Raw genomic sequence first — 144,179 nt, forward strand, 5'->3', positions numbered from 1 at the left:
TTTTAGCAGTGGCCTTCCTTCACTGGTGTTGTTCTCCATGCTTCCCTTTCATTTCTGACCAAGCTGTCAGAAACATGGAGGTTTCTTTCATATTTTCCCTTCAAATAAGATTGCTGTTCTCCTACATACTCCTCAAAATAAATTCCCTGAGTAAAAGTAGGAGGTGATTAAGATACTGATGAAAGAATGGCTTCAAAGTATAAATAGAAGCTTTTGTATGTTACTCTGACCAACACACTAGAAACTTCTGGCAATATAAATTTCAATAACATACCATAGCATCTGGTATATTCTATTATATTTAAAAGAGACAGCATTCTCCACACGAAGCAGTCATATGAAGATTTGTTTTAGAAAAGAAATTCAAAGCATTTTTCAATGCTTTTGGGATCTGTTCCAGAGTCCCATTGCAAGAATTATGCTAAATCGGCCCAATAAAACTCTGAGAAAGGGAATCCAAGATTTAGAATAGTGTTGAAACAGAAGGTAATAGCAGCCCTGTATCACTGATTTAAGAAACTATGCATGCAGTTAAAACAAGGCATTCCCTAACGTTATTCTGTTGCTGATGTGTTTTCCACCTTTGCTAGGGCTTGTCCAACTGAAGCTGGTGAATGTTTGCAATATTGCTCTTTTGCTAGCTTCTCCTCTGCTTTCTCTTTTTAACTTAGGCTCCTCTCATACATGGATCCTGTCTTACTAGATACAGCACATGCCTGGAGAGGAAGAGCTGCATAACAACTCTGTCCCAGCACTTTCTAGTGGAGCCAGACTACCAAGTTTACCAACTCCTGGTAGACTTTTTATGGCTGCAAGACAGTGTGTTGCAGTTCTCTATTGCCCCAGGTAGCCAAGCTGCCCTATTGATCTACTGTATTTGCATTATCCACAGTACAGGAAAGATGATGTGACCCTGCAAGTACCAGGATGACTGTGGTCAAGGCCACCAGTATTTTTATCTATCTGCAGCTTTCAAGAAATTGGATTGTATTTGTGTGAGATACAAGGAACTTTGTCAATCAAAAAAGGGAAGGCTCTGAAGGAAGGTCAGAATGTGTGATGGTTCTAGCTTTAGAAGTACAGGACATTGAACTGGAAATACAGAAAATGGAGAAAGAAGACTATACAGAACTATACACTATATTGGAGTACTTGTTTAGAGCAAGGCAAAAGACTGTGGCTGTGGGGTCTGAGAGTAAAGCCTTACTTTGGGAAGATGCTGCATATATAGCTAGGGCTGATAGCTATATGTAGCTAGGCTGCTTTTTTACACAAGTACCTGTGCAAGTTGCATGGCTTGGCATCAAGGTTTGCTTGTCAGCAAAAAGGTAGCTCTTGGAAGGATTTTCCTTCCATGAGGTTTTGTCTAACCTTCTTCCTATTGTTGTAACGCAAATCTGGAGGAGAGATGATGAGCCCTGCTGAATGAAGCCTTGTAAAATCACATCTATTTTATGAGAAAGTTGTTTATGAAATGCAGAAATAGAACAGGGACAGTACAAGCAGAAAGTAATGCTGTATCCTTTAATCTCTATGGATATGGAGCCTTCATGCTCAAGCTGCATTTTCAGCAGAAAGAGCAATTTGTGCCATGCAGAGCAGAAGCCCTTGTAATGAAAGCAAATTATTTGTATGGCTTTCATCTCTCTATAGCATTAGACCTTTCTTGAACTTACATAACCTTAGTCTTCTGAATTGCTTTCTGTCCAGCAGGGTTTTTTCCATAGCAGATCTGCCCTGATAACATTTTTTATTCATATGTACAAAGAATTTAGTTTTTATGATAATATCTCTTGAAGGCAAAGCACACGCAGTGCTGGGGTGTTTTTTTTCCCCATTTGCCTGTGGTTTTTAGCAATTAATAAAAATGCAGGAATATGTATGAGATTGGTAGATCTTTAAGGAAGAGATCACTCACCCCGTGACCATCTTAGTCCATGCATAGGTCTAGTAAATAATGAACTACAATACAAATGGTAGGTTGTGGTTGCAATTATATGTAGAAGAAAATTCCTTGTAGAATATTAAGGAGAAACATCCAGGTAAAAGAGGAACCTGTAACTCCATGAGTAATTTTTTTAAGCAGTCAAGCCAAAATACCTAGCCAAGAGATGAGCAAATGTGTGCCTATGCCAGTTGATCACTCTAGACTTGGAATAGTTAAAACTGGACTGGAATACAAAGTTGAGTGTTGATAAGGCATGGCCAAAGTTACTGCTGCCATGGTTTCTCCTTAAGTCTCATGGCTAAGGTTTACAAGTCATGCTGTGTTAGGATGGTCAGAAAACTGCTACAACTCTTGGGATGGTGCCAACCAGAAGCCTCTTTGGTCTGTATGGTCACTTTGGTCTGTATCATCCATCTTGTGAAATGACACAATTCCATATGGCCTGCTGCTGATGTTGATATCATTAGGGCAAAAATCCTACCGTCCTCAGAAGTTCCTCATGTTGGTTGACAATGTGATTCACCTTCTGTCACTGTTTTTTGTGCATCTTCTGTGCAAAACTAAATGTCCCCAACAGCAGTTTGCTGTTACCCATGCCAGTGTACAACAGTCTCTAAATTAACAACAGGATTAAAAAACAAGAGCAGTCCTCATCTAGTATTCCAGGATGAAAAGACACGGATCAGGCTTTAATTACCAAGGTTAATTTTATTTAAGTTTCTTTACTTAACCCCTGCTTTGTGAGTGTGGGGATGGGGACAGAACCTAGTGTGCTAGCAGTGATCCATGCGAGGGCACCTACCTAGCAAAGAACTTTTAACCAGCTTGAGAAGTATATTGCAAAAGCTGTTTTGTCTGCCATTGTTTCCAGCATGTCTCATTGGAAGATGGACATCCATAAACAGTCTGCTCGGATGTCTGCATTGCCCTTCCCATGGCTTCCCATGGGGAGGTGGAAGCAGGTTGTGGCTTCCCTGATACTCCCCCACTCCCTGATACATGCACTAACTTTTTCTTACTGGGTTGTATTCTAGCCTTGTGTCTTCGTAATTTTGGCTTTCTGGCCTTCAAGAAAAAAAAGCTGGAGGGTCTAAGGTGTTGCAAACTTGTTTAATCCTTTTATGTTTTTAAAAGAGTATTGTTGCCTGCTAGTTATTTTGTTGGGCATTTCTTTCTGGAGTCAACAGTCTCTGTCAATATTAGTAATATACTTCTGCTCCCACGTGTTACCAGGGTCTGACTTCAGAATACAACCTTGCAGATGCAAAGGCACATTAAGCAATCCGGCCAGTCTTTAGAGCCAGTGTCCCAGACTTTGATTCATGTGGGACTGCTTTCTGGCTACTCTGGAGACTGGGCACTACATAACAGAATTAATTTGTAGCACAGCACCTTTTATTTAATGGTATACTTCAATGAAAATATTCGTTAGCAAGCCATAAATAAGTGCTTCTTCGGATGCAAGTGAAAAGCCAAGAATTTTATGAGGAGAATTCAGATGCATAGGATGATGGAATTTTCCTATTTAGATCATGGAATCATAGAATATCAGGTTTGGAGGGGACCTCAAAGTCCAGTTTTTGGCAAATGCACAGTCTAGACAAGATAGCCCCACAACTTGCCCTGGTGAAAACTGTTCCGTGTTGGGATGTCCAGCACTTCCCTGGGGGGATTATGTCACTGGCTGACTGTTCTCATGGTAAAAATTTTTCCAGTTGTGTCATGTGTTAAAACCTCCCCAGGAGTAACTTGTACATATTACACTGTACCTGTTCTGTGTGACTCCTTGTAAAAAGGAAGTCTCCATTTTCTTTGCGGCCAATGCTTGAAATAGTGGAACAGTTCCTAATCCTGATGCATCTCTAGGAATAGATAGAACTTCAGTATCTCTTTCATGACTAATTATAAAGCATGTGAGGAAACAAGGGATGTTCTTCTCTTTTGATATTAGCATGTGAGATTGAGTAGGCATCATTGCAAGGCAACTTTGTTTTTGTAATCACATCACACTTACTTACAATTTTCCAGTGTTTTTTTGTTGGTGGGTTTTTTTTTTTTTCTCACTCAGCATCCTGCATGTAAAATAAAATTTTTCCAGCATCTTACATGACAAAACAGATACTCCATTATAAGATGAGATATGGAAAGGAAGTGTTTCTCTACATTTTTATTGCCACAAACACTTGTTCCCAGTATGGTTGTTACTATGGTCACCATCTTCTCTCTTGAAGGCAAGAAGGGCTAGTAAAAAAATACATTACTCAATATCCTCTGTCTGATAACTGCAGGCTGAAGGATAATGGCTGAGGAAGCAAGACATGGGCCAGTGACAAAGACAGCAAGCATTCTTGGAAGAGAAGGATTGCAAAGGCAGGAGTGCTGGTCCTGTCTTGTGCAATAACATGTTACATTTGATAGCATTCATGCTGAACCAGTGCTGTCTGCATTGCTGCTGACGTACTTCTCACCTTGAGCTTGCATAGAGAGAAAACTTGCCTCTTGAACTATTGTGGGAGTAAGAAAAATGTCTCTATGTGCATTAATTGTGTATCTTTAAAAAAGCTTATCATCCCTTTGATGATGGTACAGGATATTGTTTTCAGGAGGAAGAATATAGTGTCTTGTTTACTTTGAAGCTGAAAATCTGTGATAATAAGGAAATAGAAACAACTCTAAATTAGTCCAAATGTACCATCACTTTACTGAAATAAAAGGTATAGGAAATTCACTATCATTTTAATTGAAGAAGGTAGTTTTTCCTCAAAGCAGCTGCACTATATGGACTTACAGATCCAAAAATACTCATATTTTGCAGTTAAAAATGCTACCAGCTTCACTCTTCATGAAAAGGGAGCTTACCTGAACAGGAAAAAAGTATATTTTCTCTCAAATATTTTACTTTTTGCTATCAAATTATACTGAAAAATCTCAGCAAACAATACTTGAACTTATGTAAAATGCCCCCACTAACAAATTTTTTAAAACTGTAGCTTGTGTTTTTCTGTATTTATGTATTTATGTGCTAGTCATCTTTTCCAAAAAACAGAAATAAATAAGTATGCTAAATACTAGCTCACACACAGTACTATTCTGTTTCATGTGTGACAATTAAAGGGCCAGAATTAAAGCATTTACTTAATTTGATAGGAGTGTTGACTGTCAACATGGAATGCTCAACATAGGAAACAGAAACAGCATTTGTCTCAGTAACTTATTCCTTCTGAAATATTCATATAGAAAAAAGGATTAAACAATAAGTCAGATTATAAAATGTTTAAATATAAATTTACACAGCCTCAGTGTCTTTTAGTTTTAGAAACAAGTTTGACACACTAGGTGAATATTTGTGCTCCAGAGCAAGCACTTTTGAAGAGAGTTGGGGTAATACATGTCAATGAACAATAATAGGATTCAAAGCATTTTCTCTGACCTGAACTGATAATCCTGCTGTCTTTAACAGGACAGAGACAGAGTTGCACAGCTGGGACCTTAGAATTTATCAGATCCAAACTGAATGGTGGAGAGTTGGCTAACTTCCATCTGCAGGAGAGAGGCCTGGAAATGAAGAGTATAAAGCTGCCTGGAATCTTTCTCAAAGAGATGCTTTAAGGCTGATGGTTGCACAGACCTCTTTGGACCCCAAAAGAGAATGAGATGAGGGTCGATGCTTCACATTATTTTCTTTCATTCAACAAACAGACAATGCCAACATGACAAATAGGGATTCCGTTCAAGCAGCAAGAACTGTTTATTGTGAGCAGAGAGAAGGAGGCAGAGTAAGTAGAAAATACAGTAGGTCTGGATAGAAGTAACTCTTCCTGAGTTGATAGAGTACTTTAAAGAATGGGATTAGGAGTATTGCAGACCCCCCAGTTTTTTGAATCCATCTCATTTTTTGATGTGTGCAGGTTTTTATAGTGCACTGTTTTTATAAAAGCAAAACCTCAGTCTCCAGTGAGCTTTGAATCAAATCACAGATTCTTACTAATGAAAGAATTTTCTGAATTTGAAGAATATAAAATAAATCAGCACATATATGAGTCTTCCAATTTTACATTAGACTTATTAATGAAATGCTGTATTTTCCAAATGTAGCAGTTATAAGGCAATAATCCATTACTTAGTAGGGATCAATCTGCCTTTGTCCTTATGTTTCCTTTCTATTTGTTTACTCTGGCTTCCAGTCAGGGAAAAGTGTTAAGACATATTATATACACATTTTCTTCAAATCAAATATTTCTATAATGAAATACATAGAAATACAGTATTTGAAAATTTAGCTACTTGTAAATGACACTGTTGAGGAAGAGTCCAAGTAAGCACATAATAGCAACTGATAATAACTCTCTAAATGATTGTTATTCTACTAGATAATACTTTTATCCTGTCAGTATGCAGAATATTGTATCAATTTATTTTCAGTGTGTAAAAGTATGACTAAAATCACCTGAATCGAATTCTGGTTAATTTTGAACTAATTTTGTCAGTTTTGTAGATCCTTGACTTAGATTTTGGAAATAAATATTTAGAATGAAATTACAGATTAAATAGTCACACAAGAGTTGCCTCCTCATAGTAGTCCAATGACTGTTTTCTGACTTTTGTATCAACAGTACTGTAGGAAGTGTTTCGGACTTACATTCAAGTATTTTTTTTAAGAGCAGCTGAACAGTGTTACCATTATCTTCTCATAATCCTGCACGGCAAGTCAGAGAAGAAAATAATAACTCTGAATCTCCAAGATAAATCCTCACTCAAGAATTCTGGGACTAGTCCTGGACAGTTTGTCTGTGTACTGTGCTATCCAGGTATACTTTGATCGGCATGTTACATCTACTGTGGGATCCATAGCTACCTTGCACAGCAGAGATCACTTGCTGAAATACTGAAGCTTTCTGACACCTGCTCAGATAGCCTGTAAACCACTCTCAGATTTGAACTTATGAAATATTTTCTCCCTTGACATTGGCAGGACCTATGAGGAGGAGGAGCATTAGCTACGCTGCTGTTTAGGCATGTTTGGAATAGCAAATGCCTCCTTACCGCACAGCTGACTGGAGGGCAGGGCAGCAGCCTTGCTGTTTGAGGTAGAAACTCCCATCCCTTCCCTCCTGAGACACTCAAGAGTGCCTTTTTGTGAGGAAACACACAGGCCAGACTTCTCACTGGAGAATTCACTGACCTAGCAGTGCTGTTCTTATGGCCAGCATTAACTATAGATGATCAAATGCATAATAATTTGCAAAATGCAAGTCTTGTTCCACCCTACTTTGTGTCCTGAGCTACTAAACAAGAACTCATGCAGAGTTCTTTTAGAAACAGGGAACACTTTTTCATAAAGGGAATGCCTCAATTTGTCGAAAGATCTTAGAAAACAGTAAGTGAGCAGTGCATTTTGCCTGCCTGCATAAAAGAGCTGCATTTGGCACTATGTTTCATGTTCTTTCAAACCCGTACAAGCCCAGTGGGGTGGGTTTTTTCTTATCAAAAGAAGCACAATTCAACAACAGGCTTTAAGCTATGGGCTTTAAGCCATAACAATTTTTGAAAAATACTGTGAATTGTAAAAGTAAAGAAGATAATGCCTGTTCCCCCTGCAAACCTAAGTTCGAATCTCTCCCTAGGCTACAAGCAAACACAACCATGTGGCTCTGATCCTGTTTTTCCTCTTTTGCATACATCACAGAGCTGTTGCAAACCAGCATGACTTGGAACTTCTATTAAAGACACCAAATGCTAGTTAAGAAGGGCAGTTTGTAAAAGGGCAGGGTGCAGCTGTAGTGAAATGCCCTGGGGATGGGAAATAAGTGGTCAAGAAGTGTGAAGGTACCGAGGGAATAATGTAGAAAGTAAGTGCATATTTTTTGCCCTCCATTGTAAACATTTAGTCATCTTCACCAGTTAATGACCAGTTTCACAGAGCTTGTATTTTCTAATCCTTTAGTTAACTTCCAAAGCTGAATATTCAGTGCTGGTAGCAAATACTGCAAACTGTTTTGAATTACATAAATTATAGAGAATTTCCTTTCAATTTCTGCCTGATAGTATTTAACTCCTGCAGACATGAAGTCATGTGACCTTTCTGCATCTAGATACTAAAACAAACTTGTGAACAATTTGCCTGAGAGCACCAATGTTTTACCTTGATTCCTTGTATTCTGGGCAAACTGCAGAATCAGGACTTGTCCATCCAAAAGCTACATATGTGTGAAAGCACATGTGCACTGCTTCATAAGTGATGGTAGCATACTAAAAAAAAAAAAAAAAAAAAAAGGAAAAAGCTGATAGATTTCACATTGTACAGTTTATCTTTTTGGTTTCATGTTTTGGAAAAATTTAAACTTAGGAATTTACATGTAACTTTGTGGCCCAATACTCAGATATCTTCAGACTCCCATTTCCAACTATTGGAGTTAAGCGCCTGAAATGGAATGGGAATGGGAATTGGAATCTGGAATCCATAAAAGCAGAATAGTTCTAAAGAGAAGTAAATGTTATTTGGTAAAGGGTCGATGATATTTGATGAAAAGTTTAGAGGGAAGTAAGAATAAGCAATTTTTAGACATTTGCCTACCACCAAAACTTTCTCTTTCAGAATCTCACACTTGTCAGGGGAGAACTGGATGAGCCCATTGACATGGCTCCTCTTATTTCTTACCCACTTAGGTGGACTAAAAGGGACCACCTAAAAGTTGTGCGAGAAATGGGTTTCATTTTTTTATAAAATTGTTTCCTTGCACGTAATCTCCACAAGGATAGTATACAGTGATGAAGGAGAGTAAGAGATCCTTAGATTCAGAAAGCAAAATGTCTTAATAAAGCAGCATGAGCAAGTTTCAAAGCCAGGTTGAGCCTTTCCCATTGCTACAATTGTCTCTCTCTTTTTTTTTTTTTTTAATGCAAAGCAACTGCAGGATTCCATCTTGTGTCAAAAGGTAATGGTGAAGACAGAATGTGATAAATTGATAAATATTTTCTTTTACAAGCTGTTGTCCTGGACCATGTAAACAGCTCTGATGCTGTAATGCTAGGACTGCCTCAAAAGCAACAAATGAGAGCAGGATGAGGGTTTCTGGAGAAGCAACCTCTGATATAAAGATATTGGACAGTCTCATCAAGCCATTTCAGGGGTACAGTTTCTTGGAAGTCAAACCAGCTCATGATAGTCCCATGGCAGGATGGGGGTAAAATGCTCCAAGCCAGCACTGACAAACCTTTGTTAGTCTGGATGCCAATTCCATGCACAAATACATTAGTTGCAGATGTCTCCTTTCCCTGCTTTTAGGTCTTCAGATTGCATTCCCCCTTTAGTGCATTTAACCTGGAAAAACATATAAATAACTCATGCTTGAAACACAGCAGCACCTAACAATACTAAAACCCTTGGAAGTGTTGAAGGCCAGGTTGCAAGCTGCTTTGAGCAACTTGGTCTAGTGGGAGGTGTCCCTGCCAATGTCAGGGGTTGAAAATATATAATCTTTAAGGTCCCTTTCAACTGAAACCATTCTTGATTCTACTGTATGGAGAGACATGAAGGTGCTGGCGAGAGTCCTGCGGAAGAACACAAAGATAATTATGGAACTGGAGCATCTCTATTATACAGAAAGGCTGAGGGAGCTGAACCTGTTCCAGCTCAAGAAGAGATGACTGAGAGGTGACCTCATCAGTGTCTATCAGTATCTGAAGCAGGTGGTTCAAGGGCATGGATCCAGGCTCTGCTTAGTGGTACCGAGCAATAGTACAAGAGGCAATGGGCACAAAATGATGCACAGGAAGTTCCAGCTGGACATGAGGAAGAAGTTCTTTACTGTGCAGGTGAACAAGCACTGGAACAGATTGTCCAGCAAGGTTGTGGAATCTACCTCACTGAATATTTTCAAGAACTGGCCAGACACAATCCTGTGCCATGTGCTCTGGAATGAACCTGCTTGAGCAGGAGGTTGGACCAAATGACCCATTGTGGTCCCCCCCAATCTTGCCTATTCTGTGATTCTGGGACATTCAGAGGGTTAACAAACCTCTACATTAAGTTGATAGATCCCACTGTCACTACAGCCTGGACAGCTGATTGTTTTCTGGTTCTCAGTCTTTTCCATTACACATATTTAAATAGATCTTACACTTCCCTGTAACAAGGTGGAGGCACTTCCTGATCACGGATAATTTCCCCAGCAAGAAGCAAAATTTTTTTGGCATACAGAGTTATCTATGTTTACACAGTCATACAACTTAATTGACCATGACAGCATTTCTTTCAAGGCCTTACCTTCTTAGAGGGATTCACCTTCTCCAGCATGATGATGTTTTGCTGTATATTAAGAATCTTTTACTAATCTGGGACATAGGATTTCCTGAGTTGGGATAATGAATGAGGGGCTAATGAATGGCCCATTGTTTTTTATTACTTTTGCTTCTTTCTCACCTCCTCAGAATCAAAATGAATATTTCAAAGCATCTCCATGGATGAGTATTCCATTGCCCTTTACCACTCTTCTGCTTCCTGTATCACACAGTTTTTTCTTGAGCTTTTTTCACTGCAGAAGGGTGTGCCATCCTCTGTGATTCAGTGAAGTTCAGATCTATCACAAGACAGCAGAGTGTAGAAATTTGCTGTAAATAGAAAGACATTGGGTTCACTGCTGGTGAATAACTTTGCAGTTGTAAAGTATTTGTCCCAAAACAACAACTAAGATTAGCTTTCACAGGAGGAAAGAGCAGGGTGACTCACCACTAAAAGGCAAAGGTACTAATCAAAGGCAACTTTAGCAGCTTCCTCAGTGAGCAATATTTTCTCCTGTTGGGAGAGAATTACAGAACCTAACATAACCTACCTCATTTGGAAGTGAACTCCATCTCACAATCTGAACTGCACAGAAAGCAGATGAAAATGCAATGTAGAAATTTTAGTCTAGCTGAAGGGAGAACAAAGCAGACTGAAAGGAGACCAGGTTGTGTGTTGGACTAAAGGATCTAAACTGTATAACTGGGCTACCTGTGGTGGTCTCTCCCTATAACTTCTAAGTACCCAGAATCAAATGATTAAAAGATTCAAGCCTAACTACAAGGACAAATTCTGTCTTCCTAAAGCGCTACTCTTGGAAGGAAAGGGTTAAAAGGGGAACAATGGCAAGGAAGATGGTGGAGTCACTCAAGTGACCTTACAGCTGGGAATGCCAAGGCCTGGAGAATAAACAGTGTGAGAAACCACATGTTAAACCTACTGCTGTTTATCTCTATCTATTGGAGAAGTAGAATTTCTGTGTAGAGATAACATAAGTGTTTACAGAGACTTGTAGGCCCTATCCCAGACATGCTTCAGCTCCCTGTTGGGAGAAAGATCAAAGCAGAGACCATAAAAAGCACAGGGAGATCACAGCACGGTGCTGAACCAGGCGTGCTCAGGCCCTGGATAAATGGGCACAGCAGCAGCCCCGCCGCCCGCTGGGATGGGCCTGAGCCTGATGGTGCCCGTGCCCTCACTCGTGCCTCTGCTGCCCAGCCTTGGTTCAGGATCCTCCCGTTAGCCAGGTCATTGAGGAAATTTGTCCTTTGCATTTCAGCCACGGTTTTTTTGTGGTTGCCCTAAGTCATCTGTGTGATGATTCTGTTGATTCACACGACTGCAGACAGGTGTCAGGGGTCTATTATCGGCAAACTTTCTCTAACAGACAGGCCTCATGAGCTCTCATGATCTGGAAACAGTTAACAAACATAGTCTCATTCAGGATAAGGAAGACCTTTCCAGCTTCATCCTTTCCACTCCTTCTCCCTATATAATGAATGAAAGTAAAACACCTGTTTTGATGAGGCAAAGCTTTCCAGCTCTTTTCATAAGTGTTGAAATAAGAGTATTTCTGGTTTTCCAGGCATTAGCTACTCTATCCAATAGCAGCCACTCACAACAATTGAGAATAGGAAAAAACTGGAAATGGACGTTACTGTCCTCCTGTCCATGAAGAAGGCCCACTGGGGCCTTTTAAGACTAGTATAGGAGCCTTTGCTGGGGATCTCAATGGTTAAAGTAATTGAGATGTAAATCCTGGCAACCATGGGTATGACCTCTGTTATCTTGTTCTTTTATCCAGAAAGTGTGTGGGAATGCCTTCTCTCTCTTATGGTCTTCAAACGGGGAAGATATTGTAGAAACAGCAGAAGTAATCTCTTATGTCAAGATCATGGCGTTAACCATTGATCTCTTCTCTTCTGTTGGAGGTGCCAACTCCATTATTATTTGAACAATTACATGAAAACCCTGATGGCCCAATGTTTTGCCTAATCTGCAAATGATTAACTGAGGTGGCTCTTTGTGTCCTTTACAACTATATCTGAGGCAAGAGATTACCCAGAAGATCTTTTGCTCTCAAAACATATATAACCACTATGGAAATCTGCTTCATTTGATGGATTTGCTTTTGTTACCAACTTCCTGGATACTATCTACTTTATTCAAGAGGCAACACTTTTTTCCATCATTCCATCATCATTACAAGCACCTGTTTGTCTCTTTTCCATTTATCTGTCAGTAGCATTGCTCCTATGTTTCCCTTTAGAGTCATAAAGAGCCAGGTGCTGCAGTGTTTCCTTATTTTGTGATCAAGGACAGCAGCATCATATAAGGCAAATAGGTTTTCATGAGATGTACACAGATTACCACCCCAGTGACTGATAAATGTCAGGAAGAAACAAGGTCTGGTGTCTGGTGCTGCGAAGCACTAGAAGGTCACACTAATGAGCCCTGTTAACAGAGGAAATCAGAGGCCAGGAATTCATTATTGTCTTTGACAAATAATGACTGCAAAGTAGAATTAAAATAGGAAAGGTGTCAGCATCCTTTTTACTAAATTCAGACAGATGCTGACAGTGTTCTTATTTCTAGAATCACTGAAAGGAGGAAGAGGATTGCAGGCCCAGGCTCAAAGTTCCCTGGTTCCAGGTTTGATAGACCAAGGGCAGTTCATAACTGATGGTCTAGGGCTATAGGAAGGAAGAACAGGGCTGTACTAGCGTGCAGCTCTGGCCCTGGTCTGTGGGATCAGGCAGTGCACTGAGTCTCAGCTGCCTGAGACAGAGCCCAGGTGCTGGGAATTGTTCAAGGCAGAAAAGCCTTGCAAAAAGGAAGCAAAAACAGCAACCAAAATACAGGATAGGCAACCAAGCCAGATGAAGAGATACCGGGAGAGTAAACTGGGTGAAATGGATATGAAAACAAACTTACTATAGAAATAAATGAATAAATTTCAAAATAAAGAAGGGTTACACAGTGTTAGGCTCTTCTAGATAGTCCATCAGTAATTCCAGAAAGAAATCCCAGGGGAGTCAGCAAGGGCGCACATTCCTCCCTGGAAGACTTCTATAATCTCTGCCATTTCCTCAGGATGCCCCTACCTTTTTGAGAAACAATATAGATAGTGCAGACTGTAAGGAACTGTGGTTACCTGCCAGAGCTCTCTACAATACTTAATAAACATAACTGATGCAACAGATATAATAGACACCTCCATCTAGATAAATCTTGTGGAAAACAAAAATTGTTTCTTTTACCACTTTCACATTGGGGTAAGGGAGAAAGAACTGCTAAAAATTTAGAGCTTTGACCCGGACTACTCTGCAGTAAAGTATGTTAGTATTTCCCTGCAAGCAAAACACTTGGTTCAGGCACAAGCACAGCATCACTCACATCTTTTACCTCTCTGTTAACAGCACAAATGAAAGTGTGAAGTGTGGATGTGACTTGACCACTGTAGAATGCCAGGACTAATTTTTAGCTACCCGTAGCCCAAACCTCCTGAAATTCTGGAGGTTACTGCATGCACATGTGGAGCCACCACCTATCTCTGCACAAGAGTGCATGGAGATTCTTTCTTGTAGCGTTGACAAGAACTTACATTTCTTTCCAGGTTCTTTAGTTATGATCTGAAATATTTTTTTTTTCATCTAGAATGATGTTATATGCCCCATCTTCATCTTAACTGTTAATTTCTGATCCCTTGTAGTTTAGCTCAACTGTCTGTAGTATCAAAATTAGTTTATTATCAAAGGCCACATTTTGAATTAGGATCAAAACTGTTCATGTTCTCAGCAAAACCAATTTTCATTTGAGGGATGAAGAACCCTGAGGCTTTTTTGTGTCTACATCACTCTTTGTCTGGCAAGGTTGAGATCTTAAGTTAGCACTAGCTTTGTCTTTGCAGTAGTATCTATGTTGCCATATGCCAGAATCAGTAATTTAAATTTATAACGTCTCTTCCATTTTATGAAAATGTATAGTGTATTTAATGTAATATTCCCTCTGTTTTCTTGCACAGAGTCAGTATGTTTTTGTTGCCCTCTACATAGCTTGAAGATTTTAATGTGCATTCTTCCTTTTCAGCCAATACCATCTAAGTGCAGTGGCTTTAAGTGGTGTCCTGGTTCCTGTCCAGATCGGTGACAGCAGGCATGACCAAGATCATGTTATTAAATACCGTCTTACATCATTGCAAGGGCACAGGGAAAGGCACTTTTACTCTTCTGAGAAATGGTGGCCCTTTCAAGTCAGGACAGCAAGCATGATCATGGGCGTGGCAAGGGTCCTCCCACCATTTTTGTCTATGTGCCCGGCTTTGGTGAGCTATTTCCATGTATATCAGCCTCTCTTTGTACACTTTTGTTATTAATATTGTTGCTGTAGCTGTTCATTTTCTTATCTCATTGCTGTTTCCCATAAATTGTTCCTATCTCAGCCTGCAATTTTCATATTTTTGTGCCTCCAATTCTCAACTCCATTCCCCGAGGGAGAAGGGGAAGGGGGAGGAGGGTGAGCAAATAAGTGGTGTCTCATTTGGGAGAGTCTTGGTGGGGGACACTGAATTGAGGAGTGCTATTCCTAAGTCATGACAACTGGTTATTTTGCACTTTGAACAAATGCATGAACTAATAGCAATGACAGCAGACAAAGTGAAATAAATAGGTATTTATGGTTACCCTGTCTTTTCCTGCTTGGTCTCCTCTCTGTGCAATAGTTGACACTGTGGTAGATTATAATTTCATAGAGACATTGTTAATGAAAGCATTTCCTCTTGCGTAGAAGTTTCAGGGCCGAATGGAAACAGTAGCTTGACCAAAAATTGTAAGACCAAGGACTCAGGCTACAGTTATTTTTCTACACAGTCAGCATTGTCTTTCTGTGTTGCTATGTACAAGCAAATTCCAGCACCACCTTTTATGTGTTTACCTGACAAAGCAAAGGATAGCAAAAGCCTCACTACACCAATTTCCTCCCTTTGCTTTCTTGGTAGGCCTGATTAAAAGCAAAGTCTCTGTTCACTAATCCTATTGCATTTGTGAGGGAAGAAGTGAGGAGTGTGTAGACCTGAGGTTCCATCCTCTAACCTCTGAGAAGAGCATAGGCTAAGTGAATTGCTTACTCTCAGCTGCTACAGGAGTAGCACTACTCCTTCTCTGGAGCAATGTGCAGAGCATGACCTGATAAGCACAAAGAAAAAAGCTAGCCATATGGCTTTACATTGTTCAGGTACAATAACTCCCTAAATTCCTTTTTATTCTTAGGAAAGCACATTTGGGAAGTATTGCTACAAGTGTTATTTCTTTATTTTCTATGCCATTGCAAAACCAAGCCTTTTTGTGATTAAAGCTCAGTGTACACTAATGTCTGTACAAGCACCGAGCACAAAGTGGTTCCCACCACAGAAAACTCCCCCGTGACTCACACTGAAGCTGGTAGGACCACTTTGCAGTCCTTCTTTTCTCTGTGGTGAAGAGTAGAAGGGCAGGACTCATACTGACAGTGTTTTTTATATAAACAAATCTCAGAAAAAAAGATCATCATTTATGGATGTTGCTATGATACTAGAATCACATAGGCTCAGTGTCATTCAGGGAAGTGCAATCACTGAATGTACACTAGGGTTTCCTGCAGCCCACAGGCAGACACAATTCCAGCTCTCACACTACAGTATTTATTTGAGCCTATCTATTAACAATATGTTCATTTGCTTAACCCTAAACAAAAATAAATGCTGAAGTAGTGTGGCTGTACAGTATAATGTGGGTTGTATTGTTGTTTTGGAGTTCAAGACAAGAATGAGTATCCTATTTATCTGCTTTCTATCAGGTTAAAGCTGTAATGACATCCCATGCATTCCACCTTTTTTCCCCCTCTAGTGCACCACTATAAAGGAATTTAGATTTCGAATTGTCTTTTGGTCCCAGAGGAATGACACCTATGTAAGGCAGACTAAAAAATAACTTTTAATTGTCCAGTAAAATTATGGTGCTTGCCAGTGCTTAGCATCTACTTCCAGTCCCAATAGCTCAAAAACCAGCATTTAGGGGAAATATCTATGGAGTTTAATAAGGAATCACAAGCTTTCTGTCGAATGGTTAGAACTACCCAGAGAATGCTGTAACAAGGGACATAATTCTCCATTCATAGTTATTAGCTGTAGTAAATTTCTATGGAATCTTACTGATTTCTTTCTTGTTCAATTCAATAAGAATTTTCCATATAAAAAACAGGCACACTTACTGCAGCCTACACAGATACAAGGCAGAATATATCTGTATTGTTTAATAGAAGGTAAAATTGCTACTGTTCTGTTACATACAAGGTGGGAGGTCTCTGCTGCATAAATTCTAAGCATTTGATATTCAACAAAAATCAGTTCATACTAAACATACTTTGTTTCAAAAAAATATTATAACTTAGGCTTAACTAACAGCAACCACAAAGTACTCCACAGTATTCATAGAGGTCTCTTTAATGATTATCAGCCTTAGAAGAAGAAAAAGAGTGGATTTGTGCCTGTCATATATTATTACTAGGGTATAGTAATAGCAGAGGTGAATTTAGGTGCTTGTGGTTAGTGCTTAAAAAAAAAGTCAAGTACAACTCTGATAAAAACAATGTGAAGTTCTGAACAAACACATATGAAAGCCATGCTCATTTAAAGCTCCATTAGCAGCACAAAGGGGTAGAAGAAGCTGATACTCCACTTGACACTAGCAGCAGTGCCAAGGCTCACTCACATCAGAGGGCCTGGGCTTCCTGCCAGAGGGCCTGCCAGCAGGAAAACTGGTACTGATGTTGTGAGAACAAGAGCACATAAACATTAAAAGCAGATACCAGGCCAAAAAGCACATAAGATTGTCCCTGTTCTTTCTGCAGCAAGAACTCTGAGACCAAGTTTTACTTCTTCAGTGTCATGGACATTAATTCAGTGCCTTTCCATCCAATACAAGTATTGCAGTTTCTGTGAGCAGTAATTCTGTGGCAGAATCTTTGTCTGCTGGAGAGAGTCCTTTGATTGAAATTTCATAATTTATAGGCAAGATGCTTGAAGAGAGAGTGAAAATTGATCTCAGAAAATTTCTCAGCAGCACTCATCCTTGCAGATGTTTTTTTCTGGACAAAGGCTGACGTTGCACAATATGCCCTAAGAAGACTTCCCTCTTTGCCAGAGATTTTCATCTCAGGATACCTAACACATGCTAAGGTTTGTTAGCAGCCTTGTTTGCCAACAAAGATGAGGAAGCGTGTGCTGCAGAGCTATATGAGTAAGGTCAATGCCAACCACAGATTCCTATGCTCAACAACCACAGATCCCTGTATGCAACTCAGGTCCCAACAGCTTTCTGAAATGGTCCAAAGGTGAACAATGTCTGCCAATCTAATATGCTATAAATGTATGCTAAATATAGTGAAAATATGGTAAATTAATATTTCTGCACCTTCCAGCTTGGTAGGTACACCTAAACTGAGTTTTAACAGAATAGCATCCTTGTTTCATCGGCATATTGGAGGGAAAAATCCCTTAGGGTCCTATATCAAAGCTAATATACATTAGCTTTGTCTTCTGTCAAATTGAGTCCCTGGTTCTTATTTGTTCTTCTCTGTTCTTGTTTCAGTTTTGGGTCTGGTTTGTTTGTGTTTTGTACAAATTAGTCATACAGAGAAATTGCTCTGTTTGAGTCAATGTCTCTTGCCATAGGTGTGCTACCTTTCTTCACTAAATTTTTATTTTAACTATCAATATGACTGGTGCTCCAAGGGGTTTTTTGTTTATGGAGATTAGGGTATCTCACAGCAGCAGATACCTCTTTTGGAAGATCTGTATCAGAAAAAAGGTGTGAGAAAAAATCATTTTAATATCATACAAAAAGCTTGCAGATATTTCAAAATACACAATCAATAAAGTAAAAAAAGTAGAATTACACCTGGTGCAGAGCTAAAATAGTATAAACATGAATACACAATTGAAATTAACATAATTTCTAAGCAAAGTAGCAAATGTTTTTTCCATAGTGCAGGCATTAGGACAACAGGTTGAGAAGCCTAAAGTCATGGAATGAAAATGCCTCAAAGGGGAAACAGGGGACCAGATCTCCAGTACAGGCTAATCCTTAGCTCATCTAGCTAGTAGATCACAATGCTCATTTTAAACCCTGAAGAGGGAAAGAAACCCAGAACTGGTCACTCTTCCTTGTACCAGCAGCTTGTCTCAATCAGAGAGAATGGTGATCCCAGGGCTTTGGCAGGCATTGCTGGCACAGAGCCATGCAATATTAATCTGGCATTCTGATAAAAAGCTTTAATTCTTCCTGAAGAGGCATGTTTAGAACTGTTCCTTCACTTAATGTTGCTGCAAAGCTTTAACCTTTCTCACAGAGAAAATTGGCTCTCTAAGCACCTATTCACCATCCCAAGCTGCTGCAGTTCCTAAAGAGAAATGTTGCTGCCAGGGTGTCTTGTAACGGCCATCAAAACCTACTTCAGAAGCTTTAACCAGAAGTAATTATTTTCATTAATTTTTTATCTGTATAGAATAGAAAATGGCGCAGGCCAAATTCTGACCTCAGTTATATCTTGTTAAATCTTGAGGAACACTTCAATAGCTGTTAAAGAAATGTAAACTCTATAGCCTGAACATCGAGAACATAAACAAGAAATTTGCTGTCACTTCACACCAAGTCAATAAAGCTAACAAAATTGTACTTTATTTCTTTTAAGAGAAATGTTAGTGGCCACAAACATTTGTTTTTCATATTTACAAATATTTCTGTACAAATGAACAAAATACAAGCAAAGAAGAGAAAGGGTTTGTCAAAAATGTGATTTCTCCTTTTGTGATGCTTTTGTATTGAACCCTCTAAAAAAAAAAAGAAAAAAAAAAGAAAAAAAACCTGTTCTTTGTTGCCATAGCAATAGATTCCCAGGGTGAAATTATATCATACTGCCTTTCTTCTAGGTTTCTGCTATGTGCTATCACCACCCACTCTCCTTCATTAGAGTCAATAATCAGCAAAACCTCCCCACCCCCAGCCTTTATTCATCTGCATCTTTTGGGGCGGAGGATGCAATAGTTGTTGTTTTGACAGGTGTAGAGAAGACAAGTGAATTCTCAGTGTGCTGAGGAAGCACAGGATGTGCTGCCTGAAATGTTTCCAGTCCGGTCCCCTTTGACAACGCCTGTGAGCAGCCGTCCATCCGCAATCTCGTATCTCTTCTGCACATGCACTAACTGCTGGTGTCAGCTCTACAGCACTGCTCTCTGTCTCTTGGGAGAGATGGGAACAAGCACCTGCACTAGCCCCACATTACCAAAACAATATAAAATTTGAAGTACAGCCCTGATTTTCTTAGGTAAAGTGCTGCTGCATTAATCCAGTGTGTCACCTTTCCTTTGCACCACAGCAACTTCAAAATTAACACCTCCACAGCCGACAAACAGGCCAAGAAAAGCTTGCAGAACACACTCCAAAGTCTGAACACTGGAACACAATGTAATCTAATTTTAACAGGCTTGTACCAGGAAAGAAAAATCCTGGCTTCCATGTAATTATTCTGAAACAATGTACCATTTCCACTCTCACGCTCAGCCCAGCATTTGAACTGTATGAATGTTTCTCCAAGGCTGGATTCACACATGCCTTTTCTTTAGCATTAAATCCTCCTAAGTCAAGTGGTTAAGTTAAGCAGTTAATTCCTATTAAATACTGATGTTGTTTAAATTATCCTGATTCTATTACTTTACAGAACCAAACCAGTTTATCATACTGATTAACAGCAGATGAAGAACTAGCCCTAGATAACTTTCTGACATTTAATGTTACAGAATAGTTTTTGCTTCATTTGGAATAGACATTAGGTGTTCTCTGGTGTTTCTTCATGTTCTCACTGCTCGTGAAAGACAATGCAGCTGCAGATTTTCCAAGGCCATGGCATAGACATGAGCTTCCTCATTCCTCTTCCTCTGGTCCCAATCCTATTCCATTACCACTGCTTTTGCTGCAGAGCCAGAGGTCCTGTTTGTGCAGCTGAGTCACCAACCCACCTATCTCCCTCGCTTGTATTCAAGGCAATTTTTCCCCTTGAGCAATATTCACCAGGTTTTAAATAGTAATTTTTAGAATTTAATCTGAATTTAATCATATGTCTTCGTTATTCTTTCATGTATCCTCACTGGATTTTTTTTCTCATTGGCCAGATTGTAAAATATCTTTGATTGTTTAAATACTGGTATGTAATGTTAAAAAAATAAATAAAAAGAGAGAGAGAGAGAGAGAATGGAAAATAAAAAGAAAAAATAAAAAGAAAAAAAGAAAAAGAAAAAGAAAAAGAAAAAGAAAAAGAAAAAGAAAAAGAAAAAGAAAAAGAAAAAGAAAAAGAAAAAGAAAAAGAAAAAGAAAAAGAAAAAGAAAAAGAAAAAGAAAAAGAAAAAGAAAAAGAAAAAGAAAAAGAAAAAGAAAGGAGCTTTGAAAGTGCTTCATATAATATTATGCATTAGGTTTTTGCAACAGCCTGATAGCTGAAGGTCATGTCTGCATGACAGAACTCTTTCTCCTTGCCTGTCAGTTAAATTACTTGCTAAATATGGTTTCAGGTACAAGACCCATCATTGTGAATGCATGTCTTTGTTAACTCAAGAATGAGATGTTCTGAATGCTTACTTCCCATTTAGTGATTCTTTGTGGATACAAGGGTATCTATTTGAGCAATACGCATATAAATAATGTATAATTTTTGTAATGTGAATAGGAATGAATCATAATGCTGCTGTTCTTATGAGAATACTAGAATGACATTCTGTATTTTAATGGTGAACCCATGCTCTCTATGTCTTGAAGTCACGGTGAGATTCTGGACTTGAAAAGCAGTCTCTTTATTTAAGCACATAAGTTTGACTTTCACTCTTCATTCTACAGGATACTGCACACTGAGATGCTCACCCAGCAGAGTGATTACAAACTCTCCAGCCTGTACTTATGTAAGCAGTGGTTTACTCCACAAGATTAGCAGCTGATGTTGTTATGTCTAACATCTAGACTTCCAATCTGCTTTGGTGAATCTCAGCTTCAGATTCCTGCAAGAAGTTTCCATACTAATAGGGAGTGGTGACAATTATTAATGAATAATAAAATATATATTGGTTTTTGCAATACAGCAGTACCTCCACTTTTCACGCCTGTTCTGTTTGTAGCTGAGAAGCCTCTAGGGTTTATGGAGAAAGAAAATCCTTCAGGGACTCAGGATGTGAAATCCTACTGGGACAGTTGAATATGTAAGTATATGTCTGCTGCTTTTCCTTTGGAAGTTGTATAGAAAGAAAACAATCACTAAAGTATACAACAGCAACCCATCAATTGTAGTACTTATTAAATCATTTGTTCAGCTTTATTTGTGATATAATAATAAATCAATTTAAAGGATAAAATACAAAATTATTTGAAGGCATCCTGGAAAGGATTCATTCAGCTGAGAAAAATGGTTTTAACACTCTTTAACACACTCTGAGCTACATGTCATGGGAAGTGCTCAGTACTGGTCCTCAACTTTACACATACACCTTGTGTTAATTTTGAAATTATTATTTTATCCCAGAGTCCTTCCTCCACCATTTTTGCTCCCAGCTACAGCAGCAAAAGGGTGCTATGAGGTAAACTGTCTGATTGTCTGATCCTCATCAGGCTTTTGTAACCATCCACAGCAAGGCTGTGTTGAACTAATAATGCAACTAGGTAAAATAAAGTGGAGGGGGAGGGTCTGGGGAAACAAACTTCAGTAGGCAATGGCTGAGCATCACAACCTGTACCACTTATACCAGGCAAACTTAAATATCAAGCTCTGAAACTGGAATTTCATCAGGACAGACATTTTTCTATACTAGAGGAAACTTACAAGTGACTTGATTAGAGTATTTGAACAATATACAGCATCTCTTAATCAGCTCGCCGAGATTATGTGTCATTTACATAACAGAAGCCTCTTGTGGTTTTTTTTTTCCCCTCTTGCTTGATGAATTGCCAGTTTGCAGAAGTTTAGTTGTGCCTCTGTCTAGCTCTCTGTATGGCATACACACACACACAGATGCACTCAGCACAATCAGAGTGTGTTGTGGGCAATACCTGGGCGAAGGAATCTCACACAAAGGTAACTGAACACAAAATTCCAGTTTCTCTCTTCAGAAATTAAGCACAATTGTTTCATTGTCTGCTGTACATGTAAGCAAGATAGACAGATGGAATGTACGGGCATGAAACATGCCAAAGATGATTACTTTAGCTCCCTAACATCTAGGTGACAATTCTATACAACTTCTTTTTGTTGTAGATTTATGCTTAGGGTTGATTGGTTTTCAGAAATGCCCAAATACACAGAGCAAAGGCTGCAAAGCCATCAAACAGACTGCTTTTTTTTTTTTCATATGCTGATGATTTCACACATAGGCATTTCACAGATAGCTGGAGAGTGCTCTTCCTTTAACACTCCACCTATAGCTTGTCAGGGAGCTGGGCAGCTGATGTGTTCATCCCAGTTCATGATTTTCAAACTGCTGCCCTTGATTCCTCAGTATTTTGGACAACCTGGATCGTATACTAATCCCACAAAAGAAGTCACCCACATTTCTACCTTTAAATATCACCTGCTAAATCTGTTCTGGTTTAGCACTAGTCTTGCATTAGCAGCTTTTCTCCAACAAAAATTGTGACAGGCACATGCAAGCACCAGTGTGAAGACTGAGTTTTTGATGAGTGTACAGATTTGAGATTCCTGTGGTAAATGAGCTTTCAAAACCAAAGAGATAGTAACACTTCCTGTAGTAACAAGGTATTTTTTGTGGACTCTGTAGTAGTATATCTGTCATGCCAGACCTGCTGAGACAGGAAAAATCTGGGGCAGCATTTAAAAGCATTAATGACTTTAAATCCAGATTTTCACAGTGCATCCTTGAAGGGAACACTACTGTGTAGGTGTCTTGTCTCACAGTATCTGACAGAGACAGTCTTAGAGTCTAACTGGAATAAGGAGTTAAGTGTTAGGATAACATCTTCTTTCAATCATCATCACTTATTTCAAGTCTTATACTGTGCACATCATGCAGATCCTACAGACATTCTTCATGTACAGTTTAGTCATGTTTAGCTAAAAAAGAAAAAGTATTTTCAGCAGCTAAATATACATCCATGGTTTGGGGGTTAAACTTTATATCCAGCCTGCATTTCCCATGCCTTATCTGTGAAATGATACATTAAACACTACTCAGCATTTATTTCTAAGGATGAGGTTATGACTGCCACCTTACTGTACCATGCCAAAGGAATTTGAACCCACAGGTGGCTTTGGCAGGCAATGAGCCAAGGCCACGTGTCAGCAAGCACATTTACTTCTAACACCTGACATCAGCAGGAAAGTAGTGTGGGAAGTTTGGTGGCTTAGAGCACCAAAATAAACCACCACCGGCACTATCCAGCTAATCTCTTCTACCCTTCACGTGCCTTTCTCTAAAGCTGGTTCTCGTGTGTGGTGAATGCATGGAGCACCTGTTCAGAATCTACAAGTAAAATTCCTTTACACCTAACTGTTACAGAGGTGTAGGAAAGGATAATTAAAGGAACCAATGTTTGCAAAGTATTTGAGGAGCACTGAATGAAAGTCATTGTATAAATTTAAGTTCCCTTATTAAATGCTTTTTTCTTTTGTACATATGTATACCTTGATTTCTTTGTTTCTATACTGACCGGAACTGTAGAGATTCCCTTAAAAAAGAAAAGAGAATAAATAAACATAAATACAGAACAGGAAATGATACCTCATCCTGTCATCCATTACTTCATGAAACTTACTGATCTGTGCAAATATGTTTTTGTTGTATCATATATTACTGGTAGGTCTGATGAACTTTTATATTTCAAAACTGTATGTCAGGAAATCTAATGCAAATTGCATAAGAGCTAATGCAAAGCTCATGGCTTTATCACAGCAAATGTTATAAAATTTATTATTAAACATGCATATCACAATACTGAGAGGCTAGTCAAGTTCAAGGTTTATAGTACAATATACAGTATAAACAAGTCCCTCATGGTCCCTGTAAATTTCTTGAGGTAGCATGGGAATGACCAAGGATTTCCAGCAAGTGTTTTGTTGACTTCTCCTTTCAAGTGTAGATTTAGAATATCCTTTGGCCTGACTGAAGAAAATTTATGAAAGAAATGTAGTTACATATTTGATTTATTTTGTTTTTGTAGGAAACCAACTGTTTGAGCTCAGAATTAAAAAGTCAAAAAAACAAGTTATTTAGTTGTGCTACTTTAGAACATATATATTTTTGCTCACAGAATATGTTATCCAATATGCAACAAAAAGGTGTACTACTAAAAGTGATATTTTAACTAAACATAAGAAAATACACATCTACCTTACTAAAATTATACATTAACACAGTCTTTGTCAAAATGTTTTGATTTGGAGTAAACATTCTTTTCAGAAAAACACAGTTCTGCCAAAAAGTTAAAATCAAGCATTTGCAGATTATTTTCTATTAAAGATACATACAATAACCCAGAGACCAAATCTGCAAGTGAGAATTATTATAATTCAAAGGAAAGTAATTGCTATTTAGCCCTGATTTTGATTAGTGATTATTCTTGGGTCATTTGTCAAAGGCTTTAATGATCACAGTTCAGCTTCAGGGAAAATGATCCCTCCACCACAGATGTGAGTGTTCCTGTTTTCATCAACAGCTTGCGTTCTTCAGTAGAGAAGAGCATGTGTTGGGGTATGTACATGGCATGGTAACCTGATGAATAATCTCATGAGTTGACAGGTGCTAGGTTAGCTCTAAGTCTCCTGGGAGATGAAAACACCCTTGGTTTTTTTCCCTTTTTCCTTTTTTTATTTTTTCCCCCTGTGGAAATCACATAAATACCTAGAGAATGAAAGAGGCACTAATCATTCTGAGATGCTTCCAGAACAGTGAGGCTGATAATTTTGTCTGAACTTTATTTCTACGTGTCTTCCAAAGTACAGCAATTAAATGAATTTTTGCAATTTTAAACTACATCGTGTTTTGTTTACTGATTGAAAGGCTAAGGAATTATTTTCCCACCTAGAAAAATTTTCTCTCAGTTCAGCGCCACTTAGTTGAATCTAGTTACTCTCCTTAAAGTGCTACCTTGTGAGGCTAGAGGTCCTACCTTGTCAGCAGCTTTAGGCCTTTGTGAATCAGTGTTTTCTGTCTACTTTCTGAGTGATGCAAGACCTAATCACAAAACCCACTGGCACACCTGGGGCAACTTTTCTAGGAGAAGTGCTTTGGGTTTACTTAAACTAAGTGGTTCTGGGACACTGATTGTCACCTTTCAATTGTGCTATCATCGCTGATGTTTATGATGGATAGGGAAGCTCAATTTTTGGGAGCAGTAACTAGACTGCTTTGTGAGAAATTAAAATAGGGATGGAAAACCTATAAATCAGCAGAGGTTATCACACAAAACCCAGGAAATTGCTTCTGTAATCATGCTGAAAACAAATGCTGATCTCAAAAAGAAAACTATACGCAGAAGAAGTAATAGCCAGGCTAAGTAATTTATGTTCTTTGCCATAATTGGGATCTTACATCGTTAGGAGAGACGTGCTACCTGGATGTAAGAGAATAATCTGACAGTGATATTGAAAAGATTTATCCTGAAACAATACACTTAATATGCCTCCTTGTCTGTTAACTTCGTGGAGAAAAGGCTGTGTAGGTTCAGGAGCCAAGTGGCTAAAGAGTGCTGTAAATCACTTGGCTTGCAGAAACAAAGTAGCTTTTTTTTCACTTAACCCTGCTGGGGGATACACATACTTTGCAAATTTGATTCTTTGTAATATTTACTGAGAAACAGAACACTTGCTTTTCAACACAACAAAATGTACTAGACACTTCGCAAAGTAATCTGGCAGGCACAAATCATTCCTTTGAAAACACATTTGTTGTTACAAATCTTGCTCCTGAGCCTCTTTCGAACTGAAATAATCACTATAACTCATGATTTACAATGGTGTTAGTAAGGAGCTAATCTCACTTTAATATTTTTATTATATTACAATAAGTGAAAAAATCACACTGGCTTGAAATCATGGAACTATGAAATCATGGAGATTCTGCCACCAAGTTTATTAGGGCTGGATTTCATCCAATATTCTATTAAACCTGTAAGCATAAACCACAATCACAGTTGCAGAATTATATTTGACAGAAATTTAGAATTATTTATTCCATTTACTACATGTACAGTCCAGTAATTCTCATGAACATTGATGAGCATTTTGAAGGCACAGCAATGGGACTGCATTTTCACCTGGACTAGCAGTTCCCAGACTGCCAGATGAGTTCCACCAGGAACTAGCAAGCCCTTTAAAAATGGACTGCATCAGAAAAAAACAGGCAAGTACTGCTTTCAAGAAACAGGAATGGTGCTTCTGTTGGCAAACCTTTTGTACCTGCGTACACCGTGGCGGGGATATGCCACTGTGGCTGACTTCACTCAAGTGGAGCATGACTCCTCCTCATGCATACAACGCGGTGCTCTGTGCTGTTGCTGCTGCCACAAGAGATTCAAACACAACACTGCGGTCACTTAGGGGCCTGGACAAGAGAATTCAGGCATCCCAGACCTAGACAGACAGGTTGCAGTTGCAAGATTTCCACCTTCTAATAGGGTTATTTAGTGAAAGGGGAAAGAGAAACATTTAAGCAATTAATTTTTCTGTTGTTCCTTTGCATCTTTGTATTTACCTCAGTTATTGTGTATTGATTCCAATGCGCACAGGCTTTACTTAGTCAATAGCAAAATTCCATTTCCTTCAGCTGAAGCAGGGTTGGTACATAAAGAGTAATACTGAATTGCATGTTTGAGCACTGCTTGCAATGCAAAGTACATACAAGGTACAAGAAATGTTGCTCTTGTATGAGCTCAGGGCTCCCATAAAACATACCAAAGTAAATAACTTAAAAACCCCTGAAGAATCAAGCAAGGTTGGAGTGTTGGAAATTCCGTGGATTGGCTGTCCTTCCGTGGACATTGGTTGTCCTTATTTTCAGCAAAGGAACAATTGAAAAAACCAAAATGAACTTTTAAACCTGTACCCCATGTTTGTTAAAAGCCTGGAGCTGTGTTGAAAATCTGACAGCATAAACTGTGCAAATGACAACTTTGAAAACCTGATAAATATGTAGAAGATAGGCTGAAGAAAAGGCAGAGCATCCATACTCCTGCATCTTTGGCTATAAATGAAAGAGGGGTGCATAGTTCTTGATCTAAACTCTTTGCAGGTGGTCTTGTGTAACTTGACATCCAGCAATCCAACCAAATACCCTCCCTTCAATTTACAGATGACTTCAGTGGAGGTGAAAAACATTTCTGACGCTTGCACAAGGTCATGCTGTAACTCACTCAGAAAATATCAGGGATTCTGTACTTGTTGACCTGTATCTGAAGGTTAGGCTCTTTCAAGTGCTAAATCAAGTAGGTGTGAAATCATATGAGTGCATTGAACTTCCTGTTACCTTTGATGAGCAATTCTCTCGCCGAACACCTCCGAAGTTCAGATGGAACTTAAAAGTTGCTCAGTTATGTGACGTCATGTACTTTTCAAAGGCTGAACGAAATGGATGGGAGGAAAATAGAGCTACTAGGAAAAACTTGTCTCCAGAATGTAATCAGTACTCAACTTGGCATGCGACCAATACACTACAGAAAACGTAAAGTGCTGGGAAATCTGAGGCAGAGAAGCAACAGAAGCACATAAGATGACACGAAAACGCCAGATATAAGGTGCAACACCCTGTAGAGGGAGTAGACTGTATCTTGTATTTTGAAAAACGGTGCTTTTTGTGTCCTGGTGAGAGAATACCTGCAAACAGCACGTAAGCATTTGCTTTCTAAGGTGCCAGAGAGCGCTGCCAGTGGCTGAGGCTCCCTTCTCCGTGCGGACCGGGAGCATTCGGTGTGCCCGGGGTGGGCACGTGCGCCGGACAGACTACAGCTACCCTCCTGAGCTCGCCGCTGCCGGCGCGGCCCTGGGGCTCCGGACGGGGCGGGCGCTGGGGTGGGGACGTCTTTTATGGTAGAGCAGGGTGCCAGCAGCGGCTGGGCGGAGGGCAGCAGCCGCCAGTCTCTCGGGGCTCACCCTGCCCGAGGCGCTGGGCGGGGGGCGCGGGCTGCGGGAGGGCGCGGCCGGCGGGCGCGCACACAATGGCCGTGCCGGGAGCCGCCCGCCGAGCCGCGCTGGGCGGGTCCCGCCGCCGCGGGCCCGCCGTGCCGGGCCGTGCCGGGCCGTGCCGCGCCGAGAGGGGCGGGGTGGGGTGGGCGCACCTGGCCGAGGCGACCGGAGGCGGCGGCGGGGCAGGGGCGGGAGGCCGCGGCGAGGGGCGGAGGGCGGTGCGGCGGGCGGGCCGCTCCTCATTGGCCGCGCTACCACTCCGCGAGTGCCTGCGCGCCGGCCGGGAGCGGCCGCGGCGCTGTCGCCGCTTCCCAGGTCGCGGAGCGGCGGGAGGGCGAGCGGGTAAACGGGTGGCGCCGCGGGAGAACCGGTGCCGTTAGCCCCGGCCCGGCGGCGCGGAGGGGGATCCCCCGCCTCGCCCGGGGTCAGGTTGCGGAGATGTCCGGGGGGGCTCCTGCCGCAAGCCCGGCGGCACGTCCCGGTTGACCGGGCAACGGAGCCACTGAGGAATGCGGCGGGAGGGCGGCTGGGCTCCGGTGGCCGCCACGGTAGCTGGGCGGCTGCCGCTGCCGGGGAAGGGGCGGGGGCGCGGGGCGCCGCTTTCTTCTCCCGGCGCTCGGGCAGAGACAGGGGAGGCGCTCTTCGTCCCGCGGGTGCCGCTTCCCTCGAGGGTGAGGAGGACGGGGAGAGCCCCCGGCGCCGGGAGGCACCGCGGGCAGGGGCGTTCACCTCCGCGCTCCTCCGCAGGGCGCGCAGCCGAGCGCGGGGCGGCTCCAGGGCGCTGGTGATGAGGGCGCCGAGCAGGGGCTGAAGCCGGCGGCGGGCGGCGACCATGACGGTGTTCCGGCAGGAGAACCTGGAGGAGCACTACGAGACGGGCGAGGACCTTGGCAGGTGGGTGCGGGTGGATGGAGCCGTGGCCTCCGAGCGCGGCGGGGCAAGGGGCGAGGGCAGGCTCACACCCGCGTTGCCTTTCCACCATGTCTGAGGTGCCCAAAGAAAGAAAAGGGAGTTGGATTTGAAGTTACCGCGCCTTTGCCTTTTTAACACGGGTCTGATGAGATTTTTGGACAGGGACAGTTCCTAAGTGGTACCTGCTCAGCTCGACGCCTTCCCTAGTGCTGTGCGACTGGTAGGGGCGAACCTGCTGTCGGCGGTGCAGCTGTGGCTGTGCGAGGCTGGCTGCCGCTCGCCGGGCGGGGAACTGGAAACGGGCTGGGCTTGAAGGATGGAAGTTTGCATTGTTCATAGTGTGAAGGACTACGTTTGCATTGCGTGTTGGATTTTTCTTTGATAACGCGATTAAAGAAGTGAGAGAAGCTCTATTCCATCTATTTCTGTGGTGAAGATGACTGTCTGGGCATCGCTGCTGGAGCTGGAAGTCAGATTAAGGGATGTGAGCAGAGCACTGCAGATGCAGAGCTGCCTACTTGAACATTGATTCTTGAATGCTGTGTAATTGCGAGCCCCTCCGAGCTCACAATATTAGTCATGTCTTGTTTTTTCAGTGCTTTCCATGTTTTAAGACAGTTAAAACACTGAACTGTGTTACATGAGAGCTTTTTTCATGTTCTTTCCCCCTTCTTTAAGGAGGAATCCAATGGCATTCTGGCAAACCAGTATGGCAGAATCCTTTTCTAGTGTTCATCCTGGTGATTTCAAAGCAGAGGATCAGCGTTCAGCTAGCACAGGGCATTCAGTATACGTGGAGCAGATGCCCCCATGCCTGCCTCTGCATACCTTTCCAGTGAAGCGTCCAGTCATAGCCAATGTTGTGAACAAGTTACTTGAATAGGCAGGAACTTAGAAATATTTCATGTTTTCTTAAAAATAAATAAAAATAAGAATAAGCAAAACAAAAACCTCAAACAATAGCAACAAAAAAGCAGCCAAAGAACCAAAAAACCCCACCAAAACCACACCCAAACAACTCACCAACCAAGAAGCCTCCCAAATTATAAGAAAGTCAATTGAACTGTATTTCTAGTAACCTTCATCCCATTTATATACAAGTTTGTTGATGTGACTTTGACAGTAAATATATACTTTTATTTCCATATAGTGTTCTGGGTTGACATTTTGATACATCTAGAGTAACATTCTAGGACTGTGTTAGACTGTGAAGTGATATTAACTTGCTGGATAACTTGATAGGAAGACATATTTTCATGCTAAAGCATAAGTTTGGATTTTGTCATCTAAACAATTATTTTGGCTCCTAAGATTGCTCTACTTGAATTCCAGTTGTTTTGGCAAGGATACACAGTGTTCTAGAATTCAGGTTTAGGTTTCTGGACTCTTAAAAAAAACCCAATTGTTGTGCTTACAGATACTGATAAATTATTGACTTCATGGAAGCCAGTAAGGACACACATATTGTGGGGTTTTTAAGATTCTTCAGGGAGAAGACAATGTCAATATTCAAATTTAGAAGGTGTTAAGGTTTATGTAATTTCTCCTGTATTTTTTTAAAGAGGAAGTATCAGTGCAGTGTTTGGTCTCTGATACATATTTATGAAACAGAACAATTGCCCTTAGGCCAATTACATAAGAAGTGTTTAAAAACATGTAGGTTTTTTTCAAATAAATGTTTTTTGGAAGTCACAAGTCATGGGCTCCTGAGCACAGCAATGGAGAGCAGGCATTTCGTTTTTACAGTATGGGAAGTGCAAACACTGAAAACGTTAGGTGGTAAAAGAACAGCCAAAAAAACCAGAACAACTGGAGGGTTTCAAACTGGCAGAGTGTTAGGTAATGGCATTCAGTTTTAAAATTGTATATTCATTTTATCATTTACCAACAGGGTATTACAGCACTGGGGGTTTTATCTGTCCTAATACTATAGAAGCTTGGCACGCATTCTAAACCCATAATATTTTATGAATTTTAAAGAATATTAAAATCTACTCTAGTTTTCACTTGAAAAAGAATAAAGAAATCTAAGAACCTCATCAATTTTATCTATATATGTGAGAAAATACCAGTGGATGGTAAAACATTGTGAAATGTTTGGCAGGGTTCTCCTTTAAAAATGGAGTATAGTCATTTAGAAGAGCCAAAGTTTTCACTTCAGTATCATTTTAAGAAATCTGGATTATTCCAGTGTGAAATGTTGTCATAAAACGATGAGAGTAAACAAACCTCAGGATAATTGTTGTATGGTTTATTTCAGTGGTGGTTTTAACTTCTTTTTGACCTTAAATTTCTAGGGTTGCACAAAATACTTTTTTTGTAAATCTGTCACTTTCCGTTCCTCATTTACCCCTTAGCAGGTTTTTGACTGTTAGGTTTGCATATAAATGTAGTTATCCTGAGGCTTAAAACTCAAAAAACAGTGAATATTAAAAACACTTTTGACTTTAAAATTTTGTGTATTCATTTGGGACCCTAAATTGCAAATTAATACTTCAACTAAGCAGTGATGAAAGGTTCCATTTTGCAAAATCAACTGATTTTTTCCCCTTCTCTTGGAAGAATGCTTTTTTTTTCTTCTACTTAGCTGCAAGCACAAAGCAAAAAAAGGTGAATAAATTAACAGGCGAGTTTTTATTGACAGACTTGTGTTTCAGTGAAAACATCCCTAAGTTCTTAGGCCAACCTGCCTTTTCAGATAGCTCAGTGAATTTTAATTTTAATAATCTACACTGTTTTCCCTTGTAAATTATTTAAGTCTTTGTTACATTATCATACTTCTGACAGTAACTAGAATAAAAAAATCATTTAAATAAGAAAAGTGTCTTGAAGAAAGCAAATGGGCTGTGTAAATTAAATTTTTTGATAGAAAGTAATAAAAGAGGTTTAAGTATTGCTTAGCATAAGACCTAGCATTATTAGAAATAAGTAGAAGGGATGATGGTGTGCCTGGGCTAAAAAAAACCCATGTTCTCTAGTTTTCTGGTATTTTACCATGCTTTTGCAGAAAAAGCGATAAACAGTCATAGTCCTGTTACCAAAAAAATTTGAATTTTCTTCTAGTCTCTAGTTTTCTAGTCTTTAGTTTGTTTTCACTTTTGTCTGGGGAGAATAAGAAAAAAAAAATTTGCGATTGTGAATACTGGTAGAATCAACCTTATTTATTTTTCTTGCCCATACATGATTTCTCTTGACAAGTTCGTGGCTGTTAAGGTTGGTTTATCTTAAGCTTTTATACCAATGCAGTCTTGGGAGATTTGTGGATCTAATGCTATTTTCGGAACATATAAGAAGATTGCTCTTTATTAATGTATGGTGTGTTGCATACACTTCTTTTTTGTTGTTCTTTTCCATCTTTCTCTCAAATATGAAATTACACGTGTTACTTGTCCACATGCAGGCTACCTGCAGATGTGTTAAGTAATCATCTGACCATGAAGTTTCAAGGGGTGGTAAACATTATCATGGAAGAGCAACAAATTTGCTAAGAGCAATTTTGTCGTTTTAATTCTGCCTGCAGTTGCAGGTGGTGTGACTGCGCATTTTAAATACCCTGCTGCAGTGCTTTTACTTCAGTCTTCCCAAAAGTCAGGAATTCAAGTTCAGCAGTATTAAAAACCTCACTGTGGTGAGCAAGGAAGTAAAGACCTTCAAAGTACTGACCCTTTCAAGGTATGTTTTTTACCTCCCGTGACTGGCCTTGCTTGGGAATTCATACAGTATTGTGAGAAATGTGGTGTTCTTTAAATAATTTTAGGTAGAGCTATCCGAAGCTGTGTTATAAATACATACTGTGTTTGTCTGTGCGAGTTCCTGATCATATAGACAGCTCCTTCTTCCTTCACCCCCAACACCCACATTTGGTATTTTTGGTTGTTTTATTTTCCTTCAAGCTTTCATGTGCTTTCTAAAAGAGATGCAGAGTGTTAGGGTAAAGTTTTGCAATTGAAGAATGGCATTTGCATTGCACTGTGGTTCACAATTTTTAGATTCTTGTTGATTCAGAAAGCAGGAAGAGGTATCTAACAGTTTTGAATGTCACGCTTGTTTGGACCTGTTGGACTCACTAGGGAAACACTTGTTACTTGTCAGAGGAAAGCTACACTGAATCTTGCCCGTTTTGGAGACTGCTCTGACTCTGCTCGGTAACTCAGTAGTCAGAGATGCTAAGAGTAAAAAGTAGCAACCCAACCCTGCTACCTAACATACCTAATGGCTTTATCAGTCATGAGAGAAAAATGCCTAGGATAACATGCTGAAGATGTTGATAAGAGGGAACAGAGAGCTGTGCAAATATGTATTTACATTCTGTTAGGTGTTCCTCTACCTTTCACAGTTGAGTGAAAAAGGATTTTTTTTTTTAATTTTTCCCTGGAAAATTATTTCCACTGTAAATAGGGAGTATGTAGGCTGAATGTAGAAATATATATGTATACACACATACACACACACACTCTCTCTCTCTCTCTCTCTCTATACACACACACACACACACACACACATATATATATGGGCATGAATGTATGTGCTTTTGATTATTCAGATACTGGATTTTAGTAGCACTGCTTTTTACAGCTGCAGAGGCTGCCTGTCATCTACCCAAACATTGCAACTGCACTGTGCTTCTGTATTGGGAGGAAAGTAAAGCACTGAAAAAAAACCCCAAACCAATGAACCTGAATGGCAACCAGATTTTGATCTTCATGGCAGTTTTCAGGCTTGACAATCTGTATTGCTAACTATCCTATGTACTAAAATTGCCAGGTTCTGTTGTCAGATTTATAGGATGTGAAACACATTGTGAATATCACAAAGGGGATACTTCCTTTCAAAACTGTCACATTTAAAACCCATGACAGCCATCTTTAATAATCTTGTAGTGTAACATTTTTTCCTATGTATCAGAAAATTTACGTGGGGGAGGGGAAGGGGAAATGTAAAAGATAGTTTTGTAAGGCTAAAACTGTTGCATGTGAGCTACAAACTTTTTAACTGTGGTACATTGAAATTTCCAGTTTCTATTTCTTTGTGTTTTGTTCCTATAAGAAAGAAAGTAACATTGCTCCATTATAAGGCATGTGTTAACCTTCCTTTTCATGCAGCAGTAAAATGGTTAAACTGATGAAGCAGAAGGTGCAGATCTCTGCGGTCCCATTTCCTGTTTTTGTACAGGCGTGGTGATAAATACTGCAAGTGTATAATTCACTGGTTTTATAACTACTTTATTCACTTTATTTATTATTTTAGAAGTACATGATAATTAATTAAATTGAGTGGACTATAGGAGTTTTTCAGGGAAAAGGACCTTAGAAGGAACTCAAAATGTTGATGACAAAGTCCCTTTTTTTCCAGAAAACTTGGTTGATTGGTGTCCTTGTGTGCTCTTTTGTTTTTGTTTGAAGTATTGAATGTTGTGTAATTCAAATTACATCAAATAACCCTTTTTGTCCTGTTTGTGAGCCATGTACATGTTTTATCAGTCAGCTCTTGGAGGAAAAGTTGGTTGTTCCTGGCTTTGATGATTGCATGGATACTGAAAAGGAAAGTTTCCTAACTGGAAAGCATAGTTGCAAAAATTATGCATCTCAAGTCACTTTGCCTCCCAGACATGCCTCAAAATGTGTCCTTTTCAGAAATGCACAATAACCTGCAAGCTGCTGATTGCACAGGCTGCAAGAGCTGTCACCATACAATGCCACTGGTGACAATTGCTGCCATATAAAATGTGCTGAGAGGTTTGCTTCATGAAAAGCACAAGAAGTGCTGATGCTTTTTTGGGTATAACTTGGTCCTACTTACTTTATTTCTTTCTCTGAGGAAGAATAATGTCTGCTTTGTACGTCCTTTAAAATACAGTGTAATAAAAACTAGAGCTTGCTGATTATTCTGTGCTTTCAGTTTAAATGCACAAATCTTTGTAAATCTAAACTCATCAGGAAGAAGATAAAAATGCTTGTCTGATTTTTCTTCTAGCCAGGCTCAGTGAGCCATGACCAGTACCAGAGCAGGCGTGTTAGGGGTGTGCTGAAACTCCAATCTATCCTTCCAGCTTTCCAGATTAGTCCTTCTGTGTTGTGGGAATTTTTAGGTGTTTGGTTTTTTTCCTCCCCATTTTCGCTCTTTACAGATGTGGAGTATGTCATTTGCTCTGCTGGAATTATGTGCACTGAACAGAAGTTGGCCCCTGTAGCCTAGGAAGGGGAGGCTGACACCACCATTCCATGAGAGCTTTGTTCAAAGCTCAGGCTGCAGTGTTGGTGGTTGAAAGGATCAGTATCTCTTTCCTCTGCAGTGTTTCTCTGTAGGTTGTTTTGTTTCAGGGTGGTTTGGTGTTTTGGTTTTTTTTTTTTATGTAGTGCTGCTGTCAAAGGGAAAAATACCTACCTTATATCTAATTTATGGCAGGTGTACACTCTCAGATCAGTTGAAAGCACTGTGAAATCTCAGCCTGCATGGAGTTGTGATTGCCTCCATAAATCTACTTCAAGTTAAATATGCAGGAGGGACTGAGATAAAGAGTCACTTTACCACAAAAGACAGAAGAGCATAAACTGACAACAAGGAAGTATAAACTGGAAATTAGGAGAACTATGGGGGGTGCAACAGTAATGGAAGTAATCTTCAGAAATGTTTGTTGCAGTTAGTCAGAGGTATTCAAAGCTCTAGCAGTTTTAGGAGGAGTTTGTGTGTTTCTCGTGAGACCCTGGCCTTATGTCCAGTTGTCTTTCTGTTTTTAACTGGCTTGGTTAGAAAACCTGTGCAACTTGTGGACACAATTTTATACTCCAAAGAAATGATGCCAGTTAAAGCAGTTGCTCTGCAGCTTGTGTCCTGGATGGTAGTGGCTTTGAAGGAGCTCTGTCTCAAATAAAATTGTTTCTCAAACTCTGTTTTGTCCCCCTTGCTCAAAGATAGGTGACACAAAGGAGGATTATCCACTAAACCTGAACAGCATTCATTGACTTGCCATGCAGTATAATAGGTCATAGTTAACTGTGATGAGTAAGTGACTGAGATGGGTGAAGCTGAGAAAAGTGTAGACAAAGCCTAAAGATCTTCAAGCCTTTACTATTTTGTTGCTTGTCTACCTTATTCAGTCAATTTTGGCATAATTTGAAATTTTGCAGAACTGGATACGGAGGCCAGTGCCAGGGAGTCTAATACAGGTGATGTTGCTGAGCTCTGAGATCTTGTCTAGAAGGTGGTAAAGGAAGAGGGGAGCCTGCACATTTTGGTCAGTTGTTGGGTGACATTTCTGTTGGTTTTGGTACAGTTATGGAACAGAGTAATGACAGAGAGGAATTGTAGGGGCAGGAATCTCTCCATATCCTTGTAAGCCTTAGTATGTCCTCCTTCACATGTTACTTGCAGGTGTTGTCTCTCCATTTCAAAGAGATTGCTGCTGTCCTCTTCTAAAGTGAATAAGAGATGCTAAGCTAAGATGGTGAAGCTGTGAGATGAAGATGCTTGAGAAAGAAGATTGACGACCTCAGTACATTTAGCCTTGTACCACTATGCTCGGAGTGGTATGATGTTGTTAATACGCTGCAAAAAATAGAATGGTTGGTGAAACAAACTTTAGAAACTATATTTACATTTGCAATTTTCACAGATGGGTCTGCAGGCTGGAATTGAAAGGCTTCCTGCCTCAAGGAAAATGACCTTATGGGACCTGTTGTGATGAGACCAGTATGAACAGGGCATCTAAATTGTACAAAGATAAAGCTTGTAAAATTTAAAGAAAGAATTGCATGATATTGGAAAAGGAGAGGCTGATAAGGATACAGTCATTGATGATATTCTGGATCAGTTTAAACACTGTCTTTCAAAGTTTCCAGGCATATTATAGTCCTTGAGGATGTTGTCCTGTTCTATTAAAAGTGTGGTGTTGGTGGCATGCTGGGATTTTGTGGGGCTTTTTTGGTTGTGGCACACGTTGATGTTGGAGGGAATATCTTGTAATAGGTATTTTTCACTCAGTCCCAGAACAACTTACATGGTTTACAGCACTGCTGTAAGACACTACCGTGAGTAATACACATGGTGGCCTGCAGCCTTACTCTCTTGAGAAGTGTAATTTCCTTCCCCTTATTCCTTCCTGTTTCTGCAAGCTGATGTGCCAAACCATTTCTGCTTCCAGAGGCAGTGGTGCTGAGGAGGAAGCATTGATTTAACAGAAAGAAAAATACCTTACCGGGTGGTCGTGAGCTTATGGGGATCTGTAAGCCTTATCCAAAGCTGGAGATTTCATTGTGTCAATTATAACTGTTTTTACGTACTGATTGAAATTACAGTTTGAGAGTTTTGTTTTTTTCTGAATTATACAGAGGAGTGAGGTTTTGGAAAGGATAAAACTTACTTGGGGCAATAGCATTAATCTGTGCACTTCTTGCCTAAACAGGAGGCTAAGAGCCTGTAACTGAACCGATGTATTTGAAATACTATATTTCCACTATGTATTTATTCGTGAGCTGTTAATGGTAGGCTTCTAAGTTTTCATTTAGTTACTTGGAATCCTCCTTTCTGCCTGGTGTGTAAATTGGCTTCTGGACTATTGTACATTTCCTCAGTCTTCTCTCAAGTGTCAGTGGTTGTTTTAGTTTTGAGATACTGGCTAGGTGTGCCTGTAGAGGTATGCGCTTAGAGTAGCTGCTTTCTTGCCACAAGAACTGATAGCAGAGGAACATTTTCCCCAGATCACACTCTGTTGGACTAGTGCTCTGAAGTTATTAACACTTATGGGACAGAGAAAGGCTGTTCATTTTCTGCAAACTGGTGACTTTTAACTGTCTTGTGCTTATAGAGAAGTGGTGTGGAGACTCATCTCTCCTTTCTGTTTGCTGAAGTTTTTAGAGAAGAGAATTGAACTTTGCTGCTGATACAGTATTTTGTAATCCTGTATTTCTAAAGGAGACTAAGAAAGTCAATGCATAAAGCTTCAAATCATGGGTATCCTTTGTGATGTCTGTTATTTGGCACTGTGCTTACTATGTAGGTATAACTGAGTGCAGCTACATTCTGTGCTGATAACGTTTTATTCTGACATAGTTTACAATTAAGTTATTCTGCCATGTTAAATCATTCTGTCAGGTTTAGTGGGTGACAAGGTTTAGGGTTTTACCCCTTGTGTTGGTTTTGCTCAACCTGGTTTTTGGTAGCAGAGGGGCCATAGAGGTGGCTTCTGTGAGAAGCTGCTAGAAGTTTCTCACCATGTCCAGCAGAGCCCATCCCTGATGGCTCTGAAGGTGGACATGCTGCTGGCCAAAACTGAGCCAGTTAGGAATGGTGGTAATGCCTCTGTGATGACAAATTGAGCCAAAGTGGGGCACAGGTTTGTGGGTTTTTTCTCTAGCCAGAGGAGGAGGTGAGAACATGTGAGGGAAACAAGATGGAGACACCAAGGTCAGTGGAGAAGGAGGGGCAGGAGGTGCTCCAGGCACCAGAGCTGAGATTCCTCTGCAGGCCATGGTGAGACCATGGGGAAGCAGCTGTGCCCCTGCAGCCTGTGGGGATCCATGGGGATGCAGAGATCCACCCACAGCCCATGGGGATCCATGGGGATGCAGAGATCCTCCCACAGCCCATGGAGATGCAGAGATCCTCCCACAGCCCGTGGGGATGCAGAGATCCACCTGCACCCCGTGGTGGAGGTGCCCAGGCAGGAGTGGGTGGATGCCTGGAGAAGGCTGTGATCCAGTGGGAGAGCCAGAGGAGAGGGAGGGCCCTGCTTCCAGGCTGGAGCAGCCTGTCCTTGGAGGGCTGCACCCCGTGGAAAGAGAGACCCACGTCACAGCAGTTTTGGGAGGACTGAGTGCCATGGGAGGGACTCACATTGCAGCAGGAGTGGTTTGGCTGCTGCTCGTGAGAGTGGACCCACAGCTGGGAAGCTCCCTGAGAACTGTCTCCCGTGGGAGGGACCCCACGGTCTCACAGGGGAAGGACTCCTCTCCCAGAGCAGTGGAAGAAAACCTTGGGTGGTGAACTGATCAAAGCCCCCACACCCTGTCTCCCTGCGCTGTTGGTAGGAAGGAGGGAGGGGTTGGGGGAAAAAAAAGTGTTTTAAGGGCTTATTTTACTTCTCATTATACTCCTTTGATTTTGTTGGTAATAAATTCACTTTGTACCTCTAAGTTGAACCTGTTTTTCCCTTGGAGGGTTTTCTCATGGTTCTTCTGTCAATTCATGAAGCCTAAGTTAATTTTTTTCTCTCCTCTGCCCAGCTGTGGCAGGGGAGGGTGAGCAAGTGACTTTTGTGGGCGCCTTGTGTTTGGCCAGTCAAACCATAACATGGCTTTTGTCCACTAGGGAAAATAATACTAGTGTGGATCTTACTTGGGTCCTACAACTTTGAGGCCAAGAACTCAACATTGAATGACTCTGTCAACAAGGGTGGGAGTTTATTATTGTATAAGGCAAAAAAAAGTATATAAAAGTCTTGAATGGAAACAGATTTTATCTTTCAATACCTCTCTTCTTGCTGACTTGGACTCCTTTGTTGGGACACTTGGCTCCTGTTACTTTAAGTAAGGTGATGCAGATGTAATCCTAGAGATAGACACTTCAAATTTTCTCCTTCAGCTTTTTCTTTCTTTTAGGGATTTAGTTTTGTTTGCTTTAGGTTTGTGTATGTGTTTTTGTTTTGTTGTGATTTTTATTCCTTGCAAATATAGACTTCAAACATTTTGGTATGGGAGTGTTGACTTTGTTGGAATATTATCAGTCTGGCAACATTTTCTTATCTCCATGAGCTGGGCCATCTGTGTAGAATTGCCATTGATTCCCTGGTAAAGGAAAGCACGTCAGGGAATGGCTCCATTCCCTATATCTCATCTTTCCTCATGGTTTTTTATTTGAAAGGGCCTTCTGATACGATTTACTTCACATTCTTGCCTGAAAGGAGGATATCTCTTTTCCTGGCTTTGCTGCCAGTTCTATCATTAGCTGAAGAACAAACCATTCCAGATTCTATCTTGCAAAGCTGGTCTACTTCTGCTGCCTCTTTTGTTCCTCTAGAAAGAAACCTTTACATTACTGTTCCTCCTAAGGGTGTATTAGTTCCTGGTCGCCGCTGCTGCTCTGCCTGCCTGGGAGCACAGCCGGGGTGGCTAAGCCAGCCGATGGCCAGGGTCAGAGGATGGGATGGTCCTGTTCCTCACCCACTGAGCAGCTTTCTCCTGTGCTAGCACTGGCACCATCTGAGCGCAGCCTGGGAGCGGGAGGGGATTACAGACTGAGCTCCCTGAACTGGGTCAGCACAGGCATGTCAGACAAGGATCAGTGCCAGCCACCAGTGCAGCAGGAATGCAGGGCCCATGGGATGGGGAAGCCTCTGTTTGTGACAGGTACTGGCTCAGCCTACTAAACCACACTGAACAGCCTGCACCGGGTGTGCTGCCCCAGTGCTGTGCAGGTCCGGCCAGCTAAGGCCCTGTGGAAGAGCCGCTCTGAACTGGGAAGCAAAACCGGACTGTGATTAACCCTGGACAATGAGACTGGTGACAGCACAGTCTGAGCATGTTTTCCTGTGGCAGCAGCCGTAGGGTAGCCAGACAAGCCCTCCTTTGCACAGAGGTCAGAGATGACAACTTGGAAATTTTATTTTTTTTTAATGTTCTAAATTCTGAAGTGCCCAAGCTCATCTACAAATGTGAATAGCTGTGAATCTGTGAATAAAAGCTGAAGATCTGGGGAAGCAGACAATTACTTGGTTTTAATTAGTGGCTCATAAAACCATAATGTATATGGAAGTTACTAAGGCACTTAGCATGAGAGCAGTATTGCTTTGTTTGTAATGACATATTGTCTTAAAGAGCTGCCTTTAAATCATGGAAAAGCAGTATTTTCATCGCTGGATTGAGTGATGTGTTTATAGCTCAGTGAGTTTCTTACATATTTAGCTAACATCAAGTTAATAACTGGAGGAGAAAATCCAGAATTTTTCTACACAAAAAAGTACTCCACCATCTTCTGTGGAACGTAAGGAGGTTGTTTCTCCTTATCCTCTAATACTAAAAGGTTAGTAATACACCTGTGTATTTTAGTGATTCTTCATACCTGGTAGAAGTAGAAGATAAGCAAACTTTAAACCCTTTCCCACCTTCAGTTTGTATAATTTCTAGAGAAAGCTGAGTCATAACCTGCTTCAGACTTTGCAGTCCATCCTCACTTCTGCTCTTAGTGATTAGATTTCATCATTTTTCTAGCAACTGTTTGAATGATCTGTACTCTATGACTGTATTAAATGTTTTTTTCTCAATTATACTGAAAAAAACATTTTCTTATATTAACATTGTTTAATGTATTTAACAGGTGCAGCTGTGCTGTAAAGGTGATGAATTTCTGTGTTTTTATTTGTGGCCATTCAACGTAGATACCTTCCGGAGTAAAAATCTCCATAGGAGCGCTGCTTATAGGGGCAGTGTTATTGCTCATTGAGATGATAGTCACACGCTACTAAATAGGGAATTTCTGAAAAGGTGAAAGGAAGAAAGGCTGTTGATTGTGATGAAAGAGTGGATCACACAAGTGAGGTCTGATAAGAATTATCACTAGATTTTTCTTTCCCAAGCTGAAGGACAAACACTGATTCAGGTGTGCTTCAGAACCCATTGCTGAAAAGAGAAGCACGTAACTCAAAACACTAGTTATGAAATAGCAGCAAGAACAGTCTTTAGCATCACCAAAAATCAAATGTTTGTTCTGCTCATATGTTTTAATATTCACACCAGTCTCCTGGCTTAAGATTTTCTGAGCTAGTGGTAACTGAGCTTTTATGATCAGTTCCGAGTCAGACTTATGTCACATATGTCTTTAAACATTTAGCTAGATTAACTTACGATTTTATGTTAATTGCTGAGTTAGTTTACAAATTCCATGAAAAGCCCAAAAGAAGGGGAAAATGAAGTACTAAATAACAGTAAAAGCATTTAGACTGAAGTACTTGCAAGATATATTAACTTCTGTATTTATATGGCAATACTTAGGCATTGATTCTTAAAGTAGCTGTATGTGTACATGTACTTTTTAATGCCATGAATGGCAGTTATTTGACAATCTGGCTTCTTTTTTTTTCTTCATTTTCCTGTATGTTATAGATGTAGTTATTACTTCAGCTGCTTACAAGTGTAAGTACTCCACTTTTCATAGTGTAAGATGATTTCTGAAAAGGCTTTAGCAGATGCACATGTATTCAGAGCAAATGGGTTTCTACAAGCTCCAGCCCAGGCATCATTAACAGGAAATGGGTGATATACAGCTGCCTTGGAAGTTTTACAGCCATACACATTCTTCCAGGTTATACACTAAATACCACTACATTTTGACCTGGACTTCTCATCGGTATTTTAAACTCCTTTGTCTGTGAGTAGACTTTGGTGAAAAGTATTTTCTCAAGTACTATCTAGCTCTTCACATTCTGTAGTTTAATAATCACTTAAATATTTTGTTAAGGTATTTGAGACATAGGAACATCTCACATTTCACTTTTGTGTTGTTTTAACATCCCCAGGTTTTACCCAGAATCCTACATGTGTTTAGGCTGAGTTCACTCTCATACTGGTGGTGTTCATTTTACATTTATCATGTCACCACATTCAGTGAATTATTATTGTTCCCACTATAACTGCAAAGGAGCACTTCCAAATTCCTCTAGAACAGGTCAGTACTTTTTGCCTTTTAGCAATGCACGTGTTAAAGGTTAGTGACTCAGAAGTGTCACTTGGGAGAGAACCACAGAACACCAAGATTTACTCAATCTAACATGACATTTCTTTTTTTGGAAGTGGGAGATACAGTGCAGCTGTGAAAGTGTGGTACAGCCGTGCTTTTGTCTGTACATGAGAAAGCAAAGAGCTCTTGAGCTTTGCAGTGTTGCTTAGTCTCATATTTAAAAGAAAAAAAAAATTGAACATATCACAGAGAAGACTGTATAAATTAACTCTCAGCTCCTCTAACTGTCTGTATAATGCCTCTGCATTTATGTCACGTTGAACTATATTAGATGAAACTCTACAGTGAAATGTAATCCTATGGTAAAATGAATTCTCAGGAAGGAACCAAGAAAAAAATGTTTATCTCCTGAGCAGTGAAAGGTTTTACTGCACCTGAAGTGTGGAAGTTACAGCCTTTAGATATTATGCCTTTGCTTACAAAGGAGTAGCCAATAGCTGCCTTTTTTTTTTTTAAACCCTCCTTTCCCTCAATAATGTAATTGCTATTCCTACTAGGCAGTAACTGGGTTGGACAGCGTAAAAATAGTGTCTGACCATTACTCAGTCTTTTGTATGAAGTTTCAGCAATGTTGATAACTTGCATTTCTTGTCTTGTCTACTGGCACAGTGACAAGTATGCGTGTTTGGTGTTACCCAGACTGTACAAGGGAGTGCTGGATAGACAATATGAAACTGGAGACAGAGCTGAATTGTTTATATACATACAGGAAGGAGGGAAGGTTTTGTTTCTGCCTGTCTAGTGTTTGCCTCTCGCCCACTTATTCAACATGTTGTTCAAAGCGTTAGAAAAAGCAAGAAAGAGAATTTAATTTTTGACTACTTTCAGAAGAATAATTTTGTCAATTTCTTACAGCCATGTGTAAAGCTGTTAGTGTGTCTCTGTTTTGTATCTGTAGTAATCCATGGGTTTCCAGGAGAACAGAATCATCAAACCTTCAGCAAGGCTTCCAGCTTTTTCAGTGTGCCTTTTCTTCCGAACATCTGCTGCCAACATAGACCCAGAGTGCTTTACTTATTCAAATTTGCATTCCAAAACCCAAATGTGAATATAAGAAAAAGAATCTGACATCAGAATTCCTGCTTATGCAAGAGAATCTGGTTTTTTTTTACAGAACTCTGTAAAAGCATGTAATATCTCTTTGTTCTGTTAAAAGTAACAAAAATCTACTTATTTGCCTGACAACTAAGCCACATCAATCCATTGACAAAAGTGTAATTTAGAATGAACAAGACAGTACTGGTGAGCACATTGATGTGAAGAAGTTCCTTTTTGTTTCTGTGTACAGCTTATGACTTGGAACACTTTTTCTATTTGTACACAGATGCCAGGTTTTCAGTGCCAAGAACGTTCCTTTCATACACTACAAAGTTCTAGCAACTGTGCAACTCCTCTTTCTGGCAAGGGCTTTGTATGTGCTTTAGAGTTAAATCCTTCTTCTTTTCTGCTTCATCTGCCCCACATGCTTTCATTCCTTGACCTTCAGTTGCACTAAACTAATTTTCAAGAGCACGGTTTGACCTAATTGCTTAGCAGAGTATGATCATAGAGAAACCCATATATTGTCTGATAACCCTGTGGTCATAACTTTAAAGTCATGTGCTCCTTTGAAAGAAGACCACATTGATTGCAGGGAGGGCCATGTGCTGGTGCTGTCTGTGGAGGATTTAGTAGCTGCAAGATCTTTCCTTTCTCTTTCTTTCATAGTCTAAAATACTCTTGCCATGCCACCTTTTCTTCTGGAAAAACCCTATCCTTCATGCTGCACAGCACTTCAGAAAGACAAACTCTTGAATCTGTGCCTGTGTTTCTGCACATTGTTTTATACAAGGCTTATGTGCAGGCGTAATGTAAATTTGAAATGCTGTCATGATTTGGAAGCATGTAACTAATGAGAGGTCATAAGTCAAAGTAGAACAAGAGATGCAATGACAGCTATTAACCTCCAGGTTCAAAGCACAGCAGCAAGCAAATGTAGGAGGAAGAGAGGGAGCACGATCGCCTCATGTCAGCAGCGCCTTCCCTAGCTGCACCTTGCTGCAAACCTTCTGGTGCCTTTTCAATACTGGTGGTACTTTCTGTCTAGCTCATCAGGGCCAACTCTAAAAAAAACTTGAAGGTGTATTCTGCTGCAGAGCGGAGCTTTCATCAATGGAAACCTGTGTTACCTGCCCTTGCTCACTGTGTGGATGAACGTGGCGCTGCACTGTGATGGGGCTACCCTGTGAAGAAGAATCTCTTAATGTACTTCTAGTTTAAGCTTTGTGTAATGGTAACATAAATGAGAGCCAAGTGAAGGCATGTTTTCTCTGCCTCCTTTGTAAGGTAGATGGAAATTGCTTCTAAGTTCCTTGTTTATGTCTATCTGTACTAAAACAAGCTGCAGATTAAGTGGAGGCACGGAAGTTTTGCAAGCTTATAGAGTAGCCTAGTGACAGAAAAATTCACTTGCTAAAATAAGACCTTCACTGTCAAGTAGGAAGTATTTTAGGCTTATTAAAGTTGATGATCTGCAATGTACGGTGTAAGGAAGAACATCATTGTTTCCTAGCTACTATTGGATTCATTTTCTAAATAAAATAATTTTGAGATATTAATTTTTATCTTTTCTTGCAGGAATGATTGTGCCTCTGTAGGAGATTTTATTGCTTGAATCGTGCAGAACTCAAAGCAGGAGCTTTGAATTGTATTAAATTGTATTTGACTTGCAGCACTTAGTAGTATCCTTTATGCTGTCACCATGACTGCTTTTTGCAGGGAAAAAGATAGCTGAGGCAGGAGAGCTCTTCTCACTGTATCTTTCATTTGAAAAGCAAACTATAATTTTTTGTTGTTTATGTGTTCCAGTATTAGACAGTTTTTCTGTCTTTTTTGTAACTTCTTTTTTAAAAAGTTAGGGACAATAGGGTGATGCACTTTAAGTGTGTACTGCATGCTGTGTGTTGCCAAGGATGTGTTTTCAAATTAATATTATTAATTTTATACAATTCTGTTTATACAATTCTGTTGGTCTGTAATTTATGCCATAAAGTTTACAGCCCCATGGCCCTTGAGCACACAACATTAAGTACTCTTGTAGCAACTCTTTTAGAAGCAATGAGAGGGTAAAAGCAAGTGGGAACATATTTGTAAGGGAGACTACTCCTTTTTTTCTTAAAAATAGAACTGGAGGGGAAAAGAACTGTGTGCCTTTTTGTAGAAACATGCAGGATATATGGTAGTTGTGTTTCTGTGCTTGGTTTTTCTTCCATTTTTACCATACATGTACTGTTATTGGTATGTTTTGGGAGGTCTAGTGTTTAGTCAGCTGCACAAAATTGCTTGATAATGAAATTCTGTTCCTTCAATTCTCTTCCTCATTTGGATGGACTATGAATTTTTAAACTACTTTTAACATTTAAACACAACTTTCTTCTATCTGCTAAGTAGTGTTATCTTTAATACTGTTTATGGCTGGTGGTTTTTCATACATTCTCAAGAATGACAAGTAGCTGGCATAAAGAAAAAGAAGGATCTTTTGAAACAGTTTCCTAGCTCATTTAGACCTGAAACACTGAAAAAAGCAAGATAGCATTAAGTGGTATCTATGGAACAAATAATTGATTGAATCCACCCTCTGGGGAAAGGGATGAGCTTTATGGATATGGTTACTATCACCTTGTTAGTAGTTATCAAATGTGCATGAGAGTGTTTGAATTGCATGTACCTGCATGGAGGCAGTTACTGCACATGTCTCAGATACACGATGCAGCCTTCTGTTGGCATGAGAGCAGGTTTACTCTAGTTTTACTATAGGTATTTATAATGGCTTGTCAAGGGGCTTGCTTTAACAAAAGCAAAGAGCTGCAAGTTTCAGGTCTGCTGCCTGGAGTGCTGGTATTCCCCTAGTCTTTTCAGTAGATTCCTTTATTTTAAGATTGCATAGGGAAGAAACGGGTTAATCTTTGTAAAGCTCGGACTAGGTTGTTAAGCACATTTGACAGCTTGTTTGTGTGTAGCTTTTTAAAAATCGATTGTGTTCTACCCATTGTTCTTCCTTCTCTTTCTTCCTTGTATTAAGGTTCAGTTGTTTCTGTACACCATCAAAAGCAACACATCACTGCCTTCTGGTCTGCCTTGGATGTTATCTTTGCTTACATTTGCTTTTTTGCCCTCTGCACTTTGGCAGCTATTCAATGTCAACATGATATTCACTTCCTGATGCCTGTTGGATATTTTCCTTGACTTTATCTCCAAGTGTCAAAATGCACCATGCTGTCCTTAATCACTCAATAAACAGACAGGAGTTGAGATTTTCCAGGATGTTGAAAGGTTGAAAGCATCTTTGGATTTAGTCTGTAAGCATCTCCTCTGCCTGTGCTGTGCTTTTAGCCTATTATTTTCTCCCTCAGAAAGTTGACTTGCTCAGTAACAAGCTCACCTTGGTATACACAGTGAATTCCTGTCAGCTGAGTTTTGTAGTTGCTGTTTTCTTAAAGTTGATAAAGCTATTTTAACCAAAAGTTATTGGAATATCAAAAAAAGAAAAATCCAACCTCCCCAATACCTGAGCTTAAAAATTAATCACAAGACAATAGTGAAGCTGGGATCATTGTCGTCAGAAGAAATATTACAGGGAAATCTCTAGTATATTAATTTTTAAAGTGCTAATTATTGATATTTCTCTTGGTTATTCATAAGTAAGTGGGGGAAAATTTCATTTCTCTGTAGACATTTGTATTTTTTGTTCTGAAAATTGGACAGTAACTGTTTTTGTACGGGGTAGGAAGATGCTGAGAAAAGAATTAGTGTCCATATCTTAACATTTTTCAGATTCATCTGCGTTTCATATTTCTTACATGCTTTTGAGAGGTCTCTAAAGGAATTTACAGTCTCTTCTTTGCCATTTGCAGTTGCTGGATTGCTTTTAAACAATGCAGTTTTAGGTGTTTGGGATGAACATTCCATTGTGGTTTTGGTTGGAAGAGGTTATTCTGATTCTGTCTGAAGAACTATTTCAGAGATGGAGCTATAAAGTGGCCATTTGATCTGATCATAATTGAGGGGGTCTCTGGTGTCAAGATGACTCCAAGGTGTGAGAAAATCTCTTTTTCTCAGCCCCAAGACCAAAGAAGAAGACAGGATTCCTTGGCTCTCATTCTCAAGGTTGTTTATTTTCTGTTATCTATACATTCTTTCTCTGACCTGCCGAGATCTGTCCAGCACGTTGGTTCATGGCACACTGACCACCTTGGGGCGGTGTTATCTTTTTATACTAAAATCTATGTCTACATTATTTACAATAATTTTCCAGTACCTATCACCTATGTTAGACAGTTTGTCTCTACTCTAAACAAATCCAAAAGTGCCACCATCACAGCAGAAGATGGAGGCTAAGAAGAAGAAGGAGGAAGGTTGGACATGCCCAGATTCCTCTATCATGCCTCCTGAACGCCCATTCTAACAACCCCAAAATGCTGCATTTTCACCCAATGATAAATTCACTATCATTCTATTCAAACTCTTGTGGCTTGTAACTCCTCACGCAAAGTTGGTAATTGTTTCCATGGGCTAAAATCAAAGGCACAGGTGTTTTTGACTCCGTACCAAGCTCTCTGAGCCAGCCCCCTGCCAGGGTCTCGAGTCCTCCAGGGCAGTCAGAGGAATTTCCTGGGTTCCGACGCATAATGAAGCAACATTTATGCAGTTTGACTCTTCTGCTCACTTGAAAAGGCCTTCACAACCATTGCATGATGGCCCCTTAGCTTGTTTTCTGTGGAATTTGGGTATAACTTGTCAATAGTGAAAGCTGACGAAAATATTTAGAGCTGACTTTGTACTATTTAAGGTGGAAGGTTTGGTTCTACTGCTGTAAAGTCAATGTAAGAAAGTGTAATGTTTTCTGTTCTGTCCTCTCAGCTTCATAGCTCAGGGAGAAAATCACCTACAGGGAAAATTTTCTGACCTATTTTGCATATTCTATTGTTCTTAATTTAAAATCATGAGCTTATATTTGATTTTAGGTGATCCATCTCTGTCCTGTATAAAAAAATCAAATTTGATGTTTCCATAATATTATCCCAAATGTAGTGAACTAGCTATAGTTAATTTTAGTTTTGTTTCTTAATCGAGAGTAATTAATTTTCTGTGGTTGGAAGAAACTGAGCAGCCTAGTTGCAGTGGCCATGCGCTGGTGGAGTTTGCAATCCGGAGGGATATGGGTCAGATAAGTAGTAAAGTTAGGCTCCTCAACTTTAGAAAAGCAGACTTTCAGCTCTTCAGGGAGATAGTCACTGGGTTTTCTTGGGAAACTGCCCAGAGGACCAAGGGAGTGGAACAGAGCTCACTGATCTCTGAGGAAGTCTTCTGTAGAACAGAAGAGTTGGCAATCCCCAGGAACAAGAAATTGGGCAAGGAAGGCAAGAGACCAGCATGGCTGAGTAGGGCGCTACTGGTGAAATTAAAGGGAATTAATCAAATGCAGAGGCAGGGGAAACAAGGACAAATGAGTTGGGAAAGGCATGAGGTGAAGTTTGGATGAGTAGTGATGGGTGAGAGGGGCCAAACTGTACCCTCCCTGATAAACCACACTGGCAAACTGGTACCAAAGGATGAGGAGAATTCTGAGGTATTTAACATTTTCTTTGCCTCATTCTTCAGTGGCAACCTTCCTTCCCACACCTCTTGAGTGTGGGGACGGCAGGATGGGGACTGGGGGAATAAAGTTGCTCCCACCAAATAAAGGATCTGGTTTGGGAGCACCTGAGGAAGTCAAACATGCATAGATCCATGAGACTTGATGAGATGCACCTAAGAGTCCTGAGGAAATTGGCTGATGTAGTTGCAAGGCCGTTCTTCGTGGTATTTGAAAAGTCATGGCAGTCAGGGGAAATGGAAAAGGGGAAGCATTGTACTCATCTTTAAAAAGGGTAGAAAGTAGGACCCTGGGAACTACTGACCTGTCAGCATCATCTCTGTGCCTGGAAAGATCATGGAACAGATCGTTGTGAAAGCTGTGCTAAGCACATGGGTGACAGGGAAGTGACTCAAGCCAGCATGGCTTCACCAAGAGCAAGTTCTGCCTGACCAACTCAGTGGCCTTCTGTGATGAAGTGACTGCATCCAGGGACAAGGGGAGGCCTACAGATGAAATTTATCTGGACTTCTGTAAAGCCTTTGACACAGGCCCCCACAACATCCTTATGTCCATATTATAAAGAAGTTGATAAAAAATTGTTTGGAAGTGCTCATCCAGAGGGTTGTGGTCAATGGGTCAGAGTCCCAATGGATATCAGTGACAAGTGGGGTCCCCTGGGGTTCGTACTGGGACCAGTGTTATTTATTATCTTCATTAATGACATAAAGGGATCAGGGGCACCCTCAGGAAATTTGCAGTTGACACCGAGCTGAGCGGCACTGTTGACACACCTGAAGGACAGGATGCCATCCAGAGGGACCTGGACAAGCTCAAGAACTGGCCCATGTGAATCTCCTGAGGTTTAGCAAGACCAAGCCCAAGGTGCTGCACCTGGGTCAGGGCAATCCCCAGTACCAGGTCAGGCTGGGGGATGATCACATGGAGAGCAGCCCTGTGAGAAGGACTTGGGGGTGCTGGTGGGTGAGAGGCTGGACATGACCCAGCCATGGGCACTGCCAGCCCAGAAAGCCAAACGTGTCCTGGGCTGCATCCAGAGCAGCGTGGGCAGCAGGACCAGGGAGGGGATTCTGCCCCTCTGCTCTGCTCTGGTCAGAGCCCACCTGGAACCTGCATCCAGCTCTGGGGTCCCAGCACAGGGAGGACATCAATCTGTTGGAATGAGTCCAGAGGAGCAAAGAAAAGCTGAGAATTAGGTTTTTTCAGCCTGGGCTGAAAGAAGGCTTTGGGGTGAGCTAATCTCAGTCCCTGTGTCTGAAAGGAGCCTACAATAAAGACAGAGAGAAAGATTTTACAAGAGCAGATAGTAGTAGAACAAGGGAGGATGGCTTCAGATTGAAAGAGGATCAGTTTAGATTAGATAACAGACAGAAACTCTTTGCTGTGAGGGTGGTGAGGCACTGGCACAGATTGGCCGGAGACATTGTGGATGCCCCATCCATCCCTGGAAGTGTTCAAGGCCAGGTTGGATGAAGCTCTGAGCAACCTGGTCTAGTGGAAGGAACCTGCCCATGGTAGGTTGGGGAGGAGGGTTTGAAACTAAATTCTCTTTAAAGTCCCTTTCAATCAAGACCATTCTATAATTCTGCAATTTTAGAAGAATACAAAGCAATGCTGGCATGAAGAACTTTATCTTATTGCTATCTCATCCTAGGACATGTGGTAGCACTTTCTTCCATGCCTTGTGTGAACAGGGTTTGGGGTTTTTTAAATTAATTTTTGAGCTGGGTCATTGAGCATTGATGGTTAGAAGTAAATCTTGGTTTTGTGAGATCAGTTTAAGAACAGATATGATAACAGGAAGAAGTAGCTGGACATGCCGGGGCTAAGTCGTGTATGCACAGATATTTTTGTACCAGCTTCACTTCTAGGCAGACAAGGAACCTGTTAGAGGCCCTTTCCACAAAGCCATGTGCTGCAGAATTGTCGCTGTGCTAGCAATCCAGCCTGACAAATATTTATACACTGTATGATGTTAATAGGAAAATCAGTTAAACTGAATTGTGGAAAAATACTGTTTTGGGAGGACTATGAGTTGAAAAATTATAAATTGACAATAAATTGCATAGAGAAAGCTCATATTGGTCTCAACAGTACTACTTTTTACACTAATTTTATTCACTCTCCTGATTTACATCAGATATTTGTTTAATGTATGGCCTACAAAGGCTTTAACTTTGGAGCAGAGCTTAAAATTCAATAAAGCCATGTTCATCCCTGCTTTCATTTTTTGGAGTTCTGGTAGTATATTTTTTGTACTACCCTAATGATATTGACCAAAGTTTATTCCTTCTGCTAGTCATGTGGCAGATGGGGAAAAGAGTCCCAGCATTATAGCATGCAAAATCAGGTGAGGCCGGAAAAGGTGGCTGTTTCATGGGGCCTGCCTGGTGTCCATGCGATTGTTGGTGTACTGTAGCATCTGCAGAAGATCTTGCTTGTGCTGGCTGTGATTCCAGTGGCCCTGTACTTGTGAGAACACTGTGTTTGTGCATAGGCAGTGCCAGTGATTCTCTTCTGCAGCACGCTCACTGCCTGACACCATCTTTCATGGGGGGGCCGCTTCAAGCCCTTCTGTCATCCATTTTAATCTTATGATGTTCCCATCTCTGATAAATTGTCTTCTTTCAGCACCATGCTGAAATAGCTGTATGCAGGGGTGTCTTACAGCTGCCTGGTAACTTGTCCCATGCAGCTGTTACTGGATTGCATCTTCCAAAGGGACCTGGATTTTTGAGGAACCTTTGTTGGGAGGTGTTGGTACTCACTGTGGAGTGAATTTATATTTGTATCGCTCGCAAAGGTTGTGTCTGGCTGTGTGCAGCAAGGCCTGTGTTTACCTTGTTCGCTCTCAAGGGGAAGCCTAGAGTCACACATGTATTAGGATTTCAACTTGTTTACTCAACTGTTCTTTGATTCACAGTTTGAGTTAAATGTTCTCTGACGCTGAAGTTTTGTTCGGTTTGTTTTTTGGTTTTTGGTTGTTTTTTTTTTCTTTTGTTTCCATGCATTGAGAAAGCTTTCAAAAAGAGCAATAAGTATCTTCAGTTGTACATAGTGAATGCATTGAAAAAGACAGTGAATTTAAGCCTAAAAGCCATTTATAAAACAGCTGAGACTCAATGGTGGTGTTGCCAGGACAATAAAAATTAATTCAGAAGCTTTTCTGACTCTTTATATGATGGTGCAGTTTCAGAAAGGAAGGTGTTGGAGGATTCCCTATTCCATTTGACAAATTCTCATGTCAAGCCTACAAGTTGATTTTTGACTGCCAACCCTGCAGAAGTGTACTTGCAGCAGCTGAGCTCAGCTCTGCCTGTCACCACCAACACACTATCACTTCTGCCAGCTAGACAGTCTTATGGTTACACTTGGAGTAACACCTGTGCAAACTCATTAATTGCTAGAAAAATCTCACTGATGTCACTCTAGGAAACAGGAAGAGAGTAGTCTGTGTTTTCTGGCAATCTTTTTTGGTTTTGCCTCTGAAAACTGATTTTCCTTCCGGCACATTTTTGGCATTCAGCCATGAGGAAGCTGTGAGGCCAAAGCAGCTCTTGCTGCCAGAGAAACACCTGACCTGGGAGGGGAAGGAAGACTTTAGCATGCAATTGTTGCTCTGCAGATGCAAACTTGGGTGTCCCTAGTTTTTCTGGATGCGCTACCAAGGTCGTGAGTGTCTTCCATTAGTTTTTTTGTGGCTGCCAAGGAGTAGCCACATGGTTGCTCAGAGCTGGTCAGAGTAAATGTACTGCACAGGTTGCCATAACAAAACAGTATTTTCTGCAGTGACAGACAGTCCATCCTGAATCCTGAATTGCATGCCAGCACACTTCCCTTCCTGACCTGTTATGAGGCACTTTGCTTCCAAGTGCAAGACAGTCCAGGGCAGTCAAGGAACCAAATATCCTGGGAGCCCAGTCTTACTTTCTTTGGGCAAATGGGGGTTACTTTCTTTGGGTTCCAAACTACATAACAACAAAGATGATCCCCTGTTGTGTCAGGTGTGTGTCATCTGGCATCAAGGGCAGTGATCTCGGGGGGCAGCAGTACCTGCAGCAGGGTCTGCCTCAGGACCCCCGGCTCTGCCAGCTGCTTCAGCAGCTCCTGATCGGTGCAGGGAAGAAGCCACCATTTCTGACATCCAGCATCTTGGAACTTGGTGAAATGAAGTTGACTGAGCAGCCAGAATAGTTTCAGAAACATATTAGTGTAGAGGGACAGCAGGATTCTGGTTTGAGTTTTGCATGCTGAACAGCTGAGAAGAGGTACAAAGTGGCTTTGAGGCAGGTTACTGAGACACCATTAATAGGAAGGGAGCCATCCTGCAAAACACTGGGCTGTCTCCTGCCTTCATGGAGCTGTGTTTGAGTGCTAGCTTCCTGACAAGTAGCTACTGCTGCCTTCTCTAGCTGGGCATGAGATCTTACGAGAATGCTGCTTGGCACACTCTGGCAGCACAGGTTTTCTTACCCAGTATAATAAATCCTTCTTAAAAGATATGTTTCCCTAGAATAAAAAAGGGCTATTAAAATTTGTTGTCCTTCATCACACTATTTTGCAAGGCCATTTGTGGCAAATGTACTACCACACTGATCTCTTTCTGGTAGTTCCTTGTTGACATTTTAATGTGAAAAAGAACAAAATTAAGCTTGTCACCAGGGGAGAGCACATTGTGCTGGCCTCCCTGAGACAATTTGTATTGGACTGGAAGGAAAGCTGGTGGCTGGCAGAAGGAAAGGCAGGCTGCTTACAGTACTGGCACAGGAGGTCTGTGCAGAAAGCAGTCACGAGGCACATTGTCCTCTGACACAGTGTTTTTATTAGACTTGGGCTTCTGTGAAAGCAGCAATAGCAGTCCCTGCTAAGGGAAACCTTGCTCCAGGTAATGTTTTGAGCAGATGAAATTTACACAGATAAATGCTGCTTAATGACAGAAAAACGAAGGAAATTCATAAATGGAATTTGCATTCTTGAAGCCAAAATAAAATGCCTTTGTGAACTACATTTGCAACAAAAAATTAATAAAAATTAATTACACCTTTGTCTGCACTAGTTGAGCTTGTGTCATTTCTGTTTCCTTTGTCCAGCAGGCACCAGATACAAGAAAACTTCACGAATTTGTGCTGTTTAATATTTGAAATCATAACTTGACAAGTCTGTATCTAGAAAATTAAAGATTAAAGTAGGCGGTGGTTTGGAAAGGGAAATATTTCAGGATTGTTTGCCTCTTATTTCCATGTGCAAAACTATGTAGTAACTACAACAAATATATCTTCCACGAAGCAAACAGTCAATTGTGGACAATTTTTTTTCTTTTTTTTTTGCAACTAAAAGCCCTTTATATCCTTCCAGCATGTCTACAGTACTCTTCCCTAAGCCTCTGAAATCTTTAACATAAGGAGTTAACACTTTCGAGAAGTGAATTTGTAGTTAATTTTTGAGGAAGTTATAATAGCAAAGAGAATGCAGCAAAATACTTCTAGAAGGATGGAGAGGGAGCTGATGTGCAGAGAAAGGTCATTGGAAATACTGAAATGCCTCTGGGTGATTGATTCTGCCTTTTTTCCAGGGCCTTGCTTATCTTCAATTTGCATGCAGGGGGCTCCTGAGTAGAAGCAAGATGAGGAATTTAATGTAGGGACTCACTGCTGGTGATAGCAATAGGAAAGAAGCTTACAGCTCCTTGCTTATACCTAACTCTTAGGTGGGATGGATTTGGATACTGCTTTCTACAAGGGTACTACCCTCTTGTTTGAAAGCTCTAATGAAAAGACCAGCTTTCTGGAAAAACACACTTGTTGAAGCTCCGTTTACAAAGTAATTTATTAATTCAAAAATCATTGTTTTATTTTGCAGCCTATTTAAACACACTTTATCTCTCCTCCAAATGTTTCCATGTCACTACACTTGCTTTATCTCTGGTGCAGCATTGCTTATCCATAGCTTATGAAGCCCAAGGGTGGAGGGTGGCAAAGCCAGGTTGTGTAGGTCAGTTACAATTCTACACTGCAAAATTCTACAGAAGTGCATCTTGATTAAGACCATAATTTCTAAAGTACTTCCTTGTAGTTTGTGGAGTCCTTTTCTCTCAGCCCTTGTAACAGGAAGAAAACCTTTCAGCTGCAGCAACTGTTAAGCTGAAATCCATGTGAAAGTGTTTTTATTCTGATGCCTACCTCTTCATCTGAGTGAGAAGAGCTGAAGCACTGAGAGCTGGAATTGGTGCATTAGAATCTCTTGGAGACTGACTGTATTACTCTAGAAAGTGAAACTTATCAGTAATGTTAGCAATTCTAAGTATGCAACTGTTTGGATGACAAATCTCGTTGGTCAAAACCAAACCTAGGAAAAAAATCTCTCTTTTGAGAAAGAAGCTGAATTTTATAAAACCGCTTATTTTTAGTAATGGTGATACGGACTTGCAACATTTTCTTTTTCCTTTTTTTCAGTTGTATCACTGCTAAAATTCATTGAGCATACTCCTTGCATTAATAAAAGTGTTAGTATTGGTTACAACAGCCTCCAGCCTTTCCTTCAGTGTAGTAGTTTTTCTAGTGTTCATAATGATCATTGAAATAGGGCATGTGGACTTCTGGCTGCTTCAAAACACTGCTGAGGTCAGAAATGGAGGTGGTCCAATCTTACATACAGGAGAGAGCTTCTATGTACAGCATCCAGTTGCAGAAGTGGGATGCCTTCATGGTCTAGCCTTATACTTTATAAAGCCATCTCTAGAAATCACTTAATCAATTTCTCTGCTTTAAAAGAAGATCAACTAGGCTGCCTGTAAATATAAGGAAAGGTTAATGGCATTCTCTGCATAACACTGAAAAATGAAACATTCAGTCCTCTTTTCTTGACTAAATGCATACTGCTAGCTTTTTAATAAGTCAAAGTAAGTTCTTATAGGCAGAAATCATGTTTAAAAACATGGAAGGAATATTTGATGTTTTTTGAGAGAAAGGGTGTGTGCTGCTATTTTTTTTTCATGCAATGAAAGAGGTCCAATAGATGAATAAGGTGATGATGCATCTATTTGTCATATGGATTTGATACAAGCTTTTTAATTTTCAGTGATCTGTTCTTATTTTTCATTTAAGTTCTGAAAATGTTAGATAATCAGACCTCCAAAAACTGGATGTTTTTCCTGTGTTCTCAAATTCCCTCTAACTGGAAACCTCATTCTTTTTCCACAAGGAGCACTTATGCAAATAAAATGCGTGCTTAACCTGGGCCCATGTAATTATTCAGCAGTCATGCTCCAAATTTGCTTTCTCTCTAGTGCTGTACAACAGCACTTCCAAATTCTACCAAAGGAAGAGAACACTGTGTTTTTAATGAAGTGAGCTGGTTTTGGCACCGGTGATTTTCATCCATTACTTTCAAAAGAATGCTGTGATTGTTGCTGTAGCACAAAGTTCTAATAGAATGTATTTCCATGTTAAACAAAACCATGTTATTACCAAAGTAATAACAAGCAGCCATCTTCAGCTCAGCATATTTTAACATAAAAGCTGCATAGATTGAATTGCTAGGTCATAGGCTTTATTTTTCCTTTAAGGAAGGGGGTTGGAGAGACTTAGAGGGATTTGGCTAGAAGTTAGCTATATAAAAAGAAGAATAAAATGCTTGTCAGTGTCTTTTCTCCTGGCTTCAGCAATTGAGTCTGTACTGTGCTCTCAGACCGGACAGCATACAGGTGCTGCAGTCTTCTCTGCAGCTATATGCAGTAAGCCAAAGAAAAATTATTTTAGTGTGTTTTTGGATAATTGTGCCATTTAGTTCAGTTATGGTGAGACTGTTGATAAAGAGAGGAAGTAAAAAAACCTAAAACTAACCTGAAGGAGTTATGTTTACATCTTTGAAAGAATAGTGGATTGAAATTAGAAAAGAAATGTGAAACTACTACATAAGAGAATTTGTGTGAGCAAAATATCTTGGCAAATGCAGGAACTTCAGAAAGTTTGTACTTTGAATGTGGCAGTACTTAAAATGAACTGGGTTGGACCCAAAAGCAGGTGGGTAAGTAAATGTCCAAGAATTTCCCACTGAAATACTATTGCTTAAGGAACAGATTTATCTTTTTTAATACATGTGAGAAGGGGAGGATTTATACATGTATGGGAAGGGGGAGATGGATAGTTTCTATATTTATGCTGATTATCCAGCAAGATTTGTAGAGCAATCCTTTTACCCATGTTGCAGAGTGATGGGTAACTGTGTGATGTGCTACCTGCTCAAGTGTTTAACATCTGTTTAACTGTTAAGTTAAACTTAGTCTTTGTGCATATATGCTCTTACTTTTTATTTATTCATTAAAAGACCTCTAACAAGTAATTAAGCTATCTAAATAAAAAGGAGTAAATGACCTTGAAAGCAGCAGAATTGTATTTTTAATGAGGTTGGTGGAAGCTTCAAATTAATGACTTAGGTTACTGTAGTAACTAAGTCTACTTTTTTTGGTAGATTAAAGTATTTGCCTAAAGCTGTGTGTGTTAAGTTGAACATGCAATGACTCCATCCATTCCATACCTCCATAGTTGAGAAAATAATAGGTGCTGACTGTTTCTATCTACATACTGAATAAGCCCTACTGAGTGTTAAAAGTACTGGGGGAGTGTGAATATCCTGTTTGGGATTCAGCATTCTGTTTAATCCAGAACAGAAGTGTAATTATCAGGATGGTTTGGGTTTGGTTGATTTTTCTTTGCAGTTATGTTTTTGTGTGCTTTGCCATTTTATTGTGAAGGTGAGCTAGGTAAGTTGGGAGGAAAGTGAGCATCAAGCAGAGAACACAGTATAGGCAACAAGAGGGCAATTTGGAGAAGGGCATCTCTCCAAACCTCTCTCATTCATCTCTCATTAGGAGAGACTGTGGGGAGTGTTGATTCATTTCTTTAACTGGGCTCTTGGAGGAGATCTGAATACCTGGCCACTGTGCTGGAGTCAGGTGAATGTGTAAGGACAGGAAAGAGCAGTAACAATGAGAGCAGAGCTGAAAAGAATGAGGAAAAATTTGTAGTTTTTCCTAGTTTTGGACAACAATGGCTTGAAGCCTGAGATTTATTGAGATATTAATGAAGGTGGACTTGCAAGTGCTGAAGCTGTAGATGAAGGTGGAGGTCTTAAAAATCTGGGATTTAGACAGCTGAATGAGGAATATAAATACAGGGGACTGACAGCGGTGAAAATCATTATAAGGGAACCTTTCTCTTGTATTGAAAGAGCACAGTGAATGGGATGAAGAGGACTGGAACTGAGATAAACAGCCTATGAAACATACAGCTTGTTCAAAAGTTAGTTTTAATAAAAACTGAAAGGCGAGCAAGTGGTATTCCATTTGTATTGCCGAATTTTGACCAAGAAAGAGCACAAACCACAGAGCAGAAGAGATGGAGCACATTGCACGGTGTGGCATCCGTTGCCACAGTGCTGAGAGAGAGCAAGGCTTGTGTATCCCGTGTGCTGTGACCAGGGGTCCTGGTCACCACTGCGGGACAGGGAGGACAGGAGAGGGAATACTGGGAGGTGCTGGGCTCCAAACTCCTTTAAATCTTGGGCTTGTCAGGTTTGTTGCCCCTGCCATTATTTCTAATCAGGAGGTGGAATAAACCCATGGAACAGTTGCAGCTGTGTGTTAAAAGTAACAAAGCACTTTATTCAAAGGTCTTCATTTGAAAGCAGACACGGCATTGCATTTAACAGATGGGACCTATTTCTGTGAATCTTCAAGTGCTTTCCAGAATGATTCCATTGTATCAGTGTTGAAAAGAGAAATCTACCCTGAGAAATAGAATGAAGAATTCTGTGTGATTTCTTAAATTTTATCATGTACTCGCTGGCATTAAGTTTTACACTTTTAGATAGCATTTTGTATGAAGTTCTGTCATGTCTTGATCATAAGGTAATGATTTTATGTGTGGGTTTTTATCATTTACTTTTCACATGAGTTTTACAGCTCCCTCTTTCATTGAATATGAAAAAGAAAATTATTAATGTTATTTTTAATGCCATAAAAAGTTTGAAGACAACTTAGGAAAACAGAAATCAAATTAATTTTACAGTTATCTAAATTGAGGGAAATTGAGTCATTGGAAGTTCTTCTTGCTGTGAAAAAAAATGAAAAGTCAATAAAAATATTAGCCTGAATTTAAGACTTACTAATGAGGCACATAGAGATACAAAATTTAGGCAGAATCAAAGGTTAAGCTTAAGGACTGATCAGATTTTAATGATGCATCTTTCACACACAGCATTTTCTTCTGAGCAGGTGAAATTTCTATTACATTATTGAGTTGTTACCTGCCAATTTGAGTTTATGGATGTTAACTCTTGTTTAAAGTCCTAGGCAAACTTCATTGTCTAATATTTTTAAACAATTATGAAATGACTTCATAAGCCTTGACTGTCTCACAATTACATGCTTTGTATGGCAGTTTAGATAATGAATATTTGTTGAAATATTGCACATATTGGAAAACAGAGCTTTCCATTCTTTGCTGTAACCCCCATAGTCCTCTTCCTCATTCATTTGAGCAATGGTATCTTTAAATAGAGATAAATTTGAGTTCAATGCAAATAAATTTTTCAGAGGTGATGTTCTTATGATTTGTTTATATTAAACTTGTGATATATGTTTCTGTTTTAATGCTTTGTTGTAATTTAATATCTTTGCCTTTACTTTGGCAATCAAAAGGGTCTTGAACATTAACAATGTTCGTAGATTCGTGTAATATGCTGGGTTGGAAATGACCTGTCAGGGTCGCTGAGTCCAGTTCCTGGCTCTGCCCAGGACATCTGCAAAAGCCATGCCATGTGCCCGAATATTGTTCACATGCTTCTGGAACTCTGTCAGGCTGGTGCTGTCACTATGGCCCTGGGGATCCTGTTCCAGTGCCCAAACACCCTCCTGTGTGCTATGCAACATCCTCAAGCACAGCTTCAGACCTGAAGGTCCTGTCACTGATCACCGCAGAGGAGAGATCAGTGCCTGCCCCTCTTTCCTTCCTGGGAGAGTTGTAGCTGCAACGAGGTCTGCCCTCAGTCTTCTCCAGGCTGAACAGATCCAGTGGCCTCAGCTGCTCATCATTCAGCTCCCCCTCAAAGCCCTTCTCCATCCTCATGGCCCTCCTTTGGATGATCTCTAAGAGCTGAATGTCTTTCTTATATTGTGATTGAACATCATTTACTTGTTCCTAGACTGTAATTTCAGACTATAAACTGACAGACTGAGACAGTTGGGGCTGTCAGCCTGGAAAAGAGAAGGTTCTGCAGGGACCTTACAGCAGCTTTTCAATACCTGAAGGGGGCTTAGAGGAAGGCTGGAGAGGGATTTTTCACAAGGGCATGTAGTGGTAAAACAAGAGGAATGGCTTTAAACTGAAGGAAGGAATTAGAGTAGATATTAGGAAGAAATTCCCAGCTGTGGGGGTGGTGAGGCACTGAAGGAACTGGCTGCCCAGAGAAGTTGTGAATGACCCATCCCTGAAAGTGTTCAATGCCAAGCTGGATGGAGCTTTGAGCAATCTAGTTTAGTGGGAGGTGTCCCTGCCTATTGCAGGGGAGCTGGAACTTGATGTTTAAGGTCCCTTCCAACCCAAACCATTCTGTGGTTCTATTAATCTATCATGGCTCACCTAAACATTCCTTTAAGGAGGTGAAGCAAACCACAGCTCAGCCACATCTAATTAAATATAAAGGGGTTGGACTACATGAGGAAAATACAAATAATTTCTGGTTTGAACTGTTAATCAATGCACGCAGGTGACCAGAACAACCACAAAAAAACCGCAGCTGAAATGCAAAGGACAAATTTCCTCAAAGACCTGGCTAACGGGAGGATCCTGGAACAAGGCTGGGCAGCAGAGACACGAGTGAGGGCACGGGCACCATCAGGCTCAGGCCCATCCCAGCGGGCGGCGGGGCTGCTGCTGTGCCCATTTATCCAGGGCCTGAGCACGCCTGGTTCAGCACCGTGCTGTGATCTCCCTGTGCTTTTCATGGTCTCTGCTTTGATCTTTCTCCCAACAGGGAGCTGAAGCATGTCTGGGATAGGGCCTACAAGTCTCTGTAAACATCTATGTTATCTCTACACAGAAATTCTACTTCTCCAAACAGATAGAGGATAAACAGCAGTAGATTTAATATATGGTTTCCCACACTGATATTCTCCAGGCCTTGGCATTCCCAGCTTGAGCGAATCCACCATCTTCCTTGCCATTCTGCCTCTTTTAACCCTTTCTTCCGAACACAAACAGAGCTTGTTCAAGTGTTTTCATGGCTGTTTTCACATTTAATCACATAATAAAGCATCTCTGACTCTACTCTTCTTAATTGCTTCCACTCTTCTCCCCCATTCAAGATCACCTGCCAACTCTTGGGAATCACACTGAGCAGATCTACTTGTAGCTCCATGGGGAGAATTGGTATAACACAGTCAGAACACAGGATTTCACTGAAATCCTGTTCAGTTTCGAGCTGTGAATTGAAACGAAGCCATTTTTAAAAGGAAAAAATTGTGACGGCATTCTCCTTGGATAAAGAGAGGACTGCATTCTCCTCTGGTAACGTGGCAGCCATACTTGGCAAGGGCTATGCATTAGCCTTCAGACAAACTACAGCACTAGGATGAAAATATTGCAGGCACTTTAAATTTCTTTTCCAAGGTGCTATATATCTAATTAAAACCCATTTCAAGGACAGAAACTCAGTTACTTCTTATGATAAAATGTATCAACTATCTATTCACTTCACAGTATAATGTGTATAAAATAAACAGTAAACAAAATATAATCCCAAAATATCATCCATTCATATTTTTTGTCCTGTGTTTAAAATCCTCATAGGAGTGCATACAGAGGTACTGTGCATATTTATATGTACACAGAAAATGGCTGAAACTTGTGCTTTATTCTACTTTATGAAGTTCAGCCTAATCACGAGATTGCATTGTTTCTAAGCTTCTTATTTGTAAATGCGAAGAATTCTTCAGTCATCTGCAATTTATGCTCGCTGCCAAATTGCTGATACAGGAGTGTCTTCTCTGCCTGGTGGCCTGTGCTAGTTCATAAGTGCTCTTCAGCTCAGCAAATGTATGCGCAGGTGTGTGCATGCATTCATGCTCCAGCGGTTAAAGCTGTTTGACATTAGGTATGTTGGAAAAACTTTATCGTGGTTCTCTCAGTGGAATAAGAAAATCCTGAGCAGATGCTGATCCTTCAGGTGAGAGTGCTGGGGAAGGGACATTGAAAGTGGTACAGGCATGCTTGGTCTTACTTTTGGCATCGAGGCGCAGTATGTCTTCCTTCATCCCCTTCTCCCTGGGCCAGCTGAGCCATCCGATTAACCTGCTCATGCTTAACTAATCACTGTACTGAGGAGCTGTGCTCAGTGAGATGGGATCTTGACCAAATCCAAAAATGGATAAACAGGCTCCATAGGGAGCCTTGGCAATGGTAGGCACTTGCCTTTTTTAATGTGTGGCACCAAAAGCAATTTAATTCTGTGAAAAACCACCCTCACAGTAAAGAATTTAAATACTTTGTAGCACTCAGTACTGCATACACATGCATATCTGTCCATGAACAAAGCATTAGTCTCTTTTCATCACTTTTTTCTTCTTCCCCATTTCCAATATAACTATTCCACTAAAATTTTTCATTCACTGCTTGGAATAATATGAAGCATTTAAGAAATAATAATAAAAACCAGTAAACAATATATATTTTTCTGAGATACCTTATTTAGATCTGTCATAATTTTTTTTATCATGCTCTCATGTCATCCCTTAGGACTAGTGGCTCCTCTGGGTATCTGGGAAAAGAGTGAAGAAAATCACTTTTCTGTAAGCTTAGCAAACATCTAGAGAAGTCTGTTAGCAAGCTAATGAAATTACAGAAATCAGCAGAGCAACAGAAACTTCCAATTTCATCAGTATTATGTGCTGAGGTTGACAGCACAAGACAATTTCTGCAGGATATAAATACATAGCTAAAAGGCATGACTTGTTTTTAAAATAACCAACCCACAAAAATAAGAGGCACAAGCTTTAAAACGTTGGGGAAATTAATAGCCTGGACATTTGTCTCTACTTCTTTGTGTCTGGTTTCAGCTGTGATAGAGTTACTTTTCTTCTTAGTAGCTCTGACAGTGCTGTGGTTTGGATTTAGCATGAGAATAATGTTGGTAACACGCTGAGGTTTCTGTTGCTCCTCAGTAGAGCCTACCTTAAGGCAAGGACTTTTCATCTTCCCATGCCCTGCCAGCCAGCAGCTGCACAAGAACCTGGGAGAGTCTGCTCAGCCAGGACAAATTTTGGGCCATGTTATATACCATGCCATGAAAATCATACCCAATATATAATCCAGGGGGAGTTTGTCATAAGAGAGGGGCAGTCATTGCTGGGGGATGGATTTGGACATTGGTGTGTGCTGAGCAATTGTGTTGTGTATTGCTTTTCTCTTGGGTTTTATTCTTCTCTCTCTTGGGTTTTATTCCTCTCTCTCTCTCTCTATTTCACCCTCTTCTTTCCATTGTTATTGCTTCTGTCATTGATTTTATTAGTATTTTTTAATATCATTGGAACTGTTCTCATTTTAACCCTTGAGTTTTAAATTTTTTTTTCCTGATTCTCCTCCCCATCACAGCATGGAAGGGCTGGGAAGAGGTACCTGATTGCCATTCAATTACACAAAGTTATGGTAGGCAGTTTAGTCTATAAATATGTTTAAAAATTTGACTTAGCCCACCTGCTTCTTACACTGCTTGAAACCTCAAATGCTGACTGCTTCATGATGTCATGTCTTAGATACTCTAAAAATGCTTCTATTAATATAATTTTTAAGTTAAGAGTTACACTGTTCCAACTGTATTTGAATAGATAGTACAACAGAACTTTCAGTTAATTTATAGAGACAAAAAAGGCGTCTAAATAAATTATATAATGATAATAGTGTTCCTTTTGAAAGTTAGGTTTTTTTTCATTTAAAGGAAAGATCTAATTTTTGTACTTTGCATACTTTTGTACTTTGGGAAAATAACTTTAAATTAAATATTTTATGTATTCATAGTGAAGTATAATCAAACTTAGCATCACATACACACATTGAGTCTCTGTAGTGGAATCTTGGTACTTTTGGAACTTGGTAATTAGACACCAAAATTTATTCTAAGTCAGAAATAAGGAAAAATAATTTAAAAGATGTGGCTATTATAAGTGTATAAATTCATCTGTGCATAACAAGGAATTTGGAAGTTGGGAGTTATCAGAACTCAGAAATACCAGGTGTTAGTACACTTGGGTTTTTTTATAAATCTGTCTAGTTTTCCCCTTTGCTTCCCCTTCCTTGCTGTTGGTCTTTTTGTCTTTGCTGCTTTTCCAAAATATTTCTAAGGAAAGTGTATCAGCATGCATTATACTGATGGTTGTAAATTGCAATTTCATTTTAACTCTGCACCTGCTGGAAATGTACTGGACAATTGCCTTAAACAAGTTCCTCTCCTACCTGTGTACTTGCAGCACTCAACTTTTTATTGTTCAGATCTAGTTAAACCCTTATGTTTGCTTTTCTATATTAGTATACTTGAAATAGCCAGCTCTTAACAGTGATCTCTGTGGTCCACTATCAGTTTCCAGCAGGTTTATTCTTCTGCTTAGTCACTCACATATCATTTGAGGAGTATTTTCTCTTTAGCTTAAACACTGTATCATGTTTAATTTCTCTTTCTTTTCTTTTCTTTAGTACTGCCTTTTTTCATGTGACTCCCAAAATTACCACTTCTGGTACCCTATGGACACCTTGCCCTTTCCTATAACAACTGTTTATGTGCAGCCTGAAACAAGCTTATGGTGATTAATAGGCTTCAGGTGCTTCCAGCTCCTTCTCCTATCAGATATATAGATGCTGTTCCTCCATGTTTCCAAGTGGTCAAGTTTGTGGACAAGTGTTCCTGTTCTTTGGAAAAGATTTGGACCCTGCTTCCTCCCCAGTGAGTTTTGTGAGAGCTAGCCTTATTAGCAGAAGCAGGTCAGGTGCCTTTGGTGACAGCAGTAATGGATAGCAGCGGTTGCTGACAGGGCTGACTGATGCTGGGGTGCTCCTGGGGCTGCACATGCCCTGGTCCAGTGGCCTTTCCTGCAGCAGATCTCTGAGGAGAGACAGAAGTATGTGCAGTGTGCTGATAGGCGTTCTGTCGGAGGAAACAAGTGGCCCCATGGTCGAGTTGCAGTTTCTTTCGCAGGCTGATCTAATAGTATTATGTAAATCTCTCGCTGTTGGATTAGTGTAATTTTAAAAAGGGAAGTAGTCAAACAAATAGTAAAAGTAGTTGAATCTCAGTACGTTATGTTTTCAGAGTTGCGTACTCAATATCAAATTTTTCAATAGGAGGAAAATGCCTGCATGTCAGAAACATACCAAGGCATCTTATTACTCTGATGGCAACATAATGCCTTTTCCTTACTCCAATTTCCTGCTCCCATTAAACTATGGAATGCAGTCTTCAGAAGATGCATGGAAAATTGCCCTATTCTTGACCTGTTTTGGCAACAAGTACTAGAAAATTGGTCCCTTGGGGTTACTTGCCAACTCTGTGTCCAGCTTAGAACTCTTTCACCAGGTTCTTGGAGCAAGAGTTTTTCTCCTCAAAGAACCAACCACTTGGGAAGAGCTGGTGCAGATGGCTGGGAGTGGGAAGGAATACCGGGTATCTGCCACCCCTAATCACTGTCATCATCCTTGTGGGGAAAATGGAAGTACTCTTTTGTGTTTTCCCTTTGATTCTAAACCAAATGTTTCTGTATTTAAAACTTTTCTTAATTCATGCTGATGAGTAGTTGTTTTGTGATCCCACTAAGCAAGGACCAATAAATGTTGACATGTAGGGACTTTATTGGTGCTTCCATCTCCTATCTGCATAACTTTTGCTTATACATATATTTTTTGTAAAGGGCAGTGTGTCTCAAGATGTAAAAAGGATGCAGAAATGTCATGATTAGGTAATGGGTAAGTACTTGCTCTGAAGTGAGTCTGAAAAATCGCTGGATGTGGATGCATGCCAAGTGTCCCACAAAGAGTAGGTTTAAGGTAATAATTAAGGGCTGGTTGAGTTAAGGATTACAAGATCACAAAACAAATTACTATTATTAGCAGAAGTATTTGTTCTTACATCAAGCTGTCATCCTGCCTAGCTGTTTAACCTGATTCTGCTATGTGGGAAAAGAATGTCAGATACTTTATTAAGTGTGAATTTGTGATTTACTTTGGGGAGAGGGTGCAGGGTGGTTAGTGTAATTTTCTTCTAAAATGGCAGTCATTTTTTTACTCCATACACTTTAAATCAAACCTATAAAAGCAAGGAAACTTAAAAAACTAAAGGACTTTTCTGGCTTTCTGCTGTATGAATGAATGCTGAATCTGAAAATGTAGGATCTTTGGGAAGATATTATTGGATATTCTACGAGTGTTATGCATGCAAAGCTGATTTATATCAGCTTGTCGCTGCAGTTCTGCAAGGGGAAGCCCATTAAATACCTTTTGATTTACACATCTCCTCTGCTTTTAAAGCAGGAGTTTAGAGAGAGTTGTAAAATGGTGTGGCTTAGGGATCACAGGCATGAAACAGCCCCTTTGATTGCAGCTTAAGTGTGATCTCTGCGTACAGCGTTTAATAACAAGCAGCTAATTGTGCAGTTGTGTGCTGAGTAAATACCACAACAGCAACAATAAGAAGGTTATTTGGTGTATAACTGGTACTTACTCAAGATACCTGTTAGTTCATAAACTTCTTACAGTCTTGAGCAGTGTCAAAGATTTTTGGAGCTTCACCTCCTGTTAAACCGTGGATGAGACCAATCTTTAAAGTCATGAATTTCAAACAATGTATTGGACTTCTCATAACACTTTTATATTGAATAGTGATAGATCAGGGCATCCTTCCAACAGATTGTTGTGGACAGAGGAAATAGTGAATGACTGAAAAAATAAATGGCATATCTCAGGAGAGAGGAGATCTACTTGTCCTGTGTAGCTCCCTTTGTTCCAGGATGTCAACCTCATGCTGTACGTCATAGTTGACCCATTGCCAAAATAAGATTAAACAGTCTTAGCCTTAAAGGCATTGGAAGCATGAAGTGGCTTTGGGGAATGATGTAATTCAAATATGCATAATGCTATGTAAAAATCATCATGTCAGTAAAACACAGACAACTCTTAATCCCCACCAACTTTTATGGGTAAATCTTCTTGGATATCAGAATATATTGTCTGTCTGTGTAGCTCAGATTTATGTTTTTCCTTTTTTTACTCCAGAGCTGATGTTAGATGTAATTTTGGTTTTAATATTATATTTGGGGGTTGTTGTTTCCATGTTTGTTTAATTTGCATTGTAGGGATTGTCTAGTGATTGCAGGAGAGCTGGGATGAGGGTGGGTAGGGGGAAGGGTTGTTTCTTTTTTTGTTTGTTTTGTTGATTTTTCCATAGTAAAGCAGTAGTTTTTGCTAAACTCAGAGGCTGCATGTAGATAAGAAGGTGGCTAGCCATGCAGCATTCAAGCCTGTGGATGAATCATAAGCAGAAATATTTTTCTTCCTCTATCATGCATTTTAGACTTCTAGCCTGAAAGCCAGCCAGGTGGTCAAAAGACAAACAGCAGCTTTTGACTTCCTTGTGATCCATGAGCTTAAGTAGCTGTTTGGAGTTGTGATGACATCTGCATCTGTATACTACTCCACTTTGTTTTTTCTTTGAAACTGTGAATTTTCTGCAAAACTGACTGCTTTTTAAATAAAGCTTTGTATCTCTGTGGAGATGTGCATGCTGTGGGGGAGAGTGTGAGACAATCACTTGCTTTTCTCACTGGAAACAAGAGCCAGAAAGGCTGTATTTTCAATTCAGCAGTGCAAATACCTCTACTCTGGCAGTGCAAAATTGCTTAAACCTTCAAGATCAAGCTCAGTTTTTGTGAAATTGGACTGACCAGGCAGAGAAGGCTGATGGCATTGGGACACCTTGTCTAGATCTCTGCTGTCAGTTTAGGATGACACAGGTATTCCAGAGGTCTGTGCTGTCTCTTTCAGTCACATATGAAGGTCTTACATGTCAAAGAGCATCTCTGATAACACTAGCAGGCCAAGTCTGGGCAAGTGAAGCAGGTCTTCCAGCCTGTATCTGATGGAGAACAGAATATGGTGTGGTCTGAAGCGCTGCTCTGTCCACTGCAGTTTGTAATAATAATGTGGGGGTCCTCGTACAGAAATCCGATCCTTGAAAACTTTGTGGGGAACTGGGGAAGAGTGGAATTTAAGGCAAAGTCATTTTTCATGCAATAGAACATCTTCTCACAAGGTCATGAATTTATTTCATTAAAAAATGAAGAATGGAACTTGAATGGTGATCATAATACTGAAACAAATCTGAACCTCAACTTAAGACTGTTGAGGTTCAAGGCTCTCTCAAAGTTTACTTCTCTCACTACCCATAGCTGCCTTCAAAGGTTTGCCAGATGGTGGTGGCTACTCTAGAGTGTCTTTCTAAGAGTTCACGTGAGGGGTTCAGTCTTTGCCCTGCCCTTCCATGAGTGACAGTCATTCAGCCTTGCCCAGCTGCATGTCCCAGTCTAAGACAGTGTGTCACTCAGGATACTGTGTGGGATCAGCATAGTAATGGTGGCATGAAATGTGTAGCTCTGAGTGCTATATGGCTGTTCAAGTAGTCAAACCAATTAGGGCTAGCTCTGATTTAATTGCTGCTCTAAATCTGCTTTAGAGAGCAGATCTTCTTCAATTAACAGGGTAGGCTAACTTCAAAATATGTTCTCCTTAGTATCATTCTGTAATTATATGATTCCTTCATATAGGGAAAAAAGCAGGAACAGAATTTCCTGAGAATCCTTAACAAGAGATATGGGAAACTTAAAAGAAAAACAGTTCTAGAAATCCTGTTCTTTCTTTAAGTCAACATTAGGCTCCTGGAGATTTCTGATCTAGATCAGTGTGTACATCTAGCAACAGCAGGCTTGTACATCAATGATGGTGTGCTGGAGTCAGTGGCTTCCTGGAGTTTGTTCTGGTTTGTAATACAAACATGGGTTTTGTTTCTCAGTGCCTCAGTACTTTTCTCATCTTCAAACTTGTACTTAACAAGATGGGTAATTCTTGATACTACTGTATTTAGTCAGTGCTGTCAAAATCCAAAGCAGTGTCATGAAACAGAGTTTTGTTTTAAAAACTTTTTAAAAAACAAACTTAAGGATAGAATATACATAGAATGAAGTGAATACTGATGAATCATGTAGATTGTAAGAAACTATGAATTGTCCCAACTGCAGAACAAAGAAAAAATATTCAACAAGCATATGGGAGGAGAAAGCCAGAAGCCATTACTTTGGTCCAGTCATCCCCAGTGCACATATTTGTGTATCCAGTGGTCCTCACTGATAAGGTGTTACCTTTTACTTACTGATGTGCTGAAATGTGTACATTTGTGTGATGCAAAAGCTATATCTTACATTACTTTTCTTGCCTCTTTTAGGTTTTCTTCAGGTGTTTTTCTAGATGGCATAAGAGAGCAGTTATATACTTAGGTCAGGCAGAGTTAAAAGCTGATTTCCCCCACCACAGTAAACAGGCTACTCTCAACTCTGAATTGCCTTGAACTGAACCCTCGTCATGTCTTTGCTTTTTAGTGGGCAGTTTGCCGTGGTGAAAAAATGCCGCGAGAAAAGCACAGGCCAGCAGTTTGCAGCAAAATTCATCAAGAAAAGGAGAACGAAGTCCAGCCGTCGTGGAGTGAGCCGGGAGGATATCGAACGAGAAGTTGGCATCCTGAAAGAGATTCGGCATCCCAACGTGATTACGCTTCATGATGTCTATGAGAACAAAACAGATGTCATTCTTATTCTGGAGCTGTAAGTAACCCTAGAGACTCAAGGACTAGTGGGAGAATGTTTGTCTCTTTGGTTTTTAAAAACAGACACTTTGAGAATTGCAGTGATTTAATGGAAGTTCCTTATCACCCCAAAAGAAAATAGGTAATAGCCTTAGAAATTTTCATTTTTTAGTCAATGTTATAGTTTCCTGATTTCCACACATATTTTTCACTCTGAATGCGCTACAAAGTCATTTTTTTTAAAAATCAGCATATTTAGGATTTCTTTTTTTCTGCTTTTTACTTAAAACACTGTTGATGTTATGGATCCAAAAGAATAGCCTGGAACTAAATATACTGATTTGAAGATCACAGCGCAGGAAAATAGAGATTCTAAGTAGAGATTAGTTTAGGAAATTTCACTGTGTTTTGTGTTGGTGTAAAGTGGCCTCAGTGAATGCTTTTTCTCATTTTCTAACCCACATAGAACAGAATTTTCCCAGTTCTCTCTTGTTGAAATGAGAACTGAACTTCCACACAGTTTCATACTGATTTAGTTCCCAATTTTTCATCCAATGTCATTGCTAATAGATTGAGCTAAATGTGTCAGCAGAAGCTACTTCTTCATTTTTTAAAGTCTGACTTTCAGTTCCTCAAAGACTGTAATTGTAGGAGTTAAGCCTTAGTCACCTCTTAAGAGTTAGTCAGTTTGTCAGTGGTGCTGCTGGAATATGCATATCTTTACACAGATGGCATGCCTGAAACTTTTCTCTTGCCATACCTGCTCAGTATCAGCTGACCATACTGTACAATAAGAAATTCATGCATGCAGAAAACTTGGTACCAGAATCTTGGGCAGCACTTTTGTCTTTTTGTGGGCTGTTCATGTGGTTTTTCTTGCACAGGTTTTGTCTTCCTGTTTACTAGCTTTGATAAATGGTATTTCCACTTTATAAAGGTACTTCAGTGTTGCATGGTTTCAGTAACATGTACATTTACAGTATAGATTTAGAAAGAAAACTGGGATGTAGCTTTTGGAGTTCCATTTTTTCCTATGGTCTATATATGCATGATACTACTTTGTTATGTTTATGCAAAGATATTTTTACACTTCTAGTCCAGCATGTGATATTTTATTGTAATAGTTGTAGTCTGGATTGGCTTTTTAGTTCCAGTTGTGCACACTTGCATTACTTTGCCAAATGTGGATAATTTAAACAAGTATTTTTTTCCCAACTAAATTATCATCCGGTATAAAGTAAAAGTACCTTATATTCTTACTATTTCTGGGTTTTGTTCAGAATTCTTTGAAGTGTGATGTGAATATGCAGCAAAATTAGTTTGATGCTTCTTCCTCTCCCTACTTGATACTAACTCTCATGTTCTCTTGCTCTACAACCTTACTGTCAGAGTATTGCTGCTTCTGCAGCTCCTTCTGCTCAGAAATCCGTGCAGATGAAATCAGGCCGGTGTCTGTACTTGAAAGCTGTGAGGGAGACCTGGTCATCACAGCAGTGGTAGGAGGAATGGGACTACTCCACCCATCCCCACTTGCCCATGGAATGGGAGCTCTTTTGGCAGCAAGGTTGCTGTGTGTGTGTCAGTGTGTAACCACCCCTGCCCGTTGAGCAGAAGAATGACGATCTGCATCTTTCATAAGCTTGATGTCATGAAGCTCAGCAAATTATTTGTATTGCAATTTAGGTAATTGTTTTGCAAGGTGAGCAGTCCCTATATAATTTCAATCTGAGATTTTTTTTTCACTTTTCCAAACTGCTTTGTGAGTCTTTCAATTGAAAAACTGCTATTTTGGATATCACAAAGGTAATGCATTTATTTATTTAGGCAGTCAAAAAGGAAAAGATGATGTTAGCAATCCCTTTGTAAACTTGAATATGCTAACTGCTACAAAGTTTTGTAGTTCTCAAAATCACTGTGATGTTACATAAAGCTATTGAATAGACAGGATTGTCATTTTAATTGCATGCTTAAACATTAAATATATAAGCCTTTTTCTCTAACATTTTAATATTCACATTTTGCCTAGGGACCTACCCTCTTGACAGTCTTTGTTCTTACAGAGCAATTTCATACAAACAGAAATAAAGCTGAAATCTCATTAAATAACCTGTTTCTCTATCTTCAGAATCTACCCTAAGTGTCCATTTTCCATTTTGATTAGAACACAGTGTATTTCCTGGCACTTGTGTTCTGTTCTGACTACAATTATGAGGCAGTATGCCACACAGAGACACAATTTTGTATAATTGAGCAACCACAGCTGCCCTTTTGTTGCCATATGTCAACATGCACAGTCCCAGGGCGACAGAGTCTATGGCCTGTTCATTATTGATTTTTATTTTCTGCTTCAGCAAGAGTTTTGTTATATTGCATACAGCCTCCTGAACATTTTTCTGACTTACTGATTGGCAGTTTCTCAGAGGTGAGCAATTGACTGAACAAGGGGAAATGGCATCATATTGAAAAATGGTATACTCAGACTGGATATTAGGAAGAAATTCTTAACTGTGGGGGTGGTAAGGCACTGGAACAGGTTGCCTGGAGAAGTTCTGGATCTCCATTCCTGGAAGTGCTCAAGGCCAGGTTGGATGGGGCTCTGAGCAACTGGTCTAGTGGGAGGTGACCCTGCCCATGGTGGGTGGAGGGGGGGGGGGGTTGAAACTAAATTATTAGTTGGGGCTTGATGATCTTTAGGTCCCTCCCAGCACAAACCATCCTCTGATTCTATTCAAGGTCATGATTTATATGCAGGAATATGTGGGCAGTTGGTTAATTATTGCAGTGGCCAAGTAGGTCCTCACAGCACCAAATACAAAACAGCCTATGTTTTATCCACATAGGTATTTGGAAATTTTTTTTTTAACTACTTTATATCAGGAAACTGATTTACAAAAAAAACCTCGAGTTCTGTGAAACAATTTATGAAACTTTGAAAACCAAATCTTTCCTTAAAAGACTCAGCAGCCAGGGACAAAGATGAAATATCCTTGAAGAAGCTTACTTTATTGCAGTCTTTTGGTATATTTAGAGCATTCAGACAACTTTAGGTCTTAGTGACAAATGTCTCCTTTCTTGACCTGGAAATAACCTTTTAAATTCCCACTCTGTGGACTCTTTCATCATCCTGAAAGGAATGTTATGCATATTACATACAAACTGGAAGCCATTGTCTTTTCCTCATCTAACTTAAAACCTGAATAGTTTTCATTTTTTTGCTTTTATCACACAAATAATTGAATTACTCAGAATTTCATAGTCAGAATTAGTCAGAATTTCTATCCAGCTGCAGCTATTAGAGTCTGTTGTGTGTTAGCTGTACTAAGCTATTTCTAGTGAGCTCTGCTGAAGCCATCATTTTTTCAGACTTCACAGACTAGAAAACACAGATGTCTCTGCAGAGATAATTATTTTCTTTCCTCAAGCGTGTTTTGCACCTACTTGGTTACCCTTTCTCTGGCCTTGGATCCATAATTTCTCTCTTCCATTCATTTTCTCTTCCACTTTATTATGCCTTTATTTAGACTGCAGATGTAAAATATACTCAGTTTGTGGTTCTTTGTGGAGCCTTGGTTACGGTTTCTTGCTGCAACACAAAAAATAAATATTTTCATCCTATATTGTACAGTAATTCCTTAAAATTCACAAAAGCAGTGCAGGTGGTCTGTTTTTTAAAGATGGCTTGATAGCAATACCTGACTCCTTTTACTTGGTACTGTGGATTAGGCATTCATACTTTTCTCTGCAAAAACATAACTTCATTTCTAAAATTGAAATCTTATTTTAAGATTGCTATCTCTTGTACCATGGTTCTGAGTGACAATTACCTGTTTTATGAATTTTTAAAAAATAGAAAGCTTTGAAAGTATTAGAAGCATTTGTGCATTAAATATTAGGATTTGTTCATTTCATATGCTTCATTTGTAAGCATAAACTTTATTTTAGACTTAGTCCTGTGCCTCACACTGTCTCTGAATTTCTACTTCGGTGGTAGCTTCATATTGTTAATCAAAACAGAGCAGTGCAAGAAGAGGATGATACATCCTAGTGTAAAAAATTATGACAATTTCATTAATTGATCATTGAAGAGCAAATAAGAGCCAGTAACTGTGAACTCTCTAAATTCCTCTTCTATCTTATTGGGGCTTTAATTTAACTTTTTATAGTTATGCTCAGGAAGAGCGTTAAAGCCTGTCTTCCAGAGAAGCTTGAAGTCTTCACAGGGCTTCCTTAATTTTTAGTTGTCTTTTCATAGAAATAACTCTAAAACTTTTGTAAATTTTATCCATAAGTAAATAAGAAAGTTATTATCAAGTGGCTTTGCACTGAAATTTGAGAGGAGGATTAAATATTTGGTGCTTCTGGCATGTAGCAGGCAGTTAGCAAACCCTGCGACACTAATTTGTAGATCTTGTGCCACCTTTGGATTTTAAAATCCTAAATTTCAGGCCCACAGATAGATGCACAGAGAATATGTAGGCAGGTTAGAACAAAGGCTTGACAAGGCTGACAGGACAGGCTCGAGAGCTGATGTGACTCTGCCACACAGTGAGCAGGTCTCAAAGGGAGAATTGCTTTCCCTGTGCTGCAGTCCCTGAGCAAAATCATTGCCGCTCTTGTTTACTAAACCTGAATGCTCCCCATATATTAAATTTGAATGTTGTAGATGGGATCCAAATACTAAGGCACTCTGCTGGGCCAAGGTAACCACCTGCTGTATGCAGACTCTGGGCACTTCAGGAACTTCAGTGATGAAAACCTAAATACCAGTGGTGTTTGAGTGCAGAAAAGATTCACAGGAGTGCTCATGCCCCCTCCCACCCAAACCTCCTTAATGGTACTTAACTGCTTAAATTGTCCAGGTTTTGGTGTGTGTGTTCTGGCTGGCCATTGAGGCCAATGCTTCTTGTTCAGTATAATTGAAGAATTTTGGCACACAAAAGAGAGGATTTCACAACAGTTGATATCTCTAATAGAAGCTGAACAAATGAAAATGAAAAGGCGTGGTGATGCTGGAACATGTCTTCATTTTTCTGGTAGCTAGATAAAGAAAAATTGAAGTGCAATGTTGTTCAGCCAGTAGGTAATTTAATGAGCTAGCAGCCCTGTTCTGCTGTTTCAAAATGTTTGGTACACTTTGTACTTCTGAGGAGTGGGTTGGTAACTGCACGATTCATAAAGGCAGTGAAACGAAGTGGATGCAAACCCCTTTATTCTTATGTAAAACAGAAATAATAATAATACATGAGTCTAGTCTTGGGCTGACAACTGCATGACTGGATGCAAGACACATTTGACCACAGAATCCCTAGGGAAAACATTTCTTTTACAAGTTGACAGAATAAATGTTTGGACTAGGGAAGAATTCAGGTAATTTATCAAATTGCATCTGTTTTAAAACTGGAATAAATTGATGGCATGCTTCTTTAACTTAGTTTATGTTGTTTTGAAATGTAAGCAAGATAAATGTTCCTTTAAGGGGTTTGAGCCTAGATTTTAGGGTTCATTTGTAGATTTTAAAATTCATTAGAAATCCTTAGATAATCATTAATTATCATTTAGGTGCTGTTGCATAATAAGCAGTGTGATCATAGCATATGACTCACATTGTGAGGTGACCATACTGACTTTGAAGGTTAATTGATTCTAAGTTCCCTGAGTAGGTTCCCATAATGACTTCCTCTGAGATCTGGCGATAGTTCTGTTTCATAGTTAAGAAAGCCTGGCAACTTGCAAAAGCACTATACAGAAATCGTTTTTCCATGGGCGTGATGTATTTTATTTCCCAGAGGGAGGTGTGTGGGTTGCAATCACATCTGTCAACCTTCCTTTGGGGAGGCTGGGAAATGCTTTTACCACTATTGCGTTTTGTAAGAAAGAACACAGTCAGCTGAAAGCTTTAATTTACTTCTCTCATTTCAGGAAAGATAGCGCTTCTGCCTAGAAGTATCAGTGAAATAACACATACCAGCTTCGCTCTTAGTGAAAATGTTTATACAAAATACTTCTAAAAACATGTGCTCTGCTACTTTAAAACAATATAAAAAGTTGTGTGATAATGATGGAATAGATTTTCTCAGCCCTTATGACTTTCTGTGTTATAACAAGGTCAATAATGCATTAGAATTAGGTGGAATTAAGATGTGATTGCCACAAAGCACAAACTCTTATTTTATTGAGCGTGGTATTTCAACAGCATATTTTGACTGCAAAATTATTACTAAATTTAAATGTAAACAGAAAGGTTTTATACAGGAACATCAATGAATTAAAGCTTTTGAGGGAAACAGTATGTGAAGGAGAACATGGAGGCTTTGCAGCCATAAAGGGATTTAGCTGTGACTTGATTTGTAATCAAGTTTCTCTGTTAATAGGTTGCTGTACATCCTTTACATACTGGCATTTTGGCGTTTAGGGTTGTCTTAGGGCACAGAAGAACTGATCAGGAAACTGTCTGGTAATTCCTACCAGCAAACTGAGAAATTGAACAGAGAGAAGCTCTGTGCTTCTTGGGGATACCAGGCAGAGATTCTCCAAAGTCCTCCACAGGAATGTGTACTAGTGCTGGGCGAACCTCTTGCCTCTGCTCCCTTCAGGAAGCATCTTTATCCAGTTGGTGGTTGGGGGCAGCAGTCTTTTAGATGTTGGTTGTGTGGGCCCCTCTGTAGAGGCCCAAAGGCAGGCTGAGACCCAGTTTGTGTGGCTTGGGAAACCCACGCAATGGTCTGGTTTCAGTCAGATTTCAGCAGTGTTTGTGCCTCAGCATCCTCAAAGCTGATTTAGAAACAAGGGCCCATTGTAATGGAGGTGGAAATGGTGTACTTCTTCAAAGAAAATGATGCTCTCAAAGACCAGTCACAGGGGCTGATATATGAAATTACCTGTGTCATCTTTAGATTAACACTGTGTGTGAGATGGGATATAGGGCTCTCTCCTTGCCTTCTGGCTCCCTTTGGAAGGTGACTCTGCTTTACAAAAACATGAAATTTTTATGTATTGTGGGACTCTGTTACACTGCTGAGGCACAGGACTAGACTCTTCACCCCAACAGCATTTTAGGAGACTTGTGAAGGCTGCAATAGCTTACACAGCCAGTGTCTTTACTGGCCTCTTCTAACCCATTTCTTCATCTGTGATATCTGGAAGTGTAGCCAAGATCATCTAGTTATTCTACACATATAATCCAATTACAAAATCTGTGAAACCTGGCTCTGCTGATAATTCTGAGGACATTGTATTTCAGTCAATTAACTGTGGAAATCAAACTTGTAAAGTATGTTGAGTGTAGACCTGTATTAACCCTCCACGACTCACTTGAAGATTGCCCTGCAGCGATACCAGGGTTTTTGTATGCCCATGGTAGTACAGCCTAACATCAGACACTCCTGAGTCAGCAAAAGGGTGAGGAATAAGCAGTCTCCTGACAAGCATGAAGAGGAAGCTGAAAAATGCAACCTCCCATGGGGACATGGTCACTGCCTTCCACTGGTGAGAAGGGCCTCCCTTGGAGGTTGCCTGTCGCAGAGAGACCTTTCTGGGAAGCCAGGCATTTCTGACCTTTCAGGGAAGCCAGGCATTTCTGAGCACACCAGCTTATGCATGCTAGTATAACCTTTAATTCATCATTGCTATAAAAACCCTTTTCTCTCATGCTTTATGTCTCTACCATAAGCAAGCAGCAGGAACAGCTAGATGGGCACTTGCCAGCTATGGCAGCGCCCCAGGGGAGAACACAGCCTCCAGAGCTCGCCCCCACAGCTGAGGAGTTACCAGCAGGAGAATTCACAGTGGCCCCCTCTCTGAGGTGAACCCACGCAGGATCTCCTCCTAGACATCAAGAGTGAGATGTGTAGCATGACGGGGCACACCAGAGTCCCACAGAGCAGGGGTACAGCTGCTCCTGGAACAACACTTGGAGTGCATTACAGCTCGTCCCTCCTCACTCGCCTACTCGTTCAGCAAGGGCTGCCAAGTCACTTAGGGTAACAGTACTAAAGCACCAAAGAAGCACACAACAGATTGGAAAAATCTACCACTTTTGCTAATGAACTTTCAGTTTTAAAAAAGGAAAAAAAAATATTTCGAGCTTTTTACCTTCTCTGGCCCTCGGTTTTGAGATTTGCAAGCACTAGGTATATCACCTGTGAAACGCAGATAATGTTTTATTGCACACACAATTATAAGGCTTATGGTGTGTCATTAAAGAAAGGTCACCACAATTATTCTGTGGTAAAGACAGAATAATAGTACTCAGCAGTACAGAATCAGAATAATTGCTGATAAGAAGAAACTGAAGAGGCTCTTTCCATTTTACACAAGTGCAGATATCTCAAAAAGTTGCAACCTTTAGGAATTAAACCTTTTGGGGGGGGGACTATAAGGAATGTGTATAATAAGTGATAATCATAGATGACTATTAAGTTTCACAGACTGCATGTCTTTAAAATGCCAAGAGGAGTTAAGAGCAAACTTTGCCTGCCATGGAGCATAACAGCACCTGTGTGACGCTGTCGCAGTCTGTTTTAGACTGCAGAGTGAGCAGCACAGTGCTTGGAGAGGCCATTGCTGCAAATGCCTGCCTGAGTACTTCTCTTGTATTTATGATGGCTGATGAATGCTTTAAGCACCAGCAGGAGCTTTTGCTGTTTTGCAGGGTTTCCAACTGCTTGAAAAGTGGGACCAGATGCAGTCTTTTGGTGCAGCCTTACAAGCTCTTCCTCAGCTGAGGATCCATCTTCTCTGGTTCCCCAAAGTGTGATAGCTAGCCCAGTGCCAAACCACGCTGAGTGCCTACATTTGATGGGTTTTGCTGTGGCTGCTGCCACAGCTGCCCATGGCTGGGCTAGTAGCCACAGTGAGTCTGCCTGCTCCATGGGGCAAGTCTGTGCTCCAGTTTACAGCCACCCAACAACTGCAGCCAACATCCACTTGTAAACATGTGGAAGCAAGCTTCACGTGATGCTAAGGCCTTTAGCCCAGTAATTGGAAATGAATGTCACCGCTCAGCTCAGTGCAGAGACACAGACATTAGCCTGAAAATACTTTTTTTTCTTTTTAAGTCAGAAGCAAACAGTGAGAGAATATGCATGTGTGTCTGTTTGGAAGACACTTCTGACCAGTCTCTCTAAAATTACAAATTGGGTTTAATCATTAGGAATTCCATTTTAATGTCTCTACAGCAACAAAAAAATCATTAAAATGACCTCTCATCCTTGCAGTCTATAATTCTTATCTTTTAATTGCACTCTGTTTCAATAATTGCTTTCATGCAGAAAATATTACAACATAAATAATACCCAAAACAATACTCTCATTATTGTCTAGGCAGCTCAATGAAAGCTCCAAGAACTCATTAAAATACACTTTTCATGCAATTTGCATTACAATAATGCAGATTAAGTCCCTGAAAAAGTAGACATGATAAAGAAGTCAAATGCATTTCAAGAAATTTGCCCAAACTATTTACCTATTGTTAAATGTTAATCACCACCTCATGTTTCATAATCAGAGCTTTAAATCATGAACAGATTATTTTCTTTTCCTGCAGAAAAGCAATAAAAATTAGGGTGCACTTTCTGAATTTGCCTTAGTATCATTACAATGAAAACCACAGGAGGTATTATGACCATTTTTGCAACCTCTAAGACTTTTCTAAGTAGCACCCCTGCTTCCACAGATGAGAAAAGCAGTTTGCCAGAGTGGGCAGTCGTGTGTCCTGCAGCTGAAACGTGTTTGTCTGTCATTTGGGAATAGCTGTAGTTCTGTCACTTCAGTATCTCTTCATGCTGTTGACTGGGTTAAGAGCTGCTTGACTGAGCTGAGATGAGGATCATCTTCTCTTTATTCCTCTCTTTCTCAAATGCAAAAATCCAGATGTGCTTATGTACTCTGCCTTTCCTCTTTTCTTTCTGATGTGGGGCTAGAACAATTGCTGGAAACAGTCTTAAGGATATTTCATTGTAGAAAAGGTTAGAGTACAAATACAATATAGGTGCTGCATGTAATAAGTATTTCAAAAACAGAATCTATTTTCAAAAGTTGGGTGCTCTAGGGAGTTTAGAAACTAAATAGTAGGACAGCTGCCAATAAATATTTCAAAATAAGATTTAAATTTTTTATTTTTTCAGTGAGGGTGTAGAAATCTGGTGTTTTACTGATATGCGACAATTCATGTTTTATTTTCTAGATAATGTCATGTCCCATTGTGTTAGTATGTTTTGAGTCTTGTTGCTTCATATTTAATGATATTCTTTTAAATGTGCATACAAAGAGTAGGAGGCTTTTACTTTATTTAAATTTAAATACTGTTAACTATGTTTGTTTGGGTTTTCTAAACTTTTTTTTTGTCTGAAAGTAAGACTCTTTTTACTGCATTTTTATTAGGGGAAGGGAGGAAGTTACTAACTCTTTTGGGTATTGAATTAAGTAATTTTCTTTTTTTTTTTTTTTTGGATATTTGAAACATTTAAAGCATCTGGATCCTTTTTAAGGCTTTTCAAGGTTTGAGGACAGCTGTACTAAAAGGAATCCACTGGTGAAAGCAGCTTGTCAATAACTCTGCTTCTACTCTCCAAGTGTTGCAGGTGGGGAGCTCTTCGACTTCTTAGCTGAAAAAGAATCTCTCACGGAGGAGGAAGCCACAGAATTTCTCAAACAGATACTTAATGGTGTTCAGTATCTCCACTCTCTGCAAATTGCCCACTTTGATCTTAAGGTGTGTTGAACAGATAAAAACTTAAACTGTAATCAACATCCATCGAAGTCCTTTGTAATTCTAGCCACAAGTCAGTCATCGTGAAGATCTTGGCCACAGTTTTGTTTTGCTATCTTATGTAGACAGGGGAAAGCTCAGCCATTGGAAAGAAGTTAGTGAACTGTAAATAGTTCCTGTCTGGGAAACGTTTCTTCGGGGGAAATGGCACCTTCTGACGAAATTAAACCATTCTGAGAAAGCAAACCTGAAATAAAAATGAGGGCTGTGATTTTTTTTTTTTTTTTTTTAATGTGAATGGGATCTGGGTGAAACAGTCTGACCTAGATGCCTTTTTCAGCTGTGGGTTTTTTTAGGTGCTTAATTGAAACTGCACTGAGTTAAGTACAAGGATTTTTGTGGAGCAGGCAGCAGATTTTTACTTCTGTCTTTTTCCTTTTCTGTGGCCATTTGTTTTCAGAAAAGTTGTTATTTGCATCCTTTTGATAACAGAAGCAGAGCTTTTTGTATCTAAACTCAGCAACTGCTTTTCAATGCTTCAATTTCAGCACATTTTCCCCCATAAGATTTTATTTTTCAAAGGTAGACAACTAAACATTCCCTGAAGTCTCCTGAAGTGGGCAGCTATATGTGTGAGAGAAAAAGGAGGCATGGCTATTTCATTACAATTGAAATGTAGTTCTGAAAGGGGGATGAGGTAGGGAAGGGAATGGATTTCAGTGTAAGCCTACCTTTTCCAGTTTCATCCTCATCACCTCAGTGATATATTTGGTGTTTGTATGACAACCAGCAAGAGAAAAAAATTTCAAAGCTAGAAAAGAATGTATTTCTTAGAGTATGAAATGGGAATTTTTGCCAATGTGTTTGTAATTGAACAAGTCATCCCTGGATACCAAAAATTTGTGCATTAAAGTAGGCAGTAATGTGTAGACCAATAAAAGTATGCAATAGAAATGCAGGGAGGAAAGAAAAGAAAATTGCATTTGGACATATCAGGTCCTGTGATTGGGAAAAAAAGGTAAAAGAAGGGTGTCAATGAAGAGCTGTCCTCAATGACTCCAGAAGCCCTTAACACTCTGAACAGGGTGGATGTAGCTACAGGACCTCTTCAGGGCACACCAGCTTATGGACACAGCAGGACATGGAGACTAAGTAGCTGTCTCTGTATGCTCATCAAGTGGTGCAGTGTAGAAACAGTCCCCTTTGCTGATGATCCTGGCATTTCATCTTCTTTTTTCTGGCTTTGCAGATCTTTGATGTAAAGTAATGTGAAGTCCATATTTCAAAATAAGCTAGAAAAAGACAGTAGTACCTGCTCTTTTTCCTTCCTTTTAAGTATGTTGAGCCTTAAAATCTGGGAGCTGGACCACTCCAGAAGTTTCCCTGGAAGTTCCAAAGGCTACAAGATGCACCTCCCTGATTGCTTCTTATGTGGTGTGAAAGAAACCTCTTCCAGGGACTAATGTAAACCCAACCAGTAACTAGTTTATAGGGTTTTGTTTCCTGCCAGCTCCCAGCAGTGCTGGGATGGCCGTAGCACAGGGCCTGTGATCTTTACTGGGGACAGTGTGTTTCACTTAGGGTCAGTCCACGTGGAAACTGCAACTGTGGTATCCACAGGAAGTAAAACCTCAGCCTTGTGGAAATCATAGCACTTCAACATCCACATGAAATCCTAATTTACTGTAGTTACTTTAGGTATATGTTCGATCATAATAGGAAAAGACGGGATTTTTCTGCCTAAAATACAATTTAAGTGTCTAACAGAGGTAAAAAGGAATGTTCAGTGGTGAAAAACACTGGTCCACAGTTTGAACCTATATGTAATCTCTCTTTCTCTCCCCCTTCCTCCTTCTCAAAGCCTGAAAACATAATGCTGTTGGACAGGAATGTGCCAAAGCCTCGAATCAAGATTATTGACTTTGGTTTAGCACACAAAATTGACTTTGGGAATGAATTCAAAAATATCTTCGGAACGCCGGAGTTTGTTGGTGAGAAAACTGTTGTTTCTTCAAATCATTATTTTTCAGTCTATGAAACAGTATTTGTGGCTTATCTTGGCTTGGCTGATTTACAGATTATGAAATTTGTGTGTAACTTGTGACATTTTGAAATTTAAATAAGCATTTTGTAGCTTTTGATTTCAAATTAGACTTGCATTAAGGTGTTTTAATCTATCAGCATCTTAGCTTATTATCTCTGACATACATGGACTCAGAGTGAGACTTATACCTGTACTTTCACTAGGTACTTACCTTGCTGCTTTTTCCTTTAGCTCCTGAAATAGTAAATTATGAGCCTCTTGGTCTTGAAGCAGATATGTGGTAAGTTATTGGATCTTACTTGAAATAAATCTCTCATGATTATGCTTATGTTCTAACCTTTTTTTTTTCTCCTCTCTCTCTTTCCATCTATTTTTCTCTCCTCTCCCTCATCCTTGTTTTGTTTGTTTTTCCTTCAATCCAGGAGCATTGGTGTAATAACTTATATTCTGTAAGTACCAAAATCTATGGGTGTTTCTTGCAAATGCTGTTGTTTTTTAATTCTCATTCTATCCTCTGGGGTGTTGGTGGTGTCTGTACAAATCAAACCATTCTGATTGCACATCACGATTCAAGTTGTACGATCTTAAAAGCAGTAGTATAATTATTGAAAGAATTGCTATTAATCAGCATTGAGCTAGCATGGGAAACTGTCTTCAAATCTGTAGGTGACTTTCCTACAGATATATCTTAATAGTATTCTTTGAAATTACAGCAAAGTTTTTTGCCCTGCTACATCATGTCTTTCTGAAAGTAGATTTGCAGCCTTAAAATGGAAAAAAAAAAAAAGTTCTCTTTCTACTGTTATTTGATCTCAGAGGGCTGAAGCAGCAGTGTTACACCATGTACTGAATGTTCTGTCTCTCTTGCAGTCTAAGTGGTGCATCTCCATTTCTTGGAGAAACCAAACAGGAAACACTGGCAAATGTGTCTGCTGTGAATTATGAATTTGAAGAAGAATTCTTCAGTAATACCAGTGCCCTAGCTAAAGACTTTATACGAAGACTTCTAGTCAAAGATCCAAAGTGAGTTGTTTTTCTTCTGTGTGGCACTTACATCTCTAGTATTTTAAATTACATGATATTTGGAGATGATTGTTTAGTAAACACAAACCAGTATGTATTTTATTAATACCTGAAACAGTTTTATCTCTTATTCTCTTAAAGGAAGAGAATGACTATTCAAGACAGTTTGCTGCATCCTTGGATCAAGGTTAGCATGCCATTCATTCTCTGTTGTCCTGTTTTTAATCATTCTTCATTTCATGCTTTTCAAGTTCCTTAACATGGAAATTTTTCATAATTGTTTAATGTAACTTACTGTTTTGGAAAGCTGCCTGTATGAAAGCTAACACATGCAGAATATGGGCTTCATAAATAGATGCTCTCTGTGAGTTAGCAGTAGGGAAGTAGCCCCCTATGGGAATTAAAGTCATGGCCAGGCAGAGAAGCTAATCTTCAAAGAGCATTGCACTGACAAACATACAGTCTCTGAATCCAGTCCAATTCACACTAATTTTCTTCTTCTAATGCCCTTATTTAGACTGGGAAAAAACTAGTAATCTCTCTTCTGTCCTTCCCCTTAGACTGAGGAGAGCAGTTGATGCGGTGGTCCACCTCCTTCTTCAGTGTTTCAGTGTTTGGTTTGGATTGAGCTGTTGTGAAGCTGCTAGGTTGAGTGGGAGAAAGTGGCACCTGTCATTCTTCTTAATGTGTGTAGCACTACCCGGCAGCTTCTTGTTTTAACTCTGTATCACATTCTGATTGTGAGTAGTAAGCCCATTCAGTGCCATTGATTTCCCAGGACGTGGGGATGCACAGTGGGTATTTGATCCCATTCAAGTTCCCAGAGGATGGGTTAGGAGAATATTTACCTGTGCCAAAACTGCTCCAGTTCACAGTACAGCATCTGAGGGCAGGCATTTCTACACCAAAGTGCCAAACTACAAATTTGACCATGCTTTGCTGGCTTTTTGCCTAGATATTTTGCCAAGATATAGTTGAAATGTGTGGAACATATTGACATGATATTTTAAAGTACTAAAGCAAGTATTGTGCAAGGTGGTCTCTCTTGGATCAAGTTCCACGCTCGTGCAAAGAGATAGGTTGTTTGTACCCTATTATTTTTCTTTATAACTTAACTTCCCTGGCATTTGCTTCCCACTCCACTGGTCATATCCTTTTTTGCCCTTTCCCACTGCTATCTTTACCTGCATTTCCATGGCAGGGAAGGTTGAAACTAGTTCCCTTCCAACCCAAGCCTATATAGCTCCATATAAATGACTCCAAGAATGGGATCATAAAATGCAAAATTTGGTGTACTTCACTAGTCATTGGTGCTTAGTATTAGTCCATGAAAAAATGGAAAGTATGAGGGCTTAGAGCTTGCTGCACTGGTAGGTGGGATGTGATTTTGTTCGGGGAGGGAGTCATTTTTCAGCAGTGCCCAGGTGATTACGCTGAGACTGTTACAAAGATTGACTGCATTGAAAATCAGCCAGGAAATCTTCCCAGAAGAAAGGATTTATCTTGGAAATCAAATGCCTCTATCAGAGAGGGAGGTGAAGGACAAGACAGAATGTTCTGATGTTTGAAGGGGGTTTTCATTTAAAATGAAAAAGCACATTTTAGTATTGCATTTTTAGGTCTGGATTTCCTTTACAGCATTTTCTTAAGAAATTACATCTGTATGCCTGACTAGACTCTGAATATTAAAACTATGTGCTTACAAGTACTTCATTATTACAGTATGATTGGAGTACTATTATAATATCAGTGGAAATAATCACAGAGGGACAGAGACTTGCATGCAGAAATTATGGAATTTTTTAGAACATCTTTATTTTCCCTTTGCTCACAGCCGAAAGACACTCAGCAAGCACTCAGCAGAAAAGCTTCTGCAGTGAATATGGAGAAATTCAAGAAGTTTGCAGCACGACGAAAATGGAAAGTAAGTCATTCAACAACACATCAAATGCTGGTTACATACAAATGCAGTAGAATTGCCAGTTCCGGGGAAAAGTCAGCACATTTAGGAGTGGAAAAGAAGGAAGTAGAAACATGGGAATAAATTAAGTGCTTAAGTATGGTAGTATGGGAGAAGACCTCTTCGTCACTGATCTGCATCCAATGCTTGTGTGTGGATTGTTTGCCTTGTGCTTCTGCTGAATTATAAATAACAAAAGTTAAGATTTCAAATTCAATATAAAAAGCAGATGGGGTGTTGAAGTCAAACTTCAGTTTGTTTTGCTAAGTCCTTTAAAATCTCTGCAATAGCCTCCTATCAGAATGTTCTAATTTTTTTACATATACTATTTTTCTTATTATTTTTATAAAGCAATCAGTGCGCTTAATATCCTTGTGCCAAAGATTATCAAGATCTTTCTTGTCCAGAAGTAGCATGAGTGTCGCTAGAAGTGATGATACTCTGGTAAGTGTGCTCTTATAACAGCTTTATCACATGTGAAGTTTGCCGGATTCTAACTAACAGAAATATTAGTCCATTGAAAATTTGCATAATTAACTAATCTCATAAGTAAGAAGAAATAGATTTTCAGGTTACAAAGGTCAGTTATCCATAGTTTAATCTTCTGCGTCTTGAAACCTTGATATTTAACTTAAGGTGTCGAGGCTGATACCTGGTGTCAAAAATCCATTTCTTGGTTTTGAAACTTGAATTGTAAGTATTTTTTTGTAACAATTATATGGTGAAAAGGTGTCATCTGAATTTTAGTCATCATTTACATCATCATTTTGTAAACTAAAATAATATTCCTTTTTTTTACCAAATATTCAAAATCATTGAGATTGTTTTAAATCCAATGAATGCTAGACAGCAGTGTCACAATGAGCAGTTATTCAAGGAGGAAACTTTAGAGCTGGCCAGTATTCAGTTTGTAGTATTAGATATGACTAGAGTTGCAGTCAGGAGCAATTGCTGTATGTTTTGTAATTACAAATGCTTGTAAATCCAAAAACATTCTTCTTAGCTTACTCTACAAGTTTTAATACACACTTTACAAATTCCCTGTGATCAGCAAGGAATGTGTGTTAATATATCTAGAGCTGGGGAATATCATCTTTTCTCTGCAATAATAGGATCAAACTTCAGAAATTCTGCAAAGCCCTTTTCGTGCACGCTGTCTTCCCCATGTCCCTCCTGTGCAACTCCATGCTCATGTTTCCACTTTTTCTCCTCTTATTTTTCGGCTTCTGTGCTCTTTGTTCTCCTCTTGCTCTCCTTTTCCTACCCACCACACCCCCCACTTCAGCTATCTGAATGCCTTTTATCACTGGATCAGCTTTTCACACCTGTGTTCCAGCAGAAAGGATTATAGCCCAATGTCAGTGTCCTAAAAAATCTGAAACCTCAGGAGAGAGGAGGTAAGAGCGATCCAAATAATGAGCTCTGTGAATTTCAGCTCTTTGAAATTCTAGTGCAGAGGAGAAAAACAAAGTTACACCTGCAGAGGTATCTAGGCTTATTACTTAGGTTCTAGATTTTTAACAGATCCATTTGAGTAGATGAAAGCTTGGACCAAAGCACCTCTCTTGTGGATGGCACAAAACCTGATACTTCAGCTGGTATTCATGCACCTCTTGGGTTTTTTAGTCGTCACATGTATGCATGGAATAATTTCATTTTATGCAAGTATTGCTTCTACTGAAATCTATCATCTACTTTTCCTATGAGGAAAAAAACCCACTCCTAATTAAAGAAACCTGTGTAAAATTTCAGTAATTAACAGGTTTGTGTGTGATGAAGAGGGAAGTACACTTCATCAGAAACCATGCCAGGGGGTTTGGTGTGGGTTTTCAAATAACATACATGCTAGCCATATGCTTCATGAAAGATTACAACTTGTAGCTGTAGCACTCTTTTACAAAAAAATGTTTCAAAAAATTTAGGTTTTAAATTTTTTTGATGTCTTGGCAGCTGCTAGATACGGATTTTTTTCTTAAAGATAACAATTTTTCTTCTTTCACATTTAATTGCAAGGATGAGGAAGATTCTTTTGTGATGAAAGCTATTATTCATGCCATCAATGATGACAATGTTCCTGGATTACAGCACCTTCTGGGATCTCTGACAAATTACGATGTCAATCAACCCAACAAGGTAGTGTGGGTCTGCTTTGAGGCGTGAGGTGTGTGGGGGACTAGCTACCACCCTGTTGAATAGAGCAGTGTGGTTGTAAAATAGAAATGTAACACCTGAAATGAAAAGGCAAGGGAATGGGGAAAAGTTCTGCCTTTTTTCTAGGAGAAATTTTCATGTGCTTTGTGTTCAGTCTTCTCAGGATACATTAAAATGGAGCCCAAATGGGCCCAAGTTTTTTTGCCTAGGCATTTCAAAAGTGTAACTCAAATCTATGGTCAGGAACTGTGGTGTATCAAATATCTGCCTTCACTCTTGGTGGCAGTTGCTGTTTCTTGTGGGCAATGAAGATGGCAGAATATCTAAGAATAACCAGACTGCTAAAACTGGCTTTGCAAAGCATTGTTAGAAAAACAGAAGTTCCAAACTGCAGAAGTGGGTTATGTGAGCATTTTAGAGGGTGGTGTTCACTTTCAGTAATGAAATTGTTTGTCCACTACAGTATTTCAATGCATCAGCAACATCTAGGAAAGTGAAATGGGACTGCTTATTGAAACAAAATATACAGTGATTTCTTAAATGGTTTAAGACAAGGTCATACTTTTTTTGCATGGTTATAGTGACCTTCATTACAAAGTACTTTCAGAAATATGAAGAACAGTATAGAAATAAAATGTATTTTACTGTAATGGATCTTGAACCATTTAAGAAATCACTGGGGTTTTTTTGTTTTAATGTGTGGTCCCATTTCACTTTCCTAGATGTTGCCTATGGCTTGTGTCAGAGGTGGCGTGGTAGCTGCAAAGAAATTGCAAAGGGGAATGTTCTTGCCAAACAAGGCTAATAGTAAGAGCTTAACATTGATATTCCTAATTTAAAAAGCATAAATGTACTGTGTGATATATCATGAATTCATCTCAAAAATATGGACAATTGCTGCGCAATAAATTTTTTTGAACAAAGGGATAAATTGTTTCCGTACACTATGTCCTGTAGACTTAAGTTAAAAGTGGAAATCTGAAATGCTGTTCAATGCATGTCTTCTATTCCACTGTTTCCTTAATCCTTCAGTAATTAATTAATATAATTCTTGCTTGTATTTCATTGTTAGCATGGAACACCTCCACTACTGATTGCTGCTGGCTGTGGGAACATTCAGATGCTTCAGTTGCTTTTGAAGCGTGGATCTCGTATTGATGTTCAAGATAAGGTTGGGATTCTGCTTTTCAGCTGCTCTTTATAAGTTTTTTAGTACAGTTAGCAGGAGGCAAGTGGTTCAGACCAAATGGTATTGGAAATTAAAAACTCTGAGCTGTAGATCCTGTTTTCTGCCTTCCACAGCAAAAAACATAAGACCAAGTTTTTAGCAGTGTCATTTGTTACTAATACATATCCTCTGATTTTCATCACTTTTTTAGCTGAAATAATTTGAATGATGCTAATCTTATAATGTAGTTCATGCTTACAAAATCACCTCAATTGTATGTCAATTAGCTCAAATTAGTGATTTCCCTAAAACACAATGGGGAACTTTATTTAATATAGATTGATAAATTAATATTTTAGCCATGGGGAATATAGCAGCTAAAATTCATATTTGATGGAGGATATGCTTTACAATAAGCTTTTTTCCCCAGTGTGCTGTAACAATTCATTTAAAGCAAGCTTGAGGAACTGTCTACCTCTCCAGCTGATAGATGGTAAAGGAAGCCAAAGAAAGGTTTTTATCTCATGACTGTTCTTTAGAAAGAGCTCCCTAACAAGGGAGAAGAGGATTATCCTTGCAAACAGTTAGTAATCCTGTTAATCATCCTTGCATAGAGAGGTTTTTGTTGTCACTGTTGGTATGTAGTGCTGTTAAATCAATTTGAATTTTTTTTAAAAAGTAAATGTGTTCATATAAGCTTGAATAGCTTTTCAGTGTGTCTGTGTACACCAAAGTGCACATGTACCTCAGCTGAAAATCTAGAATTAGGATTTTAACTTGATCCATAACATCTGAAATGAACTTTTTTTGACAGGCTGGATCTAATGCAATCTATTGGGCTTCTCGACATGGACACGTAGAAACACTGAAATTTCTCAATGATAATGAATGCCCTTTGGATGTTAAGGATAAAGTAAGAAATAACTCAATTTTTACGCAGAGGGTCTTTTCCTATAACTTTATCTTAGCAAAGAGAGAGATCTTTCAATTGAAATGGTTTTCAGCTGTGCCATAATTCCAAGAATTTAATTGGCTCTATCTAAGTTGACATATAGGGCTGTGATAACAGAGCTTTAAAGTAGCTGGATGTACTGATTATTTTTCTGACAAATGTTAGCCAAGTGTGCATGTTAAATGTGGTGAGTACATGGTGGGTAGGTGGGGAAGTACAAACCTAAATTAATTTTCACTTGAAGACTTGATTTCTCATTGGAACTCAGAGTGAAATCGTGATTTGGTTTTTCATTCCTCTTGATTGAAAATCACTTTTGTCTGACAAGTAAATTTGACTGCTATTAAGTTGAGTATAAGGAAGCCTAACAATTTATAGCTGATGAGCACTTACCTTGTCTTTGGCAGTGTTATTTGAGCAACATATGCCCTAGAAACTAGTTGCTGTTAAATTTTCATACCATAGCGATGATTTTATACTAGCCAAAGCTCCAGGACAGACGAAATTATACTTGTCAAACACAGTTTACTTTGTTACGGGAACCAAGGCAAGGTAAATTAGGAAAATTGTTGTTTGACTCCTGATAAGGCTACTAGGAAAGAGGTTGCTTTCTTAATAAAAATACAGTTTCTGTTCTATATAATTTCAAAAAGAAAGTGTTGCAAATAGTTAGACATAGTGAGCAAAATGTACTAGGCTATACAAATGTGTTAGGCCAGCTCCTTACCTTTGAATAAACAGGGCAGGGGGGAGCATATGGAAATATCATGAATAGAAATGGGACATCTGTTTCAACACAATTGCACACACAGCTTCCTCCTCATATTGCTCAGAAATCCCATCGTGTCTGTGATCTGGAACAAATAAAGTGTAAAAATAAGTTCTGGGAAAAGAAAGCCTTTGAAGAAATAGCCTACCTGCCAGGGGGTGGTGTGTCTGTCACGTACAGCCAGCTAGTGAGCTCTGCTGATGGCTGGGCGAGGGAGAGGGAGGAGTGTCTCGTGCAGGATTCAGGACATTCAGGCTGTACACGGTGTGCAGGCAGTGTAGACCACGGTGTGACACAGGGAATTACACTGGCATGTTCTCCTTTGATTGCAGTCTGGGGAGACCGCTCTCCACGTGGCTGCTCGGTATGGGCATGTGGATGTGGTTCAGTTTCTCTGTAGCATTGGGTCCAATCCAAACTTTCAAGACAAGGTGAGTCGTGAACACTGTCTGCATTTTTTTTTTCAACAAATAAGGCTTTATATAAGTGGTCAAAACTTCAAGTCTCTGGTTTGCAAACAAGCCTCTGGCATGTTTGCAAACCAGAATTATGGAAGTTTTGGTAGCTCTTAATAAATAGATAAAGATTATGTGAAAAAACTGAGAGAACCAACGAGTGCTATAAAACACAGGTTTTTTCAAAAATGAAATCTTCACAGAGAAACAACTCTGTGAAGGTGTGGGTGGTGGTGTGTACTCTTTGAGTTCAGCTAAAGATTTTTATTAAATTTTGCCTTGAATTCTGCTTGGTTTTAGAACCCATAGGATTTTTCTGCAGTGTCAAGGACTAATTTTTGAAAATGAGAGGAGGGTTTCTTTAGAGGTCTGAACTCTTGCAAGAAAACAAGGAAGAAAAGGCATAATAGAAAAATAAAATCCATTTGACGCTGTGTGTGTGAGTTCCACAAGCCTCTCCAAGTGCTGCATCCTCCAGGACTTCCTTTTCATTGTTTAAGAAGCCCTAGGCTTAGGGAGGACAGAATATGGTCTTTGTCTTTTTCTTCACACACAGATTTTTACAGAAACCTTGAATACAGTCCAAGTCTTCTGCTATTATCAGCCTCAATTGTCTTTTTTTTGATATTTGCCAGGTACAGAAAGGCTAACCCATTTCTTAGAATTTGATAGAACTGTTAGTGGGTTTTAATTCTCCCTGCTTTTTCAGTAGGCTGCTTTCAGTATATTTTTGTCAAACATTTGAGGTTTTTAATGGTGTTCCATGTAACTGCTCTGACATACAATGAATTGAAGTTGAATATATTGAAATTTCCTGGGTTCAAGCAAAAAGCAAATTAGTACTTCATTCAGAACTGAACTCCAAATGCAGACAGTTTCAAAGGCATGTTGTGATGTGTCTTTAAAGGACTTGGGTTTTTAAGTATCTTTGCTCCTAGAACATTGGGATGTGCTTTCTCAACATGGCAAGCAGAGTGACCTGCCTCAAGCTGCAGGTCTTGTGGGATTTGCATCTTTGTGGTGATCAATCTATTGTAGACACTGATTAGTCACAGCACACAGGATGCAGAAGCTGTTTGTGAACAAGGGTCTGTTTACAAGTGAGAGAACCAACACAGCCTCAGGAGCAAGGATAGATTTAAACTAGTATTGCTGACATACAAGGTACCATAATCACTTTTATGTCAGCTGAAGTTATTTTTGGTGTTAGAATGTCAGCATTAGAAATTGCAACATCTTTTTATAGGACTTACTTAGTAGACTGTCTTTTTCATACCATCTTTTTGTATTTTTAAGCTGGGGAGTTGTTCTTCCTGGAGTTTGGTTCAGTACTGTTTCTTGATTTTCAATGCTGTTCTTCCTGGAGTTTGGTTCAGTACTGTTTCTTGATTTTCAATGCTGTTCTTCCTGAAGTTTGGTTCAGTACTGTTTCTTGATTTTCGATGCTGTTCTTCCTGAAGTTTGGTTCAGTACTGTTTCTTGATTTTCGATGTTGATAGGAAGAAGAAACCCCACTGCACTGCGCTGCTTGGCACGGCTACTACTCTGTTGCCAAAGCACTCTGTGAAGCAGGTTGCAATGTGAACATTAAAAACAAAGAAGGGGAGACCCCGCTCCTGACAGCTTCTGCTAGGGGCTACCATGATATTGTGGAATGCTTGGCAGAACACAGGGCTGACCTTCACGCAACAGACAAGGTTAGTTATGTCTGGAGATCACAGGGCTGTGTCTCTCAATTGTTTCATTTGAGTGCTGCCAGTCAGCATTTTTTCCACTATGTGAATTTTTGTGGCAGTTCACACAGGGCCTATTGATGGCTGAAGTATTCTTTACAGTTGTCCATTGATCATGATTATTCCATGATGGGGCTTTTGCTGATCTATCATTTCCTTATCATTTATCACCTCATGAGGAGCACTCTTTGAAAAATTGCAGGAACATTAGATTCTGTAATTGGCAACAAACTGTTAACTTCAGAGAAAAAGATGGATTTGCTGTTGGCCTTTGATTACTATAGGTTGGATAAATCATATCCATTTCCAATAACAACTATTTAAAAATATGACTGTATTTGTTTCAGAATCAATTTTTGTCTTTCATTATGTAATCCAAATAAATAAATTTGGAATTTAATTGCTCATATTTTTTGTACGGCTGTCCTTTTAGCTACCTTTATTAGTAATGTTAAATAAATAGTTATTAAAGTCAGTTCAGAAGAAAGTTTTCACTTCTAAAGGAATTAAATTGTGTTTTCTGGTTACCTTGTCTCTTTGAGTTGTTCCACAGACAGAAAGCTCTGTCTTTAAAGTTACTGATCAGAAGGCAGATTGCATGACTTTTGCCTCACTAACTTCTGTCTAGTAAACACTGGAGTTTACAATATTCAGCTGGCTGTTACTGTTGGTGACTCTCCTCCCTCCGAGGAAAGCTGTTAGAAGAGAATCTGCATTTGTATTTCATCCGTTCCACTGCAAAGACCAGTGGCCTAACAGAAATTTTCTTTCATCTCATGGCTTATTTATTTAGACAGATATGGTGCATCTCCCTGCCTCCACCCTCAAATTGAAAACCACTGTGATTCTTGAGGCAAGGAGATGCACCCTGTTACTTGAGATGGTTGTGACTTTACTAAATGTTTTGGTTATTAGTATTATTTGATCTCACTTACTAGCTGTCTCTTTATTTCAGGATGGTCATATAGCCCTGCATCTTGCTGTAAGAAGATGTCAAATAGAAGTAGTTAAAACTCTCATCAGTCAAGGATGTTTTGTAGATTTCCAAGACAGACATGGCAACACTCCCTTACATGTGGCCTGCAAAGATGGGAATGTGCCTATTGTGATGGCACTCTGTGAAGCAAGTTGCAGTTTGGATGTCACCAATAAGGTAAATGGAATATGGATGCTGAACTACACTGTTTATTAGCTCACCTGTTGCATTAGGTGACCTTTTCAAGTTCTCTGATATAAAGAAGTCTTTTCCTTAATTCTTCTGTCCCTGAAAGTGGCCAAATGCAAAGTATTAAATGACTCATCTGACAAATCTACCAAAGTTCATTTCAGTTGAGTAGGTCATTAAATATCCATAAAGAAAAAATTCAGGTGAATTGTCATTGTTTTGCCAACCTTCTTCCTGAGCCATTTAGCTTTGTGTTATGCAGATTACATCTAGTGCTAAAGAACAGACGGAATGCATTACAGCTGGCTTTGGTTTCATATGTAACATTGAGTTATACACAGAATTGAAGAGTGGTATGTTTTCTGCTACAATGTTGTAACTCTAAAAATGGTGATTGCAATGGTTATTGGTAGATTAATGCCAGCTAAAAATGCAAACAATCTGTAGTTGGTTCCGAAAAGAATATTTCATTACCTGCCCCTTAATTTCAAGACACTAGTGCCTTTTATGTTGCTTCCGTTGTGCTCGTGCTGCAGTGTATGGGAAAATAAATGCTTTACAGATTTATATTATGTCTTTTATCCTGGATGTCTTTAAGGGAAAAGTGAGCCGTTTCAGGAAACTTTCTTTATATAGTTTGAATAGGTTAAGTTCAGCCACTGAACTCTGCTGAGAGGCTGTGGTGCTTATGGCTTGATATTTAGCTCTGAATTTTTTTGTCTGCCCTATTTAAATTTTATATGTGCTACAAAGTTTAAAAGTTACTTATAGGAATCTTTATGTTGCTATCTGCAATTTCTTTGTTTCAGGTATTTTAGCTTCTTTGTGTTTTTTCCTGGAAAAGTACATACTCTAGCAATAATACTTTGCCAGTTAACACTTCTATTTATCACTGAAGCACTTACATTGTATTGGCCAGATAATAGCCAAAGAAAATTATTGGGGTTTTTTGAGGATTGTCCATGCAATCACTTTTGGTTTCAACAATTAAAATCATCAGCTGTCTAATGAAAAAATTTAAAACAATGAGCTCCCCCGTCTCAGCTTCTCAGCTCAGATCTGATTGACTAGGCAATTAAATCCAGATCCACAGATAAGAGCACATTTTAGAGAAGTTGAGTTAATGGACCACGAGGCTCTTGTCCCATTTGCTAATGGAGAGTGCTGAGCTGGGATCAACCCTGGCATGCTGTGGAAAAAATAATTAGCCCTCAAATGTTCAGTGGCTGTGAGATCATGGCTACAGAAGCTGTGGTTGTAGTTATTCTTCAGCTCTTATTCTTTTAAGAGTAATGTATTCTGGCCAGATTTTTTAAGTGCCCTTTATTTGAAATGGGGAGTTTGAATGTTATTAAATAGAGAATATTAATTTCTACTTCCCCTCTTCACAAGAAAACCCTGTATTAACAGGGCATTAACAAAATGAACTTCTGTCCTTGGCCCAAACATTTGGCTTTGCCCCACATGTATGTAAATACAGATTGAAGACGCTGTTAGTTTCTTTCAGAGATTCAGTACAGCAGAGCATCACATGCATTTAGAATCACAGAATCACAGAAGCATTTAGGCTGAAAAATAACTGTAATATCAGAGTCTGGTGTGGCCTGACCAGTGCTGAGCACGGGGGGACAATCACTGCCCTGGTCTCTCAGGACACACTGTAATACAAGCAGGATGCTGCTTGAGTTGAGCTGCAGGATCTGGAGGAACTGAGCATCTTTTCAGATTCCAGTTGTCAGAAAGCTGGCTTTGCTCTCAAATACTTCTTTCAGTAAATGTTATGGGTTTGTTTCTGGTTGTAGACAGGAAGAGCAGCATTGAAAGCATAAAAATGTGAAGTAATAGTAGGCTACCAGCAGAGAATAAATGGTAGTTTTTGTAACAGTAGCTCTGAACATGCAAAACCAGAAGTGGGTGTCATGAGGACCTGTTGTCAGTTAAGAGATTCATGGAAAAAAGAAAAAATTGGATAAGCAATACTTTACAGTACTTTCCCTCTTCACGGAAAAAAATATATTATTTCATGCTGACTCCTTTCATTCATTCCTTTTATATCTTTGGGTAAAAGGGGGAGATATTTAAGCTTTAGTAGCACTTGGGTTGAAGTAGAACCCAGAGTTCTAAAGGTTGTGGAATTAGTGTTGTTTAGGTTGTTCATATTTAATTAAGTAAAAAGGCAATTAAATTTTCTGGAATTAAGATACATTATCAAATATAGCCAAAAAAACCTCAAAAAAACCTCTAAAGGATTCCTCCACAGCTGTGAGGGATTTAGCTAGAAAATTGTTTCCCCATTTTTTACATAGTCACCCAGCCTTTGTTTTTAATTGCACTTTTGGCAGTTGTGCTTAAGCTGCAATCAAAAGTACTTTTTCTTGCTGATTTTGCAAAACCCATCCTGTGAATCAGTATGTATAATTGTGTAATACGCCTGATTATTACACATAAAATTTGAAGCTAAGTTCTTTGACTGATGTAGTGACACTTCTTTCCTCATGTTAGTATGGAAGAACACCTTTGCACCTGGCAGCAAACAATGGAATTCTTGATGTTGTCCGGTTCCTTTGCCTGACCGGTGCCAATGTTGAAGCATTAACCTCTGTAAGTATTGAGAGATGCTGTTCTGCTTTTATGCATGATACCTGAAAGAGTGCTCATAGACAGGTGTAGGAGAAGGACATCACATTTTGAAATTTAAAAAAAATGTATGTTATACAGCAGGAGTGGGATTTGTTCTATCTCTCTTATCTACTTGTTCCCTTCTTGCAAATTAATTTGGAGCTGGTTATGGTACAGTACAGCTACCACTTTGTCTACACCTAATAATTTCTTCATCTAAGAATTACTTGTGTCATTGTGTTTTCTATAAGTTTTGAGTCACTTCATTAAGATGTACGTCATTTCACATTTGAGAAACATACAAATGCATTGTATGTATCTTAAATACTTTTCTTGCTTTGAGGGGGCTGCAAAGTTCTAATTTTATGGTGGGAGATGTGTGGTTGCATGGATGAGTGATCTAGCGTGAGAGTATCCTTGTAAACAAAATCATTCATGTCAGATCAGCCAGCACCACTGCTTCCGTTAGTAAAACAAAAGGCATTTTTCATTCTCAGTAAGGTGAGAAACATCCTCCTCATGACATATCCCCAGCAGGAATGCAGTGTCCTTCGTCATATGCATGGTAAATTATAGACATCACCCACACCATTATGTGTGCTTTGAACAAACTAACCATGTTTTGTACTCGGATGCAATGGATCATTGTACATTGCTGCTCACTGTAAATAGTGTATTCTGCTTAGAAATAACTACTGCTCTGTATGAAGAAGACATGTTGTCATTAGATTTTAGTTGAGTCCACATTTTTCAGAGTTCTTTTCCTAACAAATTTTTCCTGAGACGGCTGAAATGAAGGGGGGAAAAAAAGAACACTTCTATATAATCTGCTTTACTCATTTGGTAGAAAATACTAATTTTTGTGGGTTTTTTCCTTTAAATGTAGCAATGCAGTTTTTTCTTTTAAGCACAGATCTTATGTAGGAAGAGAATGCCAATAAACTTGGAATTGTGGCTTAAACAAGTTGAGGACGTAATAATTACTTTTTGATAACTATTGGATTGTATATTTCCATGTCCCCTATTAATAATAATGAAATGTGCATGCAGTGGACTTGGTAGGATGCTCTACAGATTTTCTTTGTCATCTGTTTTTGTCTTTTTTGTTTGTTTGTTACATCCCATTGTGTATATGTATTTGCACTACTACATACTGTAGAGATGAGGTAAAATAAAAGGGTGATGGGGGAATTCTTGAGCTGTTGCACTTCATTTATGTCATGACAGCTGTGTTGGTATAATTGCCTGTGTGGACACTGTCCTTCCAAGACAAAAGTACATTTTGTCTCTTTCAGTTTAGGTCAGTTTGAAGGACATAACAAAATTAATAGTGCTGATACTAAATCTAGCAGGAGCAGCACACTGAATATATGTAACCATCCATTATTCCAGCAGCGTGGTGGCAGAGAGAAGGACAAAGGAGGAGAGGACCAAAGGAACTTGAATGTTGTGATTTTAATATTTCAGCTTTGCATTGGTTTGCTAGAAGGCTGTTAAACTGTTCTGAAAACCTTATTAACAGCTCTTTTTGAGCCAGTGCAGTAGAATTAATGGCCTTTTTTTTTTCTCTCAGTATGCCATTCCTGAGAAGCTAACTTTTCCAACACCATTAAGCAACTGGGCTGTGTTATGAATTCCTTGCCTTCTTTCTGGGTTAAAGCCCACCTTGGAACTACTCTATTTTTAATTTGATTGCATGGATGGTGTTAAGTGACCTTAGAAAACCTTCCCCTCCTGGAGTATACAGTAATTTTAAATGTTTGAAAATTGCCCCAAAACATCTGTTGTGCTCACATGTTAACTGGCACTTTATTGCTGGATTCTCCTCATGGAAGTTCTAAACTGACTTTAAAATTGTCAGAGTGATTAAAAATTTTGGATGCAGAGGCTTGCAAATGCAATTTGAACTCAGGATCAGCTCTTGCAGGCTGTCTGATTTGCAATATAGGGAGCCAGTCAGCGATTGCAATGAAATTTGCTTTCATGGATCCTGTAACCAAGCCCTTTTTATATGTCAGTTTTGCTTACTTATTGCTATACCAGTGTGTAGATACTCTGCGCTTTTCAGGAAAGCTTGCCTAGGAAAATAACTTGCTATTTTGCTTGTGAATGTATTTTCTAATTCTCTTATCTGAGATAGTGAAATAAGCAAAGTACTCCTAAATTACCTCTTACCAAAATTTAAAACAATAGAATAGCATAAGATAGCTGTAAGAATCAAAGTAGGGGGCAATTTTTCTTTTAGTCTTTTTAATATTAAACTGCAGATCTGTGAAGCATAGGTAACTAAATGGCAGGAGCAGAATACTGAAGGCAGCTTTGCTTCTCCTTTTAAATTTGCTGATGCAATATAAACTGCATCCCTTACGAGTTTCTTGCTTTCTGGAATCCTCCAGTGGCTAATATGCCACTGTCAGTCTTTATCCGCTGGTAAACAAACATTCACCTGTTATTCATGTGAGTCAATATGCTGATGTATCCCTTCTTTGTGACCTTTTAAATCTATTCAGTGGGCAATATCTAGAAATCGCTATCACCCTCTAATTGGTGAGAAGAGAGATGGAATTCAGGGGGAGGAGTGTTGACTTTGCTCTCAGACTCTGAATTCAAAGCATCTTGTTACACTGACATCCAGATGCCCATTTGTAAAAGAAAAATTAAGAAACTGCTGCTAATAATTTGTGTTTTAACAGGATGGGAAAACAGCAGAAGATCTGGCCAGAGCAGAGCAGCATGAACATGTAGCCAGTCTGCTTGCAAGACTTAAAAAGGTTGGGAATACAAGAATTTTAAGTGAGGTTTTCATCAAAGCCATTCTAAAAGCTGTTGTGAAATTCCTTGCTGCAATGCCGTATTTATTTTCTTTCTCCTTTTTATATTTTTAATTTGAAATTATGCCCTCAATTAAAGCGAGTGTGTACGTATTCAAGAAGCTGGCTAAGCAAGGATGCACCACTGATTTCTATCTATCAGTGTCTGACAGTGCCTAGGGAAGCATCTAAGGTATTTAGTAGAAAATAAGCTCTGAAGAATTAGCACATCCCCAGGATGACTTATCAGCATCACCATTTCACTTAGATAAAGGTTATGAAGGATGGGAGGTTTGTGCCCCTTACAAAAATACCAGTACCATATGAAATAGTTGCGTAAGTTCTCAATGTCATCTTTTAATTCTGCAGTTTCAGTATATACAAATGTCTTGCTAACTAGAACAAAAAGATGATCTGGGCTTGTTGTAAGGCAGCATGTCTGACACATCTGATACATATTGATTAGTCAGATAGGCAGCATCACTCATGCTGGGAAGGTTCCAGAGCCTACTTGCCTGGAGATTACAGGCAAGAATGAGACCAATTAAAATAATCCTGTTATAATTACAGTGACGAGTCTATGTTTGGAGAAACTGAAATAAATGACCATTTCTATTGCTAATAGAAGATGGTGCACATCATGTATTGCCAAGGTAGAAGTAGAACCATGTCCTTTAGGCCTGCCAGCAAATTTGTACTTCCTAGGATTGTAAACCATGTGTGTGAAGATGTGAGAAAGTGCAAAGTTCAGACTTCCTTTGCAATGACAGCTTTGGTAAAGTTTGTCGTAATAGGTTTCATTTTGCATAGTTACATCCCCACACCAAGCTCTTATTTGTGTCTGCATGCAGGCAGGTAAATTAATGATTTATTCATAATGTAAGTATGAAAATAATACAAATTGACCTAGAACAAAGGAAGAAGTTCAGATAGATCTCTTTTGAAAGAAATGTTAGTAAACTAATAAGTCTCTTCTTGATTGTAGAACATAACATCCCTGAAGGCCTGACTTTATATAAGTGGGGAAAATGCATTATACTTTGTAACAGAGAATCTGATCAATTGAAATTAACAAATTATATTTAACCACTGAAAATATTGTAGTACTACTTAAAATGGTCAGTATCATCTAGTACAGAGCAAACCTTACACTTATTTTTGGTGCCTGTGAAGTATTTTGCCTCTATTACAGACTCTATGTGAAGAACCTACTATCATATGGGCTCTTGTGGAGGATTCAGTATTAGCTGTAACAGTGCAGTGTTTGCACTGTGACAAACTTACTAAATAAATGCCTGCTGGTGAGGAAGGAACAAACTTGTATGCACTACTGTTTCTGTCAAATTTCTCAGCTCAGTTGCTGCATGCTTACAATTCAGGGAGGCTCATCCTAAATGTAAATAAGGTGCAAATGCAGAACAACAAAACCTCTCTTTCAACTCCAAATGGGGGAATGAAGAAAGGGAAGATTAACTTAGTTCCTTTGTCCTCACACTTTCCTGCTTCCTCCCTGTTTCCTTGAAATTCACCCAAACATGAGAAGCACTGAAAAAGTTAATGTAAAGAAAAGAAGAAATGCACATTGAGTTGTTGGATGGTTCAAGTGATAGCTGTCACAGCAAAATTCTTCAGTGCTGCCATGTGTATTCCATGAGTGTATGTATGTATGCTGGTTAACCTTCTGAGACTGATGGGTTAGGTAAATGGGCACTGAAAGAGGCTAGGTTTGATACCTTTGCCCTCTCCATTGGAGGTCAAAATAATTCCATTCACTGATTTGAGCCTGAAGTCATGGGATTTTCATGAAACTTCAAAGCGGTTCTTGAGAGTGAGCATTAAGCTCTCCTGTCTGCCTGTCCAGTACCTGATGGCTTGCGTGATGAACCAGATGAACACCAGACTGGCAAGAAAGCGTATCTAAACCCCACGCCGAGTTTGTTGGGAGGCAGAAGTTCCCTGCCACACATTCTGATTTCTTCTTTCTGCTGAATTTTAGGATACACACCGGGGGATTTTTATCCAGCAGCTGAGGCACACACAGAATCCACAGCCCCGGATCAAACTGAAGTTGTTTGGATACTCTGGCACGGGGAAAACCACCCTGGTGGAGTCCCTCAAATGCGGCCTGATACGAAGCTTTTTCCGAAGACGTAGGCCTAGGCTCTCCTCCACAAACTCAAGCAGATTCCCCCCATCACCTTTGTCTTCCAAACCCTCAGGTATGGTTTTGAACCGTAATGTTGGTATGAGAAAACAGTTTCCTCTTATCCTCTAAGCTCCTGAGAAGAAGCTGTTCGGCGCGCTGCAGAAGACAGGACAGCCTAATCATGTAAGAAACAAAAGAAAATAGGAGAAGGGACTGACTTCTCTGTGCATAGGTTTGTACCTGAAGTAAGAGGAAGAGGACTAGCGAGTGTGAAGGATACATGAGTAGTTAAGGGGGTTTTTTTGCTTACATGCTGCATAAGTGAATTTGCACAGTGGAGGACTTGTAAACACTGCTATTTGTTTGTCAGAAACTAAGTCCTAGCCTGCAAACATCCGTGTCATTACTAGCTTCCTTTCTGCTGGAGGAACCTCCATAAACACTGCAAAATTGGAACAGTTGCTGCATCTCTATGTGATTTTTAAGTAGTAACAGGTTTCAGAGCTGCCTCTGATGCCTTGGAGTGCTTTTCCCTAAGACACAGTTTGAATTAGCCCAGTTAGTGGTGTCTAAAATCGTCTTCAAACAAACTGAAAATGGAAGTTTTCCAAACTGAAGAAAACATTTACAAATATCAGGGAATACATTGCTCATGTAGCACCAGCTGGCCTGTGCAAAGTGGGAAGAGCTACAAGGTGTAGAGAAACTAGCTAGGTGTACACTTAAGCCTGTGCCCAGTTTTTGAAGAACCCACAGGGGGACAGTGGATAGACCGGAGTGTCCAGGTCCCTTTTCTAGCACTGGGAGCCTACACAAGCCATGTTGAGGACCTCAAGTTTAAATTGTTGTTTAGAAGAGGTCTTACTGTGTAAGTTTTAGACGAGGCCAGGGTTGCCTTTTTTAAAAAAAACCCCTTTGGATAATACTTGCAGGTTCAGATTTTGTTCATGATTTTTAAGTCATATTAGAACAGTGCTAGTAGTAGTTTTCATCTCTACTTTCTCTCTATTCACCTGAGGAAGCTATGGGGCATTCACAAAGTGGCTTAACAAGGCAAGACCTATACCACAGAGATTGTTACATTTGATGTTTACTTAATACAAGGGCCTCACACATGTGACAACAGAGAAAAGAACTTGATTAAATTAATCAATCAAAAGTTCTTGATTTATTTATCTTAATTTACTGTGTCATACAAAGGGCAATAAATTACTCAAGCACTATCAGTTCCTGGAGGCAGTACTGGAAGGTTTTGATAGAAGTTAGATTTTATTTTTTTTGTGTTGGTTGGTAACGGAACCAAAGAAGAGGTCTTATGTGCTCACACCATCATAAAATCAGAAAGACTGCCAGTCACACTGACAAATCAGTGGGAAAATAAAGGTGAATTTGAAGCCCTTCAAAAGAGCTTACCTAGATATAAAGCCAGACGGACATGCTGTTGTATACATACAAAGCTACTATGGGGTTACTTTAGCATTTGGAAGTTTGGGTTTTGCTTCTTTCAGTATGTGTTCTTTTGGGATGTAAATCATCATATAGCATGTAAATTATATTCTAGGTTGAGTGACATAATCAGATAAAGATTTAAATCAGCACAATTTGGTCTATACATGGTCACATAAGATTTGTTTATGTGTTTGTTTAAATTCTGTAAAAATAAGTATGTGAATTCACTAAGTATTTACAAGAGCTGAAAGATTTAAAACATTACCCTAGGCAACCAAACATGAAAGTGTAGTTTGACAGCTAACTGGTAATCTCTTTCTATTGTAAAACCCAAATATTAGAATTTGCTAACTAGTGGAGGAGGGAAACCTTTATCCACTAGATGGTGCAAGTCAGTTAAAAAGCCCTTTTGTTTCTCATTTGCACTCTGGGAAGCTGAATAAACAAGGAATTTAAAATTTGCTTATTAGTAAAATCATTTTGGTCAAAGGTCTGCTTTTCTCCCCCACCACCCCAGTGACACTTGTTCCACAGTGATATTTTTTATCATTACTCACAGGAAGCAATGAGTATGTGACATTTCCATGCCAATAATGTCATGCAATGAAACGGTAGCCCTTAACGAAAAGAAAAAAAAAAAAAAGGCAACATATTTTGCAACATAGAACTTTAACTATTCAAACCTTTCATACACATAAATTAGGTCTTCTTCTATGCTTTCCACTCAGAGGTATATTTGCTAATGGACATAAGTGCTTTATAGGATCATTCTAATATTCTCCTTTTGATCATTCAGAATAAGAATGTAGTTGTGTACACCCACAGCTTCATAGACATCTCCTTTCTTTGAAGAGCACTTTGGGCTTTTTAATCTGCTTTTATGGCTTGCATACTTGTTTTGAAGTGATCTTGTTGTGATTTTCACATGGTTTGTAATCTCATTTTCCTTTCCCTGACCCAGTTTCAGTAAGTATTACGAATCTTTATCCTGGCTGTGAAAATGTCAGCGTGAGAAGCCGTAGTATGATGTTTGAGCCAGGCCTGACCAAAGGGGTATTAGAAACTTTCGTATCACCTGCTCATCACTCTCACTTCTCTTCTGATGACCAGTCTACCAAGGCCATTGACATCCAGAATGCCTGCTTGCATGGTAAGAAGAGCCCTGGGCTGCATTGCCTTAATGCTGTAGAACAGTTAATGCCATTTAACTTGTTTTTTAAAATAAAAATGGTGGGGAAAGTCTGACTTGGCATAGTAGTGGCTGTGTTTGACAATCCAACACTGGTGGGATTTAATTTGTTTGAGAAAGTAAATCTGCCTGAAGTTCTGTAGCTGTTGTTATATACATTTTAATCACTCATGTCAGATCTTTACAGTATTACGTAGAAACATTTCTGAGGTGAGTAAGTGGGAGAGTAGGAAAGAGGGATATGGTATGACAGGAGCAGGTCAGCAATGTGGCTACCAGTATGAAAGCTTTTTCACCTATACTAGATGTCATCTGGGGATTTTATCAGAATTAGCCTGGTCCCATTTAGTCCTCACCATAAGTATATTCCCAGCTATGCAAAGGACACACTGTTCTCTGTGTCAGGACTGGAGCCTTTTTGGTGTGCCCTGGAGCTCATCAGTCATTGTGAGTGGAGTTTCTGATTTAATTTCTTTTTTTGCAAGGAAACTAACTGGTCTGGAGTTCAAGCCAGTTAGCAGTAAGAGGGGTCAGTCACAGAAGGTGTCGTAAGTACACACATGGCTTTTGGCTCTGAGGCCCTCCACATTGTCTCCACCAGCCAAACAAATTATCATTTATATCAGTGGTCAGATCTCTTCTTCATAAGGAAAATGTTTTGTGTGCCTCAGCAGCTGCAATTTTGAGCTGAGTTAGTATTAATCAAGAGTTTACCTTGAAAACAGAAACCTGCTTATCAGTGCATAATAATGAATGCAGTGACAAAACATTTATCCTAGATGCTGAAGAATTTGCCAAGTAGCTGAAACTTGTTCTTTGTGTAGGGTAATATCTTCCTTCAGTATAATTTGAAGCCCAGTCAAATTCTGCAGGGAAAACAGAGTTATGCCAGGGAGTGTCAGAAGGACTTTGTTTTCTTTCTCTGTTCTGAACTGTACAGAACAAAGTGTACACACAGGTGAACTCTGAGTAGCTGTACTCATAACAGCAGGTTGGAGTGTTCTGACTTCTCTCCTTCTAGAAGTTTGAGGCGCATCTTAATCACCATGTGTTTAATTAGAAGTGGCAGATATCACCCTTATCAGATGGTCCATCTGGGAAGTGCAACATCCTAACACTTTCCTCACCCAGAGCTAGAGATGGCAAAAAGAAGCATGGAGCTCTTGGAAGCTTAACATGGTGATTCTTCAGCCCTGATTTACCAACACAATGTGAATAGTACAGTTCTGTAAAGCTTCTTTATATAATGTGCTTCAGTGGTTTTTGAAATCAGTGGTGGCATGTTAAGAAGAATAATTAATAAAAATATTAAGCTCTTTTGGGGTGAACAGGGAAAAGAATGGGAGTCGTTATTCTTGGTTTTCAAGACAATTACAAGATCTGCTGCTGTTGTTCAAGGCAAAGCTCAATTTAATTGCATGAGACTGCATGCATTTAACACAGGTGCTTGCATATCGAAACAGGCTAAATTTCCTAGAGAAGGAATGTGAGAAGAACAGATTTTAAGGGTCCAACTGCTAAGCCTCTGAAACTGACTGAAACTTGTTCCCTTTGTTATGATTGCATTTTCAGCCTTGCTTTCTCACATGCATACAGTTTGTTTGTGACAGTTTAAATCAGATTAAATGTTTTGTTTGTATTTCCATGGCCAGAAGATGTTTCATGCTTACTGATGATCTCTTCATCTGTTTGTCTGTTTTCAGGAGTTGGGGATTTCAGCATCTGGGAATTCTCTGGGAATCCTGTGTACTTCTGCTGTTATGATTATTTTGCTGCAAATGATCACACTGCAATTCACATAGTGCTTTTTAGCCTTGAGGAGCCTTATGAAATCCAGTTAAACCAAGTGACCTTTTGGCTCAATTTCCTGAAATCATTGGTCCCCATTGAGGAGCCAATAGGTATGTTCTTGTTAATGAAGTACTAGAGATATAAAGCTTCTTGTATTTCTCTGCAGCTCTGTACATCATCTGTGTTTGGTGTCTACATCCCCATGCAAACAAACTTGACATTAGGTTTCTTGGCAAAAGGGAATTTTATCTGTGGAAGAAGCCAGAAGCATTGCACACACCACTTAGTTCAATTAAAAATGTCACGAAGTATAGTGCAATGTCTTGTGGCACTGAGATTTACATCTGTACATGACAGATGAAGTTTTATGTCAGATAAGATAACAAGAGTGTTTCAGAAGGCTGGAACTATTCAAAACCAAGTTTAGACACTTGGCTTAAATTCCTCTTATATCTAGCCCCAATAAACAATATTTTCAGCATAAATTAGTCTTGTCAGTCACAACAGAACAGTATTATTCCTCAGCATTGTCCCTCAGTATGTGCAACTTTGATATGTTTAAAGTTCTATTTGGACTTCAAATAGGGTAACTTTTTGGTGCTGATGCACAGAAATCAGTATTTCTTGTAAATTTCACATATGCTCCAATTTGCACAGGTTTTAAGCAATTTTATTTGTTTTATATTCAGGCTTACTGAAAGTTACTTGGGGGACAAACTTAAATTAACTTAAGCAACATTTTTCTCAAAAGGTTGGGTAGTCCAGGTGTATATACAGTAACTTATGTAAACTTGTTTGCATTTGTAGCTGGTTACTGGTCTGCAGACTGTGACAGTGTCTTGTACTAACCAAGCTCTGACATGTGTCTTGGTTCTGTGATCTAAAAGATTATTCCAGGCAGTGGATCTAACTCAGCACTAAAGGACATTTTTAGTGACACTAGGGATTCACCAACAAATGTATTAAATACGTAACACTGTGCAAAGAGTTATTTTCTCTCTTTTTCTGTATGCATTATCTCAGCCACACACAGAGCCAAGGCCAACCCTTGGTTTTCAGTTCAGGCATCTGCATTTTTCTATTTTCTGTTTTAGATCAAATCACAATGTTAATAATATCAGCATTTGGATCTAACCAACAGTAAATGACCTGTGAAAGTTAAAGCTCCGAAATTTGCAAAAAAGGTGTCAAAGCTGAAAATACATCTAATTTGCAACTGCTGAAAGCTTTTCACTGCTCCCCAGTCTCAGTTGATTTTTTTCTTCCTGCTTCTCTGATTATCAGCATTATTTAGATACTTCACTTAAATCTGTGTTTATACTGATCAGCTCAGTCTGGGTACCCATCCATCTCTGTATTGTTACAAATCTCTCAAGTAATATCGAGTAACATGATGTGTGCAGAAAAGTTAAAACTCTTGGAATTACTTTCTAGTTATTTGTCTAAGTCCTTAGCTGCCAATTAAAAAGAAAAATAAAACGAAGATAATTACAAAATATTTGCCTGGAAGTGTTATGCAGAGATTTAGGGAAATGTGACTTTTTATGAATTAATCAAGATTATGTAGCTCTTAGTTGATGAGAACTGAGCAGTGATGTAAGCATGTTTCTCCCATGTGACTTTTTTTTTAAGGCTAAAAGAGCATGATTGAGTGTACTGTCTCTTTTAAAAATAGTTTAATGATGTCTTCTATTTTCTGGAATATGAGTTTGAGAAAAGATTGAAAACTGTGTTCTGTACTGTCGCCTCATTCATGCCATTTGTATCTTTCTTTCTCATTCTTTTTCATGGTGTCTGCCAGGCTTTCCTACTTAACTCTCACCTAAGTGAGAGGTCATTGTGTGTGTAAGTACTGCAAAATAGCATTCATATCAAGATATGAATGTTGTAGACATTTTGTGTTCTTACAATCCTCCATTCTGCACCTGTAATATTAAGGACTATGCAAAGATTATGCAAAATCCTTTCAAGGAGCTGCTATTTCTAATTTTTTTCCCCCTCATGCTGTCATAGTTTGCAGTTATTAGCTATATCATTAGTGCTACTGAATACTGGTTTTGTTAAACCAATAAAGTAACAGAATATGTATGAATCTGATGTTATTCAAATTGCCTAGCTATTAAAATTGAGCCTTATATACACAGTCCTATAAGCAGATAATTTCCAGAGCATCAGAGGTTACACTGTTACTGGCTGTGTTTAGAGTTGGTAAATAACTACAAAAGTTGCTGGTATGAAGAATGTAAAATGTATTTCTGCTTTTCTGGGTCAGTATCAGCCATCTCCATAGGCATGGCTCGTAGTGAGGGGGTCCTCTTGTTTCTCTTCTAGCATTTGGTGGAAAGCTGAAAAGTCCCCTGCGTGTGGTTTTGGTTGCCACGCATGCTGACATAGTGAATCTGCCTCGGCCCGTCGGGGGAGAGTTCTGGTACGACAAAGACATCTCTCTGTTGAAGGAAATCAGGAACAGGTAAGTGGGAAGTATATTTATATACAGTGTTTAAGCATGCTAATTGGAAAGAAAAATACTAAAATGCATGGGAATAGGTAAAAGGTTTTTATATGGCTTATGTGATATTATGATATTTTGAATGTGTTCAGGAAGCATATGTTGTGCTAAAATTGAAACATTTACCAATATTACAGTGAGTAAGCTGCCCTGATGCAAAATTAATTGTGGTGTAGGCAGTCTCACCCTGTAAACACTGGGCTACATCAAAGACCCGTTCCAACTTTCTGTCTAACATCTTGGTTCTCATGTTTTGCACTAGTCTCAGAAAAGTAGGCCATTTGCAGCTAAAAAATTTGGATGCCAAATTTTAACAGAGAACAACCCTCAGCTCTTTAAAGATATAGAATGCCCATGAATAAAACTTAAATGAGGTCTTACTCCCCACACAGTTTGCAAAAAGCTGGACATTGTGGAGTTACACAGGTGACAAGGTCATCCAAGAGGTACATAGAAGTTAGTGAAATTTATAGAATTCTTCAGCAAATGTCTGGAGCACATGCTTATGGTTGATGGAAATGGGGAATTTTCCATAAACATACTATTGTTTAAAGTAACAATACCTTATATTCAGAGTGAGCATGTAAGTGGGAAACACTGGGTATAAGAAATCATCCATACCTGCGAGTGTGGACAGTTGTCTGGGCTGTACAAGAAACAGATGTAGGAATTCCAGCACAATAGTTGGGGAGGGGGGCAGTATCTTAATAAATTGAAATAAACCAATAAAAAATACCTGTGTGTCATCTTTGGTACTGGAATGCTTTTAAATGCAAATCTCTCCAGAGCTAGGCAAACAGGCCTGTGTGGTTGCAAACTCAAAAGTAAGTGAAAAGAGAGCTGTCAACATCAATGACTACTGAACTATTTAAAGTGAGAAGAAAGCAAGCAACAGACATTAAAACCTTAAAACAAATAAATTCCTGCAATCTTGTCTCTAGTAGAATGTTTTGGTTTGTAATTACGGGTCATGTGATGCAGTTACAATTTTCTTACACATATTTACTCTTCATCCTGAGAGAAAACAGTTTTCTCTCAATACCTCTGCTTATTTTCAAGAAAATTACACAGCAGCTTTAGTGTCTGTGCTTATAAAATATCTCCATATAATCATTACTTAAACTTCACCATTCCTTGAGGAAAAACAACTCTAGTGTAATTTAAGACTGAAGTACAATTGTATTAAGAAATAAACTGGATTTGGGGCTAAGTTAATAATAATTATTTTTTTTTTTTTTTAGATTTGGAAATGATTTGCAAATTTCAGAGAAGTTATTTGTCCTGGATGCTGGAGCATCTGGGTCTAAAGATATGAAGCTTCTCCGAAATCACTTGCAAGAAATAAGAAGCCAGATAATTTCTGTAAGTAGTGTCTTAATGGTCTGGGTTGGATGAGCCAAAATGTGAACATCTTGTGTAATGATCTACTGTAAATTTCAGGCTTAGAATAATGAAGCATACAGAAACCACTGTTGTTCCAATGTTCTAACAGCACACTTGACAGGTCTTGTGATAAACAAAGCCTTGATATCAAAGATGCAGTCAGCATTTTGAAACTAGTAGCTGTTTCAAGCAGATGACCAAAATGCTCTCTGGTGAAAGGAAACAATTTGAGATATCAGTTTAAAGTCATAATTTTGGTTTTTGATTGGTAGTGATTGGATTCCAACATTGGTCCCCCCATTTTTTTTTATTCAGCATAGTAATATAGAAAAACAGAGAAATATATTATAAATATATTTCAAGAAAATAATTTTTTCACTTAAAAACCCACCAGAGTAGAATTGTTTTCTCAACTGTTAGAAAGATAATTTCGAATATGGATATGTAATCTAAATATGTGTATGTAAACTGAATATGTATTAACTTTTGACTGCATTTTTTAATTGAAAAATATTGCTTTTTTGCAGTTGTATCTGTATGTATAGGTATATGCATATGAGACTAAAGGTAAAGTGTTGCTTTGGTGTTATCACCATGAATCCATGGAGACTTCCATAATAAGGGTGACCAAATCAAATTTTTTGTAGCCTGTGCTAAATGGATTAATATCATGTTGCACACCAGGAAGACTTTCTGCAGCTACTTTTGAAATGCATTTTTTTGTAATTGATTAAAAGCATTACTGAGTTAATTCTGTGGGTTGAGGAAAATATTTCGATTCATGCAAAATTCAGCCTATTTTACATTCCTGATGGTCTCTTGATTTTGTAAGCTTTTCTTCTCTAAGAAAGCTTTATTAGAGCTATAGTCACTAGCTTGAAATCTGAAGGGTTTTACTGCATAAGTGGAGGCTGTGGCTTGAAGATGAGCAAGAAGGCATCAGTGAAGTCTAAGGCAATCAATACATCAAAGTACCATTTTTGCCTCTTATTTAGTACCCTGCTGTCTCACCTTTTGAAGTAAATTGGTCCTGTAAAGATATTAATGAGTACAGATTCTAAATAAATTCTCATAATTTCAGAAATAAGTATTAACTTATAGATGCATGATGGCAACTCATGGTGATATTTGGAAAATTTGCTTATTTCAATGAAAAACTAGTTTCTGCAATTCACTTATTTAAGAAAAGGTAGGTAGATCTTATGGCAAGTGAATGCCAGATGAAAGAGTAAGGGTCTAGCACAAAGGGAGCTCTTTAGATCTGATTATTCATTATAAATGCACTAGACCTCCATGTAAAAAAAAAAATAGTACCACTATTCTCAAGTGGATGTTTTCTGTGCTTTTCTAAGACTTGCCCGCCTATGACTCACCTATGTGAAAAAATAATCTCCACACTGCCTTCCTGGAGAAAAATTAATGGGCCCAACCAGCTGATGTCCTTGCAGCAGTTTGTGTATGATGTACAGGAACATCTTAATCCCTTAGCAAGCGAAAATGACCTACGGCATATTGCACAGCAGTTGCATAGCATAGGAGAAGTAAGTATTTTTATCTGAATTCCATTTATTTATGGAAGAAGATACTCTTCTGGTAGAATATTTCTTTATGAGTTTAAGCAAATGTCTAAAGTTGTTTGGTTTTTTCCTCCTCCTCTTAAGACATCATAATAAGTAGAGAATGCTTATTAACGCTTTCTGTTATCATTATGTCTTGTGGCTTCTATTTTGTTAACATAATCTCTTTGAGAGAGGAAGAATTACAGTTTATTGCTATAGTTGTAAGAATTTAAAATACCCCGAAAGGATCACTATGTTATCACCTTCAATGAAGTGTTCACTGCATATGAGAGATTTATATTTGGTCCACTAGAAATTGAGTAGTAGGATAACACCTTTGCATAAACAGCTTGCAGGGCATGACTAGGCTTTCCAGCTGTTGGGCTTTAATCATCTCATTACTAGTGGAAAATAACAACAAGATCTGTTTTTTTGTTCTGAGTACTTGCCATATATTTAAATGCACATATATTTAAATGTTTATTCAAATTGTCGGGTCAGCCTGTTAGGAAGGTGAGAACGTGGGCTATCATCTTGTACTTCACGAGATGTAAACAGTAACTTTCATATTTATAAACAGATTAACATTATGCAGAGTGAAACTGTCCAAGATGTTGTGCTTCTGGATCCTCGCTGGCTCTGTTCTAGTGTCCTTGGAAAAATCTTGTCAGTGGAGAACCCAAAAGCTCTCCATCACTATAGAGGTCGGTACACCATAGAGGACATCCAGCGTCTGGTGACAGATAGTGACGTGGAAGAACTGATACAGATTTTGGATGCCATGGATATTTGTGCAAGGGACCTTAGCAGTGGAGCCATGGTGGATATTCCTGCTCTCATAAAGACTGACAATCTTCACAGGTCTTGGACTGATGAGGAGGATGAAGTGCTGATTTATGGTGGTGTTAGAATCGTTCCTGTGGAACATCTTACCCCATTTCCTTGTGGAATTTTTCATAAAGTTCAGGTGAATCTCTGCAGGTGGATTCATCAGCAGAGCACAGAGGGAGATGCTGATATACGTCTGTGGGTAAATGGATCAAAGATTATGAATCGTGGAGCTGAGCTTTTAGTGCTGCTGGTCAACCATGGGCAGGGTATAGAGGTTCAAGTTAGAGGACTGGAAACAGAGAAGATCAAGTGCTGTTTACTTCTGGATTCTGTGTGCAGCACCATTGATAACTTAATAGCAACCACCTTACCAGGTCTTCTGACTGGGAAATATTACCTTAGTCCTCAGCAGCTGAGGGAACATCATGAACCAGTAATGGTCTACCAGCCTAGAGACTTTTTCCGTGCACAGAGTCAAAAGGAGACATCACTAACTAACACTATGGGGGGATATAAAGAGAGCTTTAGCAGTATACTGTGTTTTGGGTGTCTTGATGTTTACTCACAGGGAAGCCTAGGAATGGATATTCACGTTTCTGATCTGAATCTACTTACCAGGAGAAAACTAAGTCGACTTTTGGATCCACCTGATCCAATGGGCAAAGATTGGTGCCTTCTTGCCATGAACCTGGGCCTCCCTGATCTTGTTGCAAAGTACAATACAAATAATGGAACACAAAATTACTTTCTTTCAAGCCCAGTTCATGCCCTTCTGCAGGAATGGAGTAATGCACCTGACAGCACTGTAGGCATACTAATGTCTAAGCTGAGGGAATTAGGTCGCAGAGATGCAGCAGATTTCTTACTGAAGGCATCTTCTGTATTCAAAATTAATTTAGATGCTAATGGTCAAGAGGCTTATGCCTCCAGTTGCAACAGTGGCACATCTTATAACTCAATTAGTTCTGTAGTGTCACGGTAAGAGGAGGTGTTTTGCATGGATATCCTTTCAAAGTGCAGAAAGGATAAAAAATACAGTATAAAAGTTACAGTGCATACTAATTTATGAGCTTTTGCATCAGAGGATCCTTCTGGCACCACCTTTTTTGTGCATAAACTTTCTACTCCTAACTGTGAGTTGTTGCTCTTTATTAAAAAGACTGGTGTACTTCTGGTGGTTTAAAACTATTTCTGATTGAGAATGTGCTGCTTAATACTGCCATTTCAACTGGAAAGTCTTAACTTTTAGATTACGTACTGCAACTGTTTTATATAATTCTACCATAAAAGGTAGGGGGAGAGGAATAGCACATAGTACCTTATGTGTCTGTTTCTTACATTCTTTTTTGTTGTTGTTGTTGTTTTCACTGTGTCCTCTGCTTAACTTCTTTTTATATTTGTAAGGAGAGAAATCCACCATTTGTGGTCAATCCGACCAAACTTAAGTGCATCGTTTTTAGCTGAAAAAGTGAGTGCCTTTTGCAGGAGGGAGGGTGCAGTTGATTTGAATGACCCTGCTGGAGTTACAAGAACATGCTACCTCTGTTTCACTTAAATTGTCTGCATGCTTATCATTGCAAGTGGTGCTTGCCTGTTAATTTTCCTGCACTTCTAAGTCATTGGTGATGACTCACGCAGAGCATTCTTGTGCCAGTACTATAGGTATAGATGTGATACCTAATCAACTTCAATTACAGTCAAATCATAATGTGAAAATCTCTTAAACTTGCCAATTATCATGCTTTGTTATTTCCATGCACCTCAGGTAAAAGTTCATATCATTATAATAGAGTTCAAAAAATACAAGTGTTGGATACTGCAGAATAATATTGTCTAGCTGTCAGTTGTAATTTGTGTATAACAAAGGTTTTCTACTATTAGATCCTGCATTACTTACTTCCTGTACTTGAAAACTTTGATGGGGATAAAAAAAAAAAAAGGAAGCAAGGTTTCTTGCAGTGATAACTTTTAAATTGATATGAGGGAATATGACCCATTCTCTGTTCTGAAAAGCATGTAATTTTCATGGTGCGATATGTGTTTGTTTATATATATTGTATGTATATATATTAAGACTATTTTTTCCTTAATCTTACATTGTAGTAAATTTTAAAGGATTTTTCTACAAATAAACTGTTGCTTGTTGCCTCCTTGTTGATCACATTCTGTTGCTGAAGGGTATCAAAACTTTTCTTTACAGTCAGAATTGAGGAGAGGCAATACCTGCCTTCTGAAGTTCTTGGAACCTCCTGTTTGACTTCAGGGGAATTTCTTAGTATACTGCAGGAATATTTATGGGGTTTTTTTAATTGCAAAGGTGGTCCCTGTGCAGCAGAAGAATCAGCATTCATTTTAACAAATGGCAAGCCAAAGCAGTTTGCTACATAGCTTTTCCTTTGTGATTTTTCATAATGGAAACCAAAACAGCAAATGTGAGTCTGTCATGAGGAATTCTCCAGATAATGCTGTGCTGCAGAGAGAGAACTTTAGAACTTGTGCTGCAATAATTGTCCTTTACATTAAATATCCCCTCATCACACAAGGGACTCTGCTGGTGCTGCTTATTTAAAATCTCAGCATTACTCCCTGATAGCAGCACAGTCTTGGTATGGCACACTCTGCAGGCAGCTTTGCACAATACCTCTGCCCTATTAACACTGCAAAGGATTTAAGCAATATCTTCTTAAAATGCTAGTTGCTATTTCCCTTTGCCTTTCTTTGCCTATTTTACCCTTGCTCAATTAAATCTTTCCCCAGGTCCGAGCTATTGCTGGGCTCCATAGTTAATCATTCCTTTAAAGTCTAGTCCTCAATAAGAAGTATGGTTTATGAGCAGTCCTACCCTGAGCTGTGTTTTGATATTCTGCTTCTGACCAAGTGTGTTCAACATCTCCCACTGCTGCTCTAAGTGGGCTGCTGCAGAGCCCAGCTCTACACAGCCTGTATTTACCTCTGTAAGTTAATGGCCACTACCATATTTCAGCTTCCAGCTGCAGACATGTGTAGTACTTCTGTCAGATTCTGGTAAGTGGGGGGGGTCTTTCTCATGTCATAAAACTTCCTGGGTTTCTGCCAGAAAAGGTTTCCTCACCTGCCCACCTACCCAGATGCTTTGTGCATCTTGAGATGTGTGGTCAACTTACCCACACTGATTAACTACTCCTTTTACTTTCCTTCTGTTTTTCCCTTCCCAACAGCATGTTTCTCACAGTTCCTTGCTTCCATTTACTGTAAAATGTAGACCTGGGAGTATAAATTACTTAGTGGGCTCTGTGAGGAACCTTTGACTAGCAGTCACAGCCTATTGCATCATTTACAGCTTTCATGGTAAAAGGCTCAGGAAAGTGAATCACAGTCACAGGATAGCTTTGGATTCCTTTCTTATAAATCCTCTGCTACTGATCAAAAAAATAAAAAATTTGTTTCCTAGATGACAATTTGGGGATTAAAAAAAAAAGGCTAGCCAAATGTTAAAAGTGAGCATCCCTTCTGTTGGTTCACTTTTATTAACTGTTTTGTTTTGTGAATGTGACTAGGAGCAGATCTTCATTCTACAGTTTTTAGAACTGGGTTTAAAAGATGCACAGATCCTGCTCTAACTCACTCCAGAAATGGAGAAAATGTAGGTCTTTGTAAAGGCAAAAGAGTTTAGTCATAAGTGTACAGAATGTCTAGTACATGCAAGAAACATGATGACCTTAGCTCCTGACAGTGAAATAACTGAAGCTGGACAGTAACCATCTTTGTAGCTTCAGAGAAGAGCTGCTGAAACATAATCTTGAGGATAAACCAATGAATGACAATTTTAATTCTGTCTTCAAAATCCATAATATAGACAAACTCTGAAGTTTGGTGCTCAAGGCCAAGATGCATTACAGATTATCTTGCAGTTTAGAGAAGTATTCTACTGCTACTCAGACTCAAATCTTGAAGAAATTTTCTGAACAGGATAGGGAAGAAGCAAACACTTTGGTGCAGGCTATTTTTCCCATGTTTTCTCCTCAGCATGCAGCAACATGCATCGAATAAAAGAAGTACTTCATATGGCAATTTTTATTGAGTGTTATTGGTCGTCCTATTTTTGGAAATCTTGTTGTTGACCTAACTGCTGAGTTTAGAAAGCCAGAAGCAATCAGTGGTTACATGCAGATGATTTTAAGGTAGGCCATGGGCATCCAGAGATGGTCTCAGCTGGAGGTGGATATATATGATTTTTCTCACCTTGAAAGGATGAGGAGACAAGGGTAAGATGAAGAGAGTCACAGGTTTTAGGACCTTCGGGATTCAAGTGATTGAAAAAGTTATGAAACTACAAGAGTTTAGAAACTCCAAAATGTCACATGCTTGACAGCAGCAGGAGGTTTAGAAAGGAGCCAGTTTCCTAAATGGTCAGGTCTTTATAGAGAGCAACAGTGAAGTTTTTAGAGCTGGCTGTGCTGGAGCCAGTTCCAGGTCCTAAACCTCTGTTGGCTGTGTTCCTCCCTCAAAGGAGGAGTTACCTCCCTAATTCATTGCAACCTTTATATTGCAGAGATGCTGTGTTACAGCATCCTTGCTTAAAACAGGTGCCTTGATTTGAATTGCATCACTATTTCAGCTTTGACAATGAAATGGAGGAGTAATGCCCAAATTGTAACTCCAAAGAAAGTAAATGAAGCATGCTGTTGGCTAAGTCAAAGATGGAGCATTGGAGTATCTTTGAAGGTAGCCTAAAACCACTCTGCACATTACTGAAATTTATTTATATTTGATTTTTTTATTTGTTAAACTCAGTCCACTGTGTCAAAAAAAAAAAAATTCACTCACATTTATTTTCAGGCATTGTCTGACTCAGAAGGCAGTGGGTGCAAAAGGGAAATAAAATTGGTTTTCAACAATGCCTGAGTTTTCCAAAAGGGTTACAGCCAAGCCACTCAGACTTTGCAGGTAGAAGTACTTGGGTCTTCAAAAGTCAGATGAGCATATATAGAAGGGAATGGATGGTATTCCTCTGTATGGCTACATCTTTTATCATAACAAGCTTTACTGGAGCAGTGGGATCAGCAGCTATGCTGCCTCAAAGCCAGCTGAGGATCTTGGTGGGCCTGGTTCAGTTTTGCATTAACCAAACTGACCTAGCGTTTCTGCACCAAGCAGACTACTTTGGCTGAGGTCCAAATCCAACAAATGCATATTTACAGATCATTTTTCAGAAATCAATTATGTTGCTGATGTAGCTTAAAATTCACTGGCCTGCCCTGAGACAAGGCAGACCTGGACCCCCTTGCCCAAACTCTGGCTCCTGCTGTCACCAAGCCTGGGACACCTACACAACCAATATGCACTCACATACACTAGGCAGAGAGGGAGACTGAGAAGAATTTAGGGCACAGGGACAAGGGGGTCTCAACAGGAGTGAATGCTTGGCGTGCTGCATCTTACATGGATTTCTCGGCAAAGAGGTGGTGACAGCCTGTGCCCACACATACTCCTTCTGCAGAAATGTAGCACCTGCTGCAATGGTTTAGGCTTATCTGGTAGCTGTGTGTCCAGGCTCATGAATACGCTCTCTGTTGTATCTGCAAAGGATTTGGACTACAGCTTGGTGAGGGATGTTCCCTATGGATTCAGGCATGGTCACAGCTGACTGTAACACACCTGGAGACTATATGCAGGCTGGAAGTATATGTGTATGTGCTTATATCTGGACTATATGTGTTGGAAGTATAGTCAGGATGCTTCTGCTGCGCCTCAGCAATCAAAGCGGGAGGGCTGGGGAAGAGGGTTGGAATCTGCATGAGTAAGGACTGAGTGAGACACCAGCATGTGGTGTGCAGGGAGGGGAGGATGAAGTTGTACTTTTCAAAACTGCTGCCAGAGAAACGTGGGAGAGAGGGGAAGGCTCTTGCATTAGATGGGCTAGACTGCTGATGTTAAAAGACAGCATGTGTATGATTCTTTGAGTCATCCTGTGCTTCACTTTTTGAGCTACTCATTGCATTGCAAAATCAACTTTTTTAGCTTGGCCACAAAGAAGTATAGTTTGACTAGTCTGTTTCCCATGAAAGATGAATCAGCTTCACTTTCAGACTCCCTGCACAGGACTGCTTACAAGTCAAAAGAGATTTAGCTATCAGCTAAGCAAAAGAAGCGCAGCGAGAAGGTTAGCAGCAAATCCCGCTATCACTAAATATAACTCTATAACTTTGTATCATTTTTACATCTTTCTGATGGCTGCAAATGTGAGAAAAAAGTACTCTGCAGAGTGGTTAGTGCAATCAATTGCTGCTAAGCCAAAATTTTTATTACTGGAAAAACAATAAGTACACGTTCTGGAATTTTGTGCCAAAGGCAATGTGTCAGTGCATATGAAAATCAGTGTAGGTCCAGATGAGTTGTAGGACAGAAACATATCCTCCTAAGCCTACAGTATGGATTATTTCATCATTCCTAAGGTATGTATCTGCAGAAGCAGGAAAGATATTTCTTTAGAAGTGTTTCCCAATAACACATGATAGCTAGGATTAGACTCAGATTTGGTTATACTTAAAAAATTAAACACTATTCTCTACAACTAGAACACTTCAAATAAAAATTTTCCACAGACCCCTGGGGATTGTGTTGCCAGCTAGAGAATGTTGGAAAACGTGTAAGGAGGTGAATCACCATAAACAAATTAGTATCAGATAGAATGGGCTAAAATTTCTCAGTTGCTCACAGTGAGGAGGAAATATCACTTGCAGCTGCTAGTCCTGGTAGTCAGGTGCCAGTACAGGTTTCAGAGGTATCATCTTAAGGCATCATCTGCAGTATCAATACGCTTATAGAAGCTCAAAAATGTTTAAACTGATGGATTAACACAGTTTCCATGTAGGCTTCAAGAACTGAATCAAGGCACAAAGCTTGCTAATGGGAAGAGGAAGATTTCCAGGCCTTTTTATCCCAGGTAATAACACCTGCCTGAGAAATGTTTTGCAAATAACTTATTGCTGCCATCCCAGGAAAATACAGAAAGGAATCGGGGGCCAATTTGGGTCTACAGGATAGATATGAATAGATTAATACAAAGTTACCATGTGATTCTCATTTGCCATTCATTCTCCAAGACATACTGTGGGTTTGTACTTAGCAAAACAGGGAGAATATTTTTCAGCAGAAAGTGAAGGAGAGTTCCAGGAAGAACAGCCTCCCCAGCTGTGACTTAGCACCGTGCAGTTGTCCTGTTTCTTACTATCATGGCTAGGAAAGCTCCACAGAACTCCCACGGTTGCCAAAGAAAAGCATGCCAGAGAGAAATTCTGCCTTGTTTTATACATTCATCTTCAGTAAGGATGTTAAGTCTTCCATGCTAGCACAGTACTTTCACAATTCCCTTATCAGACCCACCTTTCTGCTTTAAATTGCTCACTGCAGCAAAGAGTGCTACATCACTCATGTGAAACACTGTCTGTGGCACCAGGTGAAGCAGGCATTGCACAGAAGAGCACAGGTCAAAGTGAGTGCATTGGGTGCCTGTTAGATAAACATGACAGTCCCAAGGGCCTCTTTCCACCATCAGTTCAACCACGTGCCCGACTCCAGCAAAATTCAGCTGCACAGTGTGGATGTGATCTCTGAATTTCCCATGGATATACCTGTAAATACCAAAATACGGCATCTGGTGAGGAGAACAGAGGTGCAACTGGTTTATGTTTTTCATTGTGGTGTGCTAGACTTAAAGCATCTTTCACATTCCACCAGTGAGCTCAGGAGCAGACTTCATAATCACAAAGGGGTCTCACTAAACTCAACTTTGATGTTCATGTGTAGTTATACTACTGCATTAAGCACTAAGGGGAACATTTCTGCCTCTTTCAGAGTTCATTGGACTGCACCTTTTCATTTCCAGAAGTGAAGCCAATATATATAAAAATTGCTGGAAAACACTTGTTTTCAGCAAAGATTTACCATCATCATCTCTGATACACATTGTTTTTAATGTTTTTTTAATGAAACCTCTAAAAGAAAAGTTTTCTTCAATGGAAAAACATAATCTTTGGCAGAAATTGTCCATCAACTCCTAAAAGAAACTTTTCTGCCAACCGTTACTTTGACTGGTAAGTGAAGTAATATGCAAATTGTTTCTGCTGTTGGAAAATTAGTTTCAAAATCTGATATTAAAAAACTCCTGTAATCCACTATCAATCTGAAGCCACAACTCCTTGGTACACATCCACCACAGCAGAGTCATGACTTCAGTGTACCTTTGCATAACAGACAGAAGTTGTGGTGGTTTAACACCAGCAGGAAATTAAACCCAAATAAACCACTCCCCTTACCTCCAAAGCTTCCAGTAAGGGAGGGACAAAGGCAGAGGCTGAGATAACAATTTCCTGAGTGCAAAAAACAATGCAGTAAGAAACACACAATAACAACAAAATGAACACCAAAAGTATACCAAGAGAGAAGGTGTTTTACCTACAGAAGTGTATTCACCCTCAGGAACACAAACAAGAGGGCAGATGCTCCCCACAGGTCACACCTCCATGGCTTCCCAGACAAAGGCACTATAGCAACCTTCCCATGCCCTGCACTCGTCCTGATCAAGGACCAAGAGAAGGGGGGGCTCCCACAGATAGTGCTTCCCAACACCTTCCCACTGCAGAGGGGGAGGCAAAATGACACCTTTCTGCTGGGCAACTGGGTTTTCTTGCCAAAGCCATGCTCCCAGGCATGATGTGGGAGGCCAGCCTGGAGGAACAACCTGGGCAGGCCAGGAGCAGCACTCAGCCCCAGCTCTCCCTGCCACCAGCAGAGCTTGAAGGAAGACCACCTTCCCTAAGGGAATTTAGAGCCTTGCATCCACATATACACATCAGGTATGAAGACTGTTGTGCCACTGCAACCTTATTCTTAACATCCACCCGGCCCAGAGCCACATTTTGCATGAGCTAAAGCCAATTTCCATTTGTATCTTGGAGAAACTGATCTGCAGACCTGCCTCAGCCAACTCAAGGGCTTACATTTCTATGCTGGTGCTGAGGTTAACCTCAAAAAGTGTGCAAACATTGCTAATTACAATTTTGGGAAGCAGATCAGCTGCATATACAGTAATTTTAGTTGTAACAAGAAGCTGTTTGTATTCTCTTTCTGCAATTTCCACTTTTAAAACTTATCTGCCAGGTGAATTAATTTGTCTTTTTCAAATCTAGGAAACATAATGAAGTGTGGAAATCTTGTCGTGTAAGTGATTTGGCTATATTGTGAAACAAGACAACTAAGAAATTGGGCTGGAATTACTCATAGTAAATATTGTCCAAGAGCACTGTCTTTCATATGAAGAGAATCTGTTTTCTGTCTCCTCTGCTTGGTAGAAGTGTTTCCTCTGTGTGTCCAGAAGAAGACTCTCTACTGTGGACCAGAGTGTGCTTCCCAGCACTTAAAAATCCCAGCTGGACACATACTGTGTCATGTTTGTAATTCTGACAGGGCCTTTATTAGCACTGCCAACAACAGGGATTTTTTGAGTGCTCTGTTGCCATCAGGCGGGGTGTGGTGCAAGGTTATTAAACTGCCTCTGCCACTTAGTTTTCATCTGACACATGCTTAATTGTGAGGATGTCCTTCCTCTTATTAGTGATTGAATCAGTCCCACTGTTGATGAGAAGTGTTGTCCAAATCATGTTATACAGTAAAAAGCATTTCAAGCCACAGCCATAGTATTATGGTTGAGGGAAGTTCAGATGACATGTTGTGTCCTCACATTTCCCAGCATCAGCCAGGAATAGCACTGTTTTTCCTGATGGGCAGAGATGCAGTAGTTGACATAGCAAAGGGCCTGGGTGCCCCTGTGGGGAGAGGAGGGCTGCAGTGTAACCCATAAGTAAGAGGGACTTTATTCAATATTCTCTGTCATCTCCTGCTATTTATATTAATTACATGGAAGGAAACTGGTGTTGAAGGTAGGATGGGAATGTGAAAAAGAAGGAAATATGTGAATTATGTGGCTTCTCAACCTTGTTGAATGCTTGGGAATATTATGTACTAGGAGCTGTTGATCAAAGGTGCAGTGTTCAGATGCTAAGGATTGAAATCAGAGTCTAGGGTCAAAAAAAGGTTGATGTTTTGCATGAGGAACGAATTTCACAAGCTGTGTATCTTTGCTCTACCATAAATAGCTATGGTCCTTCCTTCTAGCTTTTAATCCATCAGGGCATTGAGTTACAGCGACAGTTTCAAATCTTGGAAGCCAGATGTGCTTCTCCTAACCTCTGCTCCCTGAAGCCTACCTGTGATTGCCAGGTCCAACAAGCCAAGTAAATAAAACGCTCTGGGGAGTGGGAACGGAATAATTAAGTGTTGAAATAATCAGACTAGAAAACGGCGCTCACCTTTGGAAAACATCTACACTGCTTTCTGCAGGGAGCAGAGACAGTTTTAAATGGCAGCTGGAGGCAATGACAAGTCCTCTTCATTACTCCCCATGATGCAGAAAGAGTCTTGGGACAGGGAGGTCCTTGTTCATCTGCAGTCCGGGTAAACAAGGTGCCTGGAAAATAAGATAAGCCACTCTTTCTAAAGCCAGCCCATGTTCTGGTATGTTTTCCTGGAGAGCCCTGTACGTCCAGTTCTGACAGAGTCCCTTTGGACTGATTGCAAGAGGGAGTCTAATTCTGCCAGCTTAGTAAGTGCTGTGTTCAGCTTACCTAAGCTGTCTTGTAAAAGTGTAGTTAGTGGGAAACAGTAAACAAAACTAAGCATGCAGCAGCTAACATAACTACACGTTTGGGGCAGAGAGGAGCAGGTGCTCTTCTGGATGATAGCCACAGTTCAAAGCCTTAGTCCATGTGTTTTGATCAGGAGACTGCTGGCAAGTGATCAACAAATGTGACCAAAGCTGACGTCTCCTGTTTGGTGTTGCTGTGTGAGAGTGCATGTGTGTTTGTAGCTGGAGTCAGGACAGATGGCAGCGGTTAGGTACTCTGTTGCAGCAACTTCTATTCCTCTCATGTTTTGCTTTTTTCTACTTTTTAGCTTTACTTTACTCCAGAACGTTTTGGCAAAAATGGAGAGAGTAATAGAGAGTTTATACAGGATGTGTGTATGTAAGGCTAGGTGTATTAGATTCTGATTGGTGTGCATCTCTGCCCAGCCTGCGACAGAAGAGATTTTAACCAGGTTCTGCCATTAGTCAGCACTCTAGTCCCAACACTGTAAATTTTGATCATCCATTATTTTTCCTGGGTTTCTTAAACTAATCTAATGTTGTGTAGCACTAGAAGGGGAAGAGATGTCCTTGCTTTGCATTCTTTTGGATTCACACTAATACCTGGCATGCTCAGCCAGTTCAGCTCACTCATCCAGCAGGAAGAAGCTGTCACTTAGCTTTGAGGGCATTGTTTGCAGACCAGTGAGCTTGCTGCTACAGCTTAGAGCAGAAATGAGAATTGACAGGAGAGGGAAGGGCCAGAATGTCTTATTTCAGCACCAATCCTCATTCAAATCAGCCCAAACTGCTTGGTAAACCATACCCAGAAACACTTTCAAACTATATAAAGGCTTAACTTCAGTATTCGTTTAGCTAAAAGTATTTCCATAAGCACTGGTTAAACTGTCTAGATGCCAGTGGCTCTTGGCAGAATATTAAACAGTCCTCTACCCATTTCCAGGAAAACAGCTATCCCAAATCCAGAAACACTAGCAGATGTGAGCGGGGAAAACCTGTACCCTGGAGAATGTTCAACCAGGAAGGCAAGCTCTGAGTACCAGCTGCACCTGTTCTGGAGAGGACAGGACCACAAACGCAGCACTGTGGGATTGACCTCTCCTGACTCACGGCGCTCTCTTCAGTACCAGGTTACTCCTGTTAGAAAATGGAGAGTGACATCCACAGCCCTTTCCTTCTCTCCTCAGGCTCCCGGGTATGGCTAATTCTGGTCCATTTGGTGATGAAGGCAGGCTTAGTACTGAAGAAAGGAAAAGAAAGTTTTCTGTGCTCTTGCCGGCACCACAGGACTCCTGTGCTGAAGTCACAGAGTCCTTCTTTGACCCAGCTCTCTTGTGGTGTGCTGACAGCCCTGCCCTGCCTGCAAGGCCTGGGCTGCAGCTCAGCTGAGGGAATGTTTCTGAAACTAGTTCAAGTCTCAGCGCTTCAGAAGCTCTTGGGCTTTCAAATGACCATTACTTTTGCTAAGCTTCTGAGAGCTATTTGGCTATGCAGGTCCTGCAGCACTGTCACAGGTGCAGGTCCTGTGCAGATGTGAGCCATTACCACCCTGCCTCAACAGGGCCTGGACTTTATATGCTGTGACAAAACAAGCACTGGCAGGAGAGAGGCAAGATGGAGGTGTGGATGAAAAGGCACAGAACATGAAGAAGAAATGCAGTACTACTCACTGTTAAACACTTTTAAGCACAACTCATCTGTATGTCATCTGTCCCCCTTCATCTTTTTCATTATATCCATCAGATATTTTTAGTCTATTGGCTTTTGGGTTTGTTGCTTTCCTTTCAGTCCTTTCCTTTCAGAAAAGAGAGAGGGAAAAAACACATGCTTTTATAGATAGACAGCAGCTGCTGCAAGTGTTGCTTCCTAAACCAATATAATGAGCAGGTTTAATTTTAATTCAAAGTGCTGTTATGAAGCAAGACTCAATTTTTCATTTATTGCACAACCAATACCACTGGTGGTTTCAAGACCTGCATCTACATCACTCAGTCTGGGTTCAATTATCCATTAAAAAAATAAGCCAACAAATCATGCTAGTTCTGTGAGTGAGTCAGAAAGCATCTTCCTTTATTTGAACAAACCCTGATGAATTTAAGGGATGCTCTGTGACCCTGCTTCTGAAGAACACTCTTCATTTAATCTGTTCACTCTTTGCCCTCAAATCAGCAGTGTTTGCCATGCTGAGGCTGGCACATGGCCCCAGGTGTCTGCAGGGGCCATGGTCCAGGACCAGCCTTTCAAGAAAGGCACCACCACACCCTGAGAGCAGAGATCAGCTTGGACCCTGATACCAGGTCAAGTGTGCCAAGGATTAAGGCATTGCTCTTGGATGGTGAGTTTCCCAGGTATTGCAGCTGGATATCAGACTGTGGACAGTATCACAGCCAAACTGCTTCTGTAGATTAGGGTGAACTTATTCTGAGTGGTCCACGTTTTCTTACTAAAGAATGTACAGCACCTCTCTTCTCACAATTTGACCCTGCTTGCTGGGAAGAAGGCATTTTTTGTGTAATGGTATCAGCTGCAGACTTACCAATGATGCATCCTCCTCATATTTCTCCCTGTTCTCAGATGTTTTCTGCACTGTGGGGAAGATACGCAGATTGGGAAAGTGACACTTCATGTGAATGGAGGATGGTATTCATTTTTACAACTTCCAGAGTCTTTGTGTCTCTTATTCATATGTGTAATAAAAAGGAGTACAGAAAGCTATTTGTAATTGTATTAACATGTCTGTTTTGTCTTTTATTTATTTTTTATTTACATTAATTTATCACAGCTTTGGAAATATGAATTTGTGAATTATTTCCTCTTCATGTATAAAGCAAATGTACAGACCATCAAAATAAATAAGTAGAAAGGACTGGGCTGTGCTGTGGGGAAAGCCTGTCCAGTTCACGACAGGCAAAGGATCTGTCATTGCTTCAGATGTAGATATCAGCAGTCTTTCAACTCGCTTCCAAAGTGCAGAGGCACAACTTTTACCTCTACAGCAATTTAAAAAATACACTAGCCAGGATATGAGATACATTTGCAATGACTTAAAAGACATAAACCTGAAATGGAAATGAAAAGAAACAAGAATTGTTCAGGATAAAGAAAGACGGGGTCGACTGAAAAGGCATTTAAAAGATGGTTTATTGCAAAATCTGTCTCATGGAATAACCACATTAGAAGCCATATATTAGAAGCCTTGTACCAGAAGCCGTTATAATTCTAGTCACAAGGTCTTTCATAAATTTCTTATTCTAAATTTCCACAAAGTTCAGTAGCATTTTCATAACCAATTGCTAATTGCTACGTTTTACACTATTTGCCATAACATGTCCTTTTCTATCCAATCATGTAACTCTACAGAAACCTATTGCTGTATTTTCTACTTTTTATCAACTCTACAACTAATTCTATTGCTAAACTTCAATTGTATTCTACTATCTTGCTTAGCATATTTGTCCACTTATATGAGACCTATATCTACTTGCTTAAAACATATTTCTGCTTAAACTACAAACCTTTATTCTTATTTCATGTCTGTTCTAATTTTAGCCTATTCTAAACCTTCAAGCCTTCTCCAAGGTCTAAGGTCAAACACTGTATCCATCTCTATCTCTGAACTGGTATGCTCAAGGCCTTGGAAGCTTTCTGTGGCTGCATTCACCACAAAGAATTCCTTCAAGTGAAAAACTAGAGACAGGTGAGAAGGCAAAATGTAAGCAAGCAGGTTTGTCACGTAAGCAATTCTTCCAGACTCTAGATTAGTAATTTTTCTGTGTTAAAAACTGTTGGGATTTTTTTTTTCCCTGCTTAAATGTTTATGGTCATTTTCTTTAAACTGTTCAAAACTAGCTTCAATAAGTGAGTACAGGGGAAAACTAGGAGAACGTGAAGTGTTAAGCAGAGGAGTCACCCAACCAGCCTGTGTGAAGATACTTCCCTGCACAAGTATTTTAGGCAGGAAAAACCCACTAAGTACCTTTGAGGACTAAACTGAGAAGCACAAATGTTGAAGATTTTGTTGGAAGCAAAGATCTTCTTGGAGGAAGTAATCTGTAGACCCCCCCTTTTCCTAATCTCACTTTCCCCTGCTAAGACAGCCATTAAGCCAGGCTTTTTCACTAACTAGGTATTTACCAATATTATTTGGGTAAGAGAGAGAGAACAGCCTCATATTCTGAAGTTGAGTTTCTGTAAAGAAACAGGAACCTGACTTTTTGATTCCCTCAGAAGAGCTCTTTTTGTGGTGTAAAAACATGCAGCTCCCACTGGTGTCCACTTTGGACAGGCAGCTCCCACTGGTGGAATTTGCTGAGTTTCTAAAAGCTGCCTTTTGACAGCATCAATAACCAGGCATACAAAGCACCTCTGATGTCTTCCTGGCTGTAGCAGTTTGTTTATCCAGTGGCACTGAGAGAATAACATGCCTGTATATCTCTGTAAGGAGGCTTCCAGGAGCTGCCTGCAGCTTACAGACACAGACACTGTTGCTGGCTCTTTACTATGGATACATACATGTTCAGTCTTGTCATCAGTGAGGAGTGGGAGGCAGTGTAAGGGACTTTCTGAGAGCATCCTCAAAGGGCTCTAATGTGGTATATGCCAGCTAAGAGTTTCTTGCAATTGCCACATAAAAGAGAAGAGAGACTTTGAGTGAATACAGAGAGAGAGGCAACTGTGCAAACCCCAGCCTGTTGTCAGCCAGTTACAAGTAAGATGCACCTGGCAAAGATGCTTCCAGCCAGCTCTAACACTACTGTAAGTTAATACAGTTCCAGAGCCAAGAGCAGCTTTGATGCTTGCTTGCTCATTATTAAACATTAGAATATTATTTGCTGCTGGTTCTATCCTAAAAGTCATCTGGACTAGAACTGCAGGTGCTGCACTTTGGTATGAGTCATGGCGTAAATATTGCCACAGTCACTGCTTGTCACAAACAGGTTTATTTCAAAATGACCATTGCCAAATTCCTCCTTTGTTTGGCTGTTTTACAGTTCTTCCTTGATTCCTGACAGCACACTTGCAGTCAAGAGGCGAGAGATATCGTCTTGGTTTTATCCCTCACCATCCTTGGAGGCACTATCTGTACAATTTACCAGTGAAAGAAGGTGAGGGCTCTCTCATATTACCACTCCATAAGATAAACAAACATGCTGATTTCACACAGTCTTTTTTTTTTTTTCGCAATATAACCACAAATCTATTACATCCGATTTCCTGCACAGCCTGTGGGCAATGCATTCTGGTAAAATAAGGGGAGGTGTCTGGTGAAGGAAGACCCTGGAGTGCACCGCTGCACTGACTTAAGTCTCTGTCTAGGGACACAGCATTGCACAATCATCCAACTGCATAGCACAGCTCACCCTGACCCCATCTCCTCCCCTCTCTCACCTCCTGTCTGTCTGTACAGGGGCTTCTGGGGAGATACAGAAGGCATTGCAGCAAGAGGGACACATCTCTCATCAGATCTCCAGCCGTCCCACTCTCCCTTTGCAACACCGTGCCTTCAGGCTGTCAGCCACAGTAAGAATTCAGTAAACAAGAGCACAAATCAAAAAAACAACATTGTGACCTATTTAATGGGAAAAAGACTATGTTGACCCAAGCTGCTGGCAAAACTAGTTTCATTGCAATAGCTGCTAGCCAAGTAAGTCATGTGTGGGCACACATATTTAAAGTAACCATGCTAGCAGGGCTCCCACTCCACATTTTTAAACATCTCTGTGAAGGCTTGGCTGGATAAGAATGCATCTAGGCACATGCTGTTCTGCAACAGCAAGGAGACTCTGAGAGTTGTTCCTCAAAGGGAAGCATAATGCCTTTCTTGACCAAGCATTCTAGGTACCCTATCTGCCCATGTTAGTGGTGTGTGGATGTACCCCTCTGACCAGGCTCTGTACCAAAGAACACACTATAGAGGACACTGCTCGCCACTCCATCTTCTGCTGCGTGCTTTCAGTTACCTCCTCCATGCAGACAGAGAGCTGGGCAACATAAGAAGGAAAGGAAAGGTTTGCAGGGATGTTTACAGCACAGGGGATGGCTTTTGAGTCCAAGGGAAGTGGGACAGGCAATGAACCAAACACATCTATTCCAGTCTGAGGAAGCTCCAAAGAAATCAAATTATTCCAGTGACAAAAGAAAACTCAACATAGACAGTAAGACAAGAAAGTGAAAAGCAAGGCTCAAAGACAAGTGAAAAAAAAGCCATAAGCAGGTCTATGTAAAACAGCAGCTTTGATCTTCTGCCCTAACCCTACCGGTTTCCATGTACAAGTAATGTGACTGCTAATCTCATCTGTGAGCAGCATAGCTTCATCAGCTCTTGCCTGAAGAAAATGTTCAGCTTGTCATGCTAATTTAACCCTTCAGTTTAGACCTTTGGACACTGGAGATACATATATATATTTATGAAATATTGCTGTAACACTTGTACAGGTTGAAACAAAACACTAGTGATCCTCATACACTTCATTGCAGAAAGTAACCCTGGCAAAACTGCTGTGTGGTCTTCACAGTAGCTTTGGGGCAGGAAGAAAATTTCTTAACAGTTCCACTTGGCCTCCATAGCATACAATTTACTTACACAACTCTTTGAAATTTGTTAATTTCTCAAGTCAGGTGCCAAAAAAATGTCAGCTTACTCTCCATTTAGTCTTCTGAGAAATACTATCTTAAATTATACACTCTTCAAAAACCACTTTATTTAGTAGACTGCATATATGTGCCCTATAATTAGTTTTTTATTTTAGTCTTCCTGAAATTTAGTACAGTGCTGGGAAAAAAAATGATGCAGCGCATTACAAGTGCATAAAAGACTTAGTGTTATCAGCTATTCCCCTAGCAGAAAAAAGGATTCTTCCATGTCCCACTGAAACAGAGAGCTTAGGTATTTAAGGCTTAATCCTGCAAACCTTCAAAAGTGTGTGCGTGTGTGTGTGTGTATTTTATTCATGTGAGTGAATTGACAGAATTATGTGAGACCACTTCTGTGCATAATAGAAGCCATGGTTTTTCAGTGTCTTCAGAACATGACTGGAGATTCCTGCCAAGTGTCATAGGACTGCCACCTATAGAAATGGAAAAGTTTTCTATTTCTAAAAAGCATATTGAATAATGGATCACTTAGGCAATATATTGACCTTTAGTGATGATTCTTTCATCCTAACTGCTTTTCTAAGATGCTTTCTTGGGAAAACAATTGATGTTTATTGTCATCATTGGTTTCTGCTACTGATGAGAAGCATATTTGTCACATCATACTTGGCAGTCACAGGATGCTCAATCTTTAGTGATTTCACTTACCCCAGACTTTACCTAATCAGAAACAGCCAAACAGAAAAGCAAAACTCATCCTGCCTTTGACTCCTCCTTTGTCTGTAGGATGCCTGCTTGCAGTGAGCTCTGTAGGAGCACGGATATTGCACTGCCCATTTACTTCAACATACTTCAGTTTCTTTACAAAAGTAGTACACATAGGAATTATTCTTCTTAGCTACAATTCATCAATTCCAAGAATCTATCTTGGCCTCAGTAATAACACAGAGATAGCTGTGGGATCTTTTGCAAGTAAATGAGAGAGCAGCTGTGGAGATAGACATCAACATGGATGGCAGAAGCAGTAGAAGGGCAGAACCAATGCATTTTCTTTATATTGGGACTCACTTTTGCCTCCTGTTCATTCTTTTCTCTCTGTATCTCTTCCCATCCTCACTGAGCAAGTGAAAGCTGTGCCAGATTGGAGCTACAGATGCTCAGACCAGGGAACACTGCAGTGCAGCTGCCAAGCATGGGTTTGTGGCAGCTGTGGTCTCCCTGGGTTTCCCCCAGCAGAGGCTCTGCTTTGGTTTCTTCTCTCCTATCAAAAAGCTGCCTTCCAGGCAAGTTGGAGATTTCTCCCTTTCACACCTGACTTGTGATGGCTAATCACAAGATACAAGATATCGTCAAAAGATACAGCAGGGAAACAGACACGTGGATGAATGACATGGTGCCCTTGGTCTTATATTTTGTATGGGAAAAACAAGCACAAGGTACTGATGGTCTGACTAAGGGAGTGGAAGCAGGACAAGCATGAATCTCACCATTTGTTCTGCACTGCCTTCCTAACAAAACTCTTACTTGCACACTTTAAGCTCAGCCTACATAAGGATGCACAGTAAGGCACTGTGTGCTTCCCTATGATTATGTGAAACTTGAAGATTTTCTTGACTAGGAAGGTTGTTTGAGGAATGTGAGGTAGCCCTGGTGGTTCCCAGAACCAGTGCAACAGAGGAACAAAATTGAAATACAGGGAAAACAGGCAACAAGCAAGTGAATTATGCATATACACAATTGCAAGTACATAACTGAAGGTAAGGATAAGGTTGTCCAGGGACCTGAGAATAAAACTGTTCCTTTATGATATATGGATTAGCATTCATAAAGAGCCACCCACAGCCCTTATTAAATCTTATTAAAAAAATAAGATCTTATTAAAAAATCTTATTTTAAAAATCTTATTAAAAAAACCACACTGCACCCTGCAGCTGAATGGCTGTGAATGTACCTTTGCTCTAGTATACTCTTGGATTTCTCTGCTTGAGGAAGAGAACAACAAAAGGGCAGCCAAGACCTCACTGGGCCATGTCTGTTATTTTTACCTTCAAGCCTGTAGTGAATTCAGGATGTGGAACTATATCTGAGCTGAACTGAATTACAAATGCAGTAGATTAATTTTTTTATTTTCTTTCCAGTGTTTTGCATTAAAAATGCTTCAAGCCCTTATCAAAGAACATACTAGCACTTCACCTTTAAAAAAAAAATTAAAATCAGGTTTTGGCTTTCATCTTCTTCCACTAAAGTTTGGGCAGTGCTGCTGCAACACATATGCTGATTTGTCAGAAAATTTGTTTCTGCAACCAGGCTCTAGCTAGGAAAATATGTAGAAACAAGTCCTGACAGCTGTGTGGAGACCTTATAGAGACTAGTCCTGAATTATTTTCAGGCTTGATCCCCTACTCCCTCACAGGTCTTGGTTAACAAAGTATTTTTAGTTAATGTTTGTGGAAGAGAAAGAAGTTTAATCAATGCAAAATATTGCCTTTAGTAGTGATACCACTACAGTGAGGTATTTTGTCATCTCTTTTTTATTTATTGTTTTGATTATCTTCAGTCAAGATCTAGCCAAAAACACACAATGTGCATTAACGCAATGTCTAGGGTGGCTGCTGACCTCTGCTTTTCTGAAGGGGTAGTGATAAGGTAAGGCTAACACTTAATTAAATCAAATTCTACAGAGTGAATGGTCTTGGTGATAAAGCTTGGGGACAGGGGAGAGGAAGAGCTTATTTTTGCTATTTTTATTTTGAAGAATTTGAGGCAAAAAGGAGCACTATAAAGGACTACGAACTGACTTGATGGGTGGAAAAGTCAGGGGAAACATTAGAAAATCCCACATATTATGCTTAAGCCAACTATCAGTTCACTTCTAGCAACTCTGTCCTTTGTCTTCCTTTTCACTCTGCATCAGGAGCTGTCACACAACCTTAGTCACCTGAGGGAAGATTAAGAGAAAGACTACTGGCGGCAGAGGGGCTCAGGGCTGAGCAGATGGACTTCTACCTCCCTGAGGTTACCACAGGAGGAGCAAACAACCTCAGTGGCACTGGGTTTGTACTGGATGATCAGACAGGCACAAAATTCGCCTTGAGTCCAGGTGAAAAGGGCATGTTACAGCCAGAGCTAAAACATGCAGACATATCTATGCTAGACATTCTGGTATCATTTTTAAATATGTTCATATAGATTCCAGTTTGAAAGCTAACATGAAAAGCCAGACAGTTGTCTGAGCCAGAATTTTCTAAAGTATTTCTGAAAGACTTTTTTTGATGACTCTTTGACTTAATGTCTCCAGTCCCCTTCAGACAAACAAGGCAACTGAAAACTTGCAATAGGCAATTAAGTGTGGCCAAATACAGGAAGACGTATAGGCTTATGCCAGCTGGATTTTGCCACTTCTGCTTTGCTTTTCTTTCAGTGAGAAGTAAAGAAGAAGGGAAAATAGCTTTCTATATGGTATTAGAAATCTTACTGACAACTCAACCGAGTCTTATCCAGTATTTGATTAGAGAATACTGTTATTTAAGTTTTAAATACTGCTTCAAGGGGAGACATTTTTTGCAATGTTATGATGGAACATTTTAATTTAAATTATTATAGTACACTAAATACAGAACATCACTGAAGTATATTTTTCCATTAATAATTGACCCTTCTTTCTAGGAATTTTAATTTACAATCCATGAATGGTTTAGGACAGCACAAACTCAGTCTATTGAACAACAGATGAAATAATGTTTGCGACTCATATTTGAGTTATGGATATATTTTTTCATGAAAGCCAGGAAGAAGATAGCTGTGCCAGTATGAAGCCATTCTTGGGTGTCCTTGCCTTGTTACGATGTAAGACTATTTAGACTGGATGTCCAGCTGTGCTAATGTAGTAGCACTGCCTGAAAAAAAAAAGTACAAAATTCAAGCTTATTTTTTCCCGGGGGAAAAAATAAAAAATAGTAATAAATTTTTAAAAATATATTTACATTAATATTTGCCACTGTACATATAGTCAAAATGGTCACAAAATAAAGGTGTTTTAGGTAAACTCTAGACTGCTAGTATGTTGATTCTTTTGTATATTTCTTCACTTTCTTTCTCCCTTCCTTCCTCTGTGTCTGTCTTCATCATAATTTGGGGATTAACCTTGTGCAGGCAGCTTGTGAATGTACCTAGTTCCAGATCTAAGTGTCAGGATTGAGGGCCCCTGAAAATTTGCACTGAAACTTGCACCAAGGAAAGCCTTTGTTAATAGACATGGTAGCTGGAACAGCCTGGCAAAACCCTTAAACACAGCCTCTGTTTTGAGCAGTTACTTGTTTAGCCAAAAATAAAGTCCTTAAAAAAAGTCAGCTAGGGGATTGCAGTGTGTGCTCAAGTGTCTGCCCTTCATGCTAATGGGACAGCTTGGGACCACAATCAGGGGGCGGGAGGGCAGAAGGCAACCCAGGTACACAGCACTGGGACAGCCTCTGAGCAAAGGGGTTTCATCACCACCTTTCCAGCCATGGGCAAAGGCCAAATTTTTTGCATTAGATCATGGATATGGTCAGTAATGATTGTTTGCAGGCCAGTGTGTAAAACAGCTTATTTGGCTAACATTCAAGTCTGACTTTGAGCAATAGAGCTTAGGGAGAGAGGAATCTGCAGGAAGGGTACAATGTAATGTGAATAGTGAGGCTTGGCTTGAGCAGGCCCCAATATTAGGCTGTCCAGCACAGCTGTAAGCTACTGCAGGCACCATCATAACCACTCCAGGTCAGCCCACTTTTCTGATAATGCATGCACACCATGAGATAGCCTGCTATAAGAGCAGAGGAAGACTCTAGTGAGAAGTGATTCTATGAATACTCTGTCAGTCACTCACTGTGCTCTTCTGCAAGCCCAAGGGCAAGGTCTAGTAAAATCCCTGTGGATGTTTCCATATGGAGCAAGAGGAAATTGCATAAGCTTATATATAGCTGCTCATGAGACGAGTTTGAGAAGCAGTATTCAACCCTCAGCTCTGCAGCTGCTGCACTATGTATGGCCTTGTCATGGAGCCATCAAGGCACTGCTGTGATGTGAAAGAGCTTCCTAAAGTATCTTGTTTCGTGCTGGCCCCTAAAATCAGCTTCACCTCATATCCAGATGAATGTCCTCTTGCACACACTCACTTTCAGTGGCAAATGAACAACCAGTACAGAATTCATTTGCCTTCTGCTGTGCTGTCCTGAAGCTTGTGGCATATATTTAGGATGCCTCACAGGCTAAGGCTGACCAAAAGAGAGATCAAAAGAAATTCTGCTCTACTGATAGTGCAAAGATTCAAATCAAGAACATCCTTGGTGGCCATACAAGTTCTACAAAAGAGCTGTTGTACTGTGTCTGCCACAGTGATCAAGACGTTATTAAAATACTTGAAGTTATAATGTAATTTTGGCAGCAATTGCCAGCATCCTGAGGATCAACGGGCTGACAATGCTTCAACTGAATCTCAGAGACTGACAAGGCAATGCACATTTCACTCATTTATATCACATGTATGTTCATATTCCTCAAACTAAGTAACCCTGGCATTTATCTTGACTGGCAGAAATAGAAGAGATGTGACGCATTAAAGTTTACCATGGCTAATCATGGTATTGAAGAGCCTATAGTGATTTGTTCATAGTCGTTCATTTGATTTCAGTGGTCACAGCTGCACATTACTGCTTCTTCTTTCCTGAGTCTTCCTGTTTGTAAAGCAGAAATAACAGCAGGTGTGAGTCACCACTGATCTTACCCCAAAAGCACATGCAGTCACTTGGCTCTGACCTGATTTTCAGGAAAACAAACTTTAGACCCGTATTCGATTGTTTCAATAGCCTCTCTCCTCTTCTGCAAGCAGCTTTTGTTTGACCTTCTCTCACATGATCTGTTAATGAAGCCCAGCCTGTAACTTCTAAGTTTAAAAATAATTCCTCACCTCAGTCACAGTCTCTAACCTTATCATGGGAAATGCTTTCCAGCATGTCAGCTTGCACTTTAGACACTACAGTTCCAAGAGACAGATTTGTCTTTCATGCTATGCAACTGTTTACAATGGCTTGCAGAAGCACAAACATCAAAATCAAACACTGAAAGATTTATACTTCTCTGAGCTTTACTACTGTTTCCGTCTCAAACTAGAAATGTTGGATCATTAAACCAAAACAAAATGTGATTTCAAATATTAAATAGTATGTGAAATCCTACCCACACCTTCTTTGAAATCTGTTAAAATGCTTTCACTGTGATCTGTAGAGCATGGATGGGCAGTAAAAAATAGATGTTGGTCAGAGGAATCTTATAATACTGACTGGATTTACAACTTCCAACAATTTACAACTTGTTAGAATAAAATTTTAAATCAGGAGAGTCAGGAAATGGTAAATACTTTAGAGAATTTTTTAAAAATATCCTTCTTAGTATAAGGAGGAAAAAACACCAATTACCTTTAGATTTTAGACAAACATCAATACAGTGTGAAAATTATTCTATATTTGTAAATTGCTATGTCAACAATTCATGATACTTCCCTGCATATTCCCACTATTTCCCCTGGTTAGCTTTCAAATCTCCCAAAACACAGAAATTACTACCTGCCAGAAATCAGGAAGAGACATTGAACAATGAATCAGGAATCAATCAAAGTTTAGAATTTTAAGCATGTGAGTTACACAATGGTCAAAGCTTCAAAACTGACTTCAAACTCAGTATTCAACCTCGATGAAAAAAAATGAGGTAAAAGAAAAAGGAGAACAAAAGAACTCTTTTTTCCCCCACACATACAAAAAAATACCTTCATCAAAAAACCTCACAGAAACAGAGTATTGCTTATGAGAAACCCTAACACTGAAGTAATGGAGGACCCCCACCCAGTCTTTCTTGCAAGGCAAGCAAGCCCTTGCATCATTTCCCAACTCCTGTGACTAGGTGAGACATTGAGATGCAAACGAAGTCGTCTCTGCCTTGTGGGCCAGCAGAGAAGCTGGAATGTGGTTTCTTATCTAGCACTTGGGTGAGGAAATGGTGATTGTGATAGATCACAAGACCACTGAAAACAATGAAGTTCAGAAGGATTGTGTCACTGTTCCTCAGCCATGTCCCAGGTCTTCACAACACTCACAGAATTCTATCTGGGTTCCCTTGAAGCAAATGCTCCTTCCTTTTCTAATCTAATAATGATGCAACTAATCTCATTATGGGTTACGCTCCAGCTGAAGCAGTTTGAATCTCACATTTTACTAGGGAGAATCCAAAACAAAGATTCTTAAGAGGCTACTTATGAACGAAAGTTGTTTATCCCTAAGGGACATTATAAATTCAGGAGCCACCTCAGATCTGTGGTGAGGAATGCCTAGGCTGGGGGAGAAAGTTGGTTGCTTTCATGGAACTGCACAGAAGAAGAGAAACCACTCATGTTTATTTGGTAGCCTTTATTGGTAGCCTTTTTGGAAGCTAAAAAATATCTGCAGTTCCTAAAACATTTCTGTACCACTAATAATAAGTATTAAAGCAAGCTGCATGAGGATATCCCTACTGCAACTGTTTTCTCACATCCTCCCAGCTTTCTGAAGCAGTCATTCTGGGTTTGGAAATTCACAATGCTTTTTTCCTGCAAGAAGAACATTTACGATAAGGTAGAAGAAAATTGTGATTATTTTTTAGAAAAGAAAGTTGGCCTGCATTTTTAAAAGTTTCGTTTCCCTATAGACAAATATGACTGGCATTTCTTACACAAAAATCAGACTCTGGGATGTAAAATCAGCACAGTGTCCTCTGCAATGCAACTCTGATTTTCTAAACTGCATTAATTTTTGGCTAAACAGAAGTACATGTGAATTTTTAATTTGATTTTATTTTCTTTTTTGTTTGTTTCTTGTGTTGTTTTGTTTTGTTTTGTTTTGGTAGCATCTAATAGAAGCTGATCAGTAAAAGCTTGCTATGAAATACAGTAATTTGCATTTTAGGCTATATAACACTGAACTACATCTTGCCTGAGACCATACTCCTGTAGAAATCGATTCTTAAGCTGTTGTGCAGTATGACGAAATGACAGAAACTAAATAGTAACCTAGAGGACTTTAATGTTTGTATAAACAAACATGTTCACATGCATAGCTTTTTAAGTAAGTCAGTTTAATATTTTTATTTCAAGAAAAAAAATCCTGAATTTAGTCTCAACAGTAATTGAGATCTCCAGCACTTTGACTAAATGAAATAAATGTCCTACCTTTGCTATTCAGATAAAATGGCATGCAAACAAGCCACTTGTTTTTACTTCAGTAAAGATCATGGCTGATCATGAGTTATCTTGAGATTGCTGGTCTAGAGGAGCTGCTTGTTCAGGCAGTCTTGTTACAGCTGAGTGCCACATAGGTTATTCTGTTTACATTGCTCAGATGGTTTTCACATATTGCCAGCCTCCTGTAGCTTGGCAAGTCTATTGCCATTACAAAGGAGCTTAGCTTTTCTGATTGCTGCGTTGTCTTCTGGCAGATTGGTCCCTTCCTCTCTGTATTTGTACCAGGAGAACAAACAGCAAAGATTTAAAAATACCAAAAAAGATTCTAAAGGATTCAAATAAGTAGATTGGTTCCAAAGGGGGAGAAAGCATTGTGCTGCACACATGTCTGTGCAGCAACTTGTGCAGTACCAACCACACCTTGAAACTGCAGCAGCACAACTCATGTTGATTAGATCTGTCCCTGGAGATTCAATGCTGAATTGACTCCTTCAGCTTCACAGGCAACACACTGCTATGCAAGTTCTTGGCACTATTTAGAAATGTATAGACTCTGTTATCTGGTAACTTGTAGGGCCTGACAGCTGCAATGGAGTTGGCAAACTTTTTGGCTGTTGCAATGGTGACATGACTAGTTATTAAAAGGTATTGTTCCTGTCTCTTAGAAGAGTGGTATGCCTTTGGCAAAGTACCTGGAGTTTTGCATATGTAGAGTTCCTCAAAAGCTGAGGTTTTTAAAAAAACAATTTGGAAAGTTATTCTCTGAAACTGAGAGATTTAAAGTAATGGACAAGTGTCTTCCTTCCAAGTTTTGATCTTTGGATCAGCAGACACAATGCTGACTACTGTGATTAGTATGGCTAGCTACATCTCCTCTGGACTGGATGGCTTCAACTGAGCTTTTAAGCAGAGGAACTGAAGGAGCTCCTGATTGCACCTCTTCTCTCTGCTATCATAGGAGTGCATTGCTCAGTCCCCACAGAGAGTTTACAATTTAGCAAAGGTTGCTAGCGCTGGTGTGACTGCAGCATACAGTCACAAGACTGCACAGTTCATGGAAAATTATTTCTATTAGTATCTGTCCAGTTATTAACTGTAACTGCTGCCACTGACCCTCTGTTCACTTCAGCAGACCATCACCACACTGGGCTTACAGTTTGGCTTGTGAACACGTTGTGGTGCACAGGCAGGAGCAGCAGGAACAGTAACAGAAGGATGCCTAGTAGCTGTGAAACATGGTGGTTTTACCTTGCCTGAAATAATGAACAGCTGCTGCAACAGGACTGTCAGTGTTCATGTTGATGCATTATAATGAAATTCTTAGAGAGGAAATGTGCATCCGGGAGCTGGAGGTGGTCCTAATTCAGCTTCCTACTACAGGTTTCTAAATGGCTACTCTTGTGATGACCAAATTCTGACCATGGAGGTTGCTGTGCTGATTTCCCTTGCATATGCTTACATTCTTCCACCTGGGTTCCCAAATGTCCTTAGCAAAATATCTAGGGAATTGATATATCTGCACAACACTTATGACTCAGTACAAGCCTAAGTCAACATGCTGAAGGTGAAAGCATTCCTGTCCCCTTCAAGGATTTCAACAAATTCTCAGCTAAGATTTCCCTATGTACAGTTGTTAAATAAACTGGTGAATTTATCTTCATATTAAAATAGTATTTGACTTCTCTGTGTGTGTGTGTGTACGTGCACCAAGACTGCTCAAGAGCAGAGTGGTATCATATGTTAGCTGACTGCCTGGTAACTTCCCCAAAGAGACAAGACCTCATATCATCTAGAAAAGCATCAGTTTGTCTTTGTGCATCTCAGGGCACATTACGGAACAGCAGACATGTGACTTATGGAGCAAGACCTTCTGTCATTTAGACATTACCTCCTGTCATGCCAACTAAACATCTTGTCCTTTAAGAAAAAACTTCTTGTCCATAGTTCATTGATAATTTACTTGTGGTCTTTCAATGCTCAGTCAATACGAGATACAATTGCATAAACAGAGCTAACTTAAACAGGACTGAGAAATCCGATTGCCCAAAAAAAAATCAGCAAAAAGCTGTTAAGTAAAATATTTTCAAATGCCACATATTTAAAAAAAAAACCCCAAAACTCAAGAAAAAAAAATCCCTTATTATGAGTAAACCAAACTAGATGATGTTATATCTAACTCTCCTGAGGTATTTAAATGTGAATTGATTATGAAGTGAAAAGTTTTATGGTGGAAAGATACAAATGCATAGAGGACTTGCACAAGTACTTTAAAAAGACAAGGCAACTCCTTCAGTATATCTGTTTGTATTTGGGTCTGTCAAGTTTCCTTAGGCCAAAGAATGCTCCTGAGATTATCTGGGTAAAGAAACATGTATTACTTGTTTTAGCAATACACTGCGTGTCTTAAGACATCAAAAAAGTGAGAAGTATGTATCATATGATTTCTTCCTTTTCACTGTTGTGTAACAGTCTGCAAACCCTGATTTTTACACTAACTGTATGTTCTAAAGTTTATAAGCTAAAGCCATCAGCAATACTGCTTCTACAAGGGTTTAAGGGTGAACCTCACAAAACCTGCAGTTATTCTACTACTGTAGACAAGTTCCCTGTTAAAAATCAAAGTTTGTCTACTACTGCTTGCATGAAAACCAAGTCCATCCCACTAGTATCTCGCCTGTGCAGAAACTCTTGATGTCACAAACAGCGTTTTCCAGTATTACTGGATGCTATGCACATGAACACTAGTCACCACCGGTGTTAAAACACCTTTTACAAAACTTGGGTCCAGAAGCAGAAAAAATTAAAAAGGAAAACAAACAAACAAAAAACCAAACCAAAACCCAAATACCAAAACAAGATACACAATAAAGCAATTTTCATGGGGGAATAAAAAAGGACTTTCCTGGAATGTAAAAAACATGGGGGAATAAAAGGACTTTCCTTGAAATGTTTCTGGCAGCAGTGTCACCGCCATGCTGCTGTGCCCAGTGGGGGACACTTTGCATGGTGCCAGCCTCATGGAAATGGCCCTGCCGGCTGTGTTGTACAAAACCTCGGGCAGAGGTGCAGAGGCAGCAGCTGTCCCCGCCAGGAGGAGCGGGTTGGGGCTGCCGGGGGCACCCACGGCCACAAACCACCGGGGCAGCGCGGTGTCTGCCGGCCTGACCCGAGCAGGAGCCCTCACCGGAGCACACGGACGGCGCTGGGGCTGCCAGCACCCGCCATTCGTGTCTCTTTGCCTCCAGACTCAGTTTTTCCTTCGTTCTGCCAGCTGCCCACACGTTAAGGCCCTCCGGGTTAAATTCCACCAGCGGGCTGCCACTATCTCCGGCCCGACAGCGCTCGGAGTAAATACTTGGACAAACATTGCCCAACCTAGCGGCTCCGGCGCTAGGGAGGCCCCCAGGGAGGCCCCGCATCACCCCGGGGCGCTCCCGGCCCCGGCCCCGGCCCCGGCCCCGTGCCGGGGTGATGCGGGACAGCCTCGGCAGACCCCGCCCCGCCCCGGGCCCGGCGGGAGGCGCGGCCCGGCCCGGCCGCCAATGGGTGCGGCGGGGCGGGCACGGCCGTGGCCGGGATAAGAGGGGCGGCCGAGGTCGAGTGTTGCCGGGCAGAGGCGGTGGGAGTGCGGCGGAGACTCTCTAGCGTGGTGAGCGCGGGATGCGAGGCGGGGGTGCGTGAGAGGGCCGGTCTCGGTCGCGTCCTTGTCCTGCAGCGGGGCGGTTCCTGCCGGGAAGGAGCCGCCATTCCAGCCCCTTCCTCGGGAGGCTGCCGACTGCGCACCCCGCGCCCTGGCCCCGCCGCCCGGGCTTGTTTACAGCGGCGGCCGAGGGCGGGGCGGGCGGCGCGGGGTGCTCGGCTGCGGCCGATCGGCGGCGGAGGACGCGCGGGGTGCTCGGGTCTGGCATCCCCGCGCTCTGGGCGCCCTGCCTGACCGCTCTTCCTCCGTCCTTGGCAGATCGGCCAGCATGAACCCGTTCCTGACCGCGCTGTGCCTCTGCGTGGGCGCCGTTCTCGGCGCCCCGAGGCTGGACCCCGAGCTGGACGATCACTGGCAGCTGTGGAAGTCGTGGCACAAGAAGGACTATCACGAGGTGAGCCCCCGGCGTCCGCGCTGTGCTGGGCGAGCGCTGAGCGCACGGAGCTGGGCCCCACCAGCTGAGTCATGTCTTTGTTACAACGCCGGCTATGGGCAGGGCTTGGGAAGCATAATCCTTCTCTTCCCAGGTTCCTTTCCCGTGTTTGTGTATTGACTCAGCTGCACTGTACTCGTTGTTTTTCTTATGAGGGCGGCAAAAAGATCACCGCTTAATGCCGTTCGCGCTTCCCTTTCGAGTAGTGTATATCTGCCCGGTATTATGAGCCTTAGAAAGCTTGTTGTTGTGCAAGGAAACTTGGTTTGAAATGTCTCCTTGAAGTATGCTGGTTTTTGTCCCCTTAGAGAGAGGAAGGCTGGAGGAGAGTGGTATGGGAGAAGAATCTGAAAATGATTGAAATCCACAATCTGGATCATGCATTAGGAAAACACAGCTACAAGTTGGGAATGAATCAGTTTGGCGACATGGTATGTGTAGAGACATGTACGGTTCTAAGCAATGGTATGTAATAGATAGAGCAGTAGATAGTGACTGCGTATATTGATTTGTTTTTCAGACAACTGAGGAGTTCAGACAGCTGATGAATGGTTATGTACACAAGAAGTCAGAAAGAAAATACAGAGGATCCCAGTTTCTTGAGCCCAACTTCCTGGAAGCACCGCGATCAGTAGATTGGCGAGAGAAGGGCTATGTAACTCCAGTTAAAGACCAGGTACTATCTGGTGGTAAATTTCTGACCAGTTATGGGTCCAGTGTCTTGAATGCTACATCCACTTTCATAGGGGGAAAATACTCTGCCTATTTGATGGTGCCAACTACAAGCTTACTAAACTAACCACCATTTTGTAACTGTCTGGGTTTGTAACTTATGATTTCACTTTATATTTCAGGGACAGTGTGGCTCTTGCTGGGCTTTCAGCACAACAGGAGCTCTTGAAGGGCAGCACTTCAGAAAAACTGGCAAACTTGTTTCACTGAGTGAGCAGAATCTGGTGGACTGCTCTCGCCCTGAGGGGAATCAAGGTTGTAATGGTGGTCTCATGGACCAGGCTTTCCAATATGTACAGGATAATGGGGGCATTGATTCAGAGGAATCCTATCCATACACTGCAAAGGTGAGTAGAATAGCTGAACTTGTGTTGCAGGTGTCATGATGTCTTTTGTGTGGAAAAAGTTGTGTTGGGAAACTCATACCTAGAAAGGAAGATGTCTGTAGAGATCAGTGCATCTGTAATTCCTGTTGTGTCTTTGCTAAGAGAACTAGCATGACTGCTAGCCCTGGTAGGAATCACATATTGCACTGGTCTTTGAGGTCAAAATCTTGACAGACCAGTTAGAAAAACTGGAGCAAGTATTGTTGTTCCTCCCCCTTGTTGTTGCCCTTCTATCATGCCTTATCTTGGTTGCCACATCAAACGAAGAGCCCAGCCCTTGTCAACAGTGCTACTTAGTTGTAGGACAGCAATTCATCTTTCTATAACTGACCTATTATGGAGTTGCTACCTAATTCTTGTGGCTAGTGTCAACTGGATTTTTAACAGCACTTGTT

At 40.0% G+C, this 144,179-nt stretch overlaps 2 protein-coding genes across 2 annotated transcripts in view; both read left to right on the plus strand.

Moving 5' to 3' along the window:
• Positions 1-28,737: 28,737 nt before the first annotated feature.
• DAPK1 (death associated protein kinase 1) lies at positions 28,738-115,149 on the plus strand. The gene is made up of 26 exons (XM_084225162.1): positions 28,738-28,775; positions 29,181-29,327; positions 70,394-70,615; positions 81,169-81,307; positions 83,166-83,295; positions 83,580-83,628; positions 83,771-83,797; positions 84,219-84,371; positions 84,513-84,558; positions 86,206-86,295; positions 86,683-86,775; positions 88,345-88,464; positions 89,555-89,653; positions 90,465-90,563; positions 91,704-91,802; positions 93,326-93,523; positions 94,515-94,712; positions 97,227-97,325; positions 100,037-100,114; positions 102,150-102,372; positions 104,710-104,898; positions 106,641-106,838; positions 109,060-109,198; positions 110,479-110,599; positions 111,973-112,161; positions 112,760-115,149. The coding sequence occupies exons 2-26, from the start codon at positions 29,266-29,268 to the stop codon at positions 113,990-113,992; spliced, it is 4,293 nt and encodes a 1,430-aa protein (XP_084081288.1). The 5' UTR covers positions 28,738-28,775; positions 29,181-29,265; the 3' UTR covers positions 113,993-115,149.
• A 26,876-nt stretch (positions 115,150-142,025) lies between these two features.
• CTSL (cathepsin L) overlaps positions 142,026-144,179 on the plus strand; it is a 5,024-nt gene continuing 2,870 nt past the window's right edge. The window contains exons 1-5 of the mRNA XM_084225525.1: positions 142,026-142,182; positions 142,492-142,627; positions 142,975-143,097; positions 143,187-143,342; positions 143,521-143,745. Coding sequence (XP_084081651.1) covers positions 142,502-142,627; positions 142,975-143,097; positions 143,187-143,342; positions 143,521-143,745 — 630 coding nt within the window. The 5' untranslated portion in view covers positions 142,026-142,182; positions 142,492-142,501. The remainder of the gene's footprint in view (positions 142,183-142,491; positions 142,628-142,974; positions 143,098-143,186; positions 143,343-143,520; positions 143,746-144,179) is intronic.

The sequence above is a fragment of the Fringilla coelebs genome (genome assembly GCF_963513975.1).
Source record: "Fringilla coelebs genome assembly, chromosome: Z".
In the NCBI taxonomy this organism is placed as follows: domain Eukaryota; kingdom Metazoa; phylum Chordata; class Aves; order Passeriformes; family Fringillidae; genus Fringilla; species Fringilla coelebs.

Bases quoted from the DNA above. Each gene is read 5' to 3' on its own strand.
- DAPK1 (XM_084225162.1), top strand. From the start codon at position 29,266: ATGACGGTGTTCCGGCAGGAGAACCTGGAGGAGCACTACGAGACGGGC. The intron at 81,308-83,165 runs GTGTGTTGAACA...TCCTTCTCAAAG, and splicing joins TTGCCCACTTTGATCTTAAG to CCTGAAAACATAATGCTGTT. The intron at 83,798-84,218 runs GTAAGTACCAAA...TCTCTCTTGCAG, and splicing joins GGTGTAATAACTTATATTCT to TCTAAGTGGTGCATCTCCAT.